The 136,433-nt window shown below is 50.1% G+C and overlaps 10 protein-coding genes and 1 long non-coding RNA gene across 36 annotated transcripts; 7 read left to right on the forward strand and 4 right to left on the reverse strand.

Moving 5' to 3' along the window:
• The first annotated feature begins 4,619 nt into the window (after positions 1–4,619).
• Positions 4,620–29,347, forward strand: Camsap3 (calmodulin regulated spectrin associated protein family member 3). Of its 9 annotated transcripts, none has more exons than XM_040731096.1 (19): positions 4,620–4,937; positions 14,808–15,061; positions 15,666–15,788; positions 15,871–15,966; positions 16,294–16,326; positions 17,411–17,458; positions 17,730–17,868; positions 19,654–19,793; positions 19,889–19,982; positions 20,090–20,147; positions 20,265–20,338; positions 21,136–21,205; positions 21,366–22,788; positions 26,519–26,661; positions 26,758–27,053; positions 28,031–28,130; positions 28,443–28,555; positions 28,633–28,751; positions 28,845–29,347. In XM_040731096.1, exons 1-19 carry the CDS (start codon positions 4,790–4,792, stop codon positions 29,148–29,150), a joined length of 3,777 nt encoding a protein of 1,258 aa, XP_040587030.1. In that variant the 5' UTR covers positions 4,620–4,789; the 3' UTR covers positions 29,151–29,347. The 9 variants fall into 9 exon arrangements, with proteins under 9 accessions (XP_040587030.1, XP_012980105.1, XP_005085313.1 ...); XM_013124651.3 differs by having other exon boundaries at positions 4,621–4,937; positions 21,315–22,788; XM_005085256.4 differs by having other exon boundaries at positions 4,621–4,937; positions 20,093–20,147; positions 21,315–22,788.
• A 1,078-nt stretch (positions 29,348–30,425) lies between these two features.
• On the reverse strand, positions 30,426–42,980 carry Xab2 (XPA binding protein 2). The gene is made up of 19 exons (XM_005085259.4): positions 42,851–42,980; positions 39,505–39,653; positions 39,105–39,228; positions 38,655–38,852; positions 36,896–37,030; positions 36,640–36,804; positions 34,809–34,953; positions 34,378–34,529; positions 34,168–34,287; positions 33,933–34,064; positions 33,712–33,843; positions 33,515–33,628; positions 32,038–32,200; positions 31,762–31,952; positions 31,484–31,606; positions 31,221–31,392; positions 30,875–31,004; positions 30,659–30,768; positions 30,426–30,558 (listed from the first exon to the last, which is right to left on the reverse strand). The coding sequence occupies exons 1-19, from the start codon at positions 42,899–42,901 to the stop codon at positions 30,497–30,499; spliced, it is 2,568 nt and encodes an 855-aa protein (XP_005085316.1). The 5' UTR covers positions 42,902–42,980; the 3' UTR covers positions 30,426–30,496.
• A 7-nt stretch (positions 42,981–42,987) lies between these two features.
• On the forward strand, positions 42,988–44,834 carry LOC101832679 (protein PET100 homolog, mitochondrial). 3 transcript variants are annotated; one of them, XM_005085260.4, is made up of 4 exons: positions 43,052–43,177; positions 43,868–43,954; positions 44,127–44,159; positions 44,691–44,834. In XM_005085260.4, exons 1-4 carry the CDS (start codon positions 43,151–43,153, stop codon positions 44,772–44,774), a joined length of 231 nt encoding a protein of 76 aa, XP_005085317.1. In that variant the 5' UTR covers positions 43,052–43,150; the 3' UTR covers positions 44,775–44,834. The 3 variants fall into 3 exon arrangements, with proteins under 3 accessions (XP_040587034.1, XP_005085317.1, XP_012980062.1); XM_013124608.2 differs by lacking the exon at positions 43,052–43,177 and adding an exon at positions 43,184–43,539; XM_040731100.1 differs by lacking the exon at positions 43,868–43,954 and having other exon boundaries at positions 42,988–43,177.
• Positions 44,835–44,836: 2 nt separating this feature from the next.
• Pcp2 (Purkinje cell protein 2) lies at positions 44,837–46,675 on the reverse strand. 6 transcript variants are annotated; one of them, XM_005085263.4, is made up of 4 exons: positions 46,612–46,675; positions 46,395–46,509; positions 46,110–46,234; positions 44,837–45,023 (listed from the first exon to the last, which is right to left on the reverse strand). In XM_005085263.4, the coding sequence occupies exons 1-4, from the start codon at positions 46,612–46,614 to the stop codon at positions 44,904–44,906; spliced, it is 363 nt and encodes a 120-aa protein (XP_005085320.1). In that variant the 5' UTR covers positions 46,615–46,675; the 3' UTR covers positions 44,837–44,903. The 6 variants fall into 6 exon arrangements, with proteins under 6 accessions (XP_005085320.1, XP_040587032.1, XP_012980061.1 ...); XM_040731098.1 differs by having other exon boundaries at positions 46,110–46,237; XM_013124607.3 differs by having other exon boundaries at positions 46,395–46,505; positions 46,612–46,670.
• Positions 46,676–51,141: 4,466 nt separating this feature from the next.
• Positions 51,142–61,899, forward strand: Stxbp2 (syntaxin binding protein 2). 4 transcript variants are annotated; one of them, XM_005085265.4, is made up of 19 exons: positions 51,143–51,261; positions 52,292–52,341; positions 52,575–52,656; positions 53,529–53,605; positions 54,157–54,235; positions 54,331–54,434; positions 54,799–54,947; positions 55,592–55,676; positions 55,757–55,887; positions 55,972–56,079; positions 56,320–56,377; positions 56,502–56,567; positions 56,658–56,738; positions 57,210–57,348; positions 58,835–58,944; positions 60,185–60,280; positions 60,804–60,889; positions 61,069–61,229; positions 61,757–61,899. In XM_005085265.4, exons 1-19 carry the CDS (start codon positions 51,159–51,161, stop codon positions 61,840–61,842), a joined length of 1,851 nt encoding a protein of 616 aa, XP_005085322.2. In that variant the 5' UTR covers positions 51,143–51,158; the 3' UTR covers positions 61,843–61,899. The 4 variants fall into 4 exon arrangements, with proteins under 4 accessions (XP_040587322.1, XP_005085322.2, XP_005085323.2 ...); XM_005085266.4 differs by having other exon boundaries at positions 51,144–51,261; positions 61,072–61,229; XM_021236052.2 differs by lacking the exon at positions 51,143–51,261 and adding an exon at positions 51,432–51,510.
• A 7,493-nt stretch (positions 61,900–69,392) lies between these two features.
• Positions 69,393–71,260, forward strand: Retn (resistin). The gene is made up of 4 exons (XM_005085269.4): positions 69,393–69,517; positions 69,652–69,787; positions 70,653–70,730; positions 70,966–71,260. The coding sequence occupies exons 2-4, from the start codon at positions 69,661–69,663 to the stop codon at positions 71,100–71,102; spliced, it is 342 nt and encodes a 113-aa protein (XP_005085326.1). The 5' UTR covers positions 69,393–69,517; positions 69,652–69,660; the 3' UTR covers positions 71,103–71,260.
• Positions 71,261–73,095: 1,835 nt separating this feature from the next.
• Mcemp1 (mast cell expressed membrane protein 1) lies at positions 73,096–79,104 on the forward strand. 2 transcript variants are annotated; one of them, XM_021236105.2, is made up of 8 exons: positions 73,096–74,092; positions 75,401–75,708; positions 75,923–76,012; positions 77,087–77,218; positions 77,355–77,405; positions 77,523–77,669; positions 78,377–78,430; positions 78,516–79,104. In XM_021236105.2, the coding sequence occupies exons 2-8, from the start codon at positions 75,573–75,575 to the stop codon at positions 78,527–78,529; spliced, it is 624 nt and encodes a 207-aa protein (XP_021091764.1). In that variant the 5' UTR covers positions 73,096–74,092; positions 75,401–75,572; the 3' UTR covers positions 78,530–79,104. The 2 variants fall into 2 exon arrangements, with proteins under 2 accessions (XP_021091764.1, XP_021091765.2); XM_021236106.2 differs by having other exon boundaries at positions 73,098–74,092; positions 75,401–75,660.
• Positions 79,105–84,664: 5,560 nt separating this feature from the next.
• Positions 84,665–89,140, forward strand: Trappc5 (trafficking protein particle complex subunit 5). The gene is made up of 2 exons (XM_005085270.4): positions 84,665–84,802; positions 87,088–89,140. The coding sequence occupies exon 2, from the start codon at positions 87,097–87,099 to the stop codon at positions 87,661–87,663; it is 567 nt and encodes a 188-aa protein (XP_005085327.1). The 5' UTR covers positions 84,665–84,802; positions 87,088–87,096; the 3' UTR covers positions 87,664–89,140.
• A 412-nt stretch (positions 89,141–89,552) lies between these two features.
• Positions 89,553–101,379, reverse strand: Fcer2 (Fc fragment of IgE receptor II). 6 transcript variants are annotated; one of them, XM_040731344.1, is made up of 13 exons: positions 101,285–101,379; positions 98,596–98,688; positions 98,291–98,376; positions 97,591–97,710; positions 97,303–97,356; positions 95,712–95,774; positions 95,432–95,494; positions 95,225–95,287; positions 95,053–95,115; positions 94,855–94,944; positions 91,165–91,316; positions 90,945–91,048; positions 89,553–90,568 (listed from the first exon to the last, which is right to left on the reverse strand). In XM_040731344.1, the coding sequence occupies exons 3-13, from the start codon at positions 98,307–98,309 to the stop codon at positions 90,370–90,372; spliced, it is 990 nt and encodes a 329-aa protein (XP_040587278.1). In that variant the 5' UTR covers positions 98,310–98,376; positions 98,596–98,688; positions 101,285–101,379; the 3' UTR covers positions 89,553–90,369. The 6 variants fall into 6 exon arrangements, with proteins under 6 accessions (XP_040587278.1, XP_021091715.1, XP_005085328.2 ...); XM_021236056.2 differs by having other exon boundaries at positions 98,596–98,698; positions 101,285–101,371; XM_005085271.4 differs by lacking the exon at positions 98,291–98,376.
• Positions 101,380–124,557: 23,178 nt separating this feature from the next.
• Positions 124,558–128,632, reverse strand: Clec4g (C-type lectin domain family 4 member G). The gene is made up of 9 exons (XM_005085278.4): positions 128,505–128,632; positions 128,013–128,123; positions 127,346–127,399; positions 127,111–127,173; positions 126,885–126,989; positions 126,272–126,361; positions 125,938–126,086; positions 125,684–125,799; positions 124,558–125,046 (listed from the first exon to the last, which is right to left on the reverse strand). The coding sequence occupies exons 1-9, from the start codon at positions 128,557–128,559 to the stop codon at positions 124,908–124,910; spliced, it is 882 nt and encodes a 293-aa protein (XP_005085335.1). The 5' UTR covers positions 128,560–128,632; the 3' UTR covers positions 124,558–124,907.
• A 3,795-nt stretch (positions 128,633–132,427) lies between these two features.
• Positions 132,428–136,043, forward strand: LOC110343755. 2 transcript variants are annotated; one of them, XR_005870991.1, is made up of 3 exons: positions 132,428–132,632; positions 135,096–135,168; positions 135,863–136,043. It is a non-coding gene; the product is annotated as an uncharacterized LOC110343755 (long non-coding RNA). The 2 variants fall into 2 exon arrangements; XR_002386082.2 differs by lacking the exon at positions 132,428–132,632 and adding an exon at positions 132,653–132,894.
• Positions 136,044–136,433: the final 390 nt, after the last annotated feature.

Consider the following 136,433-nt stretch of genomic DNA (forward strand, 5'->3'; position numbering starts at 1 on the left):
ACACATGCCCCAGCTCCCCTCTCTCAGGCACACCCATCCCCCTGCCCAGTCACATGCTCTGCTCTCCACTGTGAGACCTAGCCTAAGAATGTGTGCCATGTGCAGCAGGACATTGAACTTTCAACAGAGAGTCAGCCCTGGCTCAGGGAGCTTGAGGACCTGCATTTATTATTATATGTAGCAGTAATAATAACAGTAATAACTCCAGATCCAGGCGATCCAGTGTGCTTTTCCGGGGCATTCCCACTGACACCAAGCATGAATATGGTACATACACATACATATACAAATAAAAATGAATAAACTTACCGGGCAGTAGTGCTTTAATCCTAGTACTTGGGAAGCAGAGGCAAGTGGTCCTCTGAGTTCAAGGCCAGTCTGGTCTAGAGTGAGTTCCAGGACAGCCAGGGCTGTTACACAGAGAAACCCTGTCTCAAAAATAAATAAATAAATAAATAAATAAATAGTTGTAAAAAAATAAAGGAAATAAGACTGGAGAGATGGCTCAGAGGTTAAGAGCTCTGACTGCTCTTCCAGGGGTCCTGAGTTCAATTCCCAGCAACCACATGGTGGCTCACAACCATTTACAATTCAATCTGGTGCCCTTGTCTGGCATGTAGGCAAAACACTGGATATGTGATAAATAAATAAATCTTTTAAAAAATGAAGAAAATAGCATAATGTTTGCATATTCTCATACACTTTTTATATTGTGTGCATGTGCGTACATAAGTGTGTGTGGTACACGCACACGGGTGTGTAGGTGTTCAAGCATCTGGAAGCCAAAATATGTTGGATGTCTTCTCCACCACTCTTTGCCTTGTTTCTTTAAGACCTCACTAATCGGAAATCTTACCATTTCAGCTAGGCTGGATGGACAAGGAGATCCCAGGACTCTGACCTTTGATGCTGGGATTATAGGTACACAAAGTCATACCTGTCTCTTCAGGAGTGTTCTGAGGATTTGAACTCAGATCTTCCTTCTTATCCTATTGAGCCATCTCTCCAGCCCCTACCATATAGATGGGGAGAGAGAAAGAGAGGAGAGACAGAGACAGAGACAGAAGGAGACACAGAGACACAGAGAGGGTGCCATCATGAAGTCCAAGTTGGCTTTGCCTTAAACTCGCAGCAATCCTCCTGTTTCAGGCTTCTGAGTAGGAGGATTTCTTTTCTAATGAAGCAGAGTTGGGTTTAATAAGGATTTTTTAACATAGGCTTAAGCAGGAGAGTTTAGAGAAAGCAAGGAGCTCAGAAGAAAGAAAGACACACAAGTGAGGACTTCTTGAAGAGTTGCAGAGAGTAAGACACACCCAGTGCCAAGTGTGGGTACGGACTCTTTCTTTAGGAGGGTTTCATGTAGCTCAGGCTGGCTTTAAACTTCTGACCCTTCTATCTCTGCCTCCTAAGTGCTGGGACAAAAAGTGTGTAGCAGCCGGTGTGGTCTTTGTACCCGGTAGGAAACACTCAGCCAACAGAGCTACAGCCCCAGCCCTTGTACACTTTCCGTCATCTCTACACAACATGATTAGTACTCATATATATGTGCTATGTGTACTGTCATTATATATTGTTTGTTTCTTTTGAGATAGGATCTCACCGTGTTACCCAGACTGGCCTGGAACTTGATATGTAGATCAGGCTGGCCTGCAACTCACAGAGACCTGCCTGCCTCTTCCTTTTTGAGTGCTGGGTTTAAATGTTTGCACGGTCACGCCCAGTCTGTCATCATATTGTATTGCTTGGAGGATAAGTTTTTACGTTTATATTTACGGTTTAGTTAAAACTCAAATTTGGGAGCTTGAGAGATGACTCAGAAGTTAAGACTTTGTGCTGTTCTTGCAGAGGACTGGAATTCAATTCCCATAATCCACACCGGGAGACTGACACCTGCTGGAAAGTCCAGATCCAGAGGACTTGATGCCGTCTTCCAGCTTCCATGTGCACATACACACATGTGTGCACACACATGCAAACTCAGACACACACACTCGAACTCAAATACACAATATACACAAAGTAAATAATTAAAAAATGCCTTTTTTTTTTTACCTTAAATTCCCGATCTTTCTGCCTCCACCTCCTGAGCATTAAGATGACAGGTGTGTGGCATGACACCTGGGTCTTAGACATCATCAGTTTTATTTTTTATTGGTTGGTTGGTCTGTTGTTGTAGTTGGTGGTGGTGGTCTGTTGTTGTTGTTTTGAGACAGTTGCACTATATAGCCCTGGCTGGCCTAGAACTCACATCCGTCCACCTGACTCTACCTCCGAAGTGCTGGGATTCAAGGCGTACATGACCACTCCCAGCTTTTGCTTCATTTTTGAGACAGAGTCTCATTCTATATTCAAGGCTGGTCTTGAACTCATGGACTGTACTTCTGCCTCAGCCTCCTGAGTGCTGAAATGACAGAAGGAAGCCACCGTACACAGCTGGACTCCATGATTTTTCCAAATGCTTATCCTTTTTCTTTCTTTTGAATCATTTATTCTTTGGCAAGTTCATTCATGTATAAAATATGTTGTGATTATAAACATCCAATTCCTCCACCCATGGCGACACTCCCCCCAGAAAAAATGTCCCCCTCTTACCTTCGTATCACTGGAGTTTTTTGTAACCCACTGAATCCAGTTAGTGCAGCCTGCTGGAGTATTGACGGACTGTGCTGGCCTGATCTTGTGCAGGTCTAATGCAGGTAACCACGGCTGCTGTGAGTTCATGAGTTCCACATCTGTGTCCTGTCCGGAGACTGCTTTCCATACACCCCTGTATGTGTGTGTGTGTGTGTGTGTGTGTGTGTGTGTGTGTGTGTGTTAGTGGCACAGGTGATCTATAAGTTAGGGCTGACCACTCAGCAGTCACTTATCCTCAGCATTTTGGTCAGTTATTTCTAATCTGCAATTGATTGAAACCACGGTTGCCGAACCTGAAAACACAAAAGGCAGACTATGTGTGCAAAGTTACACACCTAGAAATCATTACTCACATACACAAAGCCCTATGCATACAACCACACCCACATACTCACATACAAATCCACTCAGATCCAGCATATCCTTACTTAACACCCAGACAGAGTCCTCCCTCAACAAATATTGCAGACATCGAAAGCACACATGAGGTCGTTTGCAAAAAAACCTAGTAACAAACACAGACCACTCTCACATACACAGCCTTTCCCCTGCATAAATGCACTCATTCAGTATGTCCATCTTCCTGCCTTGACAGAATCAACAATCACACCCTTGTACGATAAACAAACAGGCTTACACACACACTCAGCAGTTTCAACCTTAGAACACAGAAACTTGTATAATACAAAGCTTTGATATTACTTATTAATCAAGTCTTGTGTAGCCCAGGCTGACCTTGAACTCATGGAAATTCTCTTCTCTCCACTTCCCAAGTGCTGTGACGACAGGCCTGCACCACTATACCTAGTTTATGTGGTGCCGGGGACGAGCCCAGAGCTTTGTGCATGCTAGGCAAGCACTTTATCAACTGGAGTACAGCCGCAGCCCTGCATTGCAAATCTTGAACATACAACACTCGTGAAACAGACACCTTTACACACAGATGACATCACATAACTACATATCTAGGGACAGAGATGGTCCCTAGAATCCATTCACAGATGCTCACAGGCACATGGATATAAACACATTCTTTTTCTTTTTAAACTAAGACGGGGGTCTTGCTAGGTAGCCTTGGTTGGCCTAGAACTCACGGTGTAGATCAGGGTAGCCTCAAACCCATAGAGATCCACTTGCTTATGTGAGGGATCAAGGGCATGTGGCATCATTATTTTTCTTCTACAGTTTTAAAAAAATCAAATTTTATTTATTTTAAAAATCACTATTGCCGGGCGTTGGTGGTGCACGCCTTTAATCCCAGCACTTGGGAGGCAGAGGCAGGTGGATCTCTGTGAGTTTGAGACCAAGCCTGGTCTACCGAGCGAGTTCCAGGACAGTCTCTGAAACAATACAGAGAAACCTTGTCTCGAAAAACCAGAAAAAAAATCACTATTAATGGAAGGGGTGGTATGGAGGTCAGAGGACAACGTGCAGAAAGCAGTGTTTGTGTCCCACCACGTGGGCACCAGGGACTGAAAAGTCTTCAGGCTTGTCAGCAAGTTCATTTACCTATTAAGCCATGTCTTCACCACCCGCAGTGACCATCCCTGTACCCACACAGTTAGAAATAGAACAGGTGCATCCACACACACTCAGCTCCTGCCAGGGCAAAGCAGTACAACCACACGGGTGTACACTCAGCGACCTGAATGTGAACACGAGCCTGAATGGACATCCACCATAGAGGCTCACTAAGCCTCTCCAGGGTCCAGGCGTGAGCAGGATCACACACACACACACACACACACACACACACACACACACACACACACACTCACACGCACACGCGCACATGCGTTCCTCTGCAGCCCTTCCCTCCTCCGCCATCACCGCAGCTCTTTGCAGCAGGACGAACCACAGAAGCATTAGTGGTGCGTGCGGGTGTGGACCCGTGGGGACCTAAGGGACCCAAGAGGACTGAGTCCAACCCAGGGGGCGGGGCGCACCTGGGCTCCGCCTCGGGGCGGGGTCGACGCAGCGTCGCCAGCGCGATCGGCCGCACCTGGTTCAGCGGCGCCCCAGCAGCGTTAGCAGCAGCAACAGCAGCAGCAGCAGCAGCCTGGGCAGCGGGGACCGTGGTGGCGGCCGCCCCGGAGCAGCTTAGTCCAGCCTATCCGAGCTCGCCGACCCGGGCGGCTGTAGCCCCGGCGTCGCCATGGTGGAAGCGGCGCCCGCGGGGTCCGGGCCACTGCGGAGGACTTTCCTGGTCCCCGAGATCAAGTCATTGGACCAGTACGATTTCTCTCGGGCCAAGGCGGCGGCGAGCCTGGCGTGGGTGCTGCGGGCCGCATTCGGGGGAGCAGGTAACCAGAGAGCCTTTGGGGAAGGGACGGGGGCGCCAGGCTGGGGCGCGGCAGGTGCGGGGGGCGGGGCGCCAAGCCGGGGCCGTGGGAACAATAGCATCGGGGCTGCCCAGGGTCCCCCGAGCTCTCCGTCTCTGCTGAACTGGGCCTCCAAGCTTCCTGCTCGGCCCGGGCCCTTGGACTTTGCCCGCCCGGGTCGCTGGAACGCAGTGGGGGCTGGGGCCCGCCAAGCAGCTGTGCACCGGGGGACCCTGGGATCAGAGCCCCCAGGTGAGCAGGGGCGGGGTCTGCCGACCAATTTTGGATGTGTGGGGGAAGGGTCTCCTGCTTTAGTCCTCTACTTCCCGCCTCCACCCCATTCCTCAGACCCAGGGCCTGACTGCTTGGCCAACTCCCCTTTCACACACATCAGAAACCTATGAGGATTCCCCCTACTCCACCCCAATACCCATCCCACTGTACACACCGTGGCTTGGGCTCCCCAAGGAGCGTTTTAAGAGCCCAGATCTACAGATCTACAGCTCTGTGACAGGGACACACACCCTGCATTGGCTGTCTGCGTTGCGGGTGGCCAGAGTGTGTCTGGGGACTCAGGGAAACCCCTCCTTTCATCTCGATGGCTCTTGCTACAGGGTGGCAGCCGTGACTTATTGCCCCATTTTCCTGGCTCATCCACCAGGTGAACTGCGGTGGCAGCCCCGGCTGGCAGGCCTCATTGAAGCCGACCCTCCTTTGCTTCTGCTCCCTTCTCCATACCCACAGGCCTGAGCGAGTAGAGCCGTCCCTACTGGGGAGAATAAGGGTGGGTTATCCGGTCGGGGAAGACTCTCCAAGTCCCGGATCTGGGCAGCTTCGGCCACTGCAGGCCAGAACTGGGAGGCCAGGCCTGGTCTTGGGAAAAACAGGGGTTAATTAAGGTCTAGGCCGCCTTTGGGAACAGCAGCAACTGTGTGAGTGAGTGTGTGTGTGTGTGTGTGTGTGTGTGTGTGTGTGTGTGTGTGTGTGTGTGGAAGATGCCCTGCACTCCTACTGATCTTGGCACTAACTGGGTGCAACCCCTCCCCCGACTCTGTTGTCTTCCCAGACCAACCTGTTCTGGGTGTGGGTCTCCTGTGACAGCTGTCCATCATTGGCTTCTGCCCAGTCCTGTCTTTCTCACTTTCGCTTAGTCTCTCTGCACCTGTCCCTGTGTGGCCAGCTAGCTCCGACACCTGCCCACCCCCAGGGATTTGCTAGAGAAAGAAAAGATTTGGGAGTTGGGACCTACGTCCCAGTCCCTCACATGCTGAAGTAATTGGATTAGAAAGGCTGGCTTTGCACATTTTTATTAATCTGTGCGTACCTAAGTGTGGGTGTGTGTCTCGGCATGGACATGGAGGTCAGTTTTCTCTTTCCACCTTTATGTGGGTTCTGGACACCTACCTGAGCTTGTCTGACTTGAGAAGTCCGCAACTCAAGAGCACAACTTTGTTGTCATAAATGAGTTTGAGCCTGGGCCCCTCTACAATGTGGAAGAATACTTCAGATTCTTTGAACTTCTGTTTCTTTTTGTATCCATGGCTGAAAACACATTAAAGTTGCTTCTGTGTGGCACATTCGGTGGTTTTCCACCCCAGGGCCCCCCCCCCAAGACAGGGTTTCTTTGTGTAGTCCTAGCTGTCCTGGAACTCACCCTGTAGACCAGGAAGGCCTTGAACTCACAGAGATCCCCCTGCCTCTGCCTCCCTAGTGTTGGTATTAAAGGTGTACGCTATCACAGCTGGTGACCCCAGTACTTTTGAAATTATTTATTTACTTATTTATTTGTGGGGGGGCGCATATTTGGAGGTTAGAGAACAGCATAGGTCCTGGGGATCAAACTCACATTGTCAGATTTGGTGGCAAGCACCTTTATCTGCTGCGCCATCTTGCTAGCCTGAGACCCCCCAGTACTTTTGGGGCCAAGTTGCTGAGAGGTGAATTCATTGTATTATGTGGCACAGGCCACAGCTTGGTGGGTGCTCACAGTGGCTGCTGCTGTGACTAGTAAGAGTATTTTATTAATGCCTTTCGCTGTCCCTTAGCCAGAGGTTAGTGCAGAAATTACTATGTCATTTACGGAAGGGAAGGAAAGCCCCTTGAGGGAGCCCCTCAAGCTCAGATTAACCATTTCTCTCCCTATTGATCCAGCCCCATCCACTGTGTAAATGATGAGGAACTAGGCTACATCAACTTAAAAAATATATATATGTGTGTGTGTGTGTGTGTGTGTGTGTATATATATATATATATATATATATATATATAGTGAGTGTGTGTGTGTGTGTGTGTGTGTGTCCCTGGGTGCCACAGGGTGTGTGTGTGGAAGTCAATAGACAACTTGGGGGTGTTTGTTTTCCTTTCTTGGTGTAAATATCAGGTCTTGAACTCTGTCAGGCTTGGTGGCAAGTACCTTTACCAGGCAAACCATCTCTCTCTTCCTGGCGTTTTCTGTTTGTTTTGGCTTGGTTTTTTAATTGCCAGCACTTGAGCTGAAGCCTAGGATTGGGATGATAATAAGTGCTCTCCAGCTGTGCTATGACCCCAGCCCCTCGTTGATGAAGTCTATGGAGGCCCTGTGACAGGGAGCCACACTTCCAACTCCTCACTGGTGACTTCTAGGCTTGCACTCTGCTCCTGAGTCTAAGTTCTAGCCCTCTTTTTACTTTTTATTTTGAGACAGGGTCTCGTTAAGTTGACCAGGTTGACTTATACTCTCACTGTGTAGCCCAGGCAGGCTTTGGACTTTCTTTTCTGATTAAAAAAAAATATTCTTATGTATACGCGCATATCACAGAAAGCATGTGGCGGTCAGAGGATGGCTTTCAGGAGTTGATTCTCTCCTTCCATCTTTGTGTGCGTTCTGGGCCTAGAACTCAGGCCACCAGGCCTGCATGCTAAGCTCCTTTACCTGTGTAGCCATCTCCCTGGACCCCAGCTTTGATTCTCCTGCCTCAGCCTCCTGTTTGCTGGGATAGTAGTCTTATGCCACCAGGCCCTACAAAGTTGGGGTTCTTTACAAATGCCTTTCACAAGCAGGCCACTGCTGTGTGTTTAGGGTGTGGAGGAGATGCTGGGATGGATCCAGGAGAATGGAGTGGGCACCAGATTAGGTCCTGGATACCCATAGTGGTGCTAAGGCCTGGTGTGGTTCGGGCAGCTGGGCCTGCAGGAGAAATTCCCAAGGTTTCCAGAGAGAGAGAGAGAGAGAGAGAGAGAGAGGGAGGGAGGGAGGGAGGGAGGGAGGGAGGGAGGGAGGAAGGAAAAGGAGCACTTCCTTGAGAAGCTGTCTTGAAGGCCACCACGAGGAGGAGCCTGGGTATGCAAAGAACTTCTTAGAGGAGAACTTGAAGCTCTCTCATGGTGGCTGGAGATCAGAGCAGAAGGATACAGAGTGTGCTCAAGGAAGGTCTCTCAGACCAAGATCTGAGGGCATCGGGAGTCAGGTGTCTGAGGACCAGCAAGATATGACAGGCAGGGAACTGAGGCTTGGGCAGGGAGGGATAGCTCTGGTGTTCCCCAAGGCCTGGGTGTGAGGAATGCAGGCTGCTGGGCTCAGAGGAGGCAAGCCTGGAGATAGGAAAGGGGTCTGTGTCGGTCTGATAAATACCAAACACCATTCTATAGGCCTTGGGAATATGAGAGAGGTACGTGAGGAGGAACTGGTTTCATTTGTTCACTGGTTGTGTGATCTTGGGCAAGTTAACTTAGCTCTCTGAGCCCAGGTTTTCTTATCCATACAAGGTATTAGAATAAATGTCTCGGGCTAGGGATGGAGCTCAGTGATACACAAGACAAGACCTTACTTACCAGGGCATCAACAAAAGTATGTTTTAGGATTAAACACACAAAGGGTCATGGAATGGACTATACTTAACAATGTTACAGAAATGTTCTGCCCAGTAGGGTTGGGGCTACCCCCCCCCCATGTAGTTACTGAGCACTGGAGCAAAGTATGGTGATCCACACCTGTTATCCCAGTACTGGGGAGGCAGAAGCAGGAGATCATGGGTTCAGGGCCCCTGTCTTAAAGAACAAAACAAAGCACCTTTAATTCCAGCACTTGGGAGGCAGAGGCAGGAGGATCTCTGTGAGTTCGAGTCCAGCCTGGTTTACAGAGCGAGTTCCAGGACAGCCTCCAAAGCAATACAGATAAACCCTGTCTCGAAAAACAAACAACAACCAAAAAAAAAGAAAAGAAAGAAAGAAAGAAAAAAGAACAAAACAAAGCAAAAAACCGAAAACCAGATGTGGGTGGCACACACTTTTAATTCCAGCACTCGGGAGTCAGGGCGGGCAGATCTCTGTGAGTTTGAGGTCAGCCTGGTCTACAGAGCCAATTCCAGGACAGCCAGGGTTTCACAGTGAAACCCTGTCTCAAAAAAACAAACAAAACAAAGGGCCAGCAACAACAAAAGCAAAGCTCAGAGTGTGGGGACGGGGCTCAGCTGGTAGAGTGCTTTCTTTGCCCAGCACACAAGAAACCTGGGTTCAGTGCCCAGCGCCACATAAACTGGGCATGATGGGGCGCACCTGTCACCCTGGCACTTGGGAGGTAGAGGCAGAGAGCCAAAAGTTCAGCGTCATCTTTAGCTGAGTCTGAGGGCAACCTAGGCTACAAAAGACTCTATCTCAAAACCAAAACTCAAATATCCTCTTAATGTGTGCGTTGGACTGAATAAAGTCACCAGATTAATGGATTTGTTTCTATTTTTAACCTTTTTTTTGTTTTGTTTTGTTTTTTTTGAGACATGGTTTCTCTGTATTGTTTTGGAGGCTGTCCTGGAACTCCCTCTGTAGACCAGGCTGGCCTTGAACTCACAGAGGTCCGCCTGCCTCTGCCTCCCGAGTGCATGCACCACCAACACCCAGTATACTATTTTGTTTTATTTTGTAACTAAAAGTTTTTATCACTGTTTGGTGTGTGTGTGTGTGTGTGTGTGTGTGTGTGTGTGTGTGTGTGTGTGATGTGATGCATACATGCCATGTACATGCCATGATGAGTGTTGTAGGGTCAGATGACAACTACTCTGGGACCCAGTTCTCTCCTTCTACCATATGGGTACCAGAGAGTAAACTCAAGCTGCTAGGGTTAGTGTCACATGCCTCTACGTCTAAGCCTTTTTGTTTTGTTTTGTTCACACAATATTATACTCTACAGTTCAGGTTATCTCAGAGCTTACTGTACAGTCCAAGTTGACCTTGAACCCATCCTCCTGCCTCAGCCTTCCAAGAGTTGGGGTTACAGGCGTGAGTTACCTCATCTGTCAGTTTTGCCCTTTAGAAACAATTTTACTATATAGTCCAGGATGGCCTTGAACTCATGACCCTCTTGCCTTTGCTTCCCAAGTGTGGCACTATGACCAACTGGCTGTCTCTACATTGGAGGAAGATGGTACAGTACTGAATATTGACCAGGGATTTTGCTAAACCTCATACAGTACTACCCTGCATCCCCTTACCCCAATGTCAGTCAAGTGGAAAGACTCTGGTGTAGAATGAGTGCTTGATAATACAACTTAGACAAAGGCTGTAGATGTGCCTTAGTTGATAGAATGCTTGCCTGGTGTGCTCAAGGCCCTGAGTTCAATCCCCAGCAAGGCATACACTAGGCATGGCGGCACTTGGATGGCTGTACTCCAGGCACAGGAAGATTGGAAGTGGAGTTGTCTTTGGCTACATAGCAAATTTGTGGCTGACCTGGGCTACTTGAGACCCTGTTGCAAAACAAAATGAACCAAAAGTCAGTGACAAGGGGTTCTAGGTCACTTTTCTTCCTCAGGGAAGGTCCTTACGTTTTGCTCTTGGGAACAGGAAGTGCTGGGGGGGGAGGGGGAGGTGGGGAGCTGAGGGTCAGGATTTGTGTAATGTCAGGAGGCCAGATGCTGCACGGGGCAGGTAAAGGCAGGGTGGTGACTGATCACTGGGATGTAGACTGGGGGGGAGGGGATGCCAGGAGCACTAGGTCATACCCTGGTCTGCAGCAGGTGGAAATCAGATGGCTGCACAAGCCTACACAAGGTGGGGTGGGGCTTGTCCCTCTGGAACAAGATAGCAGGAGGAAGGGCTCTGGAAGGAGGTACTGGGCACAGAGCCTAGGTGCATCGTGGACCTGTGGGTGTTTGGCTGACTGCTGTTGGCCTTGGGGAGGCTAGGAACAGGAAAACAGAAGCTGGGTCTAGGATGGAAGCCAGGACAGGGAGGTTGAGGTGAGGCCAGTGACAGGACAGTAGGGGCAGGGAGCAGGAGGAGGTGAGCCTTCAAATCATCTTTCTTTAAAAATTTAAAAAGTACATTAAAAAAAATGTGTATGGGCAGGCACCTCTGTAGCACACATGTGGAGGTTAGAGGACACTTTTGGAAGTTGGTTCTCTGCTCCCATCACATGCAAACTCAGGGTTTGAGACTGGACAGTTGCCTTTACCTGCCGGGACATCTAGCCAGCCTGAAATCCCTCATCTGTCAAGGAGCAAAGCTAAGGACAGGGAGGCACTTGACTCCCCATAGGAGTACTGCTCCTCCTGGAAGGTCAAGTGTTGTTTTAGGGGGTGTGGAAGGATATGTGGCCGGACTGGGTTTCTGTCAGTGATGCCAGGTCCTTAATGTCAAGTGGTCTCGTGGCTTTGAAGAATGAATGATCTGGTCTGATGTATCTTGTTCTCATTATTGATGTATCGTATTCACTTGTTGTGAAGACAAAAGACTAACAATTTCTTTAAAAACAGTTTTTCCCCCTCTGATGCTGAGCCACACCCCCAGATCCGCACTGGGGAATTCTAGGCAGGGGCTCTACCTCTGAGCCACCTCCCCACCCAGTGCCTCACTGGGGGATTCTAGGCAGGAGCTCTACCCTGAGCCCCTCCTTCAGCATCTCCCTCACCCACTTTTTTGTTTTGTTTTGTTTGTTTTGGTTTTTGTTTTTCGAGACATGGTTTCTCTGTGTAGCCCTGGCTGTCCTGGAACTCTCTGTAGCCCAGGCTGACCTCGAACTCAGAGATCTGCCTGCTTCTGCTTCTGTTTCCTGAGTGCTGGGATGCCTGGCTCCCTTACCTACTTCTGTCACACACACACATCAGCTGGACTGATTGAAGCAGGGATTGAGGCAGTCTCTGACCAAGTGATCTTAATTAGTCACCACCTCTGTAATCTCAGGAGTTCTTCCTGATTTTCTCCTCTTTTTAAAACTGACTTTGTTCTTTGATAGTTTCATACGCATATGTATACAGTGTATGTTTACCCCATCCACCGGCAACTCCCCTCCGACTCTCCCTGTTTGATTTTTGTTGTTGGGTTTTTTGGTTTTTTTGAGACAGGGTTTCTCTGTAGCTTTGGAGTCTGTCCTGGGACTCTCTCTGTAGACCAGGCTGGTCTCGAACTTACTCCCAGAGATCCTGTGCCTTTGCCTCCCTCGTGCTGGGACTAAAGGCCTACAACACCACCTCCCTGGTGTTGTTTTAAGATAATCTCTTTGTAGTTCAGGTTGGCCTGGAGCTTGCAGTAGTTTTCATGCCTCCACCTCTTTTTTTTTTTTTTCAGCACGTGCTCTTTTTTTTTTAAGATTTATTTATTTATTACATATACAGTGTTCTGCCTGTATGCCAGAAGACGACACCAGATTGAATTGTAGATGGTTGTGAGCCACCATGTGGTTGCTGGGAATTGAACTCAGGACCCCTGGAAGAGCAGTCAGTGCTCTTAACCTCTGAGCCATCTCTCCAGCCCATGCCTTGGCCTCTTGAGTGCTGAGATTACAGGTGTGACCTACCACACCTCCATGGTTTCCCTCCTTAATTTGTGTGTGTGTGTGTGTGTGTGTGTGTGTGTGTGTGTGTGTGTGTGTGTAAGGTGCTGATTGCTGTGGTACATGTATGGAAGTCAGAGGAGAACACTGTGAAGTTAGTTCTCGCTACCTTTATGTGGGTTCTGGAGTGACCTTAGGGTTGTTACTTTATCAGCAAGCACCTTTGCCCACTTATCCACCCCTTCGCCGTCCCTTTTGATTTTTTATTTATGTGTGTATGGGTGAGCATCCATGCTATGGAGTATGTACGAAGGTCGGAGGACAACTTATGGGAGTTGGTTCTCTGCTTCCACCATGTGGGTCTTGGGGATGGAACGTAGGCTGTCAGGCTTGGTGACAATGTTAAGCCATATTATTGACCACCTTTTTTTTTTTAAGACAGTGTCTCAATGTAGCTCTGACTGGCCTTGATGTCAATCTGCTTGCCTCTCAAGTGCTGCAGTTACAGACAGGGGCCACCATGCTAAGATTTGGTGGGCTTTTTGAGTCAAGGTGTCATAGCACAGAACTGACTTGTTACTGATTCATAGCCTTTTTTTCCTCAGTTTCCCGAGGCTAGGATTACAGCTGTGCACACTGGACCTGGCTCTCCTTCATACCCCTCAAGTGTGGTTTTCCTGGCTGACTCAGTATCCCCTTAAGTCCCCGATCCTTGCCCTCTGTTTTACAGTGCCCCTAAGGCCTGGCACACCCAGCTTCTACCCTTGCTGGTTGTCTCCCCTGTTTTCTGCTCCCTGTCGCATGGAGCCCTGGTCATCTTCCTCTCTCTCCTCTTTTTCTTTAGTCACCAGATTTAACGTGCTCTGTTTCCTCAAGGAACCTGCTCTCTGCCTGCCTTTGGCGTGTATACCCGGCAGGTAGCCTCACAGTCGCCCCAGCCACCAGGATAACAGAAGGCATGGGGTTGCTTAGGGCCTGAGTTTGAGTCTCTGTCCTGGCATTGCAGAGTCATGCAGCCTGAGGCTGGTCTCTTTCCTTTCCTGCGCATTCTCTGTAAACTTCATCTGTAAAATGAAGTTCCCAGGGTGTGCTGGGTAGAGTGTTTGAGGAGCATGTGGGAAACCCTTCGTTCCATCCCCAGCAGGGCATAAACCGGGTGTGGTCACACATGCCTGAAGTCATAGGACTCTGGAGAAGATTGGAAATTCAAGTCTTTCTTAGCTCCGTGGCAGTTTTGAACCTAGCTTGGGAAACATAAGATCCAACCTCTAAGATCCAGACAAACAGGGACCGAGGAGATGGCTCAGTGTGTAAAGTGTCTTGCTAGGAAAGCATGAGGACCTGAGTTCAGATCCCCAGCATCCAGAGGAAAAAAAGAACTGGACAGACTGTGTAACCCGAGCCCTGGAGAGGTGAAGTCACATGGATCGTGGAGGGCTCAGACTGGCCAACTAGTTCAGCTGGAATGGCAAGGCCCAGTTCAGTGAGACTCCCAGATTGAGTGAGACTCCGTCTCAAAACACCAGTAGAGGCTGGATGGAGATGTGCTCAGCTGTTAAAGAGTTCTTGCAGCTGTCCCAGAGGACCCTGCTCATTTCCTGGCTTCCGTGTTTGGTGGCTCACAACTACCTGTAACTGGTTTCTGAGGCTCTGACTGATGCCACCCTCTTCTGGCCTCCAAGGGCACCTGTTCAGGACGTGCGTGCGTGCTTGTGTGTGTGTGTGCGCGCATGTGTGGGTGTATGCACACAGATTTAAGAATTTCAAGCCACAGAGAAACATAATCAGTGGGGACCTCTGGCTTCCACAGGCACACGAACAGGCATGTATACCTGAACAAATACAGGGAGGGGAAAAAAGGAGTACCATGGTGTCTGGGCTGCTTTCTAGATTTGAAGCCTTAAAATGAATTCAACACTCAGGATTCTCACTTCCAGCTCAGGTGACCTGAAACACACTGTGGTAGCCCCAGCAAATGGCCTGTACCTGTGTGTCTGGCTCTATAGTCCCTTCCTAGGCAGATCCCCCCTTTCATGGGATCATGTCTTTGTAGTGGGGTGAGAAGGTGGGTTGTGTGTTGATCCTACCTGTGGTGCCCCTCCCTACTGCAGAGCATGTGCCTCCGGAGCTGTGGGAACCGTTCTACACGGACCAGTATGCACAGGAGCACGTGAAGCCCCCGGTGACTCGTCTGCTGCTCTCTGCGGAGCTCTACTGCCGGGCCTGGCGCCAGGCGCTGCCACAGCTGGAACCACCACCCAACCCCTCTGCACTGCTGGCCTTGCTGGCAAGGAGAGGCACGGTGCCCTCCCTGCCCGAACACCCAGTGCGCGAGGCTGATCTGAGACACCAGCCAATTCTCATGGTAGGCTCTGCTCATGGCCTGTGAGGCTCCCGCTACCAGGCTTGGCTTCTCCTCTTAGCCTCCCCAACAGTCCTGTTCGCCTTCCTCCCCGAAGTTTCTAGTGTCTTTCCTGAACCTCCTTTCAAGCTCCACCCACTAATCTTGGTTCCTCCCACCAATGTTTTACTTCTCTAGCCACACCCCCATGCTCAAACCATTAGGTATAGCTCCTCCCACAAGCTTAGCCCCTTCTATCAAACCTATCTCCATTTTCCAAACCTAGCTTCTCATCAAGCTAAGGGCATCACACTCAGTTCTGCCTATCATGCATGGCTCCTCCTCAAGTTCCTATAGCCTTCCACTCCTCAATCTCCTGCAACCAAGACTGGTTCTGCCTTTGGTTCCCCTATATGGGCCACTCTATTATAAGTCCGGGTAAAGCCCAGCCCATCCTGTGTGCCTCTTTCTTCCATCCACCAAGGTCCCACCTGCCCATCCCTAGGCCCATTGCCAATCGATGGCCCCACCCCTACGACGCTCAGGTTCTTCTTCTTTGGAGCTCGAGGCAGAAGGGTAGCCTCCTGCCCCGCCTTCTGGTCTCATCTTCCAGCCTTTGCCCCCACAGGGAGCCCACCTAGCTGTCATCGATGCCCTCATGGTTGCCTTCTCCTTTGAGTGGACAAAGACACTGCCCGGTCCCTTGGCTCTGAGCAGCTTGGAGCACAAACTCCTTTTCTGGGTAGACACAGTAAGTAGGGTCAGGCCAGGCCAGGAGTGGAGTCAGCGGCATTGGCCAGGAGACCAGGCACTGACTTCTCTCTGACCCCTAGACGGTCCGGCGGCTGCAGGAAAAGACAGAGCAAGAAGCAGCCCAGCGCGCATCTCCGGCAGCTCCTTTGGATGGGGCTGCTCCTGCCCAGCCCTCGGTGAGGCTAGGGAGATGGATGGATGGATGGATGGATGGATGGATGGATGGATGGATGGATGATGGATGGATGATGGATGGATGGATGGATGGATGGATGGATGATGGATGGATGGATGGATGGATGATGGATGGATGGATGGATGGATGGATGGATGGATGGATGAACGGATGATGATCATGAGGCTGGGTGGGAAGGGATGGGCTGTACCTCCTGGCCGTTGCTGAGGTTGGGGGCTGGCCTGGAGGTGACTCTCTTTTCCTCTTTCTCTCTGCACCTCTTCTTGCACCGGCCTTGCTGTTCCCTTCTCTGTCCCTTTGGCAATAGTGCCCCACACGCTGGTACTGGAAGCTGGTTCCTGTAAGTGGGGCCGTCTGTCGATCTTGTCTGCCTGTCCTGCTTGTCTCTGTCTTATCTGTGTCTGTTTCTGCCCGATGGCCTGCATCCTCCCCTGTCCCCAGCTGTGAGCAATGGAGGTAGCACCCTGGCCCTGGGGATTGGGAGAGCCCTGGAACCAGAGAAGTGGGGAATCTCCATCTTTAGCAAAGGCAGAAGTGGGCATGCTTGTGCACGTCTGTAATCCCAGCCTCTGGGAAACTGAGGCAGGAGTATTGCAAATTTCAGGCCAGCCCTCTGGAGACAGTTTTAAAAGAACCACAGACAGACAGGGGGTTGAAGTTGGAGAGATGCCTGTAACTCCAGCTCCAGGGCCTCCAACACCCTCTTCTGGCTTCCATGTGTACTACATGCAGTTACACATACCCATATACAGACAAGCACATATACACGTACGATAAAAATAAATCTAAAACAAAACAAACCCATCCAAAGTAGATACACTTTCCGTTAACTAAGGAGGCAGGATTCTCTGCGCCTGTCCTTAGCTTGAGGAGCGGGGCCCCTTCACCTGCCAGATACATAGACACTGACCACAAAGTGCAGATACATGGAGGGAACCTTCTAGCCAAGAGGAAGATCTTCGCCTTTCCTAAGGTGGGGTGGGGGTGGTTGAGGTCTAGAAGATTTTAAGTTTTCTCTCTCTTCCACTAATTAGCTGTGTGATCTTGCACAATGATCTGAACCTCTCCTCGCTTCATATACTGTATTCCTGACGTATACAAATAAAGGAAAGAGGGGGCTGGGTAGGGGTCCCCACCTTTGCTCACTGCTTCTCCCCACCCTGGGATCTGGGTTGGGTGGGTGAATATTTCTTCTGCCTACCTGCTTCCTCTGCATCTTCCTAAGCCGGGGCCTGGGCTTGTCATGGGAGGCTGCTTTGTGGGGTTCCTCAGGGCTGGGAGGAGCTGGGGTCCCCGAAGCTGGCCAGAGTATATTAGGGAGCTAGATGGCCAAGGCTGAGGACAGGGTCAGCACTCCTCCTTCCCCCAGAGGAGGCTTTGGGGGTCCAGCAGGCCTTGCTGACGGCCGCTCCTTCCCCCCCCAGCACGCAATTGCCTTCTGTTTGAAGGAGTCGGGGAACAAACCCCCTATGGTAATGTATCCCCCTTCCCCGGGGTCTCAGGAGGCCCTGTCCCTAGCCCCTGCTGCTGGCCTGGCTGCTCGCAGACAAGTCTTCTGCCTCTCGCTGCTATCCTTCCCTTGCTCCAGGCTGGCCCTCCCTCCCCTCCCATTCTGGCTCTGGGGATCCCGAGCTTCCCACCCCTTCATGGCAGAAATCCCGGTCTTCCCTGTTCCAGCCTGCATGACTGCTAACCCGGGGAGGGCCAGCCTGACTGCTGACCTCACTCTGCTCCTGTCTGCAGATTCGATACCGCAAGGACCGTGCCATTGCCCGACGGGCCCCCTGCTTCCCAAATGTGACCACCCTTCAGGACCTGGCCAGTGGGGCAGCACTGGCTGCCACCATCCACTGCTATTGTCCCCAACTATTGCGGCTTGAGGGTGAGTAGTGGGTAAGCCCGGGAAGGCATCTGTAAGTCTGCAATGCCAGTATGATTCAGTATTGAGCCAAGGTCTCACACAGCCTAGGCTAGCCTTGACCTTACTTTGAACTTCTCATCATCCTGCCTTCACCTCCTGAGTGCTGGGATGACAGGTGTGTCGCCATGTCTGGCTCATGCAGTGCTGGGGGTGGAAACCAATGCTTCATGCACACTGGAAGAGTACTCTATTGACTCAGCCATACCCCCAGCCTCTGAAGTCTCCTTCTAGAACCACAGCATTCAGGTTTGCATTTCTCTCTCCCCCGTTAGCTGGCTCTGTGACCCTGTGCAAGAGTCTAAACTTCTCTGTGCTTTAAAGAGCTCATGCTTGCGGAAGGTCATGTACCAGACCCCTCTTAGTGCCCAGAATCATAGGGACAGAGGTTTCTCTGTGTGGGTTAGCCTCAAGCTTCCTATCTCACTCCTTGCCTAAGGCCTCCCATGTGCTGAGATTATAGGTATGTGCTAGTACATTTCTCTAGGAAAATGGTTTTTTTGTTTTTTTGTTTTGGCTGGGCATTGGTGGCTCATGCCTTTAATCCCAGCACTCGAGAGGCAGAGGCAGGCGGATCTCTGTGAGTTCGAGGCCAGCCTGGTCTACAGAGCAAGTTCTAGGACAACCTCCAAAGCAATACAGAGAAACTCTATCTCGAAAAACCAAAAACCAAAACAAAACCAAGAGTCCTGTATAGCTTGGACTGGTCTCAAAATCACTATATAGCCAAGGGTAGCCTTGAAGTTCTGATAGTCCTGCCTCTACCTTCCAAGTATTGGGATTACAGATATGTATCCCCAAGCCGAAATTTATGGGATGCTGTGGGTGGAAGCCAGGCTTTGTATATTATAAGCAAGCACTCTTCTAGCTGATCTATATTCCCAGCCCTTAGGAAGCTGTTTTTTTTTTGTTTTGTTTTTAAGATTTATTTTACCAAAAAAGAAAAGAAAAGAAGTTGGGCGTCGGTGGTGCACACCTTTAATCCCAGCACTTGGGAGGCAGAGGCAGGCAGATCTCTGAGTTTGAGGCCAGCCTGGTCTACAGAGCAAGTTCCAGGACAGCCTCCAAAACAATACAGAGAAATCCTGTCTTGAAAAACCCAAAAAGAAAAGAAAAGAAAAGATTCATTTTAGTATTCAATTATGTGTATGTGTGTGGGTCTGTGCACATGTGAATACAGGTAACCCTGGAGTCTAGAAAAAGGGAAAGAGGGTGTTGGACCTTCTGTAGCGAGACCCATTTCATGTGGTTTTGGACACTAAAGTCAGGCCCTCTGCAAGAGCTGTACCTGCCTTTGACTGCCAAGCCATCTCTCCAGAAAATGTGTTTTGGGGAGTTTGGGAGATGGCTCAGTTGATAAGTTGCAAAAACACTAGGACCTGAGTTTGGTTCTCTGCCCCCATGTGAACATTTCTGTATAGCAGTGAGTTCCTATAGTCCAGTGCCAGGGAGGTGGAGACAGGATTCTGGGGACTCGCTGGCCAACTCGTCCAGTCATCAAGCTCCATTTTCAGGGAGACAGTCTGTCTTAGAATCTTAAGGCGGAGAGCACATGAAAGGACCTCGCCCTCTGTCAACCTCTAGCCTGCAGGTGTGCGCACATGTGTGCACACAGAGTTAAGTCTTAGGGGGTCAGCACTTCCAGTGTGCACTTTGCAGAAGGTAGAAAACCTGGCTTGTAGGAGGACTTCCCTGGGACCCCATTTTCCTTTCCACTGAGTTGGAGACCCAGACAAACTGTCCCCACAGAGGTGTGCCTCAAGGACCCCATGTCTGTGGCAGACAGCCTGTACAACCTCCAGCTGGTGCAAGACTTCTGTGCCTCCCATCTTCCTCGCGGCTGCCCCCTGTCCCTTGAGGACTTGTTATATGTTCCACCACCCCTCAAGGTGAGGCCGTCTTGGGAGAGTGGGGTGAGACTTGGGGCTTGAGGTCCACATCCAGGCCTCTTCCACCAGTCAGCTGACCTCCCTCTGGCCTGCAGGTCAATCTGGTGGTGCTGCTGGCTGAGATGTATATGTGCTTTGAAGTTCTGAAGCCTGATTTTGTGCAGGCCAAAGACTTGCCTGATGGACATGGTGAGCCTTGGGGTCCTGGGCTTGCCTTGGGGTCCTGGGCTTGCCTTGGGGTCTGGAAAAGGGAAAAGGAGGCATGCCCTCCCTGATCTCTTCTTTTGTGCCTCCAGTAGCTTCCTCCCCCCGAGGTACTGAGACTTTATCATCTCAGAACAACAGCGGTAGCAGGTAGGGGTCCTCATTGGGGTGGAGTTCTTCTCTCATGGGAGGTCTTCCTGCCTACCTGGGTGCTGGGGCAAGACTAGGGACACCTTTGAGTGGTGACTGATGTTATCTGTTTGGCAGTTCTCCTGTGTTCAACTTCCGTCACCCGCTACTGTCACCTGGTGGCCCCCAGTCCCCACTCCGAGGATCCACAGGTGAAGAGAGACTATGGCTTCTGTTACCAGGAAACTTCAACCACAAGAATGAATCCCCCAGCTGACTTCATGTTGAGTCCTCGAATGGCCCTCACTGGGTCTTTCTGGCTTCATTTGTGGCTGGCTTCAAGAACCCTTGATCAGCTGGGTGTGGTGGCTCATACTTTTAATCCTAGCACTGAGGAGGTAGAGATAGGTGAATCTCTGTGTGTTGGAGGCCAGCCTGGTCTACATCGAGTGTTCCAGTCCAGCCAGGATTATATAGTGACATCCCATCTCAACAAAACAGAGAAGACTCCTTGCATGACACCAAATAACTTTATCTGTTAATATTTGGTCAATTCATTTCAATTTTTAAATTGTGTTTATTATTTGTGTATGTGTGGGGATGAACATGTACCTCAATGCATGTGTGGGGGTCCAGAGAGGACAACCTGCAGAAGTTGCTTCTCTCTGGCCACCACGTAGGTGCCCAATATTGAACTCAGTTCGTCAGGCTTGGAGTTAAGTGCCCTTATTTGCTGAGCCATCTCACTGGTCCAAAAGAAACTACTAGCTGTGTTTCACAATACTAGAAATTGAATCCAAGGCCCCATACACGCTAGGCAACTAGTGCATCATTGAGCCATCGCAGAAGTTCCAGCCAGCCGTTTCTGGAAACCCAACACAACCAGACACATTATGACCCATCTGTCAGTGACTCACTTGGTGATATTACAGAGGTTGCCCCAGACACTAGGCAACCCCTGCATCAGTGACCTCCCCCTCCACAGTGACCATGCACTGTCCTTCCCTAGGCTCCCTGAAGTCATCTCCGTCTATGTCTCACATGGAGGCTCTTGGCAAGGCCTGGAACCGCCAGCTGAGGTGAGTGCATCTTAAGGGGCCCTGTGTCTTGGAAGAGGGATTGGGCTAATCAGGGCAGGGCAGGGCAGAGGCCTGTCCCAGGGGCTGACCCCTCCCTCTGGCCGCCCAGCCGTCCCCTCTCCCAGGCTGTGTCGTTCAGCACTCCCTTTGGCCTGGACAGCGATGTGGACGTGGTCATGGGAGATCCTGTCCTGCTCCGCTCCGTCAGCTCAGACAGTCTGGGTCCCCCACGTCCTGTGTCGTCGTCGTCCCGGAACCCTGTGCAGGCAACCCCAGAGTCTGGAGACCTACCCACAATTGAAGAGGCCCTGCAGATCATCCACAGTGCTGAGCCTCGGCTGCTCCCAGATGGGGCTGCCGATGGCAGCTTCTACCTCCATTCTCCTGAAGGTCTCTCCAAGCCGCCGCTGGCCTCTCCGTACCCTCCTGAAGGAGCCTCAAAGCCACCATCTGATGGGCTCAATAAAGCACCCATCTATATATCTCACCCTGAGACCCCCGTAAAACCATCCCCCTGCCCAGCAGGGGAGGTGTTGAAACCACTGCCCCCATCTGAAGGGTCCCCAAAAGCTGTGGCTTCATCCCCAGCAGCCAACAACTCAGAAGTGAAGATGACCAGTTTTGCTGAACGCAAGAAGCAGCTGGTGAAAGCTGAGGCCGAATCAGGAATGGGGTCTCCAACCTCTACTCCCGCAGCACCTGAGGCCTTGAGCTCAGAGATGAGCGAGCTGGGAGCCCGACTGGAAGAGAAGCGCCGAGCCATAGAGGCTCAGAAGCGACGCATTGAGGCCATCTTTGCCAAGCACAGGCAGAGACTGGGCAAGAGTGCTTTCCTGCAGGTGCAGCCTCGGGAGGCTGCAGGGGAGGCTGAGGAGGAGGCTGAGCTGGGCTCAGTTCCTGGTGGGGAACGACCAGCAGGTGAGGGCCAGGGTGAGCCATCCTCACGCCCTAAGTCAGTCACCTTTTCTCCAGATCTGGGCCCGGTGCCCCCAGAGGGACTGGGGGATTACAATCGAGCAGTCAGTAAGCTGAGTGCCGCTTTGAGCTCTTTGCAACGGGACATGCAGAGACTCACAGACCAGCAACAGCGGCTTCTGGCCCCTCCAGAGGCCCCTGGACCTGCCCCGCCACCTGCGGCCTGGGTCATCCCTGGACCCACCACTGGGCCTAAAGCGGCATCCCCTAGCCCTGCCCGTCGTGCCCCAGCTGCCAGGCGCAGCCCAGGGCCAGGCCCCAACCCAACACCCCGTAGTCCAAAACACACAAGGCCGGCAGAGCTGAAGCTTGCACCCCTAACGAGGGTGCTGACACCACCCCATGATGTAGACAGCCTCCCTCACCTACGCAAGTTCTCGCCCAGCCAGGTGCCTGTACAGACTCGCTCTTCTATCCTCCTGTCGGAGGGGACACCTCCTGAGGAGCCTACCACCAAGCCTGCCCTTATTGAGATCCCCCTAGCCAGCCTGGGAGAGCCTACTGCTGACGAGGAGGGAGACGGGAGCCCAGCTGGGGCTGAGGATTCCTTAGAGGAAGAGGCATCTTCTGAGGGAGAGCCCCGGTCTGGGCTTGGATTCTTTTATAAGGTGAGTCACCTGGGCAGGTGAGGAAGGGGACAGGTGAGCCAATAGGTGACTGATGGATGGATGGAAGTGGGGATGTCCTAGGGGGACAATAACGGGGGTGGGAGGTAGGGGAATAAAAGTTTGGGGATAGAGCTGTACTGATGAGTGGGTAGACTGACAGATAGATAGACGGGGTGCATGCACGGATACCTGGCTGTCTAGGCAGTGGCTGGTTTGCTATCTCTTGGATGGGTGGGTCGGTGGGTGGATGGATGGATAAGTTGGGTAGGTGGGTGAGTGGTAGGTAGAGAAATAGGTTGGCTAGGTGGATGGGTAGGTAGGTTGATAGGCTGGATGGGTGATGGGTAGATAGATTAGAGTGAAAGGGGATAGTTAGGGTTAAAGGGAGGGTGGCTGGATAGGCAGATGGACAGGTTAGAGGGAGGGTGGCTGGATAGGCAGATGGACAGGTTAGAGGGAGGGTGGATAGACAGATGGACAGGTTAGAGGGAGGGTGGATAGGCAGATGGACAGGTTAGAGGGAGGGAGGGTGGATAGACAGATGGACAGGTTAGAGGGAGGGTGGATAGACAGATGGACAGGTTAGGGGGTGGATAGGCAGATGGACAGATTAGAGGGAGGGTGGATAGGCAGATGGACAGGTTAGAGGGAGGGTGGATAGGCAGATGGACAGGTTGGAGGGAGGGTGGATAGACAGATGGACAGGTTGGAGGGTGGATGGATAGGCAGATGGACAGGTTAGAGGGAGGGAGGGTGGATAGACAGATGGACAGGTTAGAGGGAGGGAGGGTGGATAGACAGATGGACAGGTTAGAGGGAGGGAGGGTGGATAGACAGATGGACAGGTTGGAGGGTGGATGGATAGGCAGATGGACAGGTTAGAGGGAGGGAGGGTGGATAGACAGATGGACAGGTTGGAGGGTGGATGGATAGGCAGATGGACAGGTTAGAGGGAGGGAGGGTGGATAGGCAGATGGACAGGTTGGAGGGAGGGTGGATGGATAGGCAGATGGACAGGTTAGAGGGAGGGAGGGTGGATAGGCAGATGGACAGGTTGGAGGGAGGGTGGATGGATAGGCAGATGGACAGGTTAGAGGGAGGGAGGGTGGATAGACAGATGGACAGGTTAGAGGGAGGGAGGGTGGATAGACAGATGGACAGGTTAGAGGGAGGGAGGGTGGATAGACAGATGGACAGGTTAGAGGGAGGGTGGATAGGCAGATGGACAGATTAGAGGGAGGGTGGCTGGATAGGCAGATGGACAGGTTAGAGGGAGGGTGGCTGGATAGGCAGATGGACAGGTTAGAGGGAGGGAGGGTGGATAGGCAGATGGACAGATTAGAGGGAGGGTGGATAGACAGATGGACAGGTTAGGGGGTGGATAGGCAGATGGACAGATTAGAGGGAGGGTGGATAGGCAGATGGACAGGTTAGAGGGAAGGTGGATAGGCAGATGGACAGGTTGGAGGGAGGGTGGATAGACAGATGGACAGGTTGGAGGGTGGATGGATAGGCAGATGGACAGGTTAGAGGGAGGGAGGGTGGATAGACAGATGGACAGGTTAGAGGGAGGGAGGGTGGATAGACAGATGGACAGGTTAGAGGGAGGGAGGGTGGATAGACAGATGGACAGGTTGGAGGGTGGATGGATAGGCAGATGGACAGGTTAGAGGGAGGGAGGGTGGATAGACAGATGGACAGGTTGGAGGGTGGATGGATAGGCAGATGGACAGGTTAGAGGGAGGGAGGGTGGATAGGCAGATGGACAGGTTGGAGGGAGGGTGGATGGATAGGCAGATGGACAGGTTAGAGGGAGGGAGGGTGGATAGGCAGATGGACAGGTTGGAGGGAGGGTGGATGGATAGGCAGATGGACAGGTTAGAGGGAGGGAGGGTGGATAGACAGATGGACAGGTTAGAGGGAGGGAGGGTGGATAGACAGATGGACAGGTTAGAGGGAGGGAGGGTGGATAGACAGATGGACAGGTTAGAGGGAGGGTGGATAGGCAGATGGACAGATTAGAGGGAGGGTGGCTGGATAGGCAGATGGACAGGTTAGAGGGAGGGTGGCTGGATAGGCAGATGGACAGGTTAGAGGGAGGGAGGGTGGATAGGCAGATGGACAGATTAGAGGGAGGGTGGATAGACAGATGGACAGGTTAGGGGGTGGATAGGCAGATGGACAGATTAGAGGGAGGGTGGATAGGCAGATGGACAGGTTGGAGGGAGGGTGGATAGGCAGATGGACAGGTTGGAGGGAGGGTGGATAGACAGATGGACAGGTTGGAGGGTGGATGGATAGGCAGATGGACAGGTTAGAGGGAGGGAGGGTGGATAGACAGATGGACAGGTTAGAGGGAGGGAGGGTGGATAGACAGATGGACAGGTTAGAGGGAGGGAGGGTGGATAGACAGATGGACAGGTTGGAGGGTGGATGGATAGGCAGATGGACAGGTTAGAGGGAGGGAGGGTGGATAGACAGATGGACAGGTTGGAGGGTGGATGGATAGGCAGATGGACAGGTTAGAGGGAGGGAGGGTGGATAGACAGATGCGCAGGTTAGAGGGAGGGTGGATAGGCAGATGGACAGGTTAGAGGGAGGGAGGGTGGATAGGCAGATGGGCAGGTTAGAGGGAGGGTGGATAGACAGATGGACAGGTTAGAGGGAGGGTGGATAGGCAGATGGACAGGTTAGAGGGAGGGAGGGTGGATAGGCAGATGGGCAGGTTAGAGGGAGGGTGGATAGACAGATGGACAGGTTAGAGGGAGGGTGGATAGGCAGATGGACAGGTTAGAGGGAGGGAGAGTGGATAGGCAGATGGACAGGTTAGAGGGAGGGTGGATAGGCAGATGGACAGGTTGGAGGGTGGATGGATAGACAGATGGACAGGTTAGAGGGAGGGAGGGTGGATAGGCAGATGGACAGGTTGGAGGGTGGATGGATAGGCAGATGGATGAGCTGGGTAGATAGATGGAAAGGGAGCTGTTAGGTGGATAGATGGGTGAGCAGGCAGAGGAAAGGTTGATTGGTAGACAGACGGGCAGGAGGGGGTGGTTGGACAGACAGGGCTAGGGTGATCCTAGAGTTCCTCTTTCCTGACCTATCCTGTTTAGTTATCCTCCATCTTTACGCCACCTGCAGCCTGGGCCACAGTGGTGGTGTAACTGAACAATGCATATCAGTTCCTGAGGTCTAAACCCATTTATTTTTGCTCGTTTGTTTTCCTGAGCAGTTAGGGATTTTGACTGCTCCCTTTCCCTGAGAACTAAAACCCTGTCCACTGCTTTGGGCTCTATTCCCTTCAACTTATATCATTCTCCCCAGCTCCATGTTCCAGACATACTGTTTTGTTGTGGCCTCAAGGCCTTTGAGCTTTCAATTCCCCTCTCTTCTCCCCAATTAAGTAAGTCCCTTTCATTATCCCTCAGGGGAACTTCTGGGAAGCCTTGCTTGGCGCCCCAGAATAGGATAAACTAGTCCGGTCTGGCCGAACTCCAACAGTAGTTACAGCATTACAGGTGTGTGTATCACTTGATTGTCTTCCTCTTTGGATCAAATGCTTTATGAGTGCAGCTCCCAGGTCTGTGGGGCTGTGCATAAAGTAGACACCAACTAAATACTCAGGACTTTAAAAAGGTCAGGTGAGTCACAGGCTGGATCAGTGGAAAAAAATCCGACTTCAGTTGTAGCAGGGAGGGGTAGTCTGTTGGACTCCGTTGTCATCCCCCAGGACGAAGACAAGCCTGAGGATGAGATGGCTCAAAAGCGAGCCAGCCTGCTTGAGCGACAGCAGAGGCGGGCAGAGGAGGCCCGGCGGCGCAAACAGTGGCAGGAGGCGGAGAAGGAACAGAAACGCGAGGAGGCGGCGGCGAGGTGAGGCTGGAGTTGGAATGAAGGGACCCTGGTGTTTGATATTGCTGCCTCAGTGCCCCCGTATTCTACTCTGTTTGCCTTGTGTTTAATCTGCAGGCTGGCCCAGGAGGAGGTCCCTGCCACCCCAGTAGCCTCTACCGCCCCAGTGGCTACCCTGGCTCCTGCTACCAGAGCCGCAGCCCCAGCTGAGGAGGAGGTGGGCCCCCGGCGAGGGGACTTCACGAGGCTTGAGTATGAGCGCCGGGCACAACTGAAGCTAATGGATGACCTTGATAAGGTGCTACGGCCCCGGGCCTGCGGACCAGGGCGGGGCGGGCGCAGGGCCACCCGGCCACGCTCTGGTTGCTGTGATGACTCGGCCCTGGCACGAAGCCCAGCCCGCGGCCTGCTGGGTGAGGACCCTGTGGGAGGGGCCTACCTTGTGACTGGGAGAGGCTCCATGGTTGTGCAGAAAGGGGCACATTTGGGCTTTTTTGTTTTGTTTTGTTTTTTTCGAGACAGGGTTTCTCTGTATTGTTTTAGAGGTTGTCCTGGAACTCGCTCTTGTAGACCAGGCTGGTCTCGAACTCACAGAGATCCGTCTGCCTCTGCCTCCCAAGTGCTGGAATTAAAGTCGTGCGCCGCCACCCCGTAAGGGGCGCATTTGTAGTGGGGCAGTGATGGGGCAGGTATCGGGGTGAGCAGGATCCAGTGAGGTGAGGGAACTTCCCTCCGGGCTGGCGTGCGGAACTCCCGTGGATGTTTGAGAGTCTGAGCGACGCTCTGTGGTGTGGATGGGAGGGTGAAGTGCCTGGCTACAGTGCTTTCTGCGGTGTGTAATACCCTGGCTTCAATCTCCAGCACCAGGAAAAAATGTCCTTCCCTGACTAAGGCAGGCATGGTGGACATGCCTGTCATTGCAACACTCAGAAGGCTGAAGCAGGACGATTTTGATTTTGATCCTAATCTGGCCTCCTGAGCAGGTTCCAGCCAGTTTAGGCTACACATTGAGATCTTGCCTCAAAACATAAACACACACACATACACACACACAAGTTCAGAATAGTGGTGGTGTGGCCCAGTTGGTAGAGCGCTTGCTTGCCTAGTGTACAGGAAGCTCTGGGTTCCATCCCAGGCATAAATCAGGTATGAGGGTGCAGGCCTGTAATCCCAGCACTCAGAAGTAGAGACAGGAGACAGGTCATTCTCAGCAAATACGGAGTTTGAGGCCAGCCTGGGTTACAGAGGACCCTGTCTTAAAGCAAACACACACACAAAAGGAGCAGGCTGCAAAGACCAGAAGGGTTTTGGGAAGGGCAGACCCTGGACCGTTGGGCACTAATGGAGGTAAAGGGACCTTAGGTAGGGCTGACTGTCCTGTCTCTTCTAGGCTCACGGCTCAGCAAGGTCTATTCCCAATCCACGCTGTCCCTGTCTACTGTGGCCAACGAGGCTTCCAATAATCTTGGTGTGAAGAGGCCCACATCTCGGTGAGTCTGGGCAGGCAGGGACTCTGGAATCTAGAGTGGAATATGAATGGACTGTATAGAAGGAAGGAAGCAGGGATATACAGATAGGATTTGGGGGGCCTGATGGAGAGGGCTGGAGAACAAGCCCCCATGTCATGTAGGTCTTATCAGAGAGGTTAAAGCATATGGGAGGGCATTGCATGAACTTGTGAAGAGTATGCAACATGCATGTACCTCTCCTCTGCAGCTTGCCTCTTCCCTAATCTCACTGTTCACTGGGGGTCTTCACACACTACTGACCCCACCTCTACCCTCCCCTCCCCTCCCCTGTAGGGCCCCATCTCCATCAGGCCTAATGTCTCCAAGCCGCCTGCCTGGCAGTCGAGAGCGTGACTGGGAAAATGGAAGCAATGCTTCCTCCCCAGCGTCAGTGCCTGAGTACACAGGTAAGCGAGGCTTTGGATAATGTGAGGAGCCCCAGGCTCTGTCCCTGCCCCAACCCTGCTCACTTACTACCGTCTAGGTCCCCGGCTGTACAAAGAACCCAGCGCCAAGTCTAACAAGTTTATCATCCACAATGCCTTGTCACACTGCTGCCTGGCAGGCAAGGTGAACGAGCCCCAGAAGAACCGCATTCTGGAGGTGAGCCCGGCATCTGCCTGGGGGTGTAGGGCTGATGGGTGGGTCAGTGGTCTGGCCTGAGTGGCTGACTGGCTTCTTAACACCATCCCTCAGGAAATTGAAAAGAGCAAGGCCAACCACTTCCTGATCCTCTTCCGGGACTCCAGCTGCCAGTTTCGGGCACTCTACACTCTGTCTGGGGAGACAGAGGAGCTTTCCAGGCTGGCAGGCTATGGGCCTCGTACTGTCACTCCAGCCATGGTGGAAGGCATCTATAAGTATAACTCAGACCGAAAACGCTTCACCCAGATCCCTGCCAAGACCATGTCTATGAGTGTGGATGCCTTCACTATCCAGGGACACCTTTGGCAAAGCAAGAAGCCCACCACACCCAAGAAGGGTGGCGGCACCCCCAAATAGCATCCACCTTGGGCAGTGTACAGGCTGGGTCTGCTGTGTTTGGGCCACTGCACTCTTGGAGGACAGTGACCGGTTATTCCTGGACCCTGTCTGGTCATGCTTTGTGGGGGCTGAGCTGGGAGCTTCAGCGACTCAGGGCTCAGTTCAGTCCCCCTGTCTGTCCTCCACTTTCTTGAATAAAATAATTGAAAAGAGAAGCTGAGACATGGTGTCTCCTCCCTGAGCCGGACCTGATGGAGTTATGTCTGGTGTTCTCTCTCACCAACTTCAGCCTGTCTTCACTGCCCTCTTGCTGGCCAAGGCAGCTTCTGCCAAGGTCTGTGGTGACCTTCCTGTTGACACTCCCTCCCCTGGGATGTTCTCAGCCACCTCTGAACTGACCTGGCAGGAGGCTCCAGACCAGCTATCCTTTCCTGGGCCTTCCCCACCTCCACTGCCCCCTCCCCCACTAATTTCCCTCTTCCATGAGGCTGTTGTTATTCATCTTCCCTGGCATTTGGTGTGCAGCCAGCTTGATCTCCATTTCCTCTTGCCAGCCTGCCTTCATTTCTGGGCTGGCTCAGTTACAGTCTCTGAGCTTGGGATTCTGTATTCCTTCCCCAGAGTCCCAGGTCCAAGGATCCAGTTGCCACTGAAGGTGCGGGACTCAGGTGTAAAACTCACTACAGCCTGGCTTCCCAGACACCGCCAAATCATATACAGCTCGCCTCCTAAAGCCACCCCTGACTATCCCATGATCAAGCCAACAGCTGTCTCCCTCTGCCCCTGCTCACATGGCAGGCTGCATGACCTGCTCAAAACACAAATCTGATTATATCCCCTGATGCCAAAAGCCCCTTAATGGTTTAGAGGCAACTAATGGCTTCCCAGAGCTTAAGCAGCAAGGCCTCCACCCAGGATGTAGCCTGTGCACAGGGCCTGGCTCCTGGCCTCTAGCCAGCGATACAAGTGCCTCACAGGTTCACAGGGCCTGCTGACTACAGGAGGCTCATTGGTTTCTGAAGTCCCAGAGCTGTGACACGCACACAAGTGCCCCTCAGCTTGGGGTTCAAGGAGACTTCCTACTAGGCGAGCCTGACAAGAAGCCTGGGGTGGGACCAGGAACTGGCCCTGCAGCGTCCAGAACTGGCTCTACAGGGTGAGCCGCTGTCCACCTGCTGCCTCCCCACACTACCCCACCTCCCGTCCCAGCCAATCGGCTCAGTGCCAGGCCAGGCGGCTCTAAGGTAGTATGCCCTGGGGCGCCTGGGCAGCAGGAAGGAGGCCGAGACAGTGTTGTACAAAGAGGGGCTGTATTACAGTGGTGATTAAGGGGTAGGGCAGCAGGGAGAAAAAAGTGTGGAGGGTCAGTCTTCCTTTAGGCTCCCAAACACAGCAGCCGGCACACTCTGCTGTTCCAGTCGGACTTCTGTGGGGGAAGGCGGGGTGGAGGTGGTTACTCCTCTGGGGGTGGGGTGGAGAGTGACCCACCCCTGCCCTTGCCCCGGGCCCCTGGGCAGGCCACTGACCATTGGGTTCCAGGTCCATCTCATCCTCGTCCTCATCCTCGCCCAGCTGGATCTCCTCGGGGTTGGCCTGTTGAGTCAGCTCTGCCAGCTCCTCCCTGGATGCATCACTCCTAGAGTTGGAGAGGGAAGGTGGTCTCAGTGGGTCCCCTCCCCCACAGCCTCCCTGGAACACCCCTTCCCTCAGAGGGGCTGGGCCATGCCCGCTCCTGTCCTCACCTCACAAAGAAGATCTTGCTCTGGGCCCTAGGAGGCTGGTCCCGCTCCGCCTCAGCTGCTAGCTGCTCTGCCCGCTGTTCTAGCAACTTCATGTCATCCATGCCGCTCTGCCCAGGAGCCAGGTCAGACACTGGAGGTGCAGGGTGGGTGAGAGGAAAGGTCAGGGTCAGGCCTCAGGCCCTCTGCAAGGCACATCAGACCAGCCCAGGCTGAGGTTCCCAGGACTGACTCCTGGTGCTGCCAGACCCGGGAGGCCTGGGCTTGGGTAGAGAGCGCTCTGGGGTGGGGAAGACATTTCCCCATGTGGCCTGGTCAAGGTAAGGAAAGGGAGGTGACTGCAGCTCACCGGTGCCTGTGGCACTGCCCGACACCTTGAGCATCTGTGAAGCCATGAAGTTGACCTGAGTATTGTATGTGGCCTGCACACTCCGACGTATCCTCAGCATCTCCCTGATGGTGTCCTCATTACCGTGTCGAACCTCAAAGTCTTTCCATGTTTGCCAGAATGCCCCAGTTGTCTGTGGTGGGGTACAGGCATGTGTGAGCCAGGTGCTTGGTACAGATCCCCACTGCCCGCTCTTACCTTCCCGGACCCGGGCCCAGACCTACCCTCGGATCACAGATCTGGGAGCAGAAGCTGTAGATAGCCCGGGCACGGTCGATTTCACCAAGTTTGCACTCCATGTCTGCAAACCGCAGGCACATCTCACGGGCATGCTCATCAGACAGCACCTGGCACCATGCGGGCAGGGAGAGCAGGGGTGAGGGAAGGGGGTCAGTACCTGGCTCCAGGAAGGCCTTCTGCCACCCTCTACACATGCAGGCTTTCTGGGATCCTTGTGTTTGCCTCAACTCCAACCCCATGCCAGGTCACTAATGGCAGGTACCTCAATGGCCTTCTGGTAGATGCCACGAGTGTGGGTGACACCATAGATCTCGGCAGCCCGCTTGATGTAGATGTTAAACATATCATACTGCTGGGCTGGCTCCACGGCCCTGGTAGCACGGTCATACACAGCCATAGCATGACGGGCAAGGCCCCACTCCTCCTCCAGCTGTGCATAAAGCAGGTACAGGGCTGCACAGGGTGGAAGGGTCCAGTTAGTCCACAGCTCAGCCCACACCACACATCCCAATGGCCTGCGACAGTCCAGACTTCTTACTCTTGGCATATTTGGGTGGGCAGCCATCTAGCGCCTGCTCGAAGAGGTCCCGTGCTCGCTCCAACTTGCGGCCCCCATAGCGGGCAATGAATTTGGTCAGGTAGGTGCTCCAGATGTCTGACACATTGGGCCACTTGAACAGTGAGATGCCACGCTCGTATGCCTGTTTCCAAGGAAGCCATGCAGGTGTCAGCGCCCAGATACCCTTGGCTCATATCTTCTATAAGCCTGTCCAGGGTCCCTTCCTTGCCCTCCCCTCCATCATGGCACATACAAGTATGTCACCCTCTCTCCCTCCACCAAGCACAAGGACCTTAGGTATGGATGCAACAGGGACTTAAAACAGAGTTTGGTACCAAACATAAGAGGTCAGGTAGTTCCTAACCTCTACAGACACAGGCACCCATTGTCCTGGGAAAGGGGTCACATTCCTAGGCAGAAGGATTGGGACATGTGAATAAATGCAACCTCCCTACCTATGCATCTGTCTATGGTCACTACAAACACAAACACACACACATCCACAGCCACTACTGCACCCACCTACACCCTATTACTTCAACAATGACCAACAGGAGTAACACACATGGCTCCCACAGTCATTCTAGTTCACCCAAGTACTGGAAGAAAGACTCTACCTGGCTATACAGGAAGTGCCCACACCCCACACCATCTCATGCTGAGGCCCCGAGGCCCAGTGCTTTACCACGCAAGCATTTTATTTGGAAAGGAGGAAACAAGACTTAAAATGACATCGTTAGGGTAGACCTAACCAGTCACGACTGATGTCTTCCCAAGAGATCAAGGACCAAGATGTTGCTCAGTGGTGAGAGGCCCTGCTCTGAATGCCAAAAGGAATAAAAATTTCCCCCATGATAGTTACTGTTGTCGGCTAAACAGGATTCCAGAGTCAGATTAACAGGATTCTAGAATAACCAACCTAAGGGACTAACTTTAGCCATGTCTGAAGGATTATCTTTCTTATGTTAACTGAGATAGGAAGATCCAACGTGTGTGTGTGTGTGTGTGTGTGTGTGTGTGTGTGTATGTGTGTGTGTGTGTGTGTGTGTGTCTGTCCTTCCATCCCGTGTGCCATCCCATGGGCTGAGATCCTATACTACATAAGAGAAGAAACTCGGTCAATCGCTGACATTCACCCCTCTCTGCTTCTTGACTGCAGGGGCCATGTAAACAGCCACAGGATGTTTCTGTTGCCATGCCTTGCCTGCCATGGTAGAATACAGCCTAACCATGAGCCAGAATAAACTCTTCCCCCCTTCACTTGCCTGTCAGACGTTTTATCCCAGCAACAGTGAGAATAACTAACAGAAGCCCCTTCCCATGGTCCTGATGTGTCTAAACACAGATGCATAGACAGTGACAGTGAGAGGACACAAGGACAGGTGGCCATCTGCTGACATGGAGGAACTGCCTTACTGTGCCTTGGCCTTGACTTGCAGCCTTAGGCATGCCTCACCTTGAAGCTCTCCTCGAAGTACTTGTGCTCCTCTAGGAACATGGCATAGTTGATGACGATCTGTGGTGTGGCTATTCGCAGGTCCAGGATTCGGTCATACACGGCCTTGGTGGACTGTGGGGACAGAGATAGTCAGGGAATGCTCTGCTCTGGGGCTGGGAACTAGCTCTGCCTCACCCCTGCCCATGGCAGCTGACCTGGAAGGTGCCCAGACTTTCCTCCAAATCAGCAAGCATGGACCACACCTTCAGCGACTTGTATACACGGTTCTGCACGGGCTCTGAACCATCAAAGTACTCAGCCCGGCGGGCAGGCAATGCTGTAGCTTTCTGTACAGAGATAGTGGCAGAGGCAAGGAGACACTGAGGGGCTGTCCGACGCCCCACCACACACCCCTGGCTGATCTTCACATCCTTACCCGCAGCAGCTTCAAGGCCTCATCATAATTTTCATGTCGGAGCTCCAGCTCTCCACACTGGCACCACACGCTTGCCAGGTCATCCACTTGCTTGAAGTTCACCTTGGTGGCCTTCTCTAAGATGACACGGGCCTATGGTGATAGGCAGAGACCAACTGAGGTCCTGCCACTTGGCTACCCCCAAATCCCACGGTGAAAAGACCTGTATGTAGATGCACGCATAAATGTAACTCACATCATCCAGCTGTCCATTATCTTCATAAAACTTGGCAAATGCAACCCACAGTGTGTGGGGCTTGCCTGTGGCCTTGAAGGGGTCCACTGTCTGCACAGCCTCTGTGTATGTGTTGATAATCTGCAACAGGGGGGTCAGACAGGGAGGGCAGGGTTGGGCCATGGAAGCTATAAGGGGCAGGGCAAGATGGGCTGGGGGACTATCACCCACCTCCCGGGGGCGGCCCTGATGCAGGGCCACACGCTTGTGCCACTCGTGGACATGGTGTGGGTTCTGGCGCAGCAGGACGCTGTTAAGGAGTAGGGGCCGCCGGCTAATGAGCTGCTCAAAACGGGCCAGGCGCAACTCCAGGTCCACATCATCTGGGGGCCAAACATGCTCATGAAGCTAGGGAGGATGGAGGTGATGGCACAGGCCCTTGGCTATCTGCTCCAAGCTTCCCTCCAAGTCCAGTGTTGTAGCCCCTAAAGGGCCAGGCTAACTACCTACATCTAGCCCCAATCCTCCTGCCATGCCTATATCCACTTATGGCTATTCCAGGACTCCAGTGTCCACCCAGCCTCCCTCCTTGCCAGCCTCTGTTCCGCCGCAATGGCTACAATCCAACCCTCTCCTCCCCAGCCCACTATGCTGCATCGCACCCTCCTCCTCACGCCCCAGTTCAGAGGCAGTCTCCATCTTGGCTGCAATCATGCTCTCCTCGAACTGGGCATAGCTGTCGAACACCTGGGTGAAGTCCCGCACAGTCATCACAGTGCGCACAGCCTCCTCATACACGTCCCGAGCCTGTGGGGTTCAGACATGGCGTGAGGAAAAGTACAGAGGAGAGGCATGCGAGCCCACCCTGAGGACCCACTGCCAGCAAGCAGGGGCTGACCAGTGCTGAGCAAAGAATGGAGGCCTGCTGGCCTGTTCCTGCCCTACACTGCTGATGGTCTGGAGCTACAGGACCTACATAAGCTGGGTAGTCCCCTGAGCAACAGCATCTCAACACTCAAGTCAGACACTTCAATAAAGTCCTGGCCTTGTAAAGAACAGGCAAGTGCTGCGTGATGGTGGTGTACACCTTTAATCCCTTTAATCCTAGTGCAAGGGACGCAAAGGCAGGTGGATCTCTGTGAGTTCCAGGCCAGTCACAAAGGAAGTTCCAGGACAGCCAGAGCTACACAGAGAAACCCGTCCCGAAAAACAAAAACAAAAGAACAGGTGAGCAGCGACACTTCAGCTCCCACAGAACCCTGAGCTCAGCCTGCTGTGAAGCTATTTCTTCCTAATTGCAACATTCCCTTCTAGAGGAAGAAGGCGCCTAAGGCTCGGAAAGTAAATGAAACTCGGAAGACTCATGAGACCCCTCCCCAAGTTATATAAACAGTAACAATTGCTAGGGGTAGGGGGGTGTCTCCAACCAGTCCCCAAGTCATGCAGGAAGGGCCAGGAATGCAGCTTTGTAAATTGTCACCCAAACGGGTGGGTTTTCAGTGACACAGCTACTTTTGAGTCATCCATGTTCCTGTAATTAACCCCTCACCCATGTTTCTGTAAGGAAGCCCAATAAATTCACAGGCTTGCTATGTGTTTGCATTTGTAAAATAAAGAAAGAAATCACCAGGTACTGTATCTGTGGTGAAGAGACATTTGTTTGTGTCTTGACAGGAAAAGTCACACAACTCACGAGCTCGTGTTTTTATAGGCTCTTTACACCCCTACAGAGCACAGTCCCATTTCCCTACCTCATGTCCTCATGCAAGCACAAGGGGAAGGGCATTTGTGAGCTTTGCAACTGTCTTGCCTGAACCCTCCTGCCTTGCCCTGAATACCCCCTCCCCGCCCCAACCACTGCAAATCCCAATTCCCTGACATTACTCACTCCAGGCTTCCCCAGTAATTTCCTTAGACCATAGAGGCCCCAGTTAGTCCTCTGGAGACTCAGAGTCCCCCTTCCCAACTATCTGTTCCCCGCATGCCTCTTGGAAAGCAAGACAAGAAGGACAGCCACAGTCACAACAACACAAGGGGATTTTTTCACACTCAGGACACCTGCCACCCCACTGAGAGCTTGGGTTGATTCAGCTGACTGGGCTGGGCAGATGTCCTCGTCCTTCCTCACTGCACCATGTATGCCCCTCCTAAAGCTGCAAGCTACGTCACTATGTCGACAAGGACAATGCTCCCTGAACAGAGAAGCCTGGGCTTCAGTCAAGGGTACATGAGTGGCCGCACTCCTCCAAACAAGCTCCCAAACAGGACACTCATGCTTACAAGGTCCCAGACTGCACAGCTAGGAGGTAAGAGAAGCAGGCCCCGAGTCAGCCGGCCCTGAAGGGTCACCTGTCTATGGGGCTGCTGCACCGATCCTCAGTGCCAGAATGGCAAACGTGTGTATGGATGTGATGTGTCATACACTTCCTGTCCATGCACTTCCAGTGTCCTCCAGAGACCCGCCTCACAGCTGAGGCCTAGGTACCCACATACCTTCTCGAAGTGGCCACTGCGGATGTAGTAGTCAGCCAGGGAGCACCACAGCTTGCCCAGCTGGTCAGTGAAGCGGGTGAGCCCACCACGGATGATGGCGTCTACATTGAGGGACTGTACCTTGTCCGGATTCTGGGAGATAAGGTCACAGAGCTCGTGCCACAGCTGCAGGACACAGGGTGTCAGGGGAGCATCTCAGTCTCGGTCCAGGAGGGAGGACACCTCTCGCCCAGCCTCCATCTTCCAGTAGCCTCACCTGGTAGTTGGACTTGCCCGCCTTGGACACAAAGCGCTCATCATTCACCACCGTGGCCAGGCGTTGAGCAGCCTCGTCCAGCCGGTCACTGGATTTCAGGTACTCGATGTACTCCTCGGCACTCTCAGGACTGAGCTGGAGAACACCCGCCCCACTGGTGAACGGGGCTGCAGGAGATGACACCTCTCTCCTCACTCAGGGGCTCCAGGGCTCCCACCCCCCATTCACCAGTTTTTTAGCAAATAGACAGCCCCTACTAAGCCAGCCTTGGTTCTCTGGTGGTCAGTGCTAACTGTCAATTTGACAGAATCCAGAATCACTCAGAGTCTTACAGTATGTGAGATTATATGGACTATATAATTTAGACAAGAACACTCGTGTTTCTGTGCAGGGATCCTGTATAAGGTGCAGAGAGTTAACAGCACAGAAGCATGCACGCATAACTGTTTCTGATCTTGGATGCAATGTGGCTAGCTTCTCTTCTATGTACATCTGAACCATGAGTCAAAACAAACCCTTCTCCCTTAGATTGCTTCAAGGTGTTTTGTCACAGTCACAGGAAGAGGAACTGAGACAGTAGGCTAGCCTGGGCCTTCAGTCTCAGCCCTGAGTGGTCCAGCCTTGGCCATTCCTTTAGCCTTGATTGGGGATATCCTTCTGTATGCTGTGAATATGTTTCTCTTATTGGCTTGTGAATAAAACTGTTTTGGCCAATGGACAGGCAGGATGTAGCCAGGCAGAAAGTATAGGTGGGGCTACCGGACTAGGAGAATTCTTGGAAGAGGAACGGAGTGAGTCTCAAGAGAAATGCCATGTAGCTGCCGAGGAAGAAAGAGGTTCGGACATCACCAGTAAGTCAATACTGTGTGGAGATACACAGATTAATAGAAATGGGTTAATAATTAAGAGAGAGCTAGCCAACAAGAAGCCTGAGCCATTGGCCAAACAGTTTATAATTAATATAAGCCTCTATGTGTTTATTTGGAACTAAACAGCTGCGGAGCTGGCGGACCAGGATGAACAGAAACTTCTGTCTACACCTCCCCCCACACCCAACTCTATTTTTACGAAGTTTGACTCAGACCTGCTTCTGTCACAAGCTGCCACCATGCTAAGGAATTCACCGTAACACACAGCACAAACCTGAGCACACACACTCTGCCTGCAATGCTGCCCACTGCACACGTGTCTTATTCCTGCCTCTTATTACGGCTGCGGTTTTCTTCTGTTTCACATAGCTGGCTCATGCATGTGTCTATCAGTAGACTGAAAGTCCTGACTGCAGTATGCATGCTGTCCCTAGATCTCATCTATGCCCACTGTGGAAAAGGTATAAGCCAAAAGCTAATTACTTGGAAAGATCATAAACCATGGTGCTGGGGAAATGGATCAGTACAAAGCATTTGCCTTGCAAGTGTGAGGACTGGAGCTTGCATTCTTAGAACCCACATAAACCATGGGTAGCATGGTAGCACACTGGAGAGGCAGAGAGAGGGTATTGCTGGGGCTAGCTAGAACTAGCCAAATCTGGTACTGACTGGTATACTCTGGGTTCAGTAAGAGATCCTGCCTCAATAAAGTGGAGAGTAATTGAAGACGACACCTAGTGTCAACTTTGGGCCTCTACATGCATAGGTATGCAAAACACACCCACACATCATAGCCTCTTCTGCAGCCTATCTGTTACATGAGGGCCCTCATCCCAGTGAGCCAAGGCTTGGAAGCCGACATGGGAACAGGGCTATTCAATGGTGCTTACCTTGAGGAAGCGACGGTAGCCTCTCACGGCGGTCTCAGGCAGTGGGTGGGAGCGTAGGAAGCGAAGATACAGGGGCCAGATGCGAGAGTGCTGTGTGATGGGTAGTGCCCGGAGGGCACGGTCAAAGGTGCGGCGAGTGTGTGTCACTCGTCCCTGGTCCATGAGGAACTGGCAGTAGTCTAGCCACAGACGCGGCATCTGGAAATAATGGAGAGTGAAGGGTCTGGTCTGAGCCACAGGCTCCATGGCTTGCTTACCATCCACATCTAGGGCATAAGGGCAGCAGGGAGGCAATAGGCCTCAGTACCCCTCACTCAGGCTCTGTAAATAAGGCACCTCGCTAGTTCCTCGAGTCGGTGGACATTTTGGTGGACCTATACTCTGCTCTGCTAGAGCGCTATAAGGAAGGGGTGGACATCTGTCCCCAGCACACCCTCCTCAGCTCCCCACCTTGTGCATGAACACAAAGGCCCTCTCATGGCAGTTGTTGACATCCTCATAGGCAGGGTCAGTCACGCAGCGATGCTTCACCTGTGCCCGGCGTGCCTTCAGATAGCGGTACCAGAGTTTGTAGCTAGAGAGCAGTGAAGACAGATACGGCTTATGGAACTCTAGAACCCTTTCTTTGCTGGAGGCAACTGTAGTACAAAAAGGGACTGAGGAGGGGCGAGAGATCTGGCAAGGAAGGGAAAGACTGGGAATGAGGAAAGGTGTGACCATCAGGGGCTGTGAATATACAGTCTACATAAGGGAATACACAGCGATCATCTGACACATGACCACTTGTGTGTGACTGGGTATGGGGGGGGCTGGTGAGCAGGGTCGCACAGGGAAGGCCATTTGCACCTACCTGCAAGGAAGCAGCTTGAGTGCCCGCTCGTACAACTGATTGAGCCGGGGTTTCGGGGCCCCCTGTTTGAACTCGATGTAGCGGAGCCAGCACTTGACGGAGAACTGGTTCCGCATGATTTCTTCCTCATAGGGAAGGTCCTCTTCCTCCTGCCAGAGCCAGGGAAGGGGAGAAGAGAGGCCTATCCTTAGTCTCAGTGGAGTCACACCCCACACTGGACTTAGCACCAAACTCTAGGCATCTACTAAAATTCCATGCTCCACCAAAAGGCCATGGTGCAAGCCTACACTTCCATCACCAGAGAGGCAAAGGGCCTCAAAGGACAAAACAAATGGGAGGCTGTGAGAAGCCCAGTGGGTAGAGGCACCTGCCACCAAGCCCGAGGCCCTGAGCTCGGTCCACACGGTAGGAGAGAACCCCTTGAGCTGTCCTCTGCTTCCCACTCGCACACCGGTGGCACACGGTTTACCTCGTGCACATGCTAAAATCACAACTAAAAGGGTGGAAAGATGGCCCGGCCACACGAGCGTGATCACCTGAGCTCAGATCCCTAATCCCCATGTAAACGGCAGGCATGGCAGTGCATCTACAATCCCATTGTTGGGCCAGCACGCACAGGGAGACCCCCACAGCTTATTAGCCAGCCACTTAACCAGCCAGTGAGCTTCAGGGACAGTGAGAAGACTTTGTCTCAAAAAGTAAGATGGAGAGCAACTAAGGACTACAGCTAACATCTATTTCTGACAATACACATTCACACATTATAAACACACTACACTTAAAAACAAACAGGGGAGCCGGGCATTGGTGGCGCATGCCTTTAATCCCAGCACTCGGGAGGCAGAGGCAGGTGGATCTCTGTGAGTTTGAGGCCAGCCTGGTCTACAGTGCGAGCAATACAGAGAAACCCTGTCTCAAAAAAACAAAACAAAACAACCGCCCCCCCCAAACAAAAACAAAACAAACTAACAGGCTGGAGACATGGCTCAGCAGTTAAGACCTCTTGCAGAGGATTCCAACTCAGTCCTCATCTTCCCTACACTCATGTTCAGAACCACCTGTAGTAACTCCAGCCTCTGGCCTCTGTGAACACCACACAAACACACATACATAAGCATGATTTTTCTCTTCTTCTTTTGAAACAAGGTTTCTCTGTGTAGTCCTGCCTGTCCTGGAACTCACTCTGTAGACCAGGCTGACCTGGAACTCAGAGATCTGCCTGGCTCTGTCCCCCAAGTGATGGGATTAAAGGTGTGCTGGCATAAACATAATTAAAAAAAATCTTTAACAAGCAAAGAAACACAACACAGCAAGGTCCCAGGCATGGTTTCTTCTTCTGTTGAAAGAGGATTACCAGTCACTCAGATGCTATAGTACTGGTTCTCAGCCTATGAGTTGGGACCCCTTTGAGGGGACAAATAACCCTTTTCACAGGGTCGCCTAAAACCATTGGAAAACACACATGCTTACATTGTGATTCATAACAGTAGCAAAACAAAACAACTAGTTATGAAGTAGCAATGAAAGTTTTATGGATGGGTCATCAAAACACGAGGAAAAGTATGGAAGGGTCACAGCATTAAGGTTGAGAACCGGGCTGGAGAGACAGCTCAGAGGTTAAGAGCACTGGCTGCTCTTCCACAGGTCCTCAGTTCAATTCCCAGCAACCACATGGTGGCTCACAACCATCTGTAATGAGATCTAGTGCAGGCACAACATTGTATACATAATAAATAAATCTTTAAAAAACAAAGAAAAAGGTTGAGAGCCACTGTGCTAGAGTGTTAGTTCAGACCTCTGGCCCTCAGAACTCAACTGTCCACACAGACTTCTCAGCAGTTAGTGGTTAATGAGACCCCTGCCCAGATAGCAGCTTTGGCTAGTAAATCCTACTGCCCATTCCCTGGTCCCAATCCCCACACTCTAAAAGAAGTCTTTGACAATTTCATATACATACGCATACATATGCAGGGAGTATTAAACATTTTCACCATCCATTATCCTCTCCCATTCGTTCCCCATAATCTCCAGACTTTCATTACACCAAGACACAGGTCCAGGTGCCAAGTCTCTGCCACAAACAGCAGGCTGTGTCTACTTCCAACACACTTCTTCCCAGACATCAGGCCTGTGTTCCCACGCTCACACTGTCACCATAGCTTCATGCCAGTCCCAGATCATGAAGTTTTACACACACACACACACACACACACACACACCTACCTGCCGGGGTCTCACTTTTTGCTCTGGTTGTCCTGGAACTCACTATGTAGACCACACTGACCTCAGACTCACAGAGATCTGCCTACCTCTGCCTCCCAAGTGCTGGGATCAGAGGTATGTGCTACCACACTGAGCCCAAGATTTGAATGTTTTCAATTTATTTTTTCTTCTAGCCTCCTCTAGGAGGCAGGTACAAATGGATCTCTATGAGTTCAAGGGCAGACTGGTCTACAGTAAGTTGCAGTCCAGCCAGGGCTCCATAGTGAGATCCTATCTCAAACGAAACAAAAATAACACATTCACACACACACATGTGGGTGGGGGCTGGGGCTGGCAGAGGCTGGAGGTCCTCCTCAATTGCTCCACCTTGTTTTTGGGACAGGGTCTCTCACTAGCATCTTATGTAGCTGCGAGGGTTCTGAACTGAGGTCCTACACTTGGATAGCAAGCACTGTACCAACTGCGCCACCTCCTCAGCCCCAGGTAACTAAATCTTTACTTAAGCCACCGAGTCCACCAAACTTCTGGCCCTTCAGGATCTCACTAACCTGTACTTTAGCTCAACTTTACCCCAGACACTGCAAGCTAAAGGTTTTTAACTCGGGAGGTGGGGTGTAGATGACTTTGGAGTGCTTGCTTTGAGGTGCACGAGACTCTTGAACACAACCCGCTTAAGGCCCTTCACCCAGAACACTATGAACACGGTTTAAATATGGGGCCTCTATTTCGGCCACCAACTTTTCTCCCTTTTAGGATTCCAGGGGCCATCTACATCACTAGTCTTTTCTTCATACTCCAAGGTTCCTGTAGTCCCAGAAATCAAGGTGCTATCCAGAAGTCACAACTCTAACCTTGCCACTATGCCTATCAACATTCAAGCGGTTCCCCTGCCGCCCCATTCCCCTCTTGACCTCACTCCTCCCGGCCCGAGACATCAAGGCCTTAACCTCAACAGCAGCTCCTCACTCAGGCCACGAAAAATCTGACAAGTCGCCTTTGGCTCGTTAGGATTGGACATGCACAGTCTGGGCCTAAACCCCCGAGAGCCAGAGTCCCATCCTGGAAGGAATCTAGCCCCGGGTCTTCCCTCGCGGAGCACCCTTGGCCTCCGCCGCAGACTTACAAAAACAAGATCCGGCCGCTCGGGACGCGGAACTCGCGCCATCACCACCATCTTCCTGGCTTTCCAGACACAGACGAGAGTCGTGCTCTGATGGCGTCACTCACAGAAGACCCGCCCCCTCCGACCAGACCCGTATCGTCAAGGCAGTGACCGGAAGCAGAGGGGGGCGCCAGAAGATGACGCTGCCAAGTTATTGGCCACTCAGCTTCAGTACTGCTTCTTGAGATGCACCAATGAGATTTTGGATTGCTGGAGAGTCGCCTTTGGGCGGAAGTGGCTTCGTAGAACCGGAAAAGCGAGATGGGGGTGAAGCTGGAGGTGTTTCGGGTCAGTGAGCTCAGGAGTGTGTATGACATGTGGGCTCGGGCTCTTTCCGAATTTGAGAGTAGATGTGGGAAGAGAGATAAGAGCAGAGTGGGGAGTTCCACGGAGAGGGTATCTGAGCTGTGTATCGGAACCCCAGCGGAAGGAGCGCTGGATGTGGGGGCTTAGAATGGAGACCCCGGGCTTGGTCCGAGGAAGCGTCTCAGAGAGGCCGAAAGGAGACTTCAGATCCAGAGCGGGATTTCCAGAAGGAGATCCCTGAGCTCATAATGGACCTCCGATAGACTTACTCCTAGATGTAGGCGGCTATGATTGAAAAAACTGAGGCCCCTCTATTTGAAATGCTTCGAGGATCAGGTTGGGAGGTAATAACGTCTCAAGGATATGTCTTTGTAGTAAGAGTTCTTGGACTGTTGGTCTGCCCTGTTCCCCCATCCTCCACCGCGCGCCTTTGTGCACGAGTGCCTGTGTGTGTGTGTGTTTGAGAATGAGACTTGGACAGGACTATTAGGAATAAAGCTTGCTGAATCATGACGCCCAGGCTTTAAGGTGCCGGGTTTCCGTTCTCCTGGTAGGAGACCGAGATTTTGGCCTGTGTAGGAAGATAGATCTGTCTTCTGAGCTCTTCTGCAATCTCCCTGTATTAGAGTGGTGACAGTTCTGGGCTCTGTCCATCCATCTCTGCTTTTGCAGATGTCACTCTATCTCACTTTCCCCGTGGTTATGTTCTGGATCTCCAATCAGGCAGAGTGGTTTGAGGACTATGTTATCCAGCGCAAGGTGGGTATCAGGAGAGAGCTTGCTGGATCATTCCTGGGGATGGGGAAAGCAGGGTATGAGGCACTAACTTGGTGCTGGGGACCATTGCCTGCCTCCCATGAGTCAGCCCTGCACTGCGTGTGGGACTCCGGATTCTCCTGGCTTGTGTTCTCACCTGTGACTTTATCCACAGAGGGAGCTGTGGCCACGAGAGAAGGAGGGTCAGGTAAGTAACCGATTTTTCTAGGGGGCTTGGAATACATTTCACCCTCAGCCATAGATAGGAAATTGGAAACAGAAAAATGAATAGGAGTTCCAGGCAATCCTGGGCTAGAGACCTTGTTTTCACACACATTTCTTACTGTTCCGTGATGGTATACGCCTGTGTAGGGGGATGACCAGATTGAAACCAGCCTGGGCTGTATAGGGCTAGAGATTGAGAGTGGGGAATAAGGGGCTGTAATTCCAACATTCTAGCCCTTAGCAGATGGATACAGGAGGACCTGGAATTCTGGATGTTTTCTGCTGCATAGTGAGCTCAAGGCTAGCCCTGTCTTAAAAAGTAGGGAGGACACAAATGATTTCATGGATTGCCTTCTCCCTGAAGGATGAAGCTGAACTCACTGGTATGGTAGTTATGATTGGCATGGGGTCCCAATCATAACTCTCAAGCCAAAGGGTGGGTAGTGGGAGTAAGTCCAGGCCCTAGGGTGTGTACCCCTCCATCCTTTACGTCACACCCCTTTCCTCATCCCAGCGCCAGGAGCTAGAAGAATTCAAACAGAAGATGCGGAAGCAGAGGGAAGAGAGACTTCTTCAAGCTGCTCAGAAGAACTCCTGAGACCTCCAAGTCCTTAAGTCCCAGCCCCTCCACCCAGGAAATAACACACACTCAATTCTTCGTTATTAGTGCCAAGTGTTTTATTGTTCTTTTCAGGGGCCGGTCTGGGGCCCAGGATGGCTAGAACTCTCAAGGAGCTTGTGTCTGGGGTTGGGGGCTGCTGTTCCTGCGGAAGCTGAGTGCAGCAGGGTCCTGAGGGGTGAGCAAGGGTTGAGGGCTGAGGGTCCCAGGTCGTTTCTGCATTCCATCCTGCAGGTGAAGAAGGGTCAGAAAGAGGGAGGGGACCAAGAAAGTGCAAGCCAGAGGTGCCTCCAAACAACATTTCTTTTTGTCTGCCTTCATCTGCCAATCAGGGTGGTATTTGGTATGACATGGAACTCTCAGTGGGGTCTTGATTAGAACATGGGCTGTTGGTTTACACCTGTAATCCCAGCACTCAAGAAGAGGCTGGAGAATTATCTCAAGGTCAAAGCCATCCTGGTCTACACAGAAAGTTCCAGGTTCACAACGGACTCAAAAACAAATAAATGGACTGAGGAGATAACTCAGTCATTAAAATCCTTGCTGTGTGCACATGAAGACCTGAGTTTTATCCCTAACCCCAAAGTGAAAAGCCAGATGTGTCCTTATGCACTTGTAATCTCAGTGCTTGAGTAGAGTTAGGAGGATCCCTAGGGTTTCCTGCCCAGGGAGCCAGGTCTACTTGGTGAGTTCCAGGGCAGCGAAAGATCCTGTCTCAAATAACAAGGTGATGGTGGTTCCTAAGGAACAGTATCAGAGATGGGCACATGGACCTGTAACATGTATGCTAGTGTTCACAGACACAGGGCTGGGAGTGTAGCTCAGTTGGCAGAGAATGCACCAAAGTTCTAGATTCCATCCCCATCCACACAGATGCTCCTGGTGGCTCATACCTGTGACACTAGCATCCAGGAGATACATGTAGTGCATTTGAGGTCACCTGGAGCTACATGAAACCCTATTTCAAAAACAGTAAGACAAACACCCCAAAGCAGAACCTATGTTCTTCACTAATATGGTTGTGTGAGCTCGTGCCCTCCTCCCAGCAGGGTCACCATAGGAAAACTTTTCTTCCCCTATGCCCTTCCCCAGATACACAGATGTGGCAGGAGCTGTGACTTCCAGCCATGCCTCTGTACTGGAATGAGCCCTGCATGATCCTCAGCCCCTCTGACATCCACCTGCACTTTCCTTTGCCAGAGAACAAGACATGTAGAAATAGAGTCCCATCCTATCTTGGTTGGAGATGAGGCATAGACCTAGAGAGCTATACCGCTACCCGCCACAGCCACAGGTGATCGAGACAACACTTACCTTGGGACCGATAGGTTGGAAGCCAGGCAGGGAATTGACTGTTACCCGCTGATCATCCATGCGGCGGCCCTGGGTGTCTGCCAGCATATCCATGAGGTTGTCCATCTCTGGAGCAGAGCTACCCTCTGCTTGGAGCACAGACAGGTGGTCATGGATACAAATGAAGTCACATGCTGCTCCCAGCCTGACTCCCAAGATCCACAAACCCTCGGAATCCCTTCATCCCTGCCACATTTGCTTCTCAGGCAGCACCCCCACCCCAATCCTGCATCGTGTCCAGCTTACGGCTTTCTGGGGTCTGGCCTGGACCAGTCTGCAAGGAACAGCGTTGCTCCTCCATCCGGTCGCCCTGCACGTGGCTCAGGAGGTTGAAGAAGCCTTCTTGGTCTGGTGAACCTGCCTTGGGCACAGACATGCTTGGTTTAGTTGGGTGCTGTGCCCTTCCTGTCTTCTGTCAAGCTCCCACCTGAACTGGTGTCTGCCTTCCCATCTCTGCTCTCACCATAGTCCTCGCAGGTCTGTGGAGTTTCTCCAAATGAAACAGGAGTCTCCTTCCCTGACCTACCCCCACCCCGCCCCCCACCTCCCAGCCTGGGGCCCCAGCCTGCAGCACAATTTCACAAGGTACTGTCTCCAGAGACAGTATTCCACCACTGTCCTAGATCAAGACCAGACTGGGGATGGTTTGGGGGTTGGGACACTTACCAAGGAAATGGGGCTCAGAAGTGCCCCTAAATCATAACACCTACCGTCTCTTGGGGAGACAGTACTAAGAATCCATCCGTTTGCCCTGGGCAGGGGGAGGGTGCTTATACCCTCCTACTGTACCCCCATGTGTTATGGTAACTGGGTCAGGGGACCCCAGAGACTTGCTTGCTAATTAGATGCCCTACAAACGAAGTGATCCTGTCAATCAGGGGTGCTGAGACCTCAAGGAGCTGGTGGTGGAGTCAGGCAGAGCCCTCTTACCTTGTCCAGAAAGTCTGAGCCCCCCTCGCCCCTTGATTCTTCCTGATCCATCACGTGTCTCTCCCACACTTTCCTCCTGGCTTGTGACAGGTTCCCCACACCTCAGAGGGCCTTTTAAAGGGCCAGGATGTAGGGGAAGGGGGAGCGGATACCTTTCCCCATCCCAAAATCCCCAGCTCACATCCCATCTGCTCCCACCCACGCTTAAGCCCCAGAAAGATGATCTCTAGGTAATTGTTCATCCAGACTGATGCTGAGGTGGGTGAGGGTGGAGGGGGTAGGGCAGTCCAGGTTAGGACCTCACCGGGCACAGCCATGTTCACAGGGCCTTGAGGACTTTCAAGTGGGGCCAGGAAGAAGCCAGTGCCATGCTGAAGACCAGCCGACAGGAGGGTGGAGCCTGCAGGATGTCCCTACCCAAGCCATCCAGTTTCTGTCTTAGGTTCATTCCCTTGCAGGGCAGGTGACATCTGCAGGGGATAGCCAAGGAGGGAGTTGGGGTCTTCAAATCCCTGCACCCTCCACAGACACACAAGTCAACTCGGCTCAGGCTACTCACCACCCCTGAGGTCCTGTGCGCCCCTAGGACCATCCTGAAAGAAACTTCACTCCTGTTCATCTGCCCCTCAAAGGCCAAGTTGAGTGTCCTCAGTTTCTCATTCCCACATGGAACAGGAGAGGAAGTCCCTGTCTACCCCAGAAAACAGTTGAAGCTTTCTGATCATATCCTGAGAGCCTGGTCCTGTCTCCAAGAGCCTTTCAGGTAACCAGTTAAGCTTCTTTTCCAGTACTGGAGAGACTCCTGGTAAGAGCTCTGGCTGCTTTTCCAGAGTCCTGGGTTCAATTCCCAGCACCCACATAACAGCTCACAACCATCTGTAACTCTAGTTCAAAGGGATCTATTCCTCTCTTCTGGCCTCCCTGGGCACCAGGCACACTCGTGGTGTATACATACATACAGGCAAAACACACACATAAAATACAACAAACTTTTTTTTTGAATTTTTGAGACAGGGTTTCTCTGTATTGCTTTGAAGGCTGTCCTGGAACTTGCTCTGTAGATCAGGCTGGCCTCGAACTCATGGAGATCCACCAGCCTCTGCCTCCCCAGTGCTGGGATTAAAGGTGGCTATGGAATCAGTACTCTTACCACCACCACCTGCCTTAGCTCTGCCACAACCATCTAGGCCCCAATCCTCAGTAAACAGTGTGGTGTCCTATTTGTTGTAGAATGTCTGCACTCCCTAAGGGCTCCTGGAGTTGAGTGTCCCTCATAAGGTGGTTTAAAGCTGTAGGGATTTAGTGTATCATAGTCCTTTTGAAACCAGGGTGTGGGGGCATTCTTCCCTGCCTCTCCATGCCTTTGGTCTTGGGTCCCTGCCTGTGTAGACACATGGTACTCTTTCCGTGTGTCCTCATCTTTATAAGCTAGCAGCTTTGGGTTTTTATTTGTTTGTTTGAAATAGGATCTTCAATACACCCCCAGCTGGCCTACATCTTGTTGATCAGGCTGACCTTGAACTTGCAGCAACACTCCAGGCTCTGCCTTCTGAGTGTGCCACCATACTCAGTGGCTGTAAAGCCACTTACATTTCTATAATTTATTGTGTGGGGTGAACACATATGTCAGAGGACAGCCTCCTGGGGTCGGCTCCTCTTTCACCTTCATGTGGGTTCTAGGGACCTCACACAGCTTGTTAGAACTGAGCAACAAGCCCTTCCCACAGAGCCATCTTGCCAGCTCAAGGCCATTTGAAAAAAAAACTGTGTGTGTACATATTCATAAGTCTACTGGTGCATGTGTGTATACGTGAGTGTGCCGGCCAGAGGACAACTCCTGTGTCAGAAACTGCCCACTTCCTTTAAGACACACATCTGTAAACCCAGCTCTCAGGAAGCTGAATTGGGAAGATCTCAAGTTCAAGGCCAACTTGGACTACATAGGAAGCTCTAGGTCAGCCAGAGTTACATAAGAATACCCAGGTTCAAACAACTGTGAGACCAAAACAGGAACAATATACCTTGAAAGTTAACATGAAACCAAACCGGGAAAATATACCTTGTAGGTTAAGGGTTCTCTTTGCAGTTAAGACAGTTAAGAATAAGTTTGTCCTGTGCAGGTTAAGGTTTCCATCTGTAGTCGAAGAATAAGTTCCTGTTTTTTCTGTGTTTAAGTCCTTGCAAGTTAAAGATTCTATTTACAATTAAGAATAAGTTCCTGTTTCTGGAAAACACATTTTTCAACCTACACTAAGCTTGTGACCCCATTCACATGATGTGTATCCTGACCCCTCCCTTCCTAACAATGTGTGACAGCCAACTCTCACCCTGTGAACACCTTATCTCACCTGTAAAAGGGAACTCAAGAGGCAGGGGCTGCTCTCTAAAATCCCGACTTAGGGAGAAGCAGCCGGACCTGCCAGGCCCTAGTGCATCCCAGCGTGCTTTAATCATTCTGAATGAAAAAGTAAAGAGGGAAGGGAAGGGAACATGACTCCTCCTATGCATGATGGAGGAGAAGGTTTATTGTAGATATGTGGGACAACATAGCCATTGTCAGGGACAGGGACATCTGGGAAAGTCCAGAGTGGACATGACCAGACTGAGCTCTGTCATGTGAGGATGGGGGAGAGGAAGAGGGAGAGGAGATGGGAATCAGATGTAGCAGCCAGGAGGCCCAAAGGTCCAGAGAAGGCGAGTAACTGAAATGCTTGGAGTATCTAGGAAGGGCTGGAGAATTCAGGGTAGGTGGCAGGGTGTGACAGCCAGGAGGGCCCTGTAACAGGTGGAGACTGAAGGATGCTGGGAGAACCTGGTGGCCGGGTCCACTTTGATGTGTTAAGCTGGCACACAGAGGCAATTGTCATCCTGTGTGGTCCTTTTTTGTTGTTATTGTTGTTGTTTTGAGACAGGGTTTCTCTGTGTATCTCTGACTGTGTTGGAACTAGCTCTTGTAGACCAGGCTGGTGTTGACCTCACAGGGATCCACCTGCCTCTGTCTCCCAAGCGCTGGGATTAAAGGCGTTTGCGAGTGCCACCACCTCCCAGCCTGTGTGTGTGGTTCTTCGCATAAGGAGACTAGCAAACAGCTGGAGTTGTAGCTCAGTGGTAAAGTGCTTGCCTACATGTGAGATCCTGGGTTTGATCCTCAGTCATCACCCCCCCCCCCTTAAGAACTAGGAACCTCCTCAAAGCTCAGAAAACACGTGAACGAGGGGGCAGGACGAATGTGAAAGGAGGAGGAAGTGCTATAAAATGCTGTCTTCAGGTCATGACATGGCTATTACATTCATGAAGTCCCTGCGCTTAAGGTTTCCTGCACAAGATCAGGTCAACAGTGTCAGTCAAAATTCTAGAAGGCAGCACTAACTGGACACAATGGATTACAAACGGAACAAAACAAGAGAAGACATGAAGTGGAGAGGGCTACATTGTATGCACGTATGAAAGTATCATGTGCAATTAATATATGCTGATATAAAAGACTGGGAAGCATTTCTTTATGAACAGGCACAGATCTGTGGTCACAGTCCCCGTGTCGCGTCTTATGTTTCTGTTTCAGCACGGCTCTGTCACAGAATAAGACTGTGAGAAAACTGCATTGAAAAAGTACATAGTACATGGTGGAATCTCCAGGCTTCCGGAGTCTACCAAATACTTACTGCCCAATCTGGTGCTACTAGTCTTTGGATTACAGAAGGCTATTCTAACAGTTCCAGATATAGAAGGCGCGGTAGTCCTTTGAGTGGGCACACTATAATCACAGATGGAGGAACTTCTGCACAGGGTGGTCCTGGTACCCAGGTGAGATGGGTGTTTTTATAGCTCTACCGTCGCGCTGAGTAAACTGATCTCAATGTGTGTGAGCAAGGGAGCACTCCCATGAAGGACTCCTCCAGGGCGCACACAAACTGGGGATTGTCGGTCTGAGCCCCCGTCAGTGCACCTGCCCTCGAAGCGGAACAAACTGCTGCAGCTGGGACCCAACTTCCTGGAGGCAGGGAGAGAATCAGATGACCATGGGGCGGGACCAGGTGCGCAGGGGGTGGGGCCCGAGCCCGCGGGGTGGGGCCCACGTGGATGACGGGCGGGGCCACGCCCCCACCTTGGGACCAACCCGGAAGCGGCCGTACTCCTTGGGGGAAGATGGCGCCCTCGGGGCTGAAGGCGGTGGTGGGGGAAAGTGAGTGTCACCCCAGGGCGGGGCTCTGGTGTTCCCTCGGCTGACCCTTGGGGGGAGGCTGGAGGCCTCGGGAGAGGGGCGGTGCACGGATTCTGGGATCCCAGGACCCCGACGGTGGGGAGAGCACCTGACTCTGGAGGGGACGGGCTGGGGACTTGGGCCCAGCTGGGGTGCCTGCCCCTCAAATGCAGCCGGCGGAACAAAGTTGGGACGCGGAGGTCTTAAAGGATCAAGGAGAGGGAGGCACAGGTTCGAATCTATGCTCCAGCTACAGGCTTTTGAGTGTCTCAACCCGGAAAGTTCAGGGGCTGGACTCCGGAGGTCCTACAGTGCCTTGGTCAGCGACCTCAAGTAGTGTGTGAGCACACAGGTGGTGTGCACACTCCCCAGGGAGGTGGAGAAGTGGGCGCTCTCCTTTTGGTATCATGCCTAGCAGCTCCTTGCTACTGAGGATTGGCTTCTCTGCCTTTCAGGCTCAGGTTCTTGGTGGGGAGAAGAGGGTTTGAGGATTCCCCTCCCCCCCTCCAGTAGTTCCGGCCTCAGCTACTTCTTCCGCCCTGATAACAGTGGACTGGACACTCTGGTGCACTGGCCAGGCCCTGAGCAAGGCTACCTTTCTTTCCCCTTCCCCGTACTCCTTCTTCTGGGCAGAACAAGCTTTGTAGAAAGGTCCGGTACACCGGTGTTAGAAAAGAACCTTGCTTATGCAAGGGTTGGTGGGAGATGGGGGAAACAGGCTTGAAGGTTGATGAGAACCCTCAGAGATGGGAACCAAGTATTCTAGTCTAAGGGGCACCAGGAGGCCCTCACTTCCATTCACTCGGTTCTCAGAGATGTACCTCTCTGTTCTGAGCATTGTACCATCCAGACATGAAGGTGCTTGGGTAAGTTACCCGACCTCACAGGACTTCAGTTTGATTACCTGTAAATTGGAAGTGATTCCAGAAGCTGTTGCTCAGGATCCGGGTTGGGGTCTAGCCCAGAGAACAAGTGCCCCAAGCCCTTTTCTCCCCTTCTTCCTTCCCTGTAGAAATTATAAGCGGCGTTATCCGGAGCGTTAAGAAGGATGGCGAGTGGAAGGTAGGGCCAAGGCAGAGTGTCTGGGTATCCAAGGTAGTCTTTACCCAGTCTGTGCAGGAACCCCATAATGTGAGAGTCCCCCTTAAGAATTCCTCGTAGAAGCCTTTGGTCCACAGGAAGCGGGTTGGGTAGATGGGTGCCCCACGCCTCTGATCCTTGTATAGCCACCTACAGGCTTTTTTTTTTTTGCATGGCTCATCTTTCTATGTCTGTGTGTCCATCCATCGGGACAGGTGCTCATCATGGATCACCCAAGCATGCGGATTTTGTCCTCCTGTTGTAAAATGTCAGACATCCTGGCAGAGGGCATCACCAGTAAGTGAATGCCTGCCCCGGTGGTCCCCAGATAGAACCCCAGTGTGGGGCCTTTTGAATGTGGGACCTTTGGGTGTAGCTTTAAGTGTGGGATCCCTTCAGATTGGTTCAGCACGTAGCTCTCCCTGTAGCCCAGTGCACATGGCCAAGTGCATCCTCTGTAGGCCTTCCTGATTGCACCCCCTGAAGGGTCAGCCTCATTGATTGTAACCAACTCAACCCCCTGGGCTGAGAGTGTAGTTCCATTGGCAGAGTGCTTGCCTAGGGTGAACAAAACCCTGAGGCTGATTCCTCAGTACCATATCAAGTGTGTGTAATCCCAGCACTCAGGAGGTGGAGGCAGGAGGATCAGAGTTGAGTTAGTCAGCTGGTGAGTTCAAGGCCAGCCTGGGCTACATGAGATCCTGTCTCAAACAAACAAATAAAACAGTGACTGTGCACCCCATACAGGTGTCTCTGTAAGAAGCTTGGTTGGACTCTGAACTCTCTATTTACTTACTTATTTCTATTTGTTTTTTGAGAAAAGGTTTCTCTGTGTAGCCCTGTCTGTCCCAGAACTCACTGAGTATCTCCTGCATCTACTTCCTGAGTGCCGGGATTAAAGGCGTGAACCACCACTACCCAGCAACTCTGGGTTCTCAAGAGTCTATAGACTCCCAAGAGTATGTCTGTGTTACTCCAGATGTGCAGAACCCTGACTTTGTAGCTCTTTCATTGGGGGAACCTTAGGTGTGTATTTCTGTGTAGGAATCCAAGGGAGTAGTAATATAACCCTTTAAAACACCCATGGCATGTGTCAAGTTCTCTAAACCGGAGACTCCTGTTTCTTTCACCATGCCACCTGTGTGTGTCTCTTCCTCTGTTGTTTTTAGTTGTGGAAGACATCAACAAACGGCGAGAACCCATTCCCAGCTTGGAGGCCATTTATTTGCTGAGCCCCACGGAGAAGGTGCCTATGTAGGAGTTAGCCTGTGTATGCATGGGTTTGTGTGTGCTGGCATGGTGCACATGTCAATGCATGTATCTGACTGTGCATACACATGCCATAATGTATGTATGTGTACACATGATGCATGCATACACTCATGTCTCATTGCATGTGTATGTGTAAGCATATGCCCATGTATGTGTATATGTGTGCATGTGCATATACAAGCATATATATGCTATATATGCATATTTACATGTCAGAGTGCATGTGTGTGTACATGTCAGTGTGCATTTATTTGTGCATATATGTGTGTGCAGTGCCAGAATTTGTGTGTGTATATGTGTGCACATACCAGGTTTCAGGCATTTGTGCATTCACATGTGACAATGTATATGTGTGTATGTTTGGGTGTACATGCCAGAATGCATGTGTGTGTCAATTTATGAGTTTATGTGAGCATCCCCCCAACAATTGCACATAGTGAGGGATGAGCATCAGTTGGGGATCCCCTGCAGAAGATAGGTCTGGGCTGCAGGGTCTGATTCCAACAGTGATCTGCACCCCTCCAGTCTGTTCAGGCCCTGATTGCAGACTTCCGGGGGACACCGACCTTCACATACAAAGCAGCGCATGTCTTCTTCACTGACAGTGAGTGAGGAGAACCAGGGGGACTGGGTGTTGTGATGAGGTGGGGAGTATGGTGACGGAACATTGGTCTGATGGTCCCTCTCTGCCAACCCCAGCATGCCCTGAGCCCTTGTTCAGTGAACTGGGCCGCTCTCGCCTGGCGAAGGTGGTGAAGACACTGAAAGAGATCCACCTTGCCTTCCTTCCCTATGAGGCCCAGGTACAGCCCCAGCTTGTGATGGGGAAGGGGTGGGCTGTCCTTGACCAAACAGTCCAAGCTCCGTCCCCCAGAACTGACAACACCAAGGAGTGAACAATTAACAGGTCCTTGCCTGAAGCACTAGCCCTTTGGACATTCCTAACAGACCACACAGAGCACCGGGCAGAACTTTCTCTTTCCCCAAGTGGGAGGGAACCAGGAGCTATCTCTGTTCCCTTTCAACACCAGCTGGAGCTACCCTAGCCCGCTTCAAGACTGGCAAAACAGGTTCCAGAAGATGGTGAAGGCCGAGATGCAGGGACAGTGGCTGGATGCTGGGTTGGTGTCCCCTATGGTGTGACCATGGTACCTCTGTCCTCCCCAGGTGTTCTCTCTGGATGCCCCACACAGCACCTACAACCTTTACTGCCCTTTCCGGGCAGGGGAGAGAGCACGGCAGCTTGATGCATTGGCCCAGCAGATAGCCACACTATGTGCCACCCTTCAGGAATACCCATCCATTCGCTACCGCAAGTGGGGGCCCATCTCCACCCCAAACCCAACGCTACCTGTTTACCTTCACTCTCATTCTGTGTCCATTTCCCCCCAGTGTGTATGCATGTGTTCATGTGTGTGCACATGTGTGTATGTATGGAGGTCAGAGGTCAACCTCAGGTGTCTTCCTCAGTCGCCTTCCACCTTTATTTTTTTAAAGGTTAAAAAAAAATTATCTGTATGTGTGTGTGAATGTGAGGGTTCTCACATAGTCCAGGAGAGGGTGTCTGACCTCCTGGAGCTAGAGTTACAGGTGGCTGTAAGCGCCTGGATGTGGGTGCTGGGAGCTGAGTTCAGGTCCCTTGGAAGAGCAGTTTGAGCCTTTAACCACTTAGCCATGTTTTCGAGACAAGGTTCCTCCCTGGGTCCATTTGACGAGACTAGCAGGCCAGGCCCAAGGACCCCCTTTCTCCAACTCTGCAGAGCTGTAAATTCAAGCACACTTTCAAAACATGGACTCTGGGGGGTGAAATCCGCTGGCCATCTCCCTGGGTTCAGTCTTTCGCTTGGTCCTCACCCAGTCCCCCAACTCCCATCCTCACCCCTACCCTTGATGTCCCCAGTCTGTGCTCAATCCTCCCAGCCCCCACATCCTGATGCCCCTGTGTCTGTGTCGTCTCCAGGGGTCCAGAAGACACAGCCCAGCTGGCCCATGCTGTCCTGGCCAAGCTGAATGCCTTCAAGGCAGACACTCCCAGTCTGGGCGAGGTGAGGGGCATGCTGGGGAGAGGCCAGGGAGGCTTTAGAGGGTCACAGTCAGTGTCTTCATCCTTCCTCTCCTTGCCCAGGGCCCAGAGAAAACACGCTCACAGCTACTCATAATGGACCGGGCAGCAGACCCTGTATCTCCACTGTTACATGAACTCACATTCCAAGCCATGGCCTATGATCTTCTGAACATTGAACAGGACACCTACAGGTAGACAGATCCAGTAAGATGCCTTCCACCCCTTCCTCTGCCAGCCTAGGCCCTTCCATGCTCCAACATGTTCCGTCCCTCCAGGTATGAGACCACAGGACTGAGTGAGTCCCGGGAGAAGGCTGTTCTGCTGGATGAAGATGATGACCTGTGGGTGGAGCTTCGACACATGCATATAGCAGATGTTTCCAAGTGAGCGTATAGCGTGGGTGCTGGAGGGAGGGCCCCAGGCACCCAGGCCCCACTCCTCATGATCGTTCCCCTATAAGTTACATACTTCAGGGGGACCCTTGACCTGCCTTTAACTGCACTTCACCACAGTGTACCCCACGGCTGGGACTGGTACTAGGTGTCCCCTATCAGGGGGCAGGAGGAGGCCCTCCTCAACTATCTCAGCACCCATTCTCTTCCTCTGCTCTTGCTCATGGCTAGGAAGGTCACGGAGCTCCTGAAGACATTTTGTGAGAGCAAGCGGCTGACCACAGACAAGGTAGCAGTCCATGGTGGGACAGAGCCTCAGCCTATGTCCTCAGCCCAGAGTAGAACCTCCCCTGCTGTAGGACCGGGCCTGGCCTCACCCCTAACTTCTCTACCCTCTCCTCTCCCTACTTCAGGCCAACATCAAAGACCTGTCGCACATCCTGAAAAAGATGCCCCAGTATCAGAAGGAACTAAACAAGGTGAGCTTGGAAAGCCAGCCCCCGCCCCCCTCCCCGCTCAGTCCGGATGTCTGACGTGATCGTGTCTCTTAACCCTAACTTACCCTGCAGTATTCTACACATCTGCATTTAGCAGACGACTGCATGAAACGTTTCAAAGGCTCGGTGGAGAAGCTGTGCAGTGTGGAACAGGTGGGGCCTCAGGGATACCCCCCAGGAGGCAGAACCTAGGGGGGGAGGAGGGAAGCCTGAGCGAGGTGGCCAGGGCCCTCCCTGGGGCAAAACTTGGGGAGCAAGGGAGCTCATACAAGGGTTGGGGCCCTCTGGCAAGGAGAAGGGCAGAGCCTCAGATAGAGGGTAGAAGCTTTATAGTCAGCTTGTGGAGGGGCGGGGTTGGAGGAGGAGGCATCTTGGTGGGGTGTGGGCCCTGGTGATGGTTTTGGCAAGGTAGGCAGAGTTATACTGAGAGACAAGACCCAAATGAGAGTTGGAGATTATGGGGAGAGCATGGCCTGTGCTTAGTTAGATGGGCTTCAGGGGACCGGTTTCTAGGCTAAGAAGGGTGGGAACATCTTACCAAAGTCCCTGATTTGCCCCTGCTCTGCCACCCTCCTAATGCTTCCCCCAGCAGCTGGTTGGACAGTTAACTCTCATGCCATGCAGGACCTGGCCATGGGCTCGGATGCCGAGGGCGAGAAGATCAAGGACGCCATGAAGCTGATTGTCCCCGTGTTGCTGGATGCCTCAGTGCCGCCCTACGACAAGATCCGGGTTCTGCTGCTTTACATCCTTCTTCGGAATGGTGGGTGAGGGCGTGGCCTGGGGAGGCTCAGGTCCTACAAGACCCCCCTCACCTTAGCATGCTTTCTTAGTTTTATTGCCTGTTGCTATGATCAAATGCCCTGGCAAAGCAACTTAAGAGAGAGAAGGGCTTATTTGACGTCACCATTGAGGGGAGGTTGGGGTGGCAGGAGCTTGCAGCAGCTGGTCATGTCCACAATTGAGCAGAGAGAATGGATGCGCCCATGCTTGTGCCTGTCTCCTTCTCTACTCTACACAGGTCAGGATCCCCTCCCCAGGGAATGGTGCTACTCATAGTGGACAGGTTGTCCCACTTCAACTGTGAAATTAAGAAAATCCCTCACAGGCATGCCCACAGGCCAACCAGCCTGCTCTAATTAATCATTTTTTAAGGGCTTATTTTCTTTTATATGAATGAGTGCTTTGCCTACATGTATGTTTATGTACCATGTGTACCCGTAGGGGCCAGAAGAGGGTGTCAGATCCTCTGGAGCTGGAGTTTAGGTGGTTGTGAGCCACCACGTGGGTGCTGGGAACTGAACCGCAGTCTTGTGAAAGGACAGCCAGTGTTATTAACTACTGAGCCACTTCTCCAGCCGTGTGATGCCCACTTGTAATCCTGGGTCTGGGGAGGCAGAGACAGGAGGACCCTGGAGCTTGCTGGTTATCTAGTCTAGTTGAATTGGCAGGCTCTGAGCTACTGAGACTCAAAAAAACAAGGTGAAGAGCGATGGTCTTCAGCCTTCAGCTTCTACACACCCATACATAGAGAGATAAATATCCATAATGCACACATATATGTACAAATGCAAAAAGAAGAAAGGTTGGCCAAGAAAAGACTCCCATCTCATCTGATTCTGTGTGGGCCATGTGTGCAGCTGTACATACTGTGTGCTCAAGTTGGAGACCAGAGCAGGACATTGAACCTTGCTCTCTCAGTCCCTCTCTTACTCCTAAGAGACAGGGTTTCTCCCTGAATATTGTCTTAGGCTGGAGTCCCATAAGTCTGTGATCAGCCTGTCCCCATCGCCGAAGCACTGGTTATAGGTGCATATGACTGCTGGCTGGGGATTTGAACTCAGGCCTTTTTGCCTGTAGGTGGGAAGACCAGAGTATGGCACTGGGTGTCCTGCTGAATACCAGTGTCATTCTCTGCCTTACCCCCTTGAGACAGGGTGTGGGGAAGCTGAGGAAGTCATGAGTGGATGTGTATTTTGACAGGGGCACAGCCGTGTCAAAGACCCAATGCCTCAGATCCATGGGGTGGCAAAACCTTCCTCAGGTCAGGCGTGGGATGGCAGAGGCTTTCTCTGATCCAAGTACAAATGAGTGTTTTCAGATGACTGACCAATGTGGGCACAAACCGCAGCCGTTCTTTCCATCAGTGGGCAGCGTGCACAGCCCACCTGACCCTGGCTTTCCTGTGCATGGCCTGCCGTTTCTTTAGTGTCTGTCTCTTCATGCGGAGACCCTGTCACCCTCCCCAGGTGTGAGTGAGGAAAACCTGGCCAAGCTGATGCAGCACGCCAATGTGCAGGCCTACAGCAGCCTCATCCGGAATCTGGAGCAGCTGGGGGGCACCGTCACCAACTCTGCGGTATGTGGGGAGCTGATGAGCCATGGAGCTGGGCCCTTGCCGGATTAGGGGTGATACATGCCCAGTCCAGACCTGCAAGCATGGCATGGCTTTTTGGGGACCAAGAGTACCAAGGCCTTCCCCAGTTCCTTAGCTTGATGAGTAGCAGAGCTGAAATGGGTCCTCTAGGTGCTGGTACAGAATGGGTGTGCAGCCTCACCTTTCGGGCAGATGGGAGAGTAAGTCACCATTAACTGGGAAACGGGCCTCTCACCTCACCCAACACACACGGTGGTTTCTTACGCTCTCCTCTAGTGGCTCTCCCTGACCTACGTGTCCAGCTTTCCTTGATTCTGCTGTACCACAGGCCTGTGACCTTGTCCCCTGTCCTTCCCCCTGTTCCTTGTCTGTCTGTCTCTCTCATTTATTCTTCTTATTTGGAGGCAGATTTCACTCTAGCTCAGGCTGGCCTTGAACTCTCTGCAGCTAAGGCTGTTCTTTTCTTCTTCTTCTGTGTAGCCCTGGCTATCCTGGAATTCACTTTGTAGACCAGGCTGGCCTCAAACTCATAGACATTCACCTGCCTCTGCTTCTCTAGTGCTGGGATCACAGGCAAGAGATACCATCACCCGGCTGCTAAGGCTGATCTTAAACTCTCTCTATAACTCAGACTGGCCTCAAATTCATGGCCATTCCCTTGCATTAGCCTCCTGAGTACCTGGGATTATAGATGTGACCTGCCATGTTGTCTCTTGCCTCCTGCTGTTTCTGTATCCTTTACCTGACTCCATCTTCCTTCTTTTTCTTTGTTCTGTTCCCCCCTCCCATTTCTGTTTCTTTAGTTTCTCTTTCCATCCCTACCTCTGTCTCTCTGCCTCTGTGTCCATCTCTGTATCTCCATGTCTATGTGCCTCTTTCTTTGTCTGTCTCTGTTTGTTTGTCTTTTTTATCTGTCTCTTGCATCTTGTGTCTTCCTGTCTCTATCTACCATCTCTGTCTCTATCTTCCCATCTTTTTTTCTGTGTCTTTGTCTCTGTCCACCTGTTTCTGCCTCTGCCTGTCTGTATCTCTTGACTTCCCTGTCTCTGTCTCTCTTTGCTCTGCATCTCTGTCTTTCTGTGTCTCTATCTCTCTGTCTCTCTTTTTCTATCTCTTTCTGCTCTATTTCTCCATCTTTCCGTGCACTCATAGCCCCTTCCCATCTGTGATGGGCTCCTTCCCTTCCCAACCCCGTTCCATCCCCACCTGGCCCCCTCTATAGGGCTCAGGGACCTTCAGTCGGCTGGAGCGGAGGGAGCGCATGGAGCCCACCTACCAGCTGTCCCGCTGGTCCCCAATCATCAAAGATGTGATGGAGGTACACATGTTGGGGGCCCCTGCTCCTCTCTACTGATCCCATTAGCCACTAAGCCCTCCACCCCAGCCACCCAGGCTCTCAATGCTAAGCCTTGGAGCTTAGTGGAAAATCCTTTCATTATCAGCATACCCCTGGCACCCTATCTGCTCTGTGGGGAGGGAGGCACACAAAACTGCACCCCAGAAATTGAGGCTGCAGAGGAACTCCTTGCTAGAGACTGTAGCTTTCTCTATACCCTGTGTTCTCAAATATCTTGTTATCCAAGAAGCCTATCTTATGCTAGCCCCTGGCCACCCCAAAGCCTCAACAGCAAATAGCAATGTATTGGGGGCTTTGCTCTTCCCAGCCCTTAGAAGGTGGTACCTCCTGCTTGGGGGCCCAGCAACCTTGCACCTTGGCTTCCCAGACTCCTGGGTCCCCAAGAGACCAGGAGCTGTAGGCGGTGGTGCTGTAACCCATGGCCATTTCAGTTCCTGGGTTCCACTGACTGGGGTTCTTTAACCTTTCCTATCTGGCCGCCCAGGATGTGGTGGAGGACCGGCTGGACCGAAAGCTGTGGCCCTTCGTGTCTGACCCTGCCCCTGTGTCTAGTTCCCAGGCAGCTGTCAGGTGAGGGCCCTGGAGAGGTCTGGGGTAGGGACTGGGGGCTGCAAGCCTGTACTGACCTCTGCCCATCACCCCTGGGGTGGGGACTGGGGGCTGCAAGCCTGTACTGACCTCTGCCCATCACCCCTGGGGTGGGGGCTAGGGGGCTGCAAGCCTGTACTGACCTCTGCCCATCACCCCAGCAGTGCTCGTTTTGGCCACTGGCATAAAAACAAAGCTGGCATCGAGGCTCGGGCTGGGCCTAGGCTCATTGTGTACATTGTGGGTGGTGTGGCCATGTCAGAAATGAGGGCTGCCTATGAGGTGACCAGGGCCACTGAAGGCAAATGGGAGGTGCTTATAGGTGAGTAACCAGAACTGGGACTCTGGGAGCTTGACTATAGGGATTCTTGGGGTCTAGGACTGATGTGGGGGTCCCTTGGAGTCTGCAGTTAGATTTGATATCCCAAAAGGCCTAAGATGTGGGGACCCTTAAGACTTGGGGATGGATTTGGGCTTCCTTGGATCCTGGGGCTGGACTCTGGAGTCTTTTGGAATCTAGGGCTGGCCTCTGAGACCTTTTGGGGGTCTGAGGCTGACCTGTATGGTTTGTGAGGGACTGGGCTGAACTCGAGTCCCTCAAGGCCTGAAGTTTTGGGGCTTGAGACAGGCATCTGGGGTCTCTGAGGGGCTGGGACTTGAGTCCCCAGGGGAGTAATCACTTGGGGCTGGGCACCCATGTTCCTAAGCTTTAGGACACCCGAGTCATTGAGAAGACAGGGCCTTGGTTTGCAGAGGGACAGGAAATTGTTCTCAGTAGCCAGGACACTAGCCAGGAGTGACAGACTCCCAGGCAGGACCTCTACCTCCCTACCTTCCCCTCCTGCCCAGGCTCTTCACACATCCTCACTCCAACCCGCTTCCTCGATGACCTCAAGACCCTGGATCAGAAGCTGGAGGACATGGCCCTGCCTTGACTCAGCCCCTGCCTCTGTGCTCTCCTGTTCCTGAGAAATAAACTCCCTCTGTCTCTCCCTCAGGGTTCACCTCATTTGCTCCCCAGGGGGAGCTGTACTGAGCCAGACCTGTGCCGCAGGCCTCCCATACCCCACTGTCCTGCCTAAACGTTTCCCTGGCCCCCAGCCACATCATCAGCCATCATGAAGTTTGAGAACCTGGGCTGTGGGTTCAGTATTGGCTGGAGGTTTATAAGGCCCTGGCTATCTTGCTAGGAACCCCATCTGAAACCCAGGGCCTGATCTTAGCAGAGGAACTGCAGAGGAGAAGGCAGGAAGGTACAGATCAGAAGACCCGCATTGTTACCAGAATTCTTCAGCTGTTGGGTTAGAATTATAGAAAAAAACTTTATTTTTATTTTCTGTCTATGGGTGTTTGGCTTGCATGTATGTTTGTGTATATGCATACAGTGCCCGCAGAGGTCAAAGTAGAGCGTTGAGACCAGAGTTATAGACAATTGTGAGCTGCCATGTGGGTGCTAAGAATCAAACCTGGGTGCTCTTAAGCACAGGCATCTCTCCATCCCCAGAAATAGAAGCAGGTATCGTAGGCCTGAATCCTGACTCTTCCCCTGAAACCTTCCAGAAGCTCTTGCAAGTGGAACTTGCTGCCACAATTCCAGGAATCAGAGTCAGCATTCAAAACACAGCAAACTCACCCCCACACCCAACCCCAAGATATGCCTGTAGACTCTAATTGCAGGACTTACCGGAGCTTTTAGTGGAGACATACTTGTTCATTAGGGCCAACTTAAAAAATGTCCCCAGAGCCTGGATGGCTCAGAGGTTTTTTGCTGCTTACAGAAGCCTAGAGTTTGGTTCCCAACACCCATACTGAGTTGCCCACAACTCCAGGGGGTGCTCTCTCTTGGCCTCCGTGGGAACTCAGGATACATGCATGTGTGTGGGCATGCCAGTGTGCACACACACATACATGTGCACACACACAAATAAAAACACTTCACTCTGCATGACTTAACAAGAATTTATTGTTCCACAGCTCTGGAAGCTTGGTTGGCTTTGTAGATGGCCATCTTTTGTTTTCTTTCAGGGAAGGGTATCCTGTAGCCTCAGGCTGGCCATGTTAAATAGCCAAGGTGACTTTGAAATGGTTCTCCTGCCACGCTCTCCCAAGTTTTGAGGTTACAGCCAGCACACCCGTGCAGTCTCTGCAGGGCCGGGGATGACAGCTTCCACTCGTGCTGGGCAGGCACTCTTGCAGCTCAGCCACATTCCCAGCCCTGTCCTCACACAGTGTCCCAATTTCCTCTTTTGACACCACATACTAGATTAGAGCCCACCCTGTGACCTCATTCTTAAAAAATTATCTTTTAAAAGACCTTTCTAAATATAATCACTCTGAGATTATCTTTTAAAAGACCTTCTTTCTAAATATAATCACTCTGAGATACTAGGGCTTGGGACATGAACTCTGAGGAACACACAATTTAACTCCTAGTATTTGGATGACAAGGAGATGTGTTTCCCTGAATAATTCAGAGAAGTGTCCTTCTCTCTGGGGTTAAGGCCAGACGGGTGTTGCCCGCAAAGGGACCATGGGATGGGGGAGGGACCCCAGTTTTTCACCCGGAGGGGATGATGTGAGTAGAAGGCATGGGGAGTCTCAAGGCTGCAAAGCCGAAAATGAAAGGAGCCTGCGCGGTAGAGTGGTGACCGCTGAGCGCTGGGCCTGTGGAGCTTGCCCTGGGTTCCATCCATAGGATAAGGTAAGAACTACATGCGGCTTTGCAGACTTGCCGAAGAATTTGGTTACTGATGAGCAATTGGATACCATGGTTGGTCCGGAGCAGGGAGATCAAGAAACAGGATGCGAGTGTGATAGTGGCCTGGGCTGGAGCCGAACGAAGCGCCTCCTGGTGGCGCTGTTTACTTCTCGGGTCTCTTCTGGGCATGTGAACCATGCATGCTAAGAATTGCAGACAGCACGCAGGACCCTCTTGGTTTTGGGTCGAGGGAATCTAAAGACATGTTCCAAAGCAGTTCAGAACACGAACCCTTGGGATTCCAATCGGCTTGTTCTGAGCGCCCCAACTCAGCACAGAAAGATCATGAAATTCGTGGGATGAATGTGTGTGTGAGGAAGTGGGCCGTCGCAGACACCCCCCCCCCCCAAGACAGGCTGTCCTGGATTCAGTGCTGAAGGGACAGGTTTTACGTGGAGGGAGGAGGATGGTGTTTTTCCTGCTCTGTAGCTCAGGCTGGCCTGGAACTCTGTCCTCTTGCCTCAGGCTCTGAAGTGCTGGGGTTGTCTGGCACGGAGGTAATTCTAAAGTTTAAAACGGCTCTTTCATACCTCTGAAGGGCAGCCTCTCTCTCTCTCTCTCTCTCTCTCTCTCTCTCTCTCTCTCTCTCTCTCTCTCTCTCTCTCTCTCTCTCTCTCTCTCTCTCTCTCCATCTCTCTCTTCTCTCCCCCTTCTCCCTTCCCTTTCTAAAAGCAAATAAATACAGTTTTAAAGCGTAAACCTACGATCCCTGGTGGAAAACTGCGGTTTCTTTCCCACGATCTATTTGCGTAGTTAAGCAAGGTGAGCGCCAGGGGACACTGCGGCTCAATATTCCAGTTTCCTTGCTCATTCCAGATTGTAGCCAGGGCTTGGGTGACCTTAATTGTAAGAGAAACCTGGGAAGTGAGCTAAGGATTATTCAGCAGTGCTCAACAGCAACCAAGTTCTGTTGCTTAAACTGCTCTCACCTCTCCTTTAAAAAAGTAGGAATCTCATCACGCTGAGTAGTCCTGGCTATGGAACCATGTGAACCAGGGTTGGGGCCAGGGCTGGGATTAAAGGCATGCTTCACTACCCCTGGTCACCTTTACTTCTAATGATGCCCACGTGATGTGTCTGTCGTAGCTAGCGTTACTACTGCTGTGATGAAACATGACCAGAAGCAATCGGGGCGGGGCGGGGTGGGGCGGGGTTATTTCACTCACAGTTCCATATAATAGCTCATCGTCAAAAGCAGTGAGGGCAGGAACTCATGCAAGGCAGGAACCTGGAGGCAGGAGCTGATGATGAGGCCGTGAAGGGTGCTACGTAGTGGCTTTTTCCTCATGGCTTGCTCAGCCTGCTTTCTTTTCTTTCCCTTCCCGCTTTTCCGAGAAAAGGTTTCTCTGTGTAACAGTTCTGGCTGTCCTGGAACTCTCTCTGTAGACCAAGCTGGCCTCAAACTCACAGAGATCCGCCCACCTTTGCCTCCCAAGTGCTGGGATTACTGGCCGTGCACTGCCACCGCCTGGCCTATCAGGCTGCTTTCTTATAGAATTTAGGACCTACAATGGGCTGGGCCTTCCCACATCAATTACTGATTAAGAAAGTGTCTTACAGGCTTGCCTACAGCCTAACAGAGGCATTTTCTCAGTTGGGCCTCCCTCTGATGATTCTAGCTTGTATCAAGTTGACATAAAACTAGCCAGCACAGCATCTGTAGCAAACACAAATATGATTGGGCAAGTGTTTACTGGTTCCCATGGCCAATGTCATCTTCTGATGTCTTGAGACACCTCTCATATTATGAAGAATCTCCTTATGAGCACAAAATGTCCACTCTTGCTTTCTGTGTTGTGTGGGTATACCCCTGGGGGGGGTGACCTTCTAACAAGTGACACCTGTGACACTTTGTCCCTGCCCCAGAGCCTGCATCTGCAGCTCTATCTGCTGTCTCCCCTTAGCTTAAGTGCCACCAGATTGCCACTACTTGCTACATGTTTTTTTTTTTTCCTGCCCTGTGTAATGTCCCACATCCTGGCTTTGATTGGTGGCTTCCTTTGCACCATCCATAATGGGTGCCCCAGCGTCTGTGGGTCCCCGCTCCTGCCTTCCCTAAGCAGAGACTTAGAACCACAGCACCGCTTTAATTTGGTTGAGTGGTCAGCAGCCAGAAAAATGCTGTGCTTGCTGGGTCCTTCCTGTTGCTCCCACCAAGAGCCTCTGCTGTGATCTCAGGGGTTGCCCCAGCCCTCAGTAACTCCCCAGGTAAGATGTTATGTCGGGCTATAGGCATGACTTAGCAGGAGAGTGCTTGCCTAACGTTTCCCAGAAAGCTGGGGACGTGGCTCAGAGGTACAGCCCCTGCCCAGAATCCAGTAGTGAGGTGGGTATGAGCCTCAGCAGTATAGCATTGACCTAGTATGGCTAAGGCCTAGATTCAGTCCTCACGACTGCATAGATTAAAAAATAAATAAGAGAAAAAGCCATCAAATTCTCTACCCGGAACATTTTTGTGTTGTGTGAAGTTGCTCAAATCTGGCAACACAAGTTGACCAACCGCTCCTTGCTGCCAAGAACATTGTGAAAATGTGTCTGGGGTGAGGGAATGGCTTACTAAGAGAAAGAGTGTTCTCTTTGGGCCACGGATGATGTCCCCTGGGCTTAGTGTTAGCAACACCTGGTGATCGCCAATCCACAGTTCGGTTTTGTGCTTGTGTGTGGTGCTTGGGATAGAACCCAAGGCCTTGGCATACCCCTGAGCCATGCCCCAGCCCTTCACTGAGGGATCCTTGGCAGGGGCTTTTCTCCTGAAAGCCATAGCACTAGATCTCCACCTCCTTTATTTTTTGAGGCAGGGTGATTGTTTTTTTTTTTTTTTCTTTAATTATTTATTAGATATAGTGCTCTACCTGCATGTTTGCCTGCATACCAGAAGAGGGCACCAGATCTTAGATGGTTGTGATTCACCATGTGGTTACTGGGAATTGAACTCATGACCTCTGGAAGAGCAGCCAGTACTTTTTTTTTTTTAAGATTTTATTTATTTATGCTGGGCAGTGGTGGCACACACCTTTAATCCCAGCACTCGGGAGGCAGAGGCAGGTGGATCTCTGTGAGTTCGAGGCTGGGCTGGACCGATAGCCTCCAAAACAATACAGAGAAACCCTGTCTCGAAAAACCAAAAAAAAAAAAAAAAGATTTTATTTATTTATTATGAATACAACATCCTGCCTCTATGTATGTCTGCAAGCCAGGAGAGGGCACCAGATCTCATTACGGATGCAGCCAGTACTCTTAACCTCCTAGCCATGTCTCCAGCCCCAGAATGGTCTTTTTTATTGAACTGGTAGCTTGCTGATTCCAGCTAGTCCCTGGCTGGCCAGTCCCAGGAACCTTCCTGTTTCTGCCTCCCCATCACCGGGATTATAGGCACACAGGTTTTCGTTTGTTTGTTTTTAATGTGGGGTCTGGGAATTCCAATTCAAACCCTTATGCTTGCAGAACAAGCACTTTACTGACTGAGCCACCCTCCCGGCTGGCCCAGCAGCCTTTAGAATGTGCGTCCACCTCACAAGCATCAGTTGTGTCATCTGTAAAATTGCACAGGACTGTTGCAAGAACTGACAGGGAGCGTTGCATAGTCATGGGGTCTAATGGTGGAGACTGAAGAGATGGGAGGAGGGAGTTGGGAGGAGGATGGCTCAACTTTGTTCCAGGAAATGGTGACCAGATGGTCCTGGCCCCACTCTTTCCCTTCCCCAACACTTCTTCTTTTGGAGGAAGTTTTGAGTTGCTCCATAAGGCCATGCCCCTCCCCCGCCCTGGTCACTCCTGGCAGTAGAAATGCAAGGAAGGTAACTGGGAAGATGGCCCAGTGGGTAAGAGCTCTTGCTGCTCAGGGATGGGGGACCTGAGGGTGGATCTCCAGCACCCGGCTGTGTGTTTGCCCCTAGCCCCAGCAGTAAGCGGGGCAGAAACAGGAGGTGTGCAGGGCTTGCTGGCTATCTGCTGAGGGAGTCAGGCTGAGGGTGATGGATCCGGGCACCTGATGTCCTTCTCTGGCTTCTGCATCTATGTACCTGTGCACACCAAGGTGCACATACACTACACACAGTCCTGCACATACAGCGCACGAGATTAATTTAAGAAAGTTTTCCGCAAAGTTGTATATTTTGAAGTTCCTTTTAGCACTGGCATACTTTATTAAATCAAGGTGAAGATGAAGTGGAGCTGTAGCTTGGAGAAGACAAGGTGTCAGGCTTAACGCAGCGCAGCATAAATGGAGCTTGGGGGAGGAGCCTGGAATCCTAGCATTGGAGAGGTGGAAGCAGCAAGATCACAAGTTCAAGTTTGGGGCTGGAGAGATGGCTCAGGGGTTAAGAATGCTTGCTGTTCTAGAAGACCCGTGTTTGGGTCTCAGCACCCATGCCAGGTGACTCACAAGTCACCTGTGACTGCAGCTCTAGGGGTCTGACACCTCCTACTGGCCTCTGAAGGCCACAACCCCCAACACACATAAATAAAATATAAATATACATAACAAAAACTAAAGAGAATTACCCTTGGCTAAACAGGGAGTTCAAGGGCAGGTTTGCATATGTGAGGGCTGTGTAAATAAACAAACAACCCAAAACCAACATGGGCACTGGCTGCTCTTGCAGAGGACCCGTGTTTGGTTCCCAGCACCTATACAGTGGCTCACAACCACCTGTCACTGCCAACTTCTTGCTGGCAAAGATCAACCTGTGCTGGTTGGGGCTGGGGTGATGCTGTCCTTGCCTTGGATCTTTACCTTGACACAGTGATGTCACTGGGCTCAACCTTTAGGGTCTAGTTAAGGATTTTTCTTTTCCATTTATGTTTCTGTGTGCATGTATGTGCACATGAGTGCAGAAGGGGGCGTTAGATCTCCTGGCACTGGAGTTTACAGGTGTTTGTGAGACACCTGATGTGGATGCTGGAACTGAATTTCACCGAAGCAGTAAGCACTTTTAATCACTGAGTCACCTCTCTGACCCCAGTTAAGGTTTTAACTGATCATTGCATTGTAGTGATGGTGGTAGCAGTCCTCATAGAAAACCAGCTATGGTCTCAATGGATCTAACTCCAATATCAGGCCTTTGAGACAGGGACTCACGCAGCTCAGGCAGGCCGGGAACCCACTATGTAGCCAAGGATGAGATTAAATTCCCAAGCCGCAGGCCTCTACCTCTCAAGTGTTGTGACTGCAAGTGTGTGCCTTGTCCTGCTTACTAATACCGTGCTGGGTGCTGATGAGATGGGTAAAGGAACTTGCATCCAAGCCTGAGGACCAGTGTTTAATCCCTGGGACCCACGTGGTAGGAGAGAACCAACTCCTGAATATTGTCTTCTGATTTCCACACATGCACTGTGTACACACCTACACACACACACACACACACACACACTCTCTCTCTCTCTCTCTCTCTCTCTCTTAAAAATAATGCTGTCTGGTAATTGGGTTTTCTGTGGAAAGATGTTGGGTTTTCTTGCTGTAGACACATGTAGAGAATGAGTAACCACAGGACAGGAGGGATGTGTTAACTTGCCTGACAGATGCAAACATGTTGCTGCTGCCTGTTTTGTTTTTGAATTTTTGTTTGTTTTTTCGAGACAGGGTTTCTCTGTATTGCTTTGGAGCCTCTCCTGGAACTTGCTCTGTAGACCAGGCTGGCCTCTAACTCACAGAGATCTGCCTGCAGGAGGGAAGTCCCTCCTCTGGGGCCTCTAGAGTCTGCTTCTCTTGGGCCAGATGTGGCAATGGAGGGCAAGGGACCAGGGGACTTATTACCCAAGGCAGGATGGGTCACATGCAGACATCTACAAGAGGAGCTGTGGCCAGGGCTCATGTGCAGAACTGATTTGTGTCCTGCTGAGTCCACTGCACAGTAAGTGACAGCCCTCCCCTAGTCAGAGCTCTGATGTCTGTCCCGGTGTCCCATGGGGACAGGAGGACACAGTGGTCCTTCTGCAGCACGGGAAGGGTCTGAACTAAGGTGGGGCTCTTGGCTGTCTCTTGCAGCTCCTACAGATGAAAACCCTCTCACTTCTTCTCTTCCTCCTCGCCCCTGTCCCGGGCTTGCTGGGCTCCAGCAGATCACTGTGTTCCATGGATGAAGCCATCGACAAGAAGATCAAGCAAGGCTTCGGCTCCCTATGTGAGGCCCTCACCCAACCTTGCTGAGGGCCTCACAGGCTTTCCTGATTCCCTGACGAGGCCACAGACTCACCCAGATGCAAGGCTAACCTCAGCCTCAAACTCCCCTGTCTACAAGTTCTAACCCAACCTCACCCTGCCCTACCATGAACCACAACAGCTCCAACCCACAACCTAGCTTCTTCCATCACCCCAAACCTTCTATTACCCCAAAGAGCCTCGCTCAGTGTGTCTGGAGTACAGATGTGAGCCACCATGCTGGGCTCTCTGGGGACACAATGTTTTACTATATACATGTGTGCTGAACATGCATGTGTGTGTATGTGGTGCATGTGTGTGCACTGACGTGTGGAAGCCTGAAGTTGATGTGGTGCTATTGTCCCTGATCACTCTCTACTTTGTTTGTTGAGGCACGGTCTCTTAGTTGAACCCAGGGCTTGTGTGCTTGGGATAGTCTGTCTGTCTGTCTGTCTGTCTGTCTGTCTGTCTGTCTGTCTGTCTGTCTCCTGGATGCTGGGGTTATAGGTGGCCCCACACAAGCCTGCCTGACTTTTAGGTGGGTTCAGGGGATCTGAGCTCTGGTCCTCACTTGTGAGGCAAACTCTCTCTCTCTCTTTTTTTTAATTTTTTTTTTATTTTTGAGGTAGGGCCTCCCTGTATAACAGCCCTAGCTGTAGACCAGGCTGGCCTGGAATTTACAGAGATCCTCCTACCTCTGCCTCTGGAGTGCTGGGATTAAAGGTGGGTGCCACCACTGCTAGCTGTGAATCTTTATCACTGAGACATCTCCACAGTCTGCTGGGAAGCATTTGACCCTTTGTCAGTGGCAAACCCAATTATCACGGCTTCTGTCTTCCTTTCTGCAGTGTCAGAAGCAGTAGCGAACATTGGCTTGCAATGCCGGACAGTCTCTTCCAGAGGGGAGTTGGCCTCCTGTCCACAAGGTGAGTGCAAACTCTGTTGTTCAGACTTTCTGGAAGTTCCCCGAGACTCCTCTGCCTTCCTTGTCTCCATCCTCAGTATCTACCGCCTTGGAAGCTCTGTCCCAGCTTCCCAGCCTGGCTCCAGGACGCCATTAGTCATCCTACTCTCCCGGGCAACAGCCTCCAGCCTCCTCAGCCCGTCTCCACCTCCCACTGCTGCAGTCTCCCAGCTTCTCAGGGGCTTCTCTCCTTGCAGGCTTAGCAGTCACCAGCTGCTCCTGTGGCTTTGCCTGCGGCTCGTGGGATGTTCGAGAGGGAACGACATGTCACTGCCAGTGCGCGGGCATAGATTGGACAGCAGCCCGTTGCTGTGGCCTGGGGGTTGGTGCTTGAGGTCTTGAGAGTTGAGCTTGCCTGCCATGTGCTGGAGCAGAGGGGTGGGGATGGGGAGAGGGCAGGGGGAAAGTCCAAGATGAGGGGCTGGAAATACAGAATGAGATGATGGTGATGTTGCTGCTGATGGTGATGATAAAAGTGCATGGTGAAGTGGACATGAGCCTTGCGTGGTTTCTTTAGTGGAGAAGGGGGTGTATGTGGATTGCTATATAGCATTGAAACTTTTTTCCTCTGTCTATCACGCCTTTTATCCCAGCACTCCAGAGGCAAAGGCAGGTGGATCTCTATGAGTTTGAGTCCAGCCTGGTCTATGAGTGAATTCTAGGACAGCCAGAACTGTATAGCCTGCCTTAAAAAAAAAAGGATAAATATTTAAAAAAGAAGAAGAATAGTAACAACAAATCTACACACACAAGAAACTTAAGGGGAATTAGGTAGTGGTGGCACACACCTTTAATCCCAGCACTTGGGAGGCACAGGCAGGTGAATCTCTGAGTTCGAGGCCAGCCTGGTGTACAAAGCCAATTTCAGGACAGCCAGGGATGCAGAGAGAAACCCTGTCTTGAGAAACAAAACAAAAATAAATAAATACATAAATAAATAAGATGTAAACAAAAATTAGGGGTTAGTGGCTGGAGAGATGGTTCAGTGGTTAAGAACACTAGCTGCTCTTCCAGAGGACCCAGGCTCAATTCCCAGCACCCACATGGCGGCTCACGGCTGTCTGTAACTCCAGTCCTAGGGGGATCTGACAACCTCACAGAGACATACATGCAGGCAAAACACCAATGCACATAAAATAAAAGTAAAGCATGAAAATAGTTGGGTGCTGGAGAAAGATGGATCAACAGTTAACAGAATGCATTCAGAGGACCGGAGTTCAGTTCCTAGCACAATCATCTGTTACCCCAGCGTCAGGGATGTGTGACCCCCCTCTACTGGTCTCTACAGGCCCTTGCCCTCATGTGCACAGACCCACACATAATTAAAAATAAGACTAGTCAGGCCAGGTGTGGTGGTCTCATACTTTTAATCCCAGTACTTGGAAAGTAGAAACAGACTATTCGTTTAAGGACATCCTGGTCTACATAGTGAGTTCCGTGCTAGGCAGTGCTACACAGCAAGACACTGTCACAATGTATGAATGAATAAAATATTTTAAATTGTGTTTGATTTTGAAAGTTGTTTTCATACAATATATTCTATCAAGGCCTCTCCTTTCCCATCCCCTGCCATGCTCCCCATCCATCCAACTCCACACCTTCTCTCTCTTTAGAAAAGAGAAACCAAGGGCTGGAGAGGTGGTGGCTCAGAGGTTAGGAGCAATGGCAGCTCTTACAGAAGTCCTGAGTTCAATTCCCAGCAACCACATGATGGCTCACAACCATCTATAATGAGATCTGGTTTCCTCTTCTGGCATGCAGGCAGAATACTGTTTACATAATAAATAAATAAGTCTTTAAAAAAAAGAAAAGAAACCAAATCTTGAGAAAACAAAAACAAAAATCCCCCCGAAACTCTCAAAGCAAACCCATAATAATAAAAAGAAAAGAAAAAAGATACTAGAAACATGTGTGTGCATGTGTTTGTACACACACACACACACCCCTAAACCAAAACCAAAACCAAAAAAAAATTTTAAGAAGCTGGGCGAAGCCGGGTGGTGGTGTCACATGCCTTTAATCCCAGCACTTGGGTGGCAGAGGCTGGTGATCTCTGTGAGTTCAAGACCAGCCTGATCTACAGAGTGAGTTCCAGGACAAAGAAACCCTACCTCGAAAAACCAACCAACCAAACAAACAAAAAGATAAAAATGTGAAACAAAAAGTCTACAAAAAAGCTGGGTGTTGGTGGCGCACACCTTTAATCCCAGCACTCGGGAGGCAGAGGCAGTCGGATCTCTGTGAGTTCGAGGCCAGCCTGGTCTACAGAGCTAGTTCCAGGACAGCCTCCAAAGCCACAGAGAAACCCTGTCTCAAAAAAACAAAACAACAAAAAAAAAAAAGTCTACAAAAAACACCATTGAGTTCTTTCTGTGCACGGGGCCTGCCCCTAAGTATGTTTCATTAAACCAGTGAGACTCCATTTGAGAAAAGCAAATTTTCCTTTGCAAGCAGTTGTCAGTGGAGAGAGCTTTTTGGTTAGGTGTGGGAGCCCATGTCCACTTCCCCTCTCTGGGACTCCATCGGGATTGGACCTACACAGGTCCTGTGCCTGCTGCCACCCCCTGTGAGCTCATGTGTATGTGAGTCCTGTTTTGTCGGGAAGATACGGTTTCCTTTGTGCCATCCATCCCTTCTAGCTCCTAAAATCTTTTCTCTCCTTTCCTGCATAGCTCCCTGAGTCCAGAGGGAGAGAGGTTCGATGGAAACATTCCATTTAGGACTGAATGTTCCAAAGTCTCTCACTATGAACACTGTTCAGGTTTGGGTTTCTTTGTTACCTCCCATTTACTACAGGGAGAAGCTTCCCTGAAAAAAAAAAAACAACAAAACATAACAAAACAAAAAACCCGGCTGAACAAGATACTAATCTTTGGGTATTGCAGAATGTTGTTTGGAGACATTTCATTGCTTTGCTCCTTTATTATAACAATAGTACTCAGTTTTCCCCAAGCCCATAGCCACTGCAGCAGTGTTAGGCAAGGGCACCATCTCATAGAGTGGGCCTCAGAGCCAATCAGACAGTTCTTGGTTACACCCACAAAGCTCGGGCCAGTATCAGCATGTCTTTCAGGAAGGTCACTGTTGTGGGTTGCAGGGCTTGCAGCTGGGTTAGTGGGGTAGCAAGCAGAGTACTGATGGGGGATTCCTTCTCTTTATGTGTTTACCTTATTGGTTGATGAATAAAACACTGTTTGGCCAATGAGGCAGGAAGACAGGAAGGACAAGAAGACAAAGAGAATTCTGGGAAAGGTAGGTAGAGGAAGACTGCGAAACAGAGGCCACGTGGAAACCAGGAAGACAGAATGCACCAGGTGGTCTCAGGTAAGATACATTCATGTAGAAATACATAGATTAATAGAAATGGGTTGATTATTAAGACAGAGCTAGCCACTAAGAAGCCCTAGTTATTGGCCATCAGTTTAATAGTTAATATAAGTTTTTGTGTGCTTATTTGGGGCTGAGAAGCATCAGCGGAACAAGGACATCTGCAGCAGAGTGCCTTCCAGTACCATGAACACAAGTCAGTAGGGGTGGGGATTCTAGGAGGAGTGGATGGGGGGGGTGGAATGGGGAGGTAGGTAGGAGAATGGGAGTATGGAGGGAACGGGAACTGCGATTGGTATGTAAAATAAGATTGTTTTTAATTTAAATAAAAATTAATTAATACCAAAAGAAAAAAATTTAAGAGATCATAGACAGAATATAGACAGTCTAAATATGCAGATACGCATGCATATTCATGTGGAAGTCATTTACAAAAGAATGCAAACAAGAGCATGGCATACATACAGGAGCTGCGACTGAAGGCATTTGGAAGTTTGAATGTACATGTATGGGTGTGTGTGTGTGTGTGTGTGTGTGTGCGCGCGCGCGCGCCCGTGTGCGTGTGTGAGCCAGGTAGGGGAGCAGACAGATGGAGTGAGTGCTTTTTCTCTTCTGGTGTGTCCACGTGGAGGGGAGAATACCTTGAGGACGGCATCAGGGCAAGTGTTAAGGATATGGGTGCCCTCGGTATGAGACGTAGGTGTGGCATGGATGTGGTTTTCCCCCTCTTGCCTCACATCCGCTTTGCTCTCCGTGGTGCTCAGAGAATATGAGCTTGGCTCCCATGGTGCAATCGGCTAACGCGTGGTGCTTACATGAAAAGTAGAACTTGGAATGGGCGGGGTTGGACTATGGAGTGGGGCTGGAGAGGAAAGGTGTTGTGGGGAGGCGGAACTCAGCTGTTGTCCTAAAAGCCAGATTCTGAGTTGATACAGCGTGTGTGTGTGTGTGTGTGTGTGTGTGTGTGTGTGTGTGTGTGTGTGCGCGCGCAGACAGAAAACATGGAAGAAAAGCTGGTCATGTGGGGCACAGCTGTAACCCACCTTGGAAGGTGGAAAGAGGGATCATCATCAGGGCTTGCTGGCCAGCCAGCCTTGCCTATTTGGTGAGCTAGTGAGAGATGTTGCCTTAAAACAAGGTGCCATTGCCTGAGGACCCACAGCTGGGGTTGTCCCCACCCCCACCCCCACCCCAGACACCCACACACAAAAGTCAAGGAGATGAAGTCAGGCCCATTCCATCTGTCTGGCTTCCACCCAGACCCTCTGGCTTCCTCAGAAATCTCTCCTCTGTCCCCACATCTAGGGTCCCTTCTTGGCCATCCATGAAACTTGTGTCACTCTGAAGACTCTCCTGACGTGGAAGCTGAAGATGTCTCTGAGCAGGAGATCCAGTGCGGGTCCCTGAAAGGAGGCGATGAAGCCTTCTTCCCTCCCTCAGATTTCCCCATCTGTCTGACGCCTTCCGGTAGGTGGGGATGTGTGGACACTTGGGAGGTCCTGGGTCCAAGGCTGTGGTAATCTACTTGAATCAACCAAGCAGAATGCAGGCACCAACCTCCCAGGGTAAGAACCGGAGGAAGCCGGGCCGCAATGAAGGTCAGGACGCTGGAGGTGAGAGGGGAAATGAAGAAGTTTGAGGTGCGAGCCCTCAGGACAGAAGAGGCTCCTTCCTTCGAGGGGCTCACAACGCCTGAACTGCTTAATTGTGAAGCTGGCTTTTGTTCCCCATGCCTGCTTCATTATAACCCCTAGATTGAGTCCCCCCCACCAACTCTTCAAATATCTGCATGAGTCTCAGCATCTCCTCTCACCAAATCATACACAGGTGCTCACAATCCTGACTATGAGAATATAACCTTGCCCTTCAGAAACAAGGACCAGCTCAAACTCAATCAATCAGCACCCACGAAACAAGGTGAGCAGACATCTGCTTGCCCACCCCACCCCGAACTCAAAGAGTGTGTGGAGGGGGTGAGTGCTGGGGAGTGTGGTGGTCTTGGCTTGTAAAGGTGGCGATGAAGCTGTGGTTGTGGCTCAGTTGGTAGAGCACTTGCCCAGCATGCACAAAGTCCGGGGTTCAAACCCCAGCTCTGTATAAACTGGGTGTGGATGCAGACCTATTATCTCAGCATTTGGGAGGTCAAAGCAGATAGAGAGCTGGAGGCTAGCCTGGGGTACGGGAAACCTTAACTAACTGTATTGTGGGACTGGGGAGGTGTGGATCATTCAGTCATTAAAAGTGATGCTGCCCAAGGATGAGGACTAGAGTTCCAATCCCAGTACCCACAGGACAAACCAGGTGTCCTGGGCATGCCTGAAAGCCCAGCTCTGAGGGTGGAGACAAGAGGGTCATTGTGGCAGGCATGCTGGTTCCCAGCCTCGACGAGTAAACAGGAGAGTCTCTGCCTCAAAGAAATAGGTGGAGAGTGACAGACGAGAATACCCTCTGCGCTCTCTCTCTCTCTCTCGCTCTCTCTCTCTCTCTCTCTCTCTCTCTCTCTCTCTCTCTCTCTCTCTCTCACACACACACACACACACACACACTCACTCTACTGTGATGGTACTTTGGTGGGGATAGCTTTGTAGCTGAGATGATGGGGTGGGGTTTCTGACAATGTTTCTGGTGGTGCTGTTGGTTGTGTTTTTAATATTTGGGTGACAGAATTTGTTGAGAGGTTGTGAGGGTCACAATGTAAAGAAAACAAGTTGCTGGGCAGTGGTGGCACACACCTTTAATCCCACCACTAGGAAGGCAGAGGCAGGCAGACCTCTGTGAATTCAAGGCCAGTTTGGTCTATAGGACTACACAGAGAAACCTTGTCTCGAAAAACAAAACAAAACAAAATAGAATACAAGTTGGTAATACTAATGCTGACTGACTGGGGATGTCCTTGGTCCTAGAGGCTGGTAATTGGTGTTACAGACAGTACTGATGGCCGGCTGGTGGGGTTGGGCTCTGCAGCTCACATGTCCTGTGTTTCTGTCCCAGCCCAGTCCAAGCCATCACCGGTTACAACTCAGATCCCGCCTTGGTTGCACCGAACCATCATGATCTTGTATGTCCTCCTCACTTTCATTTTTTTATCATGCATCATCCTCTCTGCTTTGGTCCTGGTCAAAAGTAAGTCATCTTGGGAGCTGGGATAGGGATGGGGTTGTGGAATTTCCACCAGTTCCTCTCCTTTCCCTCAACTCCATTTCCAAGAAGGATAAAATGGGGATGGGACTTAAAAGCTTTCCTCTTCTCTCCTAAACAGACTCTGAAATGTCCAGGGAACTGTGGAGCTTGAGAGGGGAGCTTTCGAATGGTGAGTGGGAGGTGCAGGAGAGGCCCACAGTGGTGCTGGTGGGGACAGGAGAGAGGTGGTGCTGGTGGGGACAGGAGAGAGGTGGTCACTTGAACATCTCAGACTCCATGCCCTCAGTTTCTAGCATTGTGCTGAACTGCCAGAATCAGCAAACGGATCATTGGAAAGCTGTCCAGAGGGGCATCCAGGAGGTCAAGAATATCATTGGCATGATCTTGAGCCAAGTACAGAGTGGAAATGACAAGCTGAAGACAGTGCCATCAGGTATTCCTTGCAGGCCTGGCCTCTTTGGGTGAATTTGGATGCACAGAACAAACAGGATACTGGTTACTCAGGGAGGAGGTGGACTTGGAAGGGGGCAATAGATGTTTCCTGTGAGTTCAAGGAGGGGGGTGTTTAAACACTGGTGGGGCTCTGGAGGTGACCCAGTCAGTAAAGCACGATATGAGGACCCGAGTTTAGGTTTCCAGGACTCATACAAGAGCTGGGCATGGTGGCACAGGTCATAACCCCAACAGTTGGGCAAGGGTGGTGGTAGAGGTAGGCAGATATATGTCTAGTCAAAAGGGTGAGGTTCAACGAGAGACACTGTTTCAAAAAATAAGGGAGATAGTCCTAAAGAAAAGAGCTGGCGGCCAGGTGTTGGTGACGCACTCTTTTAATCCCAGCAATCGGGAGGCAGAGGCAGGCAGATTTCTGTGATTTCGAGGTCAGTCTGGTTTACAGAGTGAGTGCCAGGACAGCCTCCCAAAGCTACACAGAAAAACCCTGTCCTGAACCCCCCCCAAAAAGAAAAAAAACCCTACTGGTTGATGTCAGCTCCTGGCCTCTTCACATATCTGCATAGGCAAGTGCAAACACTTCCGAACAGATACACAGGCACACACCACACACACACACCATTCCAGTACTGTGAGCCTCCAATATCTGCGACCCCACCCCAGGTTTGCCTGTCTCTTCTCTCCCACCAGATATAACTGGAATCAAGAAAGCCCTCGAGGAGCTAGAGAAGAAAGCACTTGCTCGTAAGCCAGGGCCAGGGAGCTGGGCTGGGGTGGAGTTCCAGAGTTGTGTAGATCTGCCTGACCTCAGGTCTCTCCTCTCTGACAGAGCCCAGTAAATAAGAGGACAGCACAGACACACCTGGAAGGACTTGGGGTTGCACCTGCTAGTGAAGATGGCAAACGGGGTGCTCAGCTTGAGTGTGAATCTGCCATTCATCTGCACAGAGAATATTGTCTATCCAGGGGAACGAGTGGGAAAGTGTGTGTGTGCCAGTGAACATTTTGTGGCACATGGAGTTTCCATGTATCCAAGGGGAAGGTGTTCTGATGGAAAGAGAGCATGGAAGTCCCAGCATGTGTTACTCTTTGTGGGCCACATAGGTGTATGGCCTGACATATATGATGATAGGCGTGTCCTGGTGGCCAGCTGTTCCCGTGAAGCCCCTACAGTATGCCATTGTGAGTGTGGGTGTAGGTGACATGTGGGATGTATCTCACCATTAGGTTGAGTGTGTATGCGCGCATCTGGCTAATTTGTGTGTGTATCACTGCAGTGGTGAGTAACATGCACCCTGGGGTCATTGCTAGTGTTCTTGGCTGTGTCGCCTGTGTGTCCAGAGCATGTATACAACTGCACCCATTGATTCCTGCACTTGTATTTTATGACTCATGAAGATAAATGCCAAGAGAACTGACACGACTCCAGAGCTGTTATTGGGTTGCCTGTGGGACATGGTGGGGACACTGGGTTTAGGGCTTGGATTTGGGGATGGGACAAAACGCTCAGTGCTGTAATCCAGGCATGATGCATGGGGGTAGGATTAGAATATATACTTCTGGATGACCAAAGAATCAGAATAAGTGCTGGTACAGAATTGGAGGCTGAGGTAAGAGGACCAAGAGTTCAAGGCAAGCTCTGGCTATAAAAGACACATTGGGGTGGGCAGTGAGCTGGCTCAGAATTTAAAAAACTTTACTGAGCCTTACCTGAGTTCTACCCCTGGGACCCACACAGTGATAGAGAACCACCTCTGACCCGCACACACATACCATGGCATGCACGCGTGAGTGCGCGAGCGCGCGCGCGCGCACACACACACACAAATACTAAAATAAAAATAAAGTTAAAAAACCCAAAGGAATATATATCCTACCTCAGAGACACTTGCTCATCCATGCAATGCATAACAGAATAGAGCTTATTGCTGCTCTACTCACAATGTAGTGCATATATAATACACGATGGGGTTTATTCAGCACCAAAGGAAAGTGAAATCTGCAGGAAAATGAATGGAACTGGAAGTCATTCTGTTAAGTGAAATAGGCCAGACTGAGAAAGACAAAGACTATATGTTGCCCCTTATATGCAAAGTCTAGCTTCACACACACACACACACACACACACACACACACACACACACACACACACACACACACACACACACACACACACGAATTATGTAGCCGGGCAGACACGCACGCCCCCTTGCGGCTGCTCTCCTGCACAGCCTGGGTGTGCTCTCCTCTTCCCCTTGAAACTCGAGCTCTTCTTGGCACTCTTTATGACTCAAAGCGCTTGCAAACGGTGCACCCGGTGCACTTTGGGTGAGAACCCTGGCCCTGCCTGCACTGGCCTCATCCATTCCCTGTGCATCTCAGCTGCATCTACCATTCTATCAGCTTTGGATTGTTCTGGGGATGACGGGGAGGGAGGAAGGCACCGGTCCTGGAGCAGCTCAGCTCAGCATCACAGAGCATACAGGTGGAGGGGTCTCCCACGCGTCGTTCTGCACAGGCCCCTTCTCGGCTGGCGTGAAGTACGGCCCAACCGCACACCTGCAAACCCAGGTGCATGCGTAGTGGGGAAGGACTCTTGACTTTAACCCAATTCCCCAAGACTGTCGTTGCCTCACCCAGAGAAGCGCCGGGGCCCCGCGTCGCCTCCGCTTCCGAGATCCTTTCCTGGAACCTTCCACTACCGCGGGTCCCCCCCCTTCCCGTCCCCCCACTTTCCCGTCCTGCCCCCCCCCCGCCTCTCCTTGGTCTGCCGTGGCTTCCTGCTGTGGCGATAGTTTTCTCTAGGTGGAGACCGCCCTTGTCTTCTTCCAAAAAGGTTAATGCAATGGGGCAGAACAGGGTCCTGGCAAGGGGACCGACCACCCGTGGGGAGGTGGCTTCACCTTCTGATGATGTAATTCCCCTCTCCTCTGAGCTAATTAGGCTCAGCGCAGTCTATACACGCGCGCGCGCGCGCACACACACACACACACACACACACCCTTTTCTTTTTTCTTTTAGGTTGATGGCCACAGTCTGAGTGTGCTGTAATCCCCTAATGGTCTGGCTTGGGTTCCTAAGCTTTTTTCTAACGCTCCAGCCCCCACCACTGTGTGGCTGACCTCCATGACAGCTTATTGTCTTTGTTCTCCTAGGGCACCTTGCCTGCCCTGAAACATACAGTTTGCCCCGCCCTGGGCTTTTCATTTTAAACTCGACTATTCCGGTTGAGTCTGCTCTTCCTGCCCCGGTGTGTTGATTTCTGACTTTTTGTTCTGGCGCTAGGAAGACTTCATAGACTTCTATCATAACAGAGCATAGTATTTGGGGGACATAAATCTGTTCCCCCTGCCATGACCATTGATAATTTGCCTCCAGAATAAACTATCTTTTATCTCTTTTAAAGTGAGAGTTGTGTGTTTACACTGATGGGGCAGAGGCAGGAGGATTGCCGCAAGTTCAAAACCATCTTGGGATATATATATATCTGGCCAGACTTAAAAAAAACAAACAAACTGTAATTATGGTTATTTTGGGGGTTATTGGATAGTGGTAGATGCCAAACACTTGTCAAATACATTGGCAGAGATATCAGGTAGGCAGGCGACAAAGTGGAGAAATCTCTGCTACCGGTCTCAGAGGTTATCTGATGACGACAGTGTTTCAGTTCCTGGACCCCAGCGTTCTGCCAGTTGCTACCTTCATAAATGGCACACAAAGAGAACCCAACTTGAATTGTACTTATGCCCTGGAGCCGCAACATCCCAACCTCCCCACCATCCCCAATCTCTAGTCAGTGGATCAGCCTTGCAGAAGGTTCCGAGGCAGATGAAGTTCCTTGTTCACAGCCTCCAGCACGCTCAGGTTACAGGCAAGCACCACCACACTCAGCAATAGTTACCCTTTTTGTTGCTGTTGTTTTGAGACCAGTAGACATTTTCACTGATGTAAACTGTGTTGTAATTCAGCCAAACCTGGCCCCGCCTTTCACCCGCCTGCGCATGGCCGCTGTATGTATGTATTTAAAAGAAAGACCCCGCCCACCTCTCTCTCTTCCCCGTTGTTTCCCTGGGGCAGACAGGACTTTTCCTGTCTCCCTCTTCTCCTCTGTCCTCTCTGTCTCTGTGTCTCTTTACCTCTTTTCTCTCTCCCCTCCCTTTCTAATAAAACTTCCCACTTTAACTCTGCCTGACATGTTCGTCTCTCCACCACCATGGAGTCCGCTAAGGTCCCCCACAAGTTTTATTATAACAACTGGGTAAATGGAAGGATGTTAATACTCATTGACTTCCAAGATTGACCTGTGGGCCTGGAGTGCGCCAGCAACGCCCGGCTCCCTTTTTCTCTTCTTAAAAAATGACAACTGCAAGGTCATTTGCTTCTGTTTTTCGGCCAGAATCAGAAAGAAGTCACTTTGATTTTTCTTCCCCGCTAAATAAAGGATGTTAATAAGGCTGTGGGGTGTGGTTTGTGCCTAATCCAGGCTCTGGAAGGGAGCCCCACTGTGCTCCTTTAACCACTGAGACATCTCTCCAGCCCCCAAAATGTCATGAAACATTTAACAAACAGTGTTGTGGGCCAGGGGCTTGAAGGGCTGTAGCAGCCCCGAGCATGGCAAACATGGCAGGCAGGTATTGCCCTGGCACCTTCCTTGCTAAACCGTTAGTCCCCAAGGTCTATTCCATTATTTGGCCACTGACTCATTCCTGAGGCTGATCACCAAGGTCCAACTATCAAAACATCAAGGCCCTGCAATCAGAATTATTATACCTGGTCAGAACTTACCAACACATCCTAGTTCATTCAAACACAGACCTCCCCCTTCTCCCTCTTATAACTAACACCTGCTGCTGTTTCTGCTTGATTGAGATTCAGCCACCTTGTGTCTTCGTCTTGCTTAATAAAGGGTCTCCGTGTTTGGTTTGTGCTTGGAAATTGGTGTTTGGGTGTGGTCTGTGCCTCATCCAAGGTCTGGAGGGGGCAACTCGAAGTACAAGGGTTCCTCCAGGAATGATTCCCTCTTTAGAGTGCCCACTGCACAAGGATGAGGGCCGACCTCAATTCCCAGAACCCTTATGAAAGATCAGACATGTTAGGATACAACCGTAATCTCAGTGCTGAGGAGACAGAGCCAGGGGACCCCTGGGGCGCATGGTCAGTCACCCTGGCTGAACTGGGGAGTGCCAAGTGCCAGCAGGAGACCCTATTTAAAAAATGAAACCAAAACCAGGTGTGGTGGCACATGCATTGATATTTTGCACAATCAAGAGGCAGAGGCAGGCAGAGCTCTGAGTTTGGTGTCAGCCTGGTCTAAACAGCCAATGTTGACCTCTGGCCGTCTCCTTTTCCTTCTCCTCCTCTCTCATTGTGTAGCCCTGGCTGACCTGCAACTCCCTATGTAGGTCAGGCTGCCCTTAATCCACCTGTCTCTGCCTATTGAATGCTGGTATTTATTGAAGGTGTGTGCCCTCTATGCATGGTTACATTCACATTTCTGCATATAGCTGCACTCATACACAGACAGACAGACAGACAGACACACACACTATTAAAATGAGCTTAGAATTGAGGGTGTGGTTCATCCACAGAACATTTGCTCAGCACATGTGTGCCCTGAGCTCCAGACCTAGCACAGAAAAAAAAAGCCCAAACAATTTAGCTTCCTGTTTTACACATTGTAAAACGTGGCTGCTAGGAGGCTTGAAGTTAAGCATGTGGGTCTGGAACACGGACGGCTGAGGGGCAAAGCACTTGTCTTAACACGTGTGGGGCCCCGCGTTTCATCTCCAGCTCTGGAAACGAAATCAACCAAACATGCAGCTGTTGGAGAGGTGAGTGGACTTCGGGAGGAAATGACCTACATTCTTCTTGCCTTTTGCATGTCCTCTTATCAAGGTGGCTAAACACGGGAAGAGCTGGGCACACACATATGTCATCCCGGTGTCCCGGAAGCCAAGGCATCTGGATTTTGTGTCCAGCTTGGGCTACACAGCCAGGTTTTTTCAAACAACCAACAACTAACCGATAAACAGCACAATTAGTGGCTAGGAGGAGTCTCAGTGGATAAAGTAGAAGCATGAAGACCTGAGTTTGATACCCAGTGCCTACATTAAAAAAAAAAAAAAGGCTGGGTGTGTGGTGCTGGACACTGTCTTTTGTTGTTGTTGTTGTTTTGTTTTTTGAGACAGGGTTTCTCTGTATTGTTTTGGAGGCTGTCCTGGAACTTGCTCTGAAGAGCGGGCTGGCATCGAACTCACAGAGATCCGCCTGCCTCTGTCTCCCGAGTGCTGGGGTTAAAGGTGCGAGCCACCAACGCCCGGCTCGGACACTGTCTTAAAAGTAAGGTCCAGAGCGATAGAGATAGCCGCTCAGCGTCAGCCTCTGGGCTCTCCACACAGGAGCGTGGGCACAGACACACAAGGGACACAGACACACAAAGGGTGTCAGACAGCTCTGCAGGTAAAAGTGCCGCCTGCTGCTGAGGCCGATGGCCTGGGTTTGGTCCTCATGGAAGCGGAGAATCCACTCCTGCAAGCTGTCCTATGACTTCCACTCCTAGCGATACTAATACACACACACACACACACACACACACACACACACACACACACACACACACACACACACGACAATTACATACATGTAACCCTATTTTTGTTACTGAAGCCACAGCTTTTGTGGAAGATGGAAAAACACGCCCAGATTAAGTGTCCTTCATCAGAGGTAAAATACATGTCTGGGTGAACCGCGAGCAAATACATCCCACCTACACCTCACGGATATTCATAAGAAATCTTGTGCCAGGAGGCATGCAAGTGCTCGTGCTCTAGGCCAACTCCCAAAGCAAGATCTCCTAGCCCTGAGGTGATCAGAGCTCTGGGGTCGCGGGCCTGGGAGCTGGGAGGACGCGCGCGCCCCCTCGCGGCCGCTCTCGGTCACCCGTCACCCCGCCCTCCGTGCGCTCAGGCTAACCACACACGCCTGCGCACTCAGGGGCCTTTTACGACGCCGTCAAGAAGTTCCGCGGAACCTATAGCAGCCTGCTTCCGGTTGAGACGTTTCCCGGCCGGAGACCCTACTCTTTTTACCTCTGTGCGTCCGGAGCAGCGTTCCCGGGTCAGTCTGCTTTGGGTTTTCAGGGTGATGCGGGTTCGGGGTCCTGGCCCTCGAACAGCTCAGCCGAGCAGCCGTGTGGCGCGCTCTGCACGGTCTCCTCTCCAGGATCCTGGTCCCCCAAGACCGGGTCCCTAGGACACGCTTTGTGGGGGCGGACTGTCGGCTCCAGTCCATCCCCCAGGAGTGACCAAGGCTGCACCCGGAGACGCGTCAGGGCGCAGCTCCTCCGGGAAGCCTTTCCTTCAACCTCCGGATCCCATTTCGGTTTCCACTCGCAGCTGTGGCTCCCTGCTGCAGGCACGGGAGGCCCAGAGGCTCCCAGCACCGCCGCCCGCTCCTCCACTAGTTTCCCCACCATCCATGCAGCTTCCTAGAGTTTGTGGGAGTGCGACCTCCCGACGGGATGTCTTCTTTAGTTCAGGGGTCACCGTGGAGATGGCTTCCTTCCTGACAAATTGACACCTTCGTCTCCCCCACTACCCCCCGTGCTCCGATATAGGGTCGGGGATTTTCTGCACACTCTCCTGGCCTGGCCATGACTCACCCCTGTCCCTTTCTGTCAGGCTCTTGCTTTCCTGGAGGGGTTGAGCAGGAAGGTCTTCAGGGCAGTCAGGGCTGGAGCACACGCCAGCCAGGGAGAACATCTTTGACCTCTCCACTCCTCAACCCTCCGCGTTAAAGGCGGGGCGTATTAGTGCTTTTCTCATCGTTGCTGTAGTCAGATACCTGACAAGAAGCCACCACAAGATGGAAAGGTTTGTCAATAGGACCGTTGACAAGACATGGCAGGAGCCCGAGGCAGCTGGCCGCATTGCACCCACAGGCAGAAAGCAGAGAGGAGTGGTACGATCAGATGACTCAGCCCTTTTTATTCAGCCCTACGGGGTGGTGGCCGCATTCCGAGTGGGTCCTCCCTGAGTTAAACGTATCTGGACATCCAGAGTGTGTTTTCCATGGTGAATCTAAGTCTAGGTAGTGAAGATGAACTGTCACGCGGGGTTTCACTGTGGCCTAGGCAGTCCTGGAACTCACTCGGGCTGGCCTCTTTCTGCCATCATACTGCCTCAGCCCGAGTGCTGGGGCTACAGGTGTGCACCTCAACACCCAGTTTCATGTCACCTCTGTGTGCCGTCTTAAGTTTTAGCCATTCCCCAGCCATGTGCTAACTTCATAAAAGTTGCGTTTTTAAAAGTCATTTCGTGTTTGTGTGTCCGTGAGCGTGCATGGAGATGAGAGGGTGACTTTTGAGAGAGTTCTCTCCTCCCACTGTGTGAGTTCTGGGGATCAAACGGGTGTCAGGCAAGTGTCGTTACTCTGAGCCCGTCTTGCCAGCTCCGTGATGGTTCTTCAGGACAACTCTTTATTTGAGGTTTATGTGTGTGGTGTCCTGCCGGCATATATGTATGTGCACCATGTGTGTGCCTGGTGCCTTCAGCGGGCAGAATGTCTCCTAGAACTAGTTACAGAAGGCCACAAATCACTCTATGAGTGCCGGAATTCAAACTCAGGCCTTCTACAAAGCAACAGATGATCTTAATTCCTGAGCCATCTGTTTTTTGAGACAAGGTCTCATATAGCCCAGGTGCTCCCAAACTCCATACATAGCAGAGGGTGACTCCCAACACCTGATCTTTCTTCCTCTGCTTCCACCTCCTGAGTCCTGGGATTGCAAGATGTGTCACTATACCTGGCTTTATGTGGTGCTGGGGATTGAACCTAGGATTTCATGCATGCTAGGTAGGTGAGCACGGGCAGACTGAGCCGTATCCCCAGCTCCAAGTGCTTCTCCTGAGTAAGAAATCTCTTGGGTCTCCAACTTGGGCGTAGTTTCCATTGCTCCCCTCTAAAGATTTCTTTTTAATTTTTAACTGTGTTTATCCGTGTGTGTCCGAGTGTGGGTTTGTGCACGCAAGTGCAGTGCCAGCAGAAGCCAGAGGATTGCTTCTCCCTGCAGGTGGAGTTACAGGTGGTTGTGAGCCACCCGAAGTGGATGCTGGGAACTGAACTCAAGTGCTTTGCAAGAGCAGTCCATGCTCTAAGTACTGAGCCATCTCCCCATCACCTCTCTCTTTCCTCACTGGCTGGCTGGATGGGAAAGTGCTGCCTCTAATATATGCTTGCTTGCTAATCCTTACGGGGTTAGCGTTCCTTCTTATCTCGTTGGTACTGTAGTGTCCAACGCTGGGGCAGACGGGTTATGTGGGTTTCCTGGAGCCCCTTCTGGGTCTCTCTTGGTACCAGGTCTCATCCATCCATCCCTCCCCTGACTTTTGGTCTTCCTGCAGGGCGGCAGCATGGAGGCGCGTTTCACGCGCGGGAAGTCAGTGCTGCTGGAGCGTGCACTGGTGCGGCCGCGCACCGAGGTGAGCCTGAGTGCCTTTGCCCTTCTTTTCTCCGAGCTGGTGCAGCACTGTCAGAGCCGCGTCTTCTCAGTGGCCGAGCTTCAGGCACGCCTGGCTGCCCTAGGCCGCCAGGTGGGCGCCCGAGTCCTGGATGCCCTGGTGGCCCGCGAAAAGGGTGCCCGGCGGGAGACCAAGGTGCTGGGCGCGCTGCTGTTCGTCAAGGGCGCAGTGTGGAAGGCTCTGTTTGGCAAGGAGGCCGACAAACTGGAGCAGGCCAATGATGACGCCCGCACTTTCTACATCATCGAGAGGGAGCCGCTCATCAACACCTACATTTCGGTGCCCAAGGAGAACAGCACGCTCAACTGTGCCAGCTTCACGGCGGGCATCGTGGAGGCTGTGCTCACGCACAGCGGCTTCCCCGCCAAGGTTACAGCGCACTGGCACAAGGGGACCACACTCATGATCAAGTTCGAAGAGGCGGTTATCGCCCGAGATCGGGCCCTGGAGGGACGCTGACTCCACAGGAGATAAAGGATGAGCAGATCCCGTTCCAGGCTCGTGTTGTTGTCTTGTGTAGGGGCACCATATCTGCCCACACTCTGATCCGGGTCTTGAGTCCGAGTCCCAGGCTGAGGGATTCCGAGGCAGGCGTGTGAGGCACAGGTGGAGACTGAACAAGTGGACAATGGGCTGACCTAGCTTCTGGCTCTCAGGTGTGGGTGGAGGGTTGGGTATACTGGGGAGGTAGGGCACCTGTGAAATTATAGTTGGAGCCTGCATGCAGGGATATGAGGTTAAGAGGGACCAAGGCCTGGCAAACTGCCAGTGCTGTAGCTCAGTTGCTGGAGTGCCCTGGGTTTGATTTTCTTTTTAATGCCACAAAAATTGGGCATAGTGGTGCAGATTGTCTCATCCCAGCACTAGGAAGGTAGAGGGAGAAGGATCAGAAGTTCAAGGCCGTCTTCCGATACTTAGCAAGTTTGAGACCAGCTTTGGCAGCATGGGATTCTTTCTTAAACAAGTTTCAGGCAGGGGTACTTTTCCTTAATGTATATTTTCTCAAAAAATAGTAGATAGTAAAGGAGAGGGTGTGACTGTGTGCCTAAAAATGTATGTGGAGAGTGATTCTCCTTTTAGACCTTTGCTACTCAAGGTGGCTTGTGGCGGGTCAGCATGGAACAGACAGCATCAGTATCCCTTCAACACCAACATCAGTAGAAGCATCAGCACCAGTGTCTCACACGCAGAATCACTGGCCCACCTTATACTGTTGGACTGGAATTTGCATCCTAGCCCCATTCCCAGAGGAGTCCCTCAGTCTTTTATTTTGAGAAGTAGTGCTTTAGGGCATCAGAGTCACATGGAGGATTTTTTAGAACTCAGGTGGTCGGGCCCTACCCCTACAGTCATGATTCTGCAGTTTTGGGGTGTGCCTAAGAATTTGTTTCTGGTACATTCTGGAGAGCTGCTGGGTTTCCCAGGGATCACACTGAGAACAAATGGCACACCAGCCTCTCAAAGGGGGAAGAGTCCAAACCCATCCAGAAAAGTTATATATATATATATATGTTTTTTTTAAAGACGGTTTCTCTGTATAGCCTGGCTGTCTTAGAACTCTCTTTGTAGACCAGGCTGGCCTTGAATTTACAGAGATCCATCTGCCTCTTCCTCCCAAGTGCTGGGATTAAAAGTCACCACCACCACCACCATCACCCAGTTTAAGGTTAGTATTTTTAAAATTTATTCTGAGACAAGTTGCTGTCAGCCCACACCAGCTTTGAGCTTGCTATATGTTCCAGGATAACCACAAATTCCCAACACTTCTGACTCTACCTGAGGTTGGGTGTTTAACTTAGTGGCTTGTTACATTATTTTAGAGAGTCTCAACTATGTAGTCGTGGCTGGCCTGGAACTCACTATGTAGACCAGGCTGTCCTCAGACTTTGAGATCTGCATATCTCCTTAGTGCTGGGATTAAAGTTGTGCACCACCACCCCTGGCTTTTTTTTTTTTAAAGACATATATATGTTTGTTAGTTTGAATGCAGGTGACTGGAGGCCAGAAGGGGGCATCAGATCCGAGATCTGTTGCAGGTGGTTGTGAGTCATCTGATGTGAGTGTTGCCATCTGATCTCCCATTCCTAGGAGGAGTGGTGTGTTCCTAACTGCTGAGGCATGTCTCTAGCCTCCACCTTGTTTTTAAAATTATGTTTATTTTGTGTGTGCATGTGGATGTGAGAGGTCGTCCTCAGGTGCACTTCACCTTAAACATTTAAAAATGGGCTTACATGTTTAAGTGTGTGCGCTGCACAGGCCACAGGGTAGTGTGGAGGAAAACTTTTGAGACCTGATTCTTTCCTTCCACTGCATGAGACTCAGGAGACTCAGGGATTGAACTCAGGTCATCGCTGGCCCTCCTCTCAGCTTTATTTGGGTCTCACTGATTCGCCCAGGCTGGCCCAAAGCCACAGTTCCAAATTTACTTGGATTATAAGCAAGTACCAACACGCCTGGCTGGGAATCCCATACTTCCGAGCCTCACCCACACATACCTAGCATGTTACGGTGACAACATAGGAAAAGAAGTAACCAAGATATACAAGGTGTAAAATTCCGTATCAGTTACGCTGCATTCTCAAAGAGGGTCTTGGGCACCAGGTCTCTGAAACTGTCAGCTACCTGCCACACCTGGAGCACTCCTGGTGCGGCCTCCAAGGAGGGGGAGTGCTGGGGACCAGCCGTGATCCCTTTTCGCTGATGCACACAAACTTGCGGGGGGGGGGGGGGCGGGATTTGCTGCCAGACCCTGGGGAGAGGGAACCTCTGCTCTGTGGGGCAGTGAGGGGAAGAAGGGGAAAACTTGATGGGAGGAGTAGGAAGTCCCCTGAGAAATCTTTCTCAGCTCCCTGGATGGCTCAGCTGCCCACACGCATGCTGCATGGCAGGCCTCAGGTGTGTGGAGGGCAGAGGGGATGAGACATCAGCTTAGTTGGATGGGGAGCTGTATCTACCAGCTGCTTCAGTATGGGTCATGGAGGTTTTTGGTCACAAAGGGGCCCAGGCCTTGATAGGGCAATCCTCAGGGCTTGGCTGTTTCAGTATGGGTCATGGAGGTCTTTGGTCACAAAGAGGGGCCCAGGCCTTGATAGGACAATCCTCAGGGCTTGGCTGTTTCCATGATGCAGGTGGGAGAGAAATCCAGAAGAGGGTGACAGAGGCTTGTCAGGGTTCATTACTTGGAGTGGGTCCTGTTGGACTCACAGAGGCTGAAGGGGCAGATGCCTCACATGTGGCCAGCTGCTCACACACCCAGGCATCCAGGAAGCTGCGGCAGGAGTTGTCATTCCACTGGCCGGATCCCCGCATCATCACGCAGTCCTCACCCTGCTCTGCATTGTTGGGCTCCCCTGGACTCCAGTTGCTGGAACAAACACTCCACTCATAGGAACATCACGAGGGAGGTGTCCCTTCTCTAGAGGTCCTCCCCTATTAAACTCCCTTCTTAGCAAAGGTTCCCCCGTTTGGGGTCTGTGCCTGGGTCTCCCCCATTTCTGTACTCTATGTATGCAGCCCAAGGCCCTCCTTTCCAGTCTACGCTTGCTGCTTTCTGCCCCAGGCCCTTCATCCTTTCCTTGTGGCTAAGGAATCCAGGAAGTCTAGACCCCAGGGCTCTCTCCTTCATCTGTAGCCTATAGGACCCTTTCCCTGAGCCCTGGACTCCTCCATGAGGTACTTATCCAGGGACCTGTTCCCTCCTCGGTGTTTCCCCCCCATCTTGTCTCCCACAGGCCCCTTACCTGTAACCCACAGGGCTCCCATCCATCCATATGAACTGTCCCTCCACATTGAGATCCCGGAGGCCAATCCAGGCATCCTTGTTAATGTGTTTCATCAGGAAGTCCTAGGGGGAGATGCACATGGTCCGTCCCATCCATTTCAGAAGGTCAGGGTGGGAGGCCTCTCGCCTCGCCCCCCCCCCCCCCCCCACTGCCCATAGTATCCATGGAAGCCAGCCACCTGCTCCTCCTGACTGTGAATGCTGACTAGCCGCCCTTCCAGGTCGCTGCAGGCAAATCTGGCCTGGATCCACTGCTTGGAGCCCTTGCCAAAGTAGTAGCACTTCCGTTGGAAATGGAGCCAGTTCTTGGGACATGTGCTGCATGCAGCTCCTGGGGGAGGGGGTGGTCACAGAGAAGAGAGGCTCAGGAGCGTGTGGTGGGCCACCCCGGCCCCCAAGGGCAGAGTATGCATGCGTACGGTAGTGTCTCTTCTGCAGTCACCCAGGGATCTGGGCCGGAAGAACTGTCCTGTCCCTCCAGGCTTAGATCCCAGCAGCCGGTCTGCAGCTTTCTTTGTGGGATCTGGCCAGTTCATTGGTGGGGCTATCTCAAGTCACCAACTCTATCTCCGAAGCCACCCCGGTGGTTAGCAGAATGGCAGTTGTCACTAACCTCATGAATACCTCAACCACTGGCACCAGCAATGAACAGCCAAGGCCAACCACAACTCAGCCCCTAGCATTATGTAGCACTGCCAGTTGCTAACACCTCCATGATTGGCAACACCTCAGCTATCAGAACTGTAACCACAGACACCCCAGCCACAGACACCTCCACCACCCCACCACACAGATACCTCAGCCACCTCAGAGCAGAGATGACAGTGATCAAGAGCAGGCATGGCTTTTGCAGAGGACCCAAGTTCAGTTCCCAGCACCCACAGTAGCTAGTTCACCACTGCCTGTAACTCCAGCTCTATGGACCTGGCATCTGCAGGCACCTTAAACTCACTGCACCTCTCCCTCTCCCTTCATTATTAACAGTAAAATAATTATTAAAAGTATATTTATCTAAGAAATGAAAAGAGCAAGGGAGGGAGGGAAAGAGATTGGAAGAGAGAGATTGAGACTGGAAAGTTTCCTGACTGTGACACCTAGGGACAGTACCAGGGCTGAGCCCAGACGCCAGGGTGTAGGATTTGTATGTGGGAGATGTCTCAGTGAGTGAAGCACTGAACAGGTGTGAGGCCTGAGTGTGGAGCTCATGGATGGATGCTCCTGTAGTTCTAGTATCCTGTGGTGAAGCAGTGCGTGTGTGTGTGTGTGTGTGTGTGTGTGTGTGTCTGTGTGTCTGTGTTGTATTTGGTGTGTGTCTGTCATCTGTGTAGGTGATGTGTATGTATGTGGTGTGTATGCAGTCTGTATTTGGTGTGTGTGTATGTGGTGTGAATGCAGTCTGTGTATTTGGTGTGTGTGTATGTGACATGCCTATTTGGTGTATGGGTATCTTCGTAGGTGTGTGTATGTGGTGAGTGTATATGGTATGTGTGTATCTGAGGTATGTGTGTATAGTGTGATGTGCGTTTGTGTATGTGTGTATCTGTAAAGTGTTGTTTTCTGTTTGTGGTGTGTGTGTGGTGTATATGTGTATAAATGTGGGTTGTGTGTGTATGTATTGTGCGTGGTGTATATGTGAAGTGTGTGGTGTATGTGTGTATATGTGAGGTATGTAGTATGTGTATGTGTGGTGTATGTGTATGTGTGAGGTGTGTGGTGTGTGTATGTGTGGTATATGTGTGAGGTGTGTGATGTGTGTATGTGGTGTATGTATGTATGTGTGAGGTGTGTGGTGTGTGTATGTGTGGTGTATGTGTGAGGTGTGTGATGTGTGTATGTGTGGTGTGTCTATGTGTGTGGTGTATGGTGTGTGTATGTGTGGTGTGTCTATGTGTATGGTGTGTGTATGCATGTGTGTACTCAGAGAAAGGGTAGGAGGTGAGAAATCTCTGAGCAGTGAACATGGCCTTGAGTCTGTCCATCCTCTGCCACAAGAAACCACAGGGGTTTTCTGCTGGGATCCCCAGAGCCACTCGTCCCAAGGGATGGGGGCTCCTTCCAGCCAAGCGAAGTTCCTTCCTCTCCCTTGTCCTATGAGGCAGCTGGGGCTTTCCAGAAATGGAAGGGAAAGGTCAAGGGCAATGAAGCAATGTTTCTGCACAGAGTGCAGCACTGTGACCTCATTCTTATCCCGTCACAGGCTCTACAATGGCTTGTGGGCAAACGTGGTGGCCTCTGGTGTCAACATTACCTCCCTGGTGGAGATGTCATGTCCCTCAGCACCCAGTGGGTCAGTTCATCAGGCTGCTGTGGTGAGCGTGAGGTGGGACACAGGAGAGGGAACTTTATTGGGACTTGAAAAAAGGAAGGAGCCCCTCTGCTGGAGGCTGGAAGGAGCCTCTCAACAGCACAGAAGCAAGAATTTCAGCACAATTAGCATTTGCTTTGGAGGCTGCCCGAGTGGAGACAATGGCATGGATATCTCTATATTCTTTCCATATATGATATCTTCTTTAAAGCAACGAATTGGCTCAAGGTCTGGTCAAGGTGTGTGCTTTCAGGTTGGACTTCATCCCTCTGCCAGCTAAATTCTAGAACTCCCAAGTAAGACCGCTGATAGTTTACAGTAAGAATGTCCTGTCTTCCTGCACAGTGACCTTTCACCTCATCAATCGTAACCATCTTGGGAACTGCCCTGGGATCTCACTTAAATTCTCTGGACTGAGCAAGCATGAGGACTTCAGTTCCAATCCCCAGAACTGATTAAAGCCAAACATGGCAGCACACACCTGGACTCCCAGCATCCCCAGGGCGAAGTGGGAGGAGGCAGACATAGGAGAACCCCTGAGGCTGGGAACCAGTAGCCTGGCTTACGAAGCGGCTAACGTCCTGTCTCAAATGAGATGGAAGGCAAGGACTGACACCTGAGGTTGTTCTCTGACTTCCACATGGACCATGACCCATGTGCACACCCCCACCCCCACCACATACACACCTATATCCCCAGCTCCCCCCACCACACAGAAACACACACACACACACACACACACACACACACACACACACACACACACAGAGTCAGCGGGTGTTGAGGATAACTTTCAAAACTCACTAAATCCCAACTGAGATTATTGGGGAGAGCAAGATGCAGCTGCTTGAGAAGCCCACACCCGACTCAGCCTGTATTAGGGCTAATGAGATGGCTCAGTGGGTAAAGGAGCTTGCTGCCAAGTCTGAAGACCTGAGTTCAAATCCCAGAACCCATGTGGTAGAAGAAGAGAACCAACTCTTGAAAGTTGTCCCCTGACCTCCAGATATATGCCCTGGCATGCATTCCCTCTACCCTTACATACATACACATAAAATAAATAATATGTAAAAATAATTTGAAAACTCATGTTGAAGTCTTTCTGGATAAATTCCAGTTCCCTTCACACTGGCTTGTCCTGAAATTCTCTGAGCTGAAGACAAAGAGCCTGTATTACCTGAGTTGAGGTCCCTAGAGAGTTAAGGAAACTCCTCGGGTTGCAGAGCTGTCCCTCTGTCCCTCTGTCCCTCTGTCCCTGACATCCACGATAGGGCTGCTGAGGACCGCATCCTCACTAAGCCTGGGCGGGCAGACAACAGTATTGGAGGGAAGCTGGAGGTGGTTAGCTTTACCAGGAGGAGGAAACCAGTGTGGACCCCACCCCATCAGCAGAGGGTGCTCTTCTGAGTCCCCATCTGTCTTGGTCTCAACGTAACTCAGATCGGAGCACATCACACAAACCCACAAGTCACAGCATGCCACACAATTGTATCAGCACAGCCTCCTCGTGTGCCACACAGGATGCCACGGGATGTGGTTACGGGCCACCGCGGGTCAGACTCACCCTTTGATGTTAACATCTCTATCCACAGCTTCGCCACCTCTTCCTGGAGTTTCTCCAGAGAATCTGAGGCCACGCGCTTCTCATTCAAGCCTTGGGGGCGGGGTGGGGGGAGTAGGTATAGCATTCAGAGACTGACAGACAGCTCCCAGCCCCACCCCCTTCTCACTCAGTTTGCCGTTTTGGCCCGGCCGTTCTCACCCTGGGATTTGACATTGATTAGGTCCTCCTGGAGTCTGTTCAGGTTCTGGGAGAGCTCAGAGTCTGAAAGGTATAGAGGGATAGGTGCAGTTTTCAGAGACTGCCAGACAGCTCCCAGCCCCACCCACTTCTCACTGAGTTTGCCGCCTTCCCCTGCCGTTCCAAGTCTCACTCAGGGATTCCACGTTGTTTAGCTCCTCTTGGAGTCTGGTCAGGTTCTGGGAGAGCTCAGAGTCTGGAAGGAGTATGGCGGGCCTCAGAGATGCTGCGCTGCGGACGGATCATCGCTCCCCATCCCCCGCCCCTCCCCCCATCCTGAGCCTGGCCTCCAGGGCCCCTGTGGTTCTCAGGGTGGGGACTTTCTCTCATCCTGTCTTACCCTGAGCTTTCATTTGAGTCTGTTCAGCCTGGAGCTCTTGCATGCTTTGTGACATTTGAACAGCTGCCCACAGAGCAGAAGAACTCGGTGATGAGAGGTTTCCTGGAGATTCCTCACCCCTGCCTCCACCCCACCTCTCCCTCCGTGGGCCTTAAGGCTGCCGCCTCCAGTCCCTGCTGTGGTTTGCAGCGGGGCAATGGCTGGTCACCACTGAGTAAGCAAGGCCATCCCTGCCTTCCCCCCTTCCCCATCTCAGTTTGACAGGAGGTGACTGGCTCACCCTGGGACTTCTGGGCCAACTGATTACTCTGGTATCTTTGTAAGTCCTTGGAAACGTGAGAGACTGGGCCAAAGGGAAGACGAAGAGAGGGGCTTTTAAGAACCACAAAACCCACCCACCATCCATCCCTTTGCCCTTCCCCTCCAATCCCCTCGTCCTCCCTCTTCTCCCTCTTCTCCCTCCCTCCCTCCCTCCCTCCCTCCCTCTCCTCCCGTCCCTCCCTCCCTCCCCACTACACTGCTCATATTGCTCTCTCAATTTCAGTCCTCCTGCCTCAACCTTCTGACATCACAGGCACCCCCCCCCCCAGTTAAGGCGAGTCATTGTACTTCAGCCCAGTTCTCAGAGCAGGGGCGGCTTTCCCTGTGTTTTGGGTGGAGCAAGGGAGAGGTAGAACAGAGGTAGGTGCTGGAACTAAATGACCGGCTGTGTCCTCTTTTCCCTCTGGGGTTAACTATGAATGCAGTAGCCATGTTTTCTGAGGACCCCCCTTCTCTTTCTTTCTGTTTTTTGAGACAGGGCCTCATGTAGCTCAGGATACTCTGGGACTCAATATGTGGGCAAGGATGAGCTTGACTTCTGATTCTCCTGCCTCCCCTTGGCCAGTGCTGGGACCGCAGGCATGCACTAGGTGCCCAGTTAATGCAACGTTGGGCTGGAACCCAGGGCAGGCCCTCCTCCATCAGCTGAACTGCAAACCCAGGGCAGGCCCTCCTCCATCAGCTGAACTGCAAACCCCGGGCAGGCCCTCCTCCATCAGCTGAACTGCAAACCCCGGGCCGGCCCTCCTCCATCAGCTGAACTGCAAACCCAGGGCAGGCCCTCCTCCATCAGCTGAACTGCAAACCCAGGGCAGGCCCTCCTCCATCAGCTGAACTGCAAACCCAGGGCAGGCCCTCCATCAGCTGAACTGCAAACCCAGGGCAGGCCCTCCATCAGCTGAACTGCAAACCCCGGGCAGGCCCTCCATCAGCTGAACTGCAAACCCAGGGCAGGTCCCCCATCAGCTGAACTGCAAACCCCGGGCAGGCCCCCCATCAGCTGAACTGCAAACCCAGGGCAGGCCCTCCTCCATCAGCTGAACTGCAAACCCAGGGCAGGCCCTCCTCCATCAGCTGAACTGCAAACCCAGGGCAGGCCCTCCTCCATCAGCTGAACTGCAAACCCAGGGCAGGCCCTCCTCCATCAGCTGAACTGCAAACCCCGGGCAGGCCCTCCTCCATCAGCTGAACTGCAAACCCAGGGCAGGCCCTCCTCCATCAGCTGAACTGCAAATCCAGGGCAGGCCCTCCTCCATCAGCTGAACTGCAAACCCAGGGCAGGCCCTCCATCAGCTGAACTGCACCCTTATCTTTCTGTGCTTGTCAGTTCACGCCCGGGTCACAGAAGGGCAAAGGGAGGCACAAAGGTTTTGTAGATATCAGGTTAACAGACAACCAGGCTTCTCCAGAGACTGAAGAAGTTCCCTGCTGGGATGGGGAAGGTATTCTAGACTGTCCATGCATTCCCTATGGAGAAGGCGACACTGATGCAGACCACTGACAGTGGTCAGCTGCAGGACAATGGCAATACCATCCCAACCCCTGCATACTGTTCTGTATGGCGACATCTCCCAGCTGTTTCAGATTCTTCTCCGTTTCCCAGTCTAGGGGGTCATGTGGGAAGAGGAGCAGACAAGGATAGTTACTCATCTCCCCACACCTGGCAGGTGGGGTTGGGGGTACAAGTAGAACCAGGGATGCTGGGTGATGGGGACCTTAAAATGGAGCAGAAGATGGGGAAAATGAGCTCCAAAGAGGGAGTTGGGCTTCCTGGGCATTGGGATGGGAGCAGAACAGCTCGGTGGTTGGGGAGCTTTGGGGGCTGGGGAAGTCCGTACGCCATAGAAGAAGCAGGGTCAGCGTGGCAGCCCACATGGCTGTGCTCAGCAGCCCCACCAGCGCGAGCTGAGTCCCTCGTCTTGCACAGCAGCAGCGCTTCCGAGGAGGCTCCCAGTATCCTGTTGGTAGCACGGAGAGTACTGAAGGGCACAGGGGGTGTGGGCTCCGCCTCTAGCTGTCTCCCCGTCGTTCAGAGTGTCACTGTCCAAAGAGCTCATCTGCAGTCCCACCTGAGGCAGGGGGTCTCAGCGGATCCCAGGCTACCTCCCTCTCAATTTCCCCACGTGTAAACTGCCGCCACCACCGTGTCTATCTGTATGGTGCATGTCCATTAGTCCTCCTGAGCTTGGTCTATCTCTCCTCACTGAATCTGACTTCAGCCCAGGTCATTTCTGGAGACACAGACAGCCAGGAGCTTCTAACCTTTCCCTCTTGCAATGCTGGGTCCCCTAGCCTCACCTCTACAGTCTGTTCTGACCCCCAACCCTCTGTGATTATACCTTCACCCTCGGATCCTGGCTACTCTGGTGTTTGTCACAATGCCGAGCCCCTTCCCTAGTCATAAGACACGATATCCCAATTTTTACTTCATATGGAAGTCCAGTCCCCAGATACCACACTCTCCAGGCTTCACCCCAGTCCCTGAGCTCCCCCAAGTCTGTCTTGATGTTCCCTATGCAGCCTCCCCTCCTTCCTTACCCTGGTCTTGAGACCTCATTCTGAATTCCGAGTTCCCGTTCAAATTGGTCTTCCCCTCGGTGTGACCCTGAGCTGTCCAGCCGGGACTGGGTTTTGTTGGGAGGGAGTTGAGTCACAGAAGGGAGAGGCCCTGGGTTTCCGTTCCCTGGCTGTGTGCCACCGGCCTCAGCCAATGCTCACCTCCACACTTCCCCCTCCCTCCTGGCTGTTCCTGGAGACTCACCCTCTAGGGTGAAGAGGGACTGAAGAGGTCCCACCTCCTCAGGCAGATGAGTGCCAGCATCAGAACCCCGGACACTTCTTACCCGAGTATTCATGCTCCTCCATGGCAGTCCTGCTTTGGAGATGGCGCATGCACGACTGCCCAGGTGGTCTTCACTCCACAGTTCGTCGCAGCTCTGGAAGTGACTGGGTTTCAGTGGATATTAGGATAAGTGTCAGACTCTCTAGAGTATAGGACAGCATCGGGGACCTGGAGATCCCAGGAGAGCTGGCTGATTTTGTTTAGTCCAGAAGTTAAAAATGAATGTCATGGTGAGCTTTGGGGATACGGCTGATGTAGCCTCCAAAGCCTGGAACCACAGTCCATATCACACACGAGGCACACAGTAGGTGCTCAATACATGAACAATGTTGGCTACTGATTTAAGCTAGATATGTCTTTTTCATCTGTAAAAAAGGGGATGCTTAGTACCTGTGTATATGTGTGTATGCATTCAGGTACATGTCTGTGCCGGTGTGCATATATATGTGTGGCTCATGCATGTGTATGCTGTAAGCTTGTGCGTGTGTGTTAGTGAACACACCTGTGCACATGTGCACAGGAAGACATCATGGTCTAGCTCACATTCTACTTAATTCCCTTAAGACAGGTCTCTCACTGAGCATGGAGCTGGGTTAGAAGCCAGCAAGCCCCAGCCACCCTCCTGACCCCAGCACTGGGATTACAGGCATGCTTATATGAGCATTCCTGCATCTGCCTGTCTGTCTATCTATCTCCTATTTATATATTATCATCTGTCTATCATCTATCTATCTATCTTCTATCTGTCATCTATCATCTATCTATCTCGTATTTATATATTGTCTATCTGTCTGTCTGTCTCCTATTTATATATTATCTATCATCTATCTATCTATCTATATTCTATCTGTCATCTATCTATCTATCATATCTATCTATCCATCAATCAATATATCTATCATCTATTTATGTCCGGGTGCTGCTTGTCCAGTAAGAGCGCTTACCCACCGAGCCTTGTCTCCAGCCCCCTACCCTGGAGTTTATTTTGAGACAGGATCTCTTAGGGGCCTGGTGTTTGTGGATTGGGTGGGGTAGGAAGGCCAGTGAGTCTCAGGGTTCCTCTTGTGTTCATCTCCCCGCACCAGGACTCCAATCATGCACCACTAGGCCAGGACTTATGCAGGTGCAAGCACTTTCCCACTGAGTCATATCCCTGGCCCTGTCTAGCACACTTAGCAATGCCGTTGAGGCCATGCCAGGCCCATTTGGATGTGCACAGCATCCATTGTGAGCACACACTCCAAATGCCAGTGGCTCTGGTTATAGTCTCGGTTAAAGACTCCATTTCTGTCAGGCTCAGAGATGGCTTTCCCAGCTTTTCTCCCTAGTATTTTGGCTCCTAAATTAAAACATACTTTTAATTCAATCCTTCTTGGCAGTGGTTTGCTTTTCTTTTTTTGGATGTCTTGTGAAGCTCAGACTAAGAACTTCTGATCTTCCTGCCTCACTTCTCAAGTGCTGGGAGCAGCGGTGTGAACCAGTGTCCAGCAGCACTAGGGATGGACTCCAGGGCTCGTGCTGGGAAAGCAATCAGCCAGCTCCTTCCATTTGGGCTTCAAAGCAACACATATCACAAGCAAGCCTGGCACTCAACAACTGTTTTCTCTTTGCTGTGTGACTACAGGCAGGTCGCATGCCATCTCTGAACCTTGGGAACATGAGGGTCAGCTATCCTCTGCTTAACAGCATCCTAAACCTATTCTGTGGCGAGAGGAAGAGACCAGAGGTGTCACTACTCTTGGGCAGCCGGGTGAACCTCGGCCCGAGGGGGCGGGATCTGGGGCTGAACTAGGCTTCTCCCTGGGAGAGTGACTTGGCTTACTCATTTACAAAAGGAGTGAGCAGCAATATGACTCTATTTGTATACTAAACACGTGTGAGGTCCTCAATACCCCACTGATTGATGCTGGGTGGTGGTGGTGATGGGGGTGAGTTTATCTCAAGTACCAGAGTCATCTGTCACCCCACACAGTGGTGAGAGTGGAATGTTGTATCCCAGCCACTGCATTCTCTGGCAACTTGGCCTTATGAGGGAGTCGGCTTCTTACAGAACATCAGACTCGCGCTGACTTCTGTCTTTCTAATCTGAGAAGTCTTGCCCCTGGGGTGCAACCGTCTCTGGCTTTCCACAGCATTTACTGACCAGCCTCTAGTTTAGCGGAGGCTGTGTCCTTCCTCTGCTCTCTTTCTGTCGCATGCCCTCCTCTATCCTCGTTCCTTCTCTCTTTTCCCTTCCTCTGTCTCCTCTCCCTCCTTCTGTCTCTCACTTGTCTCTCTTCCCGCTCCCGCCCTCCGCTTTCTCTTTCTTTATGTATTCTCTGGGCATCAGTCAGTGGTGTGCTGAGCACCGAGTATGCTTTTTTTCCTTTATACAAACAGAGTCAAATTGTTGCTCACTCCTTGTAAATGAGTAAGCCCAGTCACTCTCCCAGGGAGAAGCCTGGTTTAGGCCCAGGCCCGCAGGCCCAGGTTCATCCCTTAGCTGAGGCTTGTGTACCTCTTGACTCTGTCTACACTGTTGCCCCTGCTTGCCAACTGGGCTCTCTGGTGGTTTATTCGTGTCTTAGTCCAAGGTAGTTTATTTCAAGGAGCTTTGCTGTCCAATACCCATAGCTAGGTCCTGATACAAAGAGACAACACACAGACAGACAGACAGACAGACAGACAGACACACATAGACACAAACTTACTTGAACTTGGAGTCTGTCCTTGTCCTCTTGGTGTGTGTGGGCAAATTGGAGAGGGCAACAGGGCCAGCTTGGTGGGGACACTTCTCTTTTGTGAGCAACTCACTAATGCCTTCTATTCTCACAGACCTAATTATGGGCTTACCACTTGGGCAACCACAGCACACACAATGCCTTTTTTGGTGCTCACCAGAACCTGGGGGAACTCCGGGCTATTATTACCTTTATTTCTCAGGTAAATGAACTGTAGGAGACCCAGCGATGCTAAACAGCACTCTTGATATTCAGAAGGAAGGAAGTGGCATAGTCTAGATAAGAAGCAAAGCCATGGTGGACTGATCACTGTGTGAGGGGAGAGAAGAGAGAGATAGGGAGAGAGGGAAGATGGGGAGAGAGAGGAGGAGGAGGCGGGATAAGAGAGGGAGGGGAGGAGATGGGAGAGGAGTGTGTGTGAGAGAGATACGGAGTGACAGAACGAGAGAGGGGAGAGGCAGAGGAGGAGAGAGGAATTCGAGAGACAGCTACAAAGGAGACATAAAGAGAAAGAGGAGGGCGGGAGCAGGAAGAGAGACACAGGACAGAAGGAGGGAGAGGAGACAGAGCAGGGAAAAGAGAGAAGGGACGAGGACAGAGGATGGCATGAGGTAGAAAGAGAGGAGAGAGGGAAAGGACACGTGTGTGCAGGGGTTGGGGTGGGGATGGGGGACGATGACACTGAGACAGGAGGAAGAGATGTGATTCTCTCTCTCTCTCTCTCTCTCTCTCTCTCTCTCTCTCTCTCACAAACACACACTTGTGTTTAGGCAAGTCTGTAATCCAAGTACTTGGAGGTTGAGGCAGAGTTCAAGGCTAGCCTGGGCTACACAGTGAATCTGAGGCCAGCCTAGGCTATATGGAAAGAATTTATCATAGAACGAATGAAAACTCCAAGTTAAAACAATAAAACACTCAAATATTGACAACCATGTGGCACCAGTTAATTTAGAAGCAATACAGTACTGGAAAAATTCTTAGTGTCTTATATATATTAAAAGTTTGAATTTTCACAACTACCCCAGGAGCTCAATGCTTTGGAAATCAGTGCTGTCTTATGGGAGCCCAGAGATAAGTAACTTGCCCAAGATTGCACAGCTCCTAGGTGGTAGAGCTGGCATTTGAACCTAGGCAGTGTGGGCTGGGTACCTATATCCCTAACCTTGGCACTTCCCCAAGCCTCCAATTAACACACACTTCTCCATACTCCATCCAACCTGGTATTCTTGCTGTGATTGTTACTTTTTGACACAATCAAGAATCAACTGGGAAGAGAGTCTTAATGAGAACTATTTAGATCAGCTTGGCCTGTGGGAATGTCTATGGGGATTGTCTTGATTGTTACATGATGCAGGAAGATTCAGCCCACTGTGGGCGGCGTCATGCTCTAGATAGTCTTGAGCAGTATAACAGCGGAGAGAGGTAGCTGATAGCAAACAAATAAACCTGAACGCATTTGTTTCTCTCTGCTCTTGACTGTGAGTGCCGTGTGCCTAGGAAGCCCCCACCTTAATGGACTTTCCTATAGTAATGGATTTATGATCCCTTTCTTTCCTAATTTGATTCTTCTCTTTTCTTTCTTTTCTTTTTTAAAAAATTTTTTTGGAGATGGGGTCTTTCTATGTAGCCCTATTTGTCCTGGAACTTGCTACATAGACCAGCCTGGCCTCTAACTCACAGAGATCCATTTGCCTTTGCCTGAGTGCTGAGATTAAAAGTGTGTGTCATAATGCTCAGTCCTATTTTATTTTTGCCAATATACATTTTTAATTGAAAATATTGTGATCATGCTTTTCCCATCCTCTAGCTTCTCCCAGATCCTTCCCACCCACCCAACTCCATGCCCTTTCTTTTTCTCTCCTGAAAAATATAAGAAACACACGTGTATACACACACACACACACAAGCACGCATGCACACATGCACGCACGCACACATGCACGCACACTTGCAAACCACATCCCACAAAATAGAAAACAAAATATACAAGCAAAAGCCTAATAAGACAAAAAGTGTCCCAACAGAGCAATATAAGATGAAAAGTCTACAAAAACACCATTGAGTCTGTGTATTGGTCAATTATTCCCAGCCATGGGGCCTGCTCTGAAGTGTGGTTAGTATACCTAATGAGACTCCACTGGAGAAAACAAAAACTTCCTTTGCCAGTGGCTGTCAATTTCCGGTAGCTTCTTGGTTAGGGGTGGGAGCCCATGTCCACTTCCCACTCTCAGTGCTCAGACACCCCCTCCCCCCAAATCTGGCTTAAACTTGCACAGGTCCTATGTGAGCTTCTGTAGTCTCTGAATTCATGTGTGCGTCTGTCCTGTGGTGTCTTGTAGTCTTTCATCCCCCCATGCACTCTTACAGTCTTTCTCCTCGTCTTCTGTGTAGCGGGGAGAGGTGTGATGAAGACTTTCCATTTAAGACAGAATGCTTCAAGGTCTCGCGTGCTCTGCACACTGTCCAGCTGTGAGTCTCTGTATTCACTCCAGTCTGCTGCAGCAAGCTTCTCTGATGACAGCAGAGCAAGGCACTGGTCTATGAGCAGAGCAGAAGTTTTTAGGAGTCATTCTTTTGTCATGTTCCTATAGCAGAACAGTGTTACTTGGTTTTCCCCTAGGTCCCTGGTCTACCCAGGCCCAGGTTATTGGTCACGTAAGCAGTGTCTGGCATAGGTTCTGTCTCATAGAGTGTGCCTTGGCCTTAAACCCAGAGTGGCTGGGTACATTTACAAACTTTGTGCCATTATTGCACTGGCATACCTTCCAGAAAGGTCACTGCTGTGGGCCACAGAGCTTGTAGCTGGGTTAGTGGTTACCCTTCTCCTTTGGTAGCAGGCAGAGTACCTTCCCAGTGCCATGAACACTATTCAGTAGGGGTGTGGATTCTAGTTAGGCCCCAGCTCAAATTCTGCATTATGTTATGTAGGTATTGACTTCAGCAATAGGGCCTTACAATCGGTTTGTAGAGAGCAACCAATAGCCTTGACAATAGCCTATGTTGTTTGTGAGTTTCCATGGGGCCCCTTTGGCCAACAACTCAACTGGATATAACCTATTCCCAGTCCTGGAAGCTTCATTTGTTAATGAGAGATGCTCAGTTGGGCCTCTGTCTCCCCATTACCTGGTGGCTCTATTTAGATTTCGTTCATATATAATCTTCTACTGTTTCCAAATGACCCTCAGATGGCCTTAGGGTCAGTCATGTCTTCCCATAGCCTCTCTCTTACCTCCTTTCCCATCCTCCTCCCCATTTAATTCTTCCACTTAAGCCTGCCCTGCTGTCACTCCATAACAATGTATTCTACTTTCCCTTCATTGGGAGATCCTCATCACCTTCCTAATCCCTTAGTCTATACCTAACCTCTGTGGTTATACAAATTGTGGCCTACTTATCCAAGACTTAACAGCTAGCATCCACATATAAGAGAGTACATACAGTATTTGTCTTTTGGGGCCTGGGTTACCACAGTCAGGGTGATTTTTTTCTAGCTTCATTCATTTTCCTGTGAATTTTACGTTTTAAAAAGGATTTATTTACTTATTATGTATTCTTCATGTATGCCTGCAGGCCAGAAGAGGGCACCAAATCTCATTACAGATGGTTGTGAGCCATCATGTGCTTCCTGGGAATTGAACTCAGGACCTGTGTGCTCTTAACCCCTGAGCTATTTCTACAGCCCATGAATTTAACTTTTTAACAAATGAATAATATTCCATTGTGTAAATGTAGCACATTTTCACTATCCATTTATTGCTGATGGAAATTTAGGTTGTTTCCAATTTCTGGCTATTATGAGTAGCACAACAATGAAATGGTTGAGCAAGTGTCTCTGTACTAGTCCTTTGGTTATATGCTTGTGATGGAGTGAATAAGAATGACCCCCACATGTAGTTGGCTATTTTTACTCTTTGAGGGCCTGCCACCCAGATCCCAAATAAATACACGGAGGCTTATTATTACTTATGAATGCCTTCCCTTAGCTTGGTTTATTTCTAGTCAATTTTTCTTAACTTAAATTATACCATTTATCTTTTGCCTCTGGGCTTTTATCTTTCTCTATTTTATCTTTCTTTCTTTCTTATTCTGTTGCTTGGGTGGCTGGCTCCTGATGTCTTCCTCTCCTTTTTTTCTTGCTCCTCTATCTTTCTTTCCAGATTTCTCCTCCTATTTATTCTCTCTGCCTGCCAGCCCTGCCTATCATTTTCTCTGCCTGACTATTGGCCATTCAGCTCTTTATTAGACCAATCAGGAGTTTTAGACAGGAAAGTAACACATCTTCACAGAGTTAACCAAATGTAGCATAAAAGAATGCAACTCATCTTTGCATCATTAAACAAATGCTCTATAGCATAAACAAATGTAACACATACTAAAGTAATATTCCACTGCACCCAGAAGCTCATACACCTTGGGGTGGCATTATTTGAAAGGATTAAAAGAATTGGGAGGTGTGGTCTTGTTAGAAGAAGTTTGCCATTGTGTGTGAGCTTTGAGGTTTCAAAAGCCAATGCAAGTCCAGGGTCTCTCTTTCTGTCTGTGGATCAGGATGTGGTTTTCAATTACTGCTCCAGTGTCTACTTGCATGCCATCATGCTTCCTGCTGTGATGATAATGGACTGAACCTCTGAAAGTGTAAGCAAGCCCGCAGCTAAATATTTTTTTTGTAAGAGTTGCCATGGTCATGGTGTCTCTTCACAGAAACAGAACAAAGAATAAGATTAGGTCCAAGAGTGGTATAGCTTGATTTTGAGGTAGATTGATTCCCAGCTTCCCAAGGAACTGCTGTTGATTTCCATAGTGGCTGTCCAAGCTTGCACTCCCACCAGCAATGGATGAGTGTTCCCCTTACTCCACATCCTCTCCAGCATGAGCTGTCAGTTGTGTTATTGATTTTGGCCATTCTGACAGGTGTAAGATGAAATATCAAGCTGGTTTTAGCTTGTATTTCCCTGATGGTTAAGGATGTTACATTTTTTTCTCCTGTGTTTCTCAGTCAGTTGTGTTTCCTCTTTAGGGAATTCTATGTTTAGTTGTGTATCTTATTTTAAATTGTGTTATTTGTTTTCTTGATGTCTTGTTTTAAAAGTTCTTTATACATTTTGGCTATTGGTCCTCTTTTGGATGTATAGTTGGTAAAATGTTTTTTTCATTCTGCAGGCTGCTACTTTGTCCAAATGATGGTGTTCTTTGCCATGCAGAAACTTTTCAGTTTCAGGAGGCCCCGTTTGTTGCTGTGCTCTGTTCTGAAAGTCTTTTCCTGTGTCAATGAGCTCAAGCCTTTCTCCTCTGTTAGGTTCAGTGCATCTGACTTTATGTTGAGGTCCTTGATCCATTTAGAGTTGAATTTTGTGCTGAAGATAAATACGGATCTGTTTGGATTCTTTTATATGCAGCCACCTAATTTGACCATTTGTTGAAGATGCTGTTTTCCAGTGTGTATTTTTATTTCTGGCTTCTTTTTTTTTTGTTTTTTCAAGACAGGGTTTCTCTGTATTGTTTTGGAGTCTGTCCTGGAACTCGCTCGGTAGACCAGGCTGGTCTCGAACTCACAGAAATCCACCTGCCTCTGCCTCCTGAGTGCTGGGATTAAAGGCGTGTGCCACCAACGCCCGGCTCCGGCTTCTTTTTAAAACACCAGGTTTTCATAGGAGTATGGATTTATGAGTGGGTCTTCAATTGGGTTCCATTAATCAATGTGTCTGTTTTTTGTGCCAATAACATGCTGTTTTTATTACTATAGTTCTGTGGTAAAATTTGAAATCAGGGATGATGATATTTCCTGCAGGTTTCTTATTATTCAGAATTGTTTTAGCAATACTGTGTGTGTGTGTGTGCATACACGTGCATGTGTGGGTGTTATGAAGCTGATAGTGGTCCTTCCAAGATCTGTGAAGAACTGTAGGGAGATTTTGATCGAGATTGCTTTGCATCTGTAGATTGCTTTTGGTAGGATGGCCGTTTTCACATTATCAATCTTACTGATCCATGAGCATGGGAGACCTTTCTATCTTCTGATATCTTCTTCTTATTAATTAGTACTCTTAGTTAATTAAGATGTATTAATAGTCAATATTCTTCTATTTATTAATTTCTTAAAGTTTTTATCATACAGATCTTTCACTGGCTTGGCTAGTTACCCCAAGATAGTTTATGTCATTTTAGGCTACCATGAAAGATATTATTTCCATTATTTCTTTCTCAGTCCCTTTGCCATTTGTGTGTAAGAGGGCTACTGAATTTGTGTGTTAATTTTGTATTCTGCTACTTTGCTGAAAGTGTATAGGTTCTCTGAGTCTTTCATGCATAAAATTATATCATCTACTAATAAAAATACTTTGACTTCTTCCCTTCATGTGTGTATCTCCTTGATCTTCAGTTGTCTCACTGCTCTAGCTAAGACTTCATAGTCATGGAGAGAGTGGACAGCCTTGTCATGTTGCTGATTCTTAGCGGAATTGCTTCGAATTTCTCTCCATTTAAGTTGTTACTGACTGTGGGCTTGCTGTATATTGCTGTTATTAAGCTGAGGCATGCCCCTTGTATCCCTGGTGTCTCCAGGACTTTTGTCATGAAGGGTGTTGGATTATGTCAGGGCTTTTCCTGCATCTAATGAGATGATCGTGTGATTTTTCCTTCAGTCTGTTTATGCGATGGATCATGTTTAATGACTCACGTATGTTGCATCATCCCTGCATTTTTCATTCACTGGGCACCGTTCAGTTTCTATGAGTTTGTAAACTCTCTGTTGTCTCTGTTGCTGTTGGTATCCAGCTTTCCTCCATGGTCATCAGAAAATACGCTGGGTGTTATTTCAGTTTTCTTGTGTCTGTTGAGATTTGTTTTGTGTCCAAGTACGTGGTGTATTCTCTTTGTTTGGGTGACAGTTCTGTAGATATTTGATTTATGACATAATTTAATTCCAGCTTTTCTCTGTTTGGTTTTTGCCCAGGTGACCTGTGCATTGGTGAGGGCAGGATACTGAAGTCACACACTTTTACTGATTTACTGTTCTGGGACTATTTATTCCTTATGTCTTCTTGGGTAGGGTTGACTTTTTCCAACTAAAGGTTTCCTTTTAGTGCCTTTTGTAGATCTGAGGGTAGATGAGCTGTGGATACAGGGTTCTAGAGGTCTCCCCTAGAGCATCATGGCAGAGGTGTGTTCAGTCTTCTGATATCACGACAGGGGTTATTTATAAAGTTTATGCTCCAAATTGAGCCTCTCTCCTTTTCTCTCTCATAATGTTTTAAGGAAGTTTATGATTTTGTGTTGGGTTATGTTCACAGCTGTTCTAGGGCTGTGAAGCCCAGGGATTACAGGTGGGACACGCCTGTAGTATGGAAACCCAGGAAAGAAAAGGACGCTTATGAATAAGTTCATGGGTCTTTGTGGAGGACACAAGGTGAAATCTTGATCTAGGAAAGAACCAGGGGAGTTTAGTGTCTCAGCCTCTCACAGCTCTTCCGGACCAGGTTTCCTAGCCCAAGGCCAATCTCGTGTCCATTGGCTTGATGGTGTCTGCTTTTTCAGACGGATAGTTGTGTTCCTATGGAGACCATGCTCTTAACCTCTTAGCTATGTCTCTAGCTCCCAGGGAGAGGGATTCTCAACTGAGAAAAAGTCTCCATAAGGCTGGCCTGTAGGCATTTTCTTGATTAATGATTGATGTGGGAAGGCACCGTGGGTGGAACCAACCTTAAGCAGGGGGTCCTGACTTACATAACAAATCAGTCGGAACATGCCACAAGGAGCAAGCCAGTACGTAGTCTCCCTCATGGCTTCTGTTTCATTTCCTGCTTCCAGCTTCCTGTCCTGAGTTCCTGCCCTGACTTCCCACAGTGGTGTAGTGTGACCTGAGAGTTATGAACTGAAATAAATCCTTTTCTTTCCAAGCTGCTTTTGGTCATGGTGTTTTATCACAGTAATAGAAACCCCGGCAAACACACATGGTGAGCCTGATGTCCACAAACCAGGTGTCTCCCACCTCCACCGACACCACATTTTCCACATCAAAGCCACTGGCTGTGTAGTCTGGCCCAAACTGACAGGTGTGGTTCAAGCATTGTCTGTGCCCCAGAGACCTGTGTCTCCACACAGAGGAGAGCACTGGAGCTATCCAAGTGGACTTACCTGGGTAAGACAACCAGGTATGACCTCGTAGGAAACTCAGCTCTCTGGGGAAAAGAAAAAATCTGGAGTTAGTGTGGGGCCCACATGAGGGCTGCTATGATCTGTCAGGGTGAAGAATGTGGAATGTGAAGTGTAGGGTCCCCAACACACACACACACACTCACACACACACACTTACACACAACACACACATATAACATACACACACATAACGCACACACAACACACACACACCACATGCACATAACACACACACACATACACACTCACTTATACAGGAACCACAATACATTACCAAACTACAGACATATTTGCCATATATAGACATCACCCAATAAAAGCACGAAGGGACACACCACAGGCACATCACATGTATACAAGGATAAATGCATACAGATGAACAATAAGACCTCACAGAGAGACATGTTCACCATCTACACAATAAATACATGAAGACAGAGGTCACACAACGCAAATCACAGGCACCACGTGATAAAAATCTACACACAGGAACCTATACTCATACATATAGACGTACAGAGAAAGGCAAACACATGAAAATACAACCCAACCAAGCCCAATACATCTCACACTAAAAAAAGTGTTTTTTCTCACAGTGAAAACGCACACAGGTTATGGTAGTTGTCTTGACTATCAACTTCAATCGTCATGGAAACAAACCTCTGGCATGACAGTGAGAAATTTTCTAGATTAAGTTAATGGAGGTGTGGAGGCCTGCCTTAAGTGTGGGTGTTGCTATTCAAAAGCTGGTATTTGGAACAGTATAAAAAGGAGAAAGTCGCCGGGCGGTGGTGGCGCACGCCTTTAATCCCAGCACTCGGGAGGCAGAGGCAGGCAGATCTTTGTGAGTTTGAGGCCAGGCTGGACCGACAGCCTCCAAAACAATACAGAGAAACCCTGGAGGCCAGAGAAGGATGCCATATCCTCTGGAGCTGGAGAGCGCGGCGCGCGCGCACACACACACACACACACACACACACACACACACACACACACACACACACACACAAGTCCTGTCAGCTGAGGCAGCCGTCACATTGTATCCACTGTCAGGAGCAGAGAGGGAGGATGGCTGTGGCTCAGCTCACACACTTTCTCCTTTTTATTGGGTTCAGACAGACACACAGAAGTTACATTATCTGAAGCATTTCACATGTATGCAAATGTATACTTTATTAATTTGTTCTATGTATTTTTCCTTAAGAGTTTTTTTAAATCTCACACAACCCTGACTGGCCCCAAACTTCTGATCCTCCTGCCTCCATCTCCCTAGTGCTAGGGTAGAGGCGTGGGCCACTATCTCTGGTTTATGTGGTGCTGGGGACAGAATCCAGGACTTTTTGGATTCTGGGTCAGCACTTTACCAGCTGAGCCACATGCCCAGGCCTTTAAGGGGATTTTATTAGTATATATCAGTTCTGTATGATATCATGTTTCATTATGGCATTTCCATACATGTATGTATGTATTTGGTCACAGTCACCCCGTAACCCTTTCATCTCCCTCCTACTCCCTCTTCAGCCTCCTCTCCTTCCAGACAACTCCCCCTTCTATCTACTCTCTATGCAGTAGGTCCCTGGGGGATCCTACAGGAGCATGAATGAGGGTTATTTCCAGGAGCGCAGGCATCTTGCCAATGGCTACACCACTGGAGAAAGTGGCTCTCCCTCCTGGGAGCACCACATCAGCTCCTCCCCTAGCATCTGCTGCCATCCTTAGGGAATGCTAAGGATGCTTAGGGAATGCCTGTAGCACTCACAGGGTCCAGAGGGAAGGAAGAAGGGGGCACTTTAGGTCACACTGGGGAGGTAAATGCTACTGTTATACTCATTGGGTGAATATGAGCAAAGAGGCTCAGAAAGCAAAGCCATGAGTCCAAGCTCACACGGCCAGCAGCCAGCACATGTTCCTAACTCCCAGCCTCTGTGCCAGGGCTCCGGAGTCTGGGCTGTGTGGGCGACAGAGGGATGAGTCTGATGAGGGAAAGGGCGACTGAGAGCTTGAGGAGAGTAGCGAGTCCCCCGTTTGGAAAGCCCCTTGATGCTTCCCCAGGTGCTTCAGCCTTCCTAGGAAGAAGAATCAGGGATGTGAGGGAGTTTCCTGGGATCAGGAGGTTGGAGCGGAGTGCAGAGACTAGGAAGGTCACACTGCCCTATCTCTAGGCCATGTCCTGGGACAATGCTGTGATGGCACATTCAGGAAGCCCCATCTGCCTTCCGAGGGCTCCAGGATTTGCTAACTCAGCCCCACTCTGGGAACTGCTGTGGGATCACTTTCTGCAAAGGGATGGGGATAACTTCGGGTGGTCTCCTTGACCCGGCCCCTGCCTCCCCACTCCCCATCTCTCTGCCCTCAACCAGAAATGCTGGCAATGGGAGTTTGCTTTTCTAGAAGTTTCCATTTACAACCTTAGCACACAAGCACACCATTTCTAGTGGTTCCCGAATTGTGTGGCCTGCCCTGGAAGAGCAGAACCCCAGAATTTCATAAGGACACAACTTTCAAGAGTCTAGAAAGTCTGAATTTTGCAATGATCAGACTTTTTGCTAGATTCTGTAATTCATAGCTTCGAATTTATCTTACCACAAATTTATTTGCTTCTCATGCTAGTGCAGCAAGAACTTTTATCTCCCATCCTTGTAAATACTTGCAATACAAATTTTATGTGTTAAATAAAAACAGCTTAAATTATTGCCAGGAATGAAGCACACAAACAAAATTTCTTCCAGTTGTGAATCTTGTAACCTAAACTTAAAAACACACAAAAGAGCATCCTAGGAAGCCATTCCCCCCCACACACACACTACAAACCTCACCAGCCTACTTGTTGCGGGGATCCCAACTCCCTTCCAGGCTGGAACTGTTGGGGTACCCTGAATTGAGGTGGGGTCCCCAAGCTGGATTCGTCACCCCAAGAATCAAGAGTCCACGCGCCAATTGATGCAACACGCAAGAGGCTTTAATTAGGCATCTGCAGATGGGCCCCGAGGTTCAGTTACAATCAGCTTTTAAAGACCACAAGCTTTTGGGAGGGGTCCCTATCTCGTGACGGGGGGAAAGGGGTACGTAACTCCCGACCCAGGGACGTAGATGTCTTTCTGACCTACAATGTTGTAAATTCCTCAAACCTTGGCATGAGTTAATTATCTCTCCCTAAGTAAATAGTGTTATCTCCTTGTTTCCCACTAGTCTTGTTTGCCCATCTCTGACGCCCTGGTCAGTTCTTCACAGATGGTCAGCAGCTCGTAATTGGCCTTTTGTGGATTTACAGCCCTTCTGCAATTAAGGTCTCTAAACCATACATTCCATTCTGTGGTAAGGCCGGTTCCTGGGATGGGGTCCTTTGTTCACTTCCCAAGTTCTCTAGTGGGGTGCCCTCCCTGTTTAAGCTTATATTTTATTTCTATAAATTCGGGGTCTTTCAGAACTACAGGCAGGCCACACGCCCACCAGGTGCTCTCTAGATGCTGGGGGTCTAAACTTGGGTCCTCTAACTTACACAGCTGAGTCTTCCCTCGCAGCCCCCCCCTCTTTTTAAAAGGAGCACATGAAGTTCCGTTTTCATCATGACATTTTTCAACCTCTGCTCCCTGGAAGGTGTTTTCATCCCCACACTAGAGCTGGTTTTGCTGATTCTCTTCCCTCCTCTGGTCTCCTGTTTGCTTGTTTGTTTGTTTGTTTTTGGTTTGGGACAGGGTTTCTCTGTGTAGCTTTGGAGCCTCTCCTGGAACTCTCTCTGTAGCCCAGGCTGGCCTAGAACTCACAGAGATCCACCTGCTTCTGCTGCCCGAGTGCTGGGGTTAAAGGCGTGCACCACCACTGCCCGGTTTGTCTCCCGTCTTACTGCCTACTTTGTACCCTACCATCCCATCTTTTCCTATTCCATACATCATGTGTCCTTTTCCTTTCTTCCATTCCTGAACACCTCTTTCACCCTTTTGTGGTTTTCATTTTTGTTTCATAGCCTGTAACCACACCCAACCTCCCTCACATGAATATAAATAAACATTGTAAGCTGGGATCTACACATTAGACAGAACATGTCGTTTTTGTCTTTTGAAGTCTGATTCACCCTACTTGATATACTTTCCAGATCCATCCATTTTTCTGCAAACTTCAGGATTTTATATTTCCTTACAGCTGAATACATTTCTATTGTGCATATGTATCACATTTTCATTATCCACTCATCTAGTGATTGACATCTCAGCCCAGTCAGAAAGACCGCCAAGGGCATTGGGAAAGGCCCTGTGGGCAAGGGCATCAGCTGCCGAATCTGACGACCTGAATCCCAGACACAGGCCTCATGTGGCACAATGAGAAAACTGAGCTGTGTAAGCTGACTTTCATGTCCCGCTGTGGTGTATGCTCCCCTATACTAAATAAACAAATGAATGTCACTTACAAACTTAAAAGAAGAGTTCTGACGACAAACTCTTGCTAGTAGGATGGGAGGGAAAATGTGATCTCGTTCATCCATTATGGAAATCGATGTGGCGGTTTCTGAAAACTTAAAATCAGATCTGTGTGTTCATTAGCTTCTGTCGGTTTGACACAAGTCAGAGTCACTTGAGAAGAGGAAACCCCAGTTGATGAGTTGCTTCTGCAGGACTGGTGTGTGAGCATGACTGCATGGTGTTTTTCTTGATTGCTGATTGATGTGGGAGGGCTCATCTCTTTGAGGGAGGGGGGCCTGAAAGGTATAAGGAAGGTAGCTGAATATGGGCTGAGAGTAAGCCAGTAAGCATCGTTCTTTTGTGGTCCCTGACTCTGCTCCTACTTGAGCTCCTGACCAACTTTCTCAGTGGTCAACTTTGCCCAGAATGTGCAAGTCAAACCAACACTCTTCTCTCCAAGCTGCTTTTTTTGTTTTTTGTTTTGTTCGTTTGTTTGTTTTTCGAGACAGGGTTTCTCTGTATGGCTTTGTAGGCTGTCCTGGAACTCGCTCTGGAGACCAGGGTGGCTTCGAACTCACAGAGATCCACCTGCCTCTGCCTCCCGAGTGCTGGGATTAGAGGCATGCACCACCACCTCCTGGCCCAAGTTGCTTTTGGTAAGCATTTTAATTACAACAGTAGAAATCAAAGTAGGACAGAAATTGACACCAGAAAATGAGATCTTGTTGTAATGGATCTGACTATGGTGTTCTTTTGGGAGGCTTGTATAAATACTCTGGAACTTTGGGCAGGAAAAGCCATTGAGTGATGGGGGAATGTCCTTCTGTATGCTGTGAATATATGTTTCCCTTATTGGTTGATTAATAAAGCTGTTTCGGCCAATGAACAGGCAGGATGTAGCCAGGCAGGAAATATAAGTGGGACTACCACACTAGGAGAATTCTGGGAAGAGGCGCGGAGAGTGAGTTGTGAGGGATACACCGCATAGCTGCCGAGGAAGAAAGAGGTCTGGGCATTCTCCAGTAAGCCAAGACCATGTGGAGATACATAGATTATTAGAAATGGGCTAATAATTAAGAGAGAGCTAGCCAATAAGAAGCATCATCCATTGACCAAATAGTTTATAATTAATACAAGCCTGTGCGTGTTTATTTGGGACTAGAGAGCTAGCCAGTAAGAAGTATGATCCATTGACCAAACAGTTTATAATTAATATAAGCCTCTCTGTGTTTATTTGGGACAGGCAGGACAGAAACTTCCGTCTACAACTGAATGCTTAGAATTTAAAGGGCTATACTGTTGGAGACTGGAGGATGCTGAGAGAAACACAGCTGATAGAGGCCAGGCAGTGAAGTGTTAGGAGGACAGTCTTCAAAGACTCTATCTAGGGTGTTTGTGTGATGCTTTGAATGAAGACTCTGTGGTTTCTGGTCAATTAGGGTGGAGTCAGCTGTGACAAAGAAGAGACCAGAAATACTGAAGTGAAACCTTTGCTTTACTTTGATGCTGGTTAGCTGGGGCTGAAAGACAAAATAAAACAAACAAACAAACAAAAAACCATCTGTAACTAACAAGAGCCCAGCATCGTTGAGGTGAAATTTCTTGAGGGTCAGCACACAGAAGCTGTGGTCCAGACAGGACCAGGTTGTATCTCAAGCTGGCAGCTGCACTTGGTAATGTGTAGGCTTCCATTATATATATTGGTTTCAGTCATAGGAAGGCAGTAAGACTGCAGAGTGATGGAGAGGGCTGGAGCTTGGCTCTGTGAGAGGCCAGAGAGGCCACTGGGGAAGGTGCAAGCCCAGCACACGGCTGGAAATGCCAGAACTGTGGGATAACTACCTAGTACAGGGGCAAGTATGGAGTAGAGTTGGCCCGAGCCTACAAGACAGGTTGTGGGTGTTGCAAATGATGGAACTGGAAAGTGGGGCAATCCAAGTCCTTTGGAGCCCAGATGATCATGATTACTAAACACTGGGCACTGATCCTCTTTGATCAAATTGTAATTGTGACCTGATTCTTCCCTCTTGGACTAAGACAATATTTAATCTATTTTGAACTTTACAGGATCCCACAATTAAGAATCTTTGGATTTTAAAAGAGACTTTGGACTTTTAAAGTGTTGGAAAAATTTAAATACCGTGAGACTTTTAAAGTTATATTAATTTTTATGTTGTGACATTAACATGAGGTTCTTGGGGATAAACAAGAAAGGAAAGGTTATAGGTTAACTGTTACATCTATGTGTCAAGTTGACAAGAGGTTAGTTGTACTGGTTAGCTTTTATCAACCTGACATCCTCAGCTGAACCTCAACTGAGGAATTGCCTCTATCAGATTGATCTGGGGCAAGTCTGTGTGGCATTTTCCTGATTCCTTGTGGATAGGAGTGGGCACAGTCTATTGTGGGTGGTGCCCTACTGGGCATTTTGTCTTGGAGGTATAATAAAGGAAGATGAACATGAACCTGAGAGCAAACAGGAAGCAGTGTTCCTCCATGGTTTCTGCTTTTGCTTCTGCTTGAGTTCCTGCCCGACTTCCCTTAATGCTCAACTGATTGGGATCTGCAAGCCAAGTGAACTCTTTCTTTCTCAAGTTGCTCTTGTTAAGCGTTTTATCACAGCAATAGAAAGCAAAGTTGCACAGTCTACCATAGGATCCACTGAAACCACTCCTGGGCATGTATCCTACTCCATATTCATGTTAGTTAACTGCTCTCTTCACAGAAGCAGGGGAGATAACCTGCTAAGTTGTAAAGGGAAGCTTTTCCTTGAGAGAAGCCTTCCCGACAGCCTGGTTCTAGAGCTGCATCAGTCCCAAATAAACACACAGGAGGCTATATTAATTATAAAGCTGTTGGCCTTGGGCTCATTTCCTTCACCTGCTTGTTTATATTTTCCTGGATTTCTTTAAGGGATTTACCCATCGTCCTTAAGGGCCTCTATCATCTTAGAAGATTGTATTTACGGTTATTTTCTTGTTTCAGGTGTGTTGGAATATGCAGGGCTTGTTGTAGTAGGATAACTGGGCTCTGGTGGTGCCATGTTGCCCTGGCTATTGTTGATTGTGTTCATACACTGGCACCAATCATCAGGGTTTGGGGTTATTATTACCAGTTTAGATGTTGATTTATGAGTTTATCTTTGTTGGATGGATGTTGTTGACTGTTTTTTTCCTCCCCTTGGTTTCTGTTTCCTCTCTGGGAAACTGTTTGGCAGTTTCTTTGTAAAACAGAACATGTTGTTTGAAGTTTTTTTTTTCAATTAAAAAATAAAATAATAAAACCCATGCTGCTAGGGAAGGAGAGATGGTTCAGTGGGTAAAAACACTTGCTACAAAGGCATAAAGACCTGAGTTCAAGTCCCCAGCACCCACATAGATAGTGGACATATTCACATGTGTGCCTAAATACACAGCCCTTTGAGGGGTGGATACATGGAGGAATCTCTGGAGGTTTCTGGTCCCTAGTCTAGCTCTAGGCTCAGGGAGGGATCCTATCTCAAAGTCACATTGTAGAAAGTGACAGAGCAGGGAGCTCAATGTCATCCTCTGACCTCCACACACATCATAAGCACAGATGTGTGCACTGGCATACATTATCTGAACAAACACCACACACACATGCACTCATGCACATATACACATATGTGCACATAGCAAGTAGATTACTTATAACTTTTTATAATGTAAAACTTCCCATCAATTCTGACACTAAGAAACTGAAGCCTCCAGCCAGGGAGATTGTTCTATGGGTGAAGTGCTTGTCTTGCAAACATCAGGGCTGGGCCTCACAGTGGTCAATTATGGATCAAGGGGACACTTACAGAGCCCTACCACTCCTGCTGAATTATTGGCTATGGTCAAATTCTGGGGGAGAGGAAGACATCCTCTTCAGTGACATACCCACCTCTGAGGTCATCAGGCCCCAGCAATTAATGGCTCCAAAACCATGGTCACACAGATGGTCTTGGTTAAACTCAGCAGGTCACAAAACAAAACAAAAGCCATGCATGGGGGAAAGGGACTTGAGGGAGGAGAGGAGGCTAAAAGAGGCTTAAGGAATTCAGAGAGGTGACAGTAACCGAAACACACTGTGTACATGTTTGAAAGTGTCAATGAACAAAATCAATCTCTAATCATTTATTTATCCTGGAAGAGGGGGGGGGCACACTGTGGAAAGTCGGAGGATAAGTCTTTGGAGTCCATTCTCTCCTTCCACTATGTAAGATCCAAGGTCATCAGGCTTGGTGGCAAAGCACCTTTATCTGCTGAGCCATCTTGTCGACCCGGAGAAACAAACGCAATGAAAGTAGAGAAAAGAGCTGGGCGGTGGTGGCATACGCCTTTAATCCCAGCACTCGGGAGGCAGAGGCAGGCGGATCTCTGTGAGTTCAAGACCGGGCTGGACTGACAGCCTCCAAAACAATACAGAGAAACCCTGTCTGGTAAAACCAAAAAAAAAAAAAAAAAGTAGAGAAAAGAATGAGGGAGGGCAAACAAACCCTCCCACCAGCAGAGCATGGGCACCTGGATACTCCAGGAGGAATTTCCTTTTACCCCAGAGTCTGTGTAATTCTGCAGCCCAGGTGGAGATGTTTAGTTTGAAGTAAAGAAGAAAGGCAGGAAGTGAAACCAGAAGTTGTGGCAGATAATGGAGAGAGGCAGGAAGTGGTGGTGACATGTGTTTGATTGCGTGTGTTTTTGTGGAATGCAATTCCTTCTGCGGTTTTGGTTTTGTTCTGTTTTGTTTTTTTTATTTCTGTAAGACAGGGTCTCATCTACGCCCCAGGATGGCCTCATACTATGTGATCCAGGCTGCCTTCAAACCCACAAACGTCTTGCCTCTGCCTCTGGAGTGCTGGGACTATGAGTGTGCACCACCATGCTGCAGCTCAGAGGTCCCTGGGAAGACATCAAAGGTTGTTAAGGACACTTAGCAGGTAAGAACCTGTATATAAACCAGTCATGGTAGTGTGCACCTATAATACTGGCACTGCGGAGGCAGAGACTCGTAGATCCCAGAGGTTGGCTGGCTGGCCAGTCCTTTGAATTGGAGACCTATAGGTTTAATGAGAGACTGTCTCAAAAACTGAGGTTGAGGGTAATTTCAGAAGACAACCTATGTGGAGCTCTGACCACCACATGCCTTCAAGGGTGAGTGCATGCCCTCATTGGGTTTTTTTTCCTTGCATTCCTCCATTATATTCCTGGTCATGTTTCTATGTCCAGCTGTAACCACTTAGGATGAAATCAGGATATAGACAATCTAAGATCCATTTATGTTCCCCACATTCTCTGAATGAGGTTTTGTACTGTGCCAGGGTCAAGGAGGAAACAGTGGTATAGTGTGGGCTACCCACTGAATTTGCTGCCTATCACAGAATATCTATAGGGGTCAGGAATCATCTGAATGGGTCGCAACAAAGGCTCTGGAATAAAGCTTTTAACAGATTTTTATTTGTTTGTCTGGTTTGGTTTTCTATCTAAAGGTAGTTAGATAGACAAATGCCTCTCCCTTCCCCTTGGCATTGATTAACCAGGCATATCCTATTGTAAGTCAGCTTCCCACTAATAGGTTAAGATATAGTTACTATTTTTATTTGTGAGGAAAGACAGAGGTCATTTGGCCAAGCATGCTGCTGGTTAGCCTGGCTTGGGTTCTGGTACTTTCTTTTTAAGAATAGAAATTGCCTTGGAAAGTTACTTCTTTTTGTGTGTTTGTGTGTTCCTTCTGGAGACACTGAGAATAAATTGAAATAAATAGTAATTTCTTTTCTGACAATTTTGGGCTTGGTCAGGATTTCAAATCCATCCTAAACAGTGTTCTGATTCCCTCCATTGGGGAAGGTGCCATTCCTGTGGCTGTGGTCTCCAGGAACACGGGTGAATGACAATCAGCAAGACCAATAAGGATTCTAGGATAGGAAGTCTCTTGGCAATGAGAGAGGATTCGAGACAATACTGTGACAGCCAGTTAACTCTTCTGCAGAAGACTAGGACATGTACAGTACTTCTTGGTTGGTCAAATCATCCTGGAAGTGGAGTCCTGATCCACAGCTCTGTGGGTGTCCTCGGTGACCTCTGATTGCTAAGAAACATCTAACACAGGGCAGCACCCCATGTCGGGAATGAATGGCAATAGATAAAGCACTTGAAATCAGACAACAACAACAACAACAACAAAAAACTTCTGTTGTGAGCAGCTGAGACTCTGGTGGTTATCAGAGCCCAAGAAACCTTGGATAAGGGAAGTTGAACCTCTGATAGCTTAGTTCTCACAAAGCCAGATGGGAAATAACTTAGGTAAAAATTTTCTTCAGGAGACAGTGTTCCCCATCTCAGCCATGGCATGCTCAGGTGGGGCAAAACAGTGCCATGGTCACGGTATCCTTACTCTATTTCTTTGCTTTGCTTTTTTGGTCCATAGTCCTAGGCCACATGCGTGGTCTTACCCTAACTTGGTGCTTCTTTTATATATTTATTAAGAAAAGAGGCAACTCCCTGCATTGAATCTGTGAGATGTATCAATCTCGTAAGAACTTGGTCCCTGGGGGAGGGACTCACTTTATCTCGGAGCGGAACTCTCCATAAGCAAAAAGGAATCATGTTTAGTTACCACTATGGCTGGTGGCCTCATTAAGATGGAGACAGCCATGTGACTTGGTCTCCATCTGGTTAGTGACCTCATCAAGTTGTGAAAACCATGTGACTTCACCACCATGTTGGTTAATGCATCACATTTTATGAATCAAAATCGCACCATTCATGAAACTTCCCCATACCACTGAGCTCTCAGGAAAGCCGTGCAGCCTTCAAGTGTCTTGAATCACAGGCATCCTCTCACCTGTCCTAATCTCCCATTTTTTTCTGTTTTGTTCTTGATTTTTCTGATGCATAATTGACTCTCTCAGAAATGAGAGACCCAGAGGAGACACCAGCATGAGCTGTATTTCCAAGTGATAAGGTCAATGCATTTTTATATCAGATTAAGGAGGCAATACCAGGCTTCATGGTGGGTTTTACAGTTTTTATATTCTATATATCAAGGTTATACAGTCAAATTCATAGCAACAGATATTCCAGAGTCTGCATTTCTTGCAGACTTTGGTTAATTCTGGTAGGTTGATACCTAGAATATTAATTGTGTCTTCTGTAATAAATGATAAAGTCTCTCAGCACACATTGTTCTGCATGGTGTATTTACTGGATTTTTTTGTGTGTGTGTGTGTGTGTGGGACTTGTGAGATTTCTTAGCCATGTACCTCCACCACTAGGTAGCTACTAAAGGGAGCTGACGCTTTGAGAGAGCTACACTTGGAAAGCCCATGGGAATTTACAATAGCCCAGAGAGAAGCTGGGAAGGCACCAAGATCTAACCAGAAGCCTGAGGATACACTGCCAGGTACTAGACAAGCTGCTGCCAGTGGGCGACTACAACAGCTGGAGGCAAAGAGAAATCAGCCTGCTCGGGCTAGAGATAGAGACGCTGGCTGTGCTGGGCTTCCTGCCTGATCTTTCTGTCCAGCGTCTCCAGGCCTGGTTTATCTCATTGAGATACAATGTTCTTTTCTCCTCCTCCTCCTCCTCTTTTTGTTTGTTTGTTTTGATTTTTTTTGAGACAGGATTTCTCTGTGTAGCCCTGGCTGTCCTGGAACTCCCTCTGTAGACCAGGCTGGCCCCCAACTCACAGAGATCTGCCTGACTCAGCATCCCAAATGCTGGGAGTAAAGGTGTGCGCCACCATACCCGGCATAGTCTTCCCTTCTTGACACTCCTTTTCCCAGTGCTTGTTGTCTGTTACTATGTCTCATGATATTAAAAATGACTAGAGTTTATCTGAGTTATGAAGGTCTGAGTAAGTTATTTAAGGTATGTTAAACATGAGAGGTAGACATGATATGTATGATGTCAAAATTTCTAGGGTTAAAGTTCACTGCATTGACATCCAAGTTCAATACGTTGAAGCTTGCCTAAATCAATGGAGACACTGGTTTTTGCCTAAGCTTTACCTAAATGTTACACAGTAATTAAAAGCCCCTGCTGAGTGTTCAGTAACCATACTAGAAGGCTACACCCATGTGATCAGAAGTATTAAAGGGATACTATTGCTCCCCTTGCCCTCAAAAATCAGCTAGGTCCCTCGAAAAGTTCTGTAACTCATGTTCATGGAGGCCATGGAGACCCCATCCAGTGGCTCTAACTAGTTTATAAAGAGGATGATCAGCACAGAGAGAATCATGCTTCCAAGTGAAGCTGTGGTCAAGCAAGGCCTCTGATGTATCATCACATAGGTGGGGCAGCTGATAAAATGAAGTCTAGATGAGCCTAGAGGTGTGTCTCAAGCCTCAGTGACTCCCGAGGACAAGATCCTTAGCTGGCCTCGACGGTTAAATAAAAGCCGTTAGTTTTGGTCAACTCCATGGTCTTAAACACCTGGCAGGAAAACACAACCAAAGACTGAAGTGACTGGTGTGGCTGTTACAGTCTGAGAGACTGGACTCGCTAGACTAATTAGACTTAAATCCATGTGAGATGCTGTTTAGACAACTGTACATCACTAATGACCTCCTGCTTCACAGGGAAATGCTGCCCCGATAGGAGACGTCAGACCTCGGCTCAAGTCAACACTGCAGTGACTATCTGGGACCCAGACAGTCAGGTCCACTATTGTTTTAACCTAAAAACTAAATGATGCTTAGATGTCTCCTCTCTCCCGTTCTAGAAGCCCTCTGAGAGGGAGCTCAACTGTGATTCTAGTAACTCCAACAGCTATCACAGCGTCTGGAAGCAGACCCGAGGTTCAGCACTCTGGAGATCGGTTTTAGAGGCCAAAGAAACACAATAGTGGGCCCAATAGATGGAGGCACGTGTGAGCCTATCAAACTATTTTAATGGACTATGACTTGGACATTTGAAAATATCTCTGTTGTGGTTTCTCCTGGTTTCCTGCCTCAGACTTTATTTATTTTTAAAATATTTTATTACAGGCTTTCTCTGTGTAACCCTGGCTGGCCTGGAACTCAGAGAGATCTGCTTGCCTCTGGCTCCTGAGTGCTGGGATTAAAGGCGTGTACCACCACCAGGCCCTGCCTCAAACTTTTTTTTTTGAGACAGGGTTTCTCTGCATTGCTTTGGAGGTTGTCCTGGCACTCACTCTGTAGACCAGGCTGGCCTTGAACTTACAGAGATCCGCCTGCCTCTGCCTCCTGAGTGCTGGGATTAAGGGCTTGTGCCACCAACGTCTGGCCTGCCTCATCCAACTTTTAATGCTGAGAACTCTGCTTTCACTTCACGTCTCTGCCCAGGCACCAGACAAGGATCTCCTTTCCTCCTACCCTCACGTGCTATACAAATGAAACCACCAACACACTTGGGGGCTTTGTTTAAATTGAGCTATATATCTTTCCCCCACTCCTCTTCCCTCCTCCCCTCTCCAATTCCACCCTCCCCTTTACCCCCCACACTCCCAATTTACTCGGGAGGTCTTGTCTTTTCCCTCTTAGGCAGATCTGTGGGCATCTCTCTTAGGGTCCTCTTTGTTACCTAGGTTCTCCGGGGTTGTGGACTGTATGCTGGCTATCCTTTGTTTTATGTCTAATATTCACTTATGAGTGAGTACATATTATATATTATATTTGTCTTTCTGGGTCTGGGTTACCTCACTCAGGATGGTTTTTTTCTAGGTCTGTCCGTTTTTGTGCAAATTTCAAGATGTCATTGTTTTTGTTTGTTTAATCACTAAGTAGTTCTCCATTGTGTAAATATACCACATTTTCTTTGCCCATTCTTCAGTTGAGGGGCATCTAGATTGTTTCCAGGTTCTGGCTATTATGAATAATACGTCTATGAACATGGTTGAGCAAATGTCCTTGTGGTGTGAGTATGCATCCTTTGGGTATATGCCCAAGAGTGGTATTGCTGCGTCTTGAGGTGGATTGATTCCCAAATTTCTTTTTTTCTTTTTTCTTTTGGTTTTACGAGACAGGGTTTCTCTGTATTGTTTTGGAGGCTGTCAGTCCAGCCCGGCCTCGAACTCACAGCAATCCACCTGCCTCTGCCTCCCGAGTGCTGGGATTAAAGATGTGCACAACTACCGCCCTGCGATTCCCAAATTTCTTAGAAACCACCATACTGATTTCCAAAGCAGCTATACATGTTTTCACTCCCACCAGCAATGGATGGAGGAGTGTTCCCCTTACTCCACATCCTCTCCAACATAAGCTGTCATCAGTGTTTTTGATCTTGACCATTCTGACAGATGTAAGATGGTATCTCAGAGTTGCCTGCTCCCTGAGTATTGGGATTAAAGACGTGCATCATCACTGCCCAGCCATTATACAATTTTTAATCACTCCCCCCATTTTTGAAGAGGTAACTTAACTGCTATTATGAAATCGGGACAATGATTGATCTGTTTTTTTTTTTCAGCTTGGTCATTGGGCACAGCAGTCAGAGTGCCCCTCCAATGGTCCTATATAAAAGACTCTAAAGTTGAGCTTCCACCAATGGGATGAGATGCAGCCATCACTTATATCAATGATGGAAGACATAGACCATTTTGGCCAAGTGTGCTGCTTGCTAGCCAAGTTTCGGTTTTGGCACACCTTTCCTAGGAAAATAAATTAGTTTTACTTTTTATGTTCCTTGTGGGATACCAAGATCACTCTTTTCCAACACAGACCCAGAGCCTAGGTTCATCTTTTAAACATTTATTGGTGCTTCTTCACTCTGTGGAGATAGTTCCAACTCAGAGGGATGGGATAGGGGGATGCAGGAAGATAGAACAGCTCTAACCCTGTGTCTAGGCGGGCACGTGGGGGAGCAGATGACCAGGACTTTAGAGCAGAGATTTTGAAACTGACCAAAGTCAGGTTAGCTGGGAGGTTTTGTGGGTTGGAGCTGGGGTCTCCGAAGGTCAGGCTGAGTGACTCTTAGTAATGGTGCATTAGAAGAAAAATCCTCAGATAGTGGGCCCGAGGAACGTGAGCCAGACTTCTGATCCACCCTGAGGCAATGGGCATGGCACTGGGACATTGGCCAGGATCAGCAGCTGCTCCTCTTCTCACAGACCCAGCCATCCCTCTCATTGGTACATGGCGCATCATTCCACAGCCCCGAGTGTAGCATCATGACACAGTCCTCCTGCCCTCTGGAGTCATTGGGCTCTCCAGAGTTCCAGTGGCTGTGGTGGTTCAGTGGTGGGTGTTACTGTGAGACTGGGCTGACAATAGGGTCCAGCCTTCCTTCCCTTGTTGCTTGGCTCTGGCATAGACACCCTGAATGTCTAATTTGAGTTTATATCTGCAGTGTACATTTGTAAGGGCTCAGAATTTAACTCTTAGTAAATTCCCAGGGTTGCTTTTCCATTCTTAGAAGGTTAGTTCAGGGACTGTGGAGATTGCTCAGTAGATAAGAATACTTGTACAAACGTAAGGACTTGAGCTCAATCCCAAGTAGTTACAAAAAACTTCTCTGTGTGTGGCTGTGTATGTGCTGGTGAGCCTAGTAGGGTGGGCTTCGGAGATGGGAGGGTCTCTGGGGTTTTCTGGCTGTTAGTCAAACCAGATCTAAGTTCACTGAGAGACCCTGTCTTAATGGAGTAAAGCAAGGAATGGTAGAATAGAATACCCAGAGCTCTCCCCCTAGCTTTTGCATGAACATGCATGGGTGTGCACAGCTTCACATGCACCATATACACTGCCCCAAAGCATCAGCAACAATCCCCAGCCAGGAATCTAGTCTTCAGACATATCCAAAAGCTTTCCCCCTAGGGTCTAACTTAACCCCCTTTCAATTCTCTCTTGGAGCCTTCTCCTTACCTGAAGGTGAGTGAGACTCCATCTACCCACTGGTAGCCTTGAATCTTGCCAAGGCGGCGAACTGCCCTCAGACCCAACCAGTAGCCTCGGCCACGTGTATGCTGACTCAGGAAACCCTGGAAGGGAGTGGAGATGTCAGCGGGAGGGGGGGTGGTGGTGGGGGTAGGGGGTGGGTGGGGGCGATCTGCCTGACATCCTGAGCCACGCCAACTCAGGCGAACTCTGTTCTGCTTTGCCAAGTCCCAGCTGCATACCTGCTCCTCTGGGCCTTTGACAATCACCAAGTGGGCACCGCGGGCTGAGCAGTAGCTCTGCGCTGTGTCCCACACAGCCTGCGTCTCAGAGAAATAGTAGCAGGAGCCTTGGAAGAGCAGCCATGATGTGGGGCACTGCTCGCAGGATCCTGTTGGGGAGGGGAGGACAGGGAGATGGCTTCTTACGGAATGGGGCCATTGGAACGCCGTGGAGGGTGTGGCATGCCAAGAAACAAAGCTCAGATCAAAAGGGCATGTCAGGTGGAAGGCGAAGCCTTGAAAGCCCCAGGCAGGGTCTGCTCCTCCCCCATCCCCAGTGTCCTCTCCGGCTCACTGTTCTGTTGTTTGACAGCTTCCAGTGCCTGGAGCAGCTCACTGCGGATGTCCTCACGATCTCTGCCTGCTTTAGCCAGGCCCTGGGTCACTGCGGGTCGTAAGGGTGGACATTTAGCGCTGGGGTGAAGATTGGGACTTACGTATAGGTCAAGATCTACGTCCATTGTCAGTTTATGGTTCGTATCAGGGTCAAGAATAACTTCAGTCTCCGTGTGGTGGTTTCAGTTACTCCAGAAGGCCGAGGAGGGGAGGATTGTAAATTCAAAGCTAAATTGGGCTAAAGAGATTAGGTTCATCCTAGGCAATTTAGTGAGACCCTGTCTCAAAAAACAAAACAAATAAAACAAAAGAAATCAAACGTAAAATGAGTGCTGGTGATAAGCTTGGTATTATAGCACCTGCCTAGAATCTCCCAGTGATGGGTTTGGGGTGTGGTTCAAAGGTAGAAGACTTGCTTAGGATCCTGCAGTGAGGACGCAGGGCGTGGCTCAGCGGTGGAAAGCCTGCCTCGAAGGTGAATTCCTAGGCTCAGTTACTGGGAACCTGAGGGTCCAGGACTATACTACCGAGAGGTAGCGTGGCTGTGCTTAGAGGTCAGGGCTTTCGCTCACCACGCTCTTGCAGTTCTTTAAGGGCGCTCTCCTGCTCCATCAGCTTTGCCCGCGTGTCCTTAAACTCAGCGAGTGTGGTTTGCAACTGCGCTTTTATCCCGGAGCCTGTGTGGGGACAGGGAGATCTTTGGAGGCCAGCCAGCCCCTCCCCCATTGCCTCTCCCAACCCACGGGTCCCAACTTCCAGCCCCAAAGCTCTCAAGCCTCCACCAAGCCCGTTTCTTACAGCAGTTCCTGCAGCCTCCGACATCCTCTTTCAGGGAACTCAACATCATCTTTTGCTCTGAGGCTGAAATGACATGTCCACCTCCCATTAGGCCAGGGGACACCCTTCTCCTATCCAGGTTCAACCCATCTCCAGGGGCCTCAGCTCTTCACTACCCAGGCTCTGAATCCCTGGCAGTCCCACTTCTGACCGCCAGGAGGCGCAGATGCCCTGCTCTATGTAGCTCGGCACTCACCGTTTGTCTTCAGCAGGTCCTGGTGGCTCAGCAGTGCCCTGCGCTCGCTGGAGGCTACAGAGAGAAGTAAGCAGGAATTGGAAACCCTCCGCCTTCCCAGAGGGTGTGAGGACCCGTGCTTTGGTATCCACAGAGGCACAGGCCCGGAATACAGCACCCAGGCACGGATAGGAAGCATACATAATGCATACACGCAACGCCAAGCAGATGCTTGGTTTACACCAGTGCTTCTCAACCTTCCAAATGCTGCAGTCCTTTAATAAACACAGTTCCTCATGTTGTGGTCATCCAACCATAAAACTATTTCCTTTGCTGCTTCATTACTGTAGTTTTGTTACGGTTATGAACCATAATGTAAGTATATGTATCCAGGACCCCATCTGGCGCATCACAGAGGGAACAGGTTTATGCCTTCCCCGCCAGGTGGCGTACAACTTGTCCCGGTTAAAGGATCATTCCCGTGGCCTGGAGACACGGTTCATAGGGTTAGAAGGAGCCGCTCTTCCAGAGAACCTGAGTTTGGTCCCACCACCCACATGCGATGGGTCACGACTGCCTGTAACCCCAGGTCTAGGGGAGCTGATGCTGTCTGGCCTCTGTGGGCACTTATACACGCGCGTCACAGCCACACACTGGCACAAACATACACATAAAAAGAATCACTCACCCTTGGACAACAGGGTGCTCAGAATGAGGGCCCATAGCACTGTGGCCACCAGGAAAGCCAAGACCAGGAAGAAAAGCCTTTGTTTGTAGTGCTCCCAGCGTCCCAACTGCCCTAGTAGAACACCGATGGCTTCTTGATTCTTCCAGGATGGACGTACAGACAGCTTAAGTACCCTCCCTCCACCACATGGTTCCTAAGTGGTATCAGAGTTAGTTCTCATGCCAATGTAACTGGGTCTATGACAGGAATGACACCTGCCCCTCCCCCCAGGTTTCCTGGGGGAGACTCAAGGGATGTCTTTCCCCAACCCAGGACCCAGCCTTTGGATCCTCGGGAGTGCTCACCCAGGATCCACTCCTCCTCACACCCAGATTCACCATTCCTCAGTCCCGTCCACGCACTGGTGTCTCCTGCATGGTCTTGTCTCTTCTCCTCCCCAAACCCACACCCCCCCCCAGACGTTAGAACAGAGGGACTCATGGGGGACGATACCTCGGGGAACCTCCTCGATGGCGCTACCCAGCTTGCTGTATCCACCAGTGTCCATGTTGGTGGGGGGGCATCCAGCCCTGGACAGAGATATAAATTTAAGTCCCCACCCTATCCCTATCCTATCTCCTTTCCTTCCTCCCTTTCCATTTCTGTGGTTTCAATTCCTGTGTGGAGAAAGCCAGCCAATGGCCAGCCACATTGCTAGGTAACACTGGGGCGGGGAGGGGCAGCTCCAGCCTCTGTGGCTGTTTCCTAGGTGCTGGGAGCTTCTCTTTAGAACTTGTGCTCCCCCCCTCCTCTCTCTTTCTCTGCCTCTCTGTCTCTCTATCTCTTTCACTTTCTGTGTGTGTGTGTGTGTGTGTGTGTGTGTGTGTGTGTGTGTGTGTGTGTGTGCCTTCAGAAGCCAGAGGACAGCTTAGGGTGCTGTTATCCAGGCACCATCTATCTTTTTAAAAAACATTTTATTTAGTTATGGTGTGAGTTTGGGGTGCTGGCACAGGAGTAGAAATCCCCGTGCCCACTCACAGGACAACCTGTGAGAGTTGGTTCTCTCTCTCTCTCTACCATGTGGGTCCAAGCTCCTTTATCTACTGAGCTGTCTTGTTGGTGCCTGTCCACCCTTTATTTATTTTGTGAAACGGGGTCTCTCAATGGCTAGGAACTTGCTAAGTACTATTGCCTGGTCACATAGCCCCAAAGCCCCGCCTGTGTCTATCACCTCAGCCTAGGGGTTGTGCAGCACCAATTGTCTCTGTCAGGGTAGTTACAGGAATCAAATTTAGGCCCCCATGTTTGCAAGGCAGACAGTTTCCTGACTGAGCTGTCCTCTCCCCTCAACTCTGGTCTCTGTCTCTAATGGGCTCAGGGCTGAGATTTCTCCTGAGGGGAAAACACTGAACCCAGCCAAGTGTCTCAGGGCCCTTGATGGCTCCTGCAAAAGCTCCTTAGGTTTGACCTTGACCTGAAGGTCTTGGTCAGACATTACTTGACCTTGATATGAATTCAGCTGACATTGGTCAGAAGGGGGTGGATAACTGTGGGAACTGTTGACTAAGCTTGTGGTGTTCCTATGAGGGAAAGCGGGTAGGACTAGAGGTGGTATGTGGCTGAGAAGCTTTTTCCTTTGTGAAAAGGGGAACAGTGTCAGGGCTCAGTCCGTAAACGCTGCTGTGGAAACATGAGGGCGTGAATCTGATTCCTAGTACTCAAATAAGATAGCCGGGGGAGGCCGAATGTGCCTGTAGTGCCAGTTCCGGGGAAATGGACACAGCCAAGTTCCCCGTCCTGTGAGAGACTGTGTCTCAGAACGAGGTTGGGTCCTGAGATGGCTCAGCTGGCAAAGGTGCTTGCCACCATGCTTGATGACTTGGGCTTGATTCTAGGACATGCATGGAAAGAGTGCCAACTCCCGAAAGTTGTCCTCTGGCCTCCACACACGTTCCATGACCCGTATGAGCACACATGCATATAGGAATCTTTACACAAAGTAAATAAATAATGTGGTGGCAAATTCTCTCTGTCTCTGTCTCTCTGTCTCTGTCTCTGTCTCTCTGTCTCTCTCTCTCTCTCTCTCACACACACACACACACACACACACAGAGAGAGAGAGAGAGAGGCAGAGAGAGAGAGAGAGACAGAGAGAGAGAGAGAACTCCTGGGGAAGAACACCCTAGGCTGACCTCTGGCTTCCACATACACGTGCTGAGGCAGGAAGATCTGGAGTTCAGAGATTAAGGGTCAACGTGGATTATAATGTAATGAGCCCCAGTTTCAAAACCAAACCAAAACCCAGTGAAACCTCCCCCCCCCCAAAACTCAAACAGAAACTGATGAACCCAGGGCTGTAACAAAGCCTGTAGGATGTCTGCTTGTCGTGCACAAAACCCTGGAAAGGATCCCCAACATGGAACACACTGGACATGGTGGTGCACCTGTAACCCAGCCTTTGGAGGGTGAGTCTAAACGATCTGGCTACCAAGATGAGTCTGAGGCCTGCCCAGGCTACCCGAGACCCTGTGACAAAGAAACAACAAACTCTGGGCTGGAGAGATGGCTCAGCCGTTAAAGGCTAGGCTCACAACCAGAAATATAAGAAACAACAAATTCACGTCCAAGCCCAAATCAACACCAAGCCTCTCCCCAGTCTCTAAATGTAATGTATCCTTTAAGCAAATATTGGGTATCTGATATTTGACAGAACTTTCTCTGAGAATTGGGCTAAATCAATGAACACATTCTTTCCCTGGGTGTTAATATTTCTTGGGGATGGGTAGAGAAACACTACATTAAGTTTATCACGGGTGGGAAAGGGGCCAAGAGGGACACATGTCTCCACCGGGAACAGTTGCTGGGAGAGGGAGTGTCACTTTCTTGAGTGCTGTGGCCACTGGTTACTTTCCCTGCTCCTATAAATAAATAACCTTCCACCTGCACTCAGGGAAGCCACCGTAGTTGGACTCAGTGGGCCACACTCCGAAAGAAGACACGACTACAGGAGGGGGGCTCGCCGAGGAGAAGGCTTCCGATGGGACAGGGAGACTGATGGGGAGATGGAGATAGCTGAAATACATTATATAAATGTACCAAGCTTTCAAACAATAAACACAATTTTTAAAAAACATGTTGGGAGACTCAAGAGGTGGCTCAGTGGTTACGGGGGCCTCTTCTTGCAGAGGACTCCAGTTCAGTCCCAGCACCCAAGTCGGGTGGCTCACAACCGCCTGAAACTGCAGCTCCAGGGCTCCGATGCCTCGGTTCTCTTTGGCACCTGCAGCCAAGTGCACACACCCTCCCCCCATAGACATAATTAAAAATAATCAAAATAGGCAGGAAAAAACTTAAGAGCAAGCTAAAAGAAAAACCTTTACCACAATTTGCTAAGTTATAAAACCAAATTTGGTGTCCAGCGACAGAGGACTAGATGGAGACAACGTGGTTTATGAAGTCATAAAGGATAAACTTACGCGGTTGGCAGAAAATGAACGTGCCTGGAGACAACCCTAGTCAATGAGTTAAGTCAGTTTTAGAAAGACAAATGTTGAATGCTCTTTCTTTTTTGTGGTTCCTAGACTATGTATAGTTACATAAAAATCACGAATGCATACATGACGAGGAAGTAGAAGTGAAACCGCCCCGGGGGAAGAAAGGGACGAAGGGGGGTGTGTGAGAAGGGGGGGGCAAAGGGACGCGTTCAGCGCACAGTTTGTACTTGCACGAAAATGTGCTCACAAAACGCATCATCTGTGCAATGGAAATCTAAAATTGAAAGCAAAACAAAACAAACAAACAAACAACCTCAAAGCTGGGAGTAGCGATGACCTTCTGGAATCCCAGTGTTGAGAGACTGTCAAGGGTTCAAGCCCAGCCTGGTCCACGTTGTGGATATCTGGGACCGTCTAAACTACACACAGTGAGACACTTTCTCAACAAGCAAGCATAAATAAAAGAAAGACAGGCATGAAACATTACCAGGTGTGGGAAAGAGAAAGGGGAATGAGGGAAGAAGACGGAGACTAGGAGACGGCTCAGCTGGTGGAAACACGTGCTGACAATTCCGACCACCTGAGTTTGATCATGGCACTCACTGATCCCACAAGTCCTCTGACTTGTGAGTTCATGCCGTGGCACCCAGCAACTTTCACAGAAAGACACACTCACACTAATACACAAAAATAAATGCATTTGGAAAAAAAAAGCCAAGTGCAGTGGTTCAGTTGCAGTCCTAGCGCAGAGGGATGGTGGATCCCAGGGGTGTGGTCCAAGCCAACGAAAGACTCTGAGTCAAAAAACAAATATGCATACCCAGTACTCTAAACACACTTAAAAACCCAAACCAACAAGCACATAGCAACAAGACGTAACCAAGGAGGCCTTAGGCACTGTGGGGGAGAACCCACCACTGCTGCTTACACACACACTGACACGGTCATCAAGCCGCCTTCTTGGCATCTATGTTTATAGCCACAGAGAAAGGCTGCCACCAGCTTGAACCAGAGAAGCCTCTCTTTCAGTGGACAGATGTGAATGCAGAGTCCGGTGGCTACAAAGATGCTGAAAATCAAGCAGAGTTGAGCGCTCACCCCCAAAGAAGATATTTACAGCCCTTCCTTAGGGCCCGGAAGCATCGTGGTAAGGGGGCAAGAAGAGAGTAAGAGCAGGACTGGCATGCGTCACGTTCTTGAGAGACTGTTTAAGGCCTCCAGCAGGGGAGCGTGGCTACTTTCCCACCCCTGACTTAAGACCGGTCTGTTATGGGGAAGGCTGTCCTCTTCAGCGGGAGGTGAAGCTTCAGGAAGGAAGCATGTGGAGCGGTGAGGGAGACACCCACCTAACCAGTCCCATCACCCGAATCAGCCCTGGCTATCAGGGAGGTGATGGACGTCTCAACCAGGTTGGCCTCATATTTGAAATGCATGACAGCTGTGGACTCATAGGAGCAGTATTTGTTGGTTTTTATCAATTATTGGCCTTCATTTTTAGACAAAAGGAGCCCTATCCAGGAAGTCCTTTCCGACACCTGTATCATGCATGATGCTAAATCTGTTTTCTTCCAGAAGTTTCAGGTTTCAGGTTTACATTTTTGATCCATGTGGAGTTAGTTTTTATGCAAGGTGGTAAACATGGCTCTGATTTTGTTGTTCTGTGTGTGGATGTCCCATTTTTTTTTATCACTGTTGGTTGGAGGCACTTTCCTTTTCCAGCTTACTTTCTGGCCCCCTTTGTCAAATATTAAGTGGCTGAAGTTACGTGTGCTCATGTCTGGGTCTTTGAGCTTCTGGTGGTCTGCATGTCTGTTTCTGTGGCAGTGCCATACTATTTTTATCACTATGGCTCTGTAGTATGTTTAAGAACTGGAATGGTCCTCCCTCTAGCCTGATTCTTTATGCTCATGATTGTTTTGGCTCTCTGGGGTCTTTTGTGATTCCATATGAATTTTAGAATATTTTTTCTATTTCTGTGAAGAATGAGATGAGGGATTTGATTGAGATTTTTTTGAATTTGTAAGTAGCTTTTGGTAAAATGGTCATTTTCACAATATTATCAATCCACGAACATGGTATGTCTCTCTATTTTCTAGTGTCTACGTTTTTCCTCAGAGGTTTAATATTCTCACTGTAGAGGTCTTTCACTCTCTTCCTAGATGTTTTTTTTTCCTTCAGGCTGTTATGACCGGGTGTGTGCCCAAGATCTCCTTCTTTGTGACTGTTGTTAAAGTTACCCATTTGTGAGAGCTGATTCTGTATCTGGCTTCAATGCTGAGTTTGCTCATTGTTTCTAGAAGTTTCCTGGTAGAATTTTTGGGGTTTCTAATATCTAGTATCTTATCAAGTAGGGGTAGCTTGACTTCTCTCCCTGTTTGGATCCCTTTAGTTTCCTTATTATTCTAGATAGCACAATATTGGAAAGGAGTGGGATAGTGGACGTCCTTGTCTTGTTCCTGATTTCAGTGGGATCTCAGACATGGTGAGACGCACGCGGGCTGGGATGGGATTTCAGAGACGTGGCTGCATTTGGGTTGCACACGCTCCTGTAAGGGACCCTCACACACCTTCCTGAGAGTACATTCATGGCTTCATCTCATTGCACTTGGGTGGAGGTATCTATCTTTACTTTGGTTTTTCATTGGTTTCCTGTCCAGGTGAGCATATGCTTGTTCACCTCTCTCCAGGAATAGTGTCACAGCAAACACGCTTGCGCGCACGCGCGCGCACACACACACACACACACACACGCAGAGCTTTATATATCTATATATAATCTAGGACCTGTAAATGAGAGAAATGTGATATTTGTCTCTCTGTTTTCTAACTTATTTTGTTTAACAATCCGCAGTGCATCTGTCCACAGCACATAACACAATTTCACTCTTTGTTGTGGATGAACAAGATTCTGATGTAAATATGTCACATTTTCTTTAAGTAAGTATACATATGTTCACTCGTTTATCTGTTGATGGACACTCCGATTCTTTAATTGGCTACTGCGGGTTGTAAAGTAATAAACATGGATGCTGCTTGATGTTTTGAGTGTGTGACCAGGGGCGACACGGATGCTGGATCACAGAGCAGTCTTAGTTGTATTGGCTTTGTGAGGAGGCGAGCTGAGCAGGAAGCACGGGGATGATTTCTCTCTGCTCTTTATTGTGACGTGATGTGTCCAGTTGCTTTGACCTGCCACCATCTTGGCTTCCTCGATGTGAAGACCTTTGTAACCTGGAATTGTGAGCAGAGTTATTTTTTCTCCTCCAACTTGCTTTCACCAGGTGTTTTTACACAACAACAGGGAACAAAGCCAGGACAGCCTCTGAAACTAGAGCTAGTGTATGACTCACTCTGTCGGCTGTACCACCCTGCGGTAGTTCACACACCGCCGTCCATACTCATTCCAGCACTGTCCACAACAGCCGAGGCATGGAACAGCCTAGGTGTCCATCTACAGACAGATGGGTAAAGAAAACACAGTGCAGTTTTATTCTGTCATCAGAAGGAAGGAAACAGTGTTACGTGCAAGGAAGAGGGTGGAGCCAAAGAGCGTCATTTTATGCAAAATAAGCTGGAAAGACAAATATCACATGGTTTTTCTCTTTTGCAGAATCTGGACTTAGGAAAAAAAGCTGACACGAAAGTAGAAGTGGATTCCATGGAAGGAGGAAGGGGTCTACACGGTGCGTTTGCATGGGGTGGGGAGGCTTCACTGCCACATCTAAAACTAACAATTACTTGCTTTCTGGAATCTGCAAAAATACTTCTGCAAATTAAAACAACCCACAGACATTAGCAGAAAAGCAAGCCACGGGTAAGAAGTAGCAAGACCTAGAGGGGGAAACCCGACATGAATGTGTGTGGCTTCATGGTGGCTCATGCTGCGATCCCAGCACTCAGGGCTCACACAGAAGAAGGCAAGTTCAAGGCCCGTCTGGATCACACAAGACCCTCTTCACAGAAGCAAACAAAACCAAAACAGAATGCCGAGCATGTGTTTAAGGAAAGCTTAAGTTCATTAGGAGTGGAAGCATAAGTAACGCTGTGTCATGTGTACTAAGTAAAGTAGCAAACAGGAAAAAAGTAGAGGGAGGCGAGATGGCCCAGTGGTGAAGCCTGTGTGCTGCGTTTGTCAAAGATTAGAGTCCATTTCTCAACCTCCACATCATAGTCTCTTGTGACTCCAGCTGATGGAATCCAACGCCTCTTTCTGGCTTCCTCAGGTGCTTGCATTCATACACATACGGATATATATATATATATATATATATATATATATATATACATACACATGTTTAAAAATATTAGAAACAATCGGGTAATTTTCATCTGTTTGTAGCCCAGGCTGGTTTTGTATCCACAGTCCTTCTGTTTCAGCCTCCTGCACTCTAGGATTACAGGCGTGCAGCATGACAGCCAGATGAAAGGTGGATACTCGTTACAGTTGCTGAGGATGTGGGAGAAGGGATACTCCTTCACTGCTGACTGGAGTATAAATTCAGTCACTTGGGAAAGCAGTTCAGAAGATGGAAGTATGTAGTAAAATTGTGTCCTCTGATAAATGTGTGTGTATGTGTATGATGTATGTGTGTGTGCATGTGTGTATGTGTGTGCGCATACGTGTGGAGGTCAGAAGACAACTCCGGGTGTTGGCTGTCTCCTTCCACATTCTTGAGAGCTACAAGGATCACATAAATGCTGGCCACCAGGCTTGCAAGGCAAGCTCCTTTAGCCATCGACCCACTCCACCAGTTTTGACTATGGTTTATTTTTTGAAAAAGGATCTCTCATTGAACCTAGAACTACTGCTTCCAATAACTGGCTGGCCAGTGAATTCTAGGGATCCTCCTGTCTCCACTCAGGGCTGGGGTGATAGGTGCTGGCTACTGAACCAATCCTTTTTACGAGGGTGCTGGGAATCTGAATTAGGTCCTCACGCTGTCAAACC

Source organism: Mesocricetus auratus, unplaced genomic scaffold (genome assembly GCF_017639785.1).
Source record: "Mesocricetus auratus isolate SY011 unplaced genomic scaffold, BCM_Maur_2.0 Super-Scaffold_100025, whole genome shotgun sequence".
In the NCBI taxonomy this organism is placed as follows: Eukaryota; Metazoa; Chordata; class Mammalia; order Rodentia; family Cricetidae; genus Mesocricetus; species Mesocricetus auratus.

Excerpts from the sequence above, each read along its gene's own strand:
- Clec4g (XM_005085278.4), bottom strand. The coding sequence starts at position 128,559 with ATGGACACTGGTGGATACAGCAAGCTGGGTAGCGCCATCGAGGAGGTT. Across the intron at positions 127,174-127,345 it reads GGACCTGCTGAAGACAAACG|CCTCAGAGCAAAAGATGATG; the intron begins GTGAGTGCCGAG and ends ATGTCATTTCAG. Across the intron at positions 126,362-126,884 it reads TAAAGAACTGCAAGAGCGTG|TGACCCAGGGCCTGGCTAAA; the intron begins GTGAGCGAAAGC and ends TACGACCCGCAG.
- Trappc5 (XM_005085270.4), top strand. The coding sequence starts at position 87,097 with ATGGAGGCGCGTTTCACGCGCGGGAAGTCAGTGCTGCTGGAGCGTGCA.
- Mcemp1 (XM_021236105.2), top strand. The coding sequence starts at position 75,573 with ATGTGTGGACACTTGGGAGGTCCTGGGTCCAAGGCTGTGGTAATCTAC. Across the intron at positions 75,709-75,922 it reads TGAAGGTCAGGACGCTGGAG|GTGCTCACAATCCTGACTAT; the intron begins GTGAGAGGGGAA and ends AATCATACACAG. Across the intron at positions 77,670-78,376 it reads GCTGAAGACAGTGCCATCAG|ATATAACTGGAATCAAGAAA; the intron begins GTATTCCTTGCA and ends CTCTCCCACCAG.
- LOC101832679 (XM_013124608.2), top strand. The coding sequence starts at position 43,483 with ATGATTGAAAAAACTGAGGCCCCTCTATTTGAAATGCTTCGAGGATCA. Across the intron at positions 43,540-43,867 it reads TTCGAGGATCAGGTTGGGAG|ATGTCACTCTATCTCACTTT; the intron begins GTAATAACGTCT and ends CTGCTTTTGCAG. Across the intron at positions 44,160-44,690 it reads CACGAGAGAAGGAGGGTCAG|CGCCAGGAGCTAGAAGAATT; the intron begins GTAAGTAACCGA and ends TCCTCATCCCAG.
- Fcer2 (XM_005085271.4), bottom strand. The coding sequence starts at position 98,644 with ATGCGCCATCTCCAAAGCAGGACTGCCATGGAGGAGCATGAATACTCG. Across the intron at positions 91,049-91,164 it reads TTCACAGTCAGGAGGAGCAG|GACTTCCTGATGAAACACAT; the intron begins GTGGCTGGCTTC and ends ATCTCCCCCTAG. Across the intron at positions 90,569-90,944 it reads GGGAGCCCTGTGGGTTACAG|CAACTGGAGTCCAGGGGAGC; the intron begins GTAAGGGGCCTG and ends TGTTTGTTCCAG.
- Retn (XM_005085269.4), top strand. The coding sequence starts at position 69,661 with ATGAAAACCCTCTCACTTCTTCTCTTCCTCCTCGCCCCTGTCCCGGGC. Across the intron at positions 69,788-70,652 it reads GCAAGGCTTCGGCTCCCTAT|TGTCAGAAGCAGTAGCGAAC; the intron begins GTGAGGCCCTCA and ends TCCTTTCTGCAG. Across the intron at positions 70,731-70,965 it reads GTTGGCCTCCTGTCCACAAG|GCTTAGCAGTCACCAGCTGC; the intron begins GTGAGTGCAAAC and ends CTCTCCTTGCAG.
- Stxbp2 (XM_005085265.4), top strand. The coding sequence starts at position 51,159 with ATGACGGGCGGGGCCACGCCCCCACCTTGGGACCAACCCGGAAGCGGC. Across the intron at positions 54,236-54,330 it reads GCATGTCTTCTTCACTGACA|CATGCCCTGAGCCCTTGTTC; the intron begins GTGAGTGAGGAG and ends TGCCAACCCCAG. Across the intron at positions 56,080-56,319 it reads CATATAGCAGATGTTTCCAA|GAAGGTCACGGAGCTCCTGA; the intron begins GTGAGCGTATAG and ends GCTCATGGCTAG.
- Camsap3 (XM_013124651.3), top strand. The coding sequence starts at position 4,790 with ATGGTGGAAGCGGCGCCCGCGGGGTCCGGGCCACTGCGGAGGACTTTC. Across the intron at positions 16,327-17,410 it reads GGTACTGGAAGCTGGTTCCT|CACGCAATTGCCTTCTGTTT; the intron begins GTAAGTGGGGCC and ends TTCCCCCCCCAG. Across the intron at positions 22,789-26,518 it reads GGCTTGGATTCTTTTATAAG|GACGAAGACAAGCCTGAGGA; the intron begins GTGAGTCACCTG and ends GTCATCCCCCAG.
- Xab2 (XM_005085259.4), bottom strand. The coding sequence starts at position 42,901 with ATGGTGGTGATGGCGCGAGTTCCGCGTCCCGAGCGGCCGGATCTTGTT. Across the intron at positions 39,654-42,850 it reads AGCGGCCGGATCTTGTTTTT|GAGGAAGAGGACCTTCCCTA; the intron begins GTAAGTCTGCGG and ends TGGCTCTGGCAG. Across the intron at positions 30,769-30,874 it reads AGCAAGATCTTCTTTGTGAG|GAGTGATGCATCCAGGGAGG; the intron begins GTGAGGACAGGA and ends CTCCAACTCTAG.
- Pcp2 (XM_040731097.1), bottom strand. The coding sequence starts at position 46,524 with ATGTCTGTGCCCAAGGCAGGTTCACCAGACCAAGAAGGCTTCTTCAAC. Across the intron at positions 46,238-46,394 it reads AGGCCAGACCCCAGAAAGCC|CAGAGGGTAGCTCTGCTCCA; the intron begins GTAAGCTGGACA and ends CTGTGCTCCAAG. Across the intron at positions 45,024-46,109 it reads TCCAACCTATCGGTCCCAAG|GATGGAATGCAGAAACGACC; the intron begins GTAAGTGTTGTC and ends CTTCACCTGCAG.